The following is a 123,326-nucleotide window of genomic DNA, read 5'->3' on the forward strand; positions in this document are numbered from 1 at the left end:
GAAGCCATGTCTGACTCCGTAGCCCAGGCTCTATTAGGCTGCTGAAGAAGAAAGGGCATCTGCAGGCCTCCTGAAGAGCAGTGCCTGGTGACCGTGCTGAAGGCAGAAGATGCTACAGCATCTCTGCTCAGGCTTGGGTAGCCATAGTGTCTGGGGTCCTGTCTGCTGCAATAGTGCTGGTGATTCAGTCCAAACCAGGCATGCTGAATCCCAGGCAGGACGGGGCTAGCTGGCGTCTGTGGAAGCTCTCATTTCAGGCTAGAGGGCCAGCCCAAGACCAGGGATGGTGGAGCCCAGGCTGTTTGCTGCTCTGGGTCCCCTCTTCAGGACACTGTAGTGGACATATGGGATTTTGACTTGAGAAAAGGATTAAGTCAGTGAGGCTGAGCTGTAGGGGCCACTGGGAACAGGCTCAGAGCCCACGTGACCCAATCCTTGCTACAGGACTCTGGACACAGACTGCGATGGACTTGGGAGAGCTGCCCAGAAGCTGCTTCAGCCTGAGAGCTGGGGCAACGCCGCTGGCAGCAGCTGGCTACACAGGGGCAGGCTTCTCAGTGGGAGGGTTCCCTGAGGGCCTGTGGCCAATCCCGACCCCTACCTAGGCCCACATGGAGCCTAAGCACTGGGCAGGGTGGGGTAGACCAGATCACTGGAAGAAGAAGGGACACCATGGCCCCAGCACTCCTGGATAAGCCTCCCCTTAGCAGCTCATGAGGGTAGTGGGTGATTCTTCAGGAGAATAGATGACCCTTTATCTGGTCATTCAGCTCTTTGGCAAGAAGGACAGTGATTTCCCTCCTGTTCTCTAGCCTGCAGAATCGTCTGCTGGTGATCCCAGGAGTTTTCACCTTGGTTCCCATACACACACTGCCATCTGCTGGCAGGATGGAGGAGCGACCCAGAGGCTGCACCAAGTTCAGGCTCAAGCCAGAAGTCGTGTCCCTAGAAAAAACCATCTCCTGCTAGTTCCAGAGGATGCCCCAGCCTCCCTCTTGGCCTGCCTACCTTCTGCTTCCTCTGGCCCCCTATGCCCTCTCTCACATCCCCTAAGGATACCAATTTCTCTCTCTCTCGGCTTCCTCTTCCCCAACTCTCCACCTTAGACAGTTGCTTCCTGAGGGCACATTCAGTTTCAAGCACAGAGGTGCAGGTACAGAACAGGGGTTCACCACACAGTTCCTGAGGGCTGCAGCAGGAGGGCTTTGGGGGCATGTGGGCCCTTAGGACAGGAGATGAGACCTATGCCTTCTGTCATGCGCGGACCAGGAGAGAGAGGGCACAGGGTCCAACCCGTTGGAGGTCTGGAGGGAAGGTTACATGGAAGTGCTGCCGCCAATCTGCCCAAGGGCTGCAGGCCCAGAAACCAAGCGCATTCCAGAGCTGCCCTGAAGCCTGGAGGAATGTGTGTGTGCGCGCGCGTGCCTCTGCTGCAAACTCTGGTAGCAAGTCAGAGCCACCTAGCAGAGCATCAGAGGTGGAAGAGCCCTGTATTAGTGAGTTCTCACGCTGCTAATAAGGACATACCTGAGCCTGGATAATTTATAAAGAAAAGAGGTTTAATTGACTCACAGTTCAGCATAGCTTGGGAGGCCTCACAATCATGGTGGAAAGCAAATGAGGACCAAAGTCACATCTCACATGTCAGCAGGCAAGGAGAGATTGTGCTGGGGAAGGCCCATTTATAAAACCATCGGATCTCATGAGATTTATTCACTACCATGAGAACAGTATGGAGGAACCACCCACATGATTCAATTATCTCCACCCGGCCCTGCCCTGGACACATGGGGATTATTACAATTCAAGGTAAGATTTGGGTGGGGACACAGCCAAACCATATCAAGCCCTTTGAGACCTCCCATCAGAACCTCCACTTTATGGATGAGAAAACTGAGGCTCAGAAATAGGGTGCATCACACTGACCCTTCTGATAAGATGGACTATGAAAGGACATTCCTGAAGGACTTAGAGGACATCTAGTCTAATCCCTTCACTTACAGATTGGGAAACCAGGGCCTGGAGGATAGCAGGAGGGAGGGATACTGATCGGTGTGAAGTTAAAATGCTACTTAGTATCTGTTCTGTGCTTTTTCTGTGCACCAAACTGCCCCAGTGTGAAGAGGTCAGCTCCTAATGTAGGATCTGCTGAAGTCAGGGGGGCTTCAAGGTTAGGGTACAGAGGGTGGGCAGAGTGGCTGCTTCCAGTGAGGAGGAAGGCTGAGGCAGCAGCCACTGGCTGCCCTGCCCTGCCATGATGCTTCCACCATATCCCTTGCTGCTCAGAGCAAGGCCAAGGTAGGATGCTTATTTATTCTTGTGCTTTTATTTACTCATCTTTTATTCATTCACATCCTGTCAGTATATATTGTTTACATTGTAAATCATATGTATTCCCACACTCCCTCTTATGGAAAAGGCCCAAGAATACAGATTGTTCTGAGGCTCTGAAAATGGCAGTGGTGGCAGCACTATGTCTCCATCCTCCCTGGGGCCTCCCAACAGGCTGCAAAATTCCCATATGCCAAGCTGAAAGCTGAGGCCACCTAGGCCCCAGGGCACCCACTCAGTGCAGCATGTGCATCTGACCTTCGACAGAGGAAGTGTGAGATAGAGGAGGAATGAGAGAGGGTGGAGCTCTGCAGGGAAACCCAAGGATGGCATTTTCCTCACAGTCCCTTCCTGAGCTGGCAAGTAGGGCTGGGTTGGGGTACCAGCTGCCTGAAACCATCTGAAGGGAGTAAGCAGTATCTAAGATAGTCTATAGGAAAACCTCAAGCCAAAAAACAGAGAGACAGATTGCAAACACCAAGACCAAAGGAGAAGAAACAGATTTGTGAAGAAGAGATGGAGCCAAGAATTGGTAACCTAATGGGGCATGGCACTTGAGAAGAAGCAAGTCAGGAATAAATGCAGCAGGCCTAGGAGAGGCCTGGCAGATAGTTGCAGTTTGCATTTATAGACTGACTTAAGTAGGGTGGGAGGGCCTGGAGTTCTGGCCAGACTGAGATTTCAAAAGCTGGGCTAAGCAGATGTATCTTGCAGCTGTGAGAATGAACAAAAGGAATACACACACACACACACACACACACACACATCCTTCACAAAGCTGCTTCTTCCCCTTTGGTCTTGGCATTTGCAATCCACCTCTCTGGTTCTTGGCTTGAGGCTTTCCTATAGATTAGCTTGGATTCTGCTTACTCCCTTCAGATGGTTTCAGGCAGCTGGTGCCCCAGCCCAGCCCTACTTGCCAGCTCAGGAAGCGGGTGTGGGGGGGGAAATATATATATATATATATATATACACACACACGCACACACACACACGTACATACACACATACACAATATATATATACACACAATGTATATATGCAATATATACATATATGTATATAGTATATATGCCATATATACATATATGTATATAGTATATATGCCATATATACATATATGTATATAGTATATATGCCATATATACATATATGTATATAGTATATATGCCATATATACATATATGTATATAGTATATATGCCATATATACATATATGTATATAGTATATATGCCATATATACATATATGTATATAGTATATATGCCATATATACATATATGTATAGTATATATGGCATATATACATATATGTATAGTATATATGCCATATATACTATATGTATATAGTATATATGCCATATATACTATATGTATATAGTATATATGCCATATATACTATATGTATATAGTATATATGCCATATATACATTGTATATATACTATATACATTGTATATATACAATATGTACTATATATAGTATATATACCATATATGCATTGTATATATACCATATATACTGTATATATACTATATATATACATTGTATATATACTATATATATACAATGTATATATACTATATATATACAATGTATATATACTATATATATACAATGTATATATACTATATATATACAATGTATATATACTATATATATACAATGTATATATACTATATATATACAATGTATATATACTATATATATACAATGTATATATACTATATATATACAATGTATATATACTATATATACATTATATACATTATATACTATATATACACATATATACTATGGTATATATACAATGTATATATGGTATATATACTATATATACAATGTATATATAGTATATATACAGTATATATTGTATATAGACAGTATATATACAATATATACTATATATACACAATATATGCACAATATATACAATATATACACAATATATACACAATATGTACACAATATATACAATATATACACAATATATACAATGTATATATACTATATATACACTATATAGTATATATACTATATATACACTATATAGTATATATACTATATATACACTATATAGTATATATACTATATATACACTATATAGTATATATACTATATATACACTATATAGTATATATACTATATATACACTATATAGTATATATACTATATATACACTATATAGTATATATACTATATATACACTATATAGTATATATACTATATATACACTATATAGTATATATACTATATATACACTATATAGTATATATACTATATATACAAATATAGTATATATGCATATATACACTATATAGTGTATATATGTATAGATACACTATATATACACTATATATACACTATACAGTATATATGTATAGATACACTATATATACACTATACAGTATATATGTATAGATACACTATATATACACTATACAGTATATATGTATAGATACACTATATATACACTATACAGTATATATGTATTAGATACACTATATATACACTATACAGTATATATGTATGGATACACTATATATACACTATACAGTATATATGTATAGATACACTATATATACACTATACAGTATATATGTATAGATACACTATATATACACTATACAGTATATATGTATAGATACACTATATATACACTATACAGTATATATGTATGGATACACTATATATACACTATACAGTATATATGTATAGATACACTATATATACACTATACAGTATATATGTATAGATACACTATATATACACTATACAGTATATATGTATAGATACACTATATATACACTATACAGTATATATGTATAGATACACTATATATACATATATAGTATATATGTATAGATACACTATATATACACTGTATAGTATATATGTATAGATACACTATATATACACTGTATAGTATATATGTATAGATACACTATATATACACTGTATAGTATATATGTATAGATACACTATATATACACTGTATAGTATATATGTATAGATACACTATATATACACTGTATAGTATATATGTATAGATACACTATATATACACTGTATAGTATATATGTATAGATACACTATATATACACTGTATAGTATATATGTATAGATACACTATATATACACTGTATAGTATATATGTATAGATACACTATATATACACTGTATAGTATATATGTATAGATACACTATATATACACTGTATAGTATATATGTATAGATACACTATATATACACAATGTATAGATACACTATATATACACAATGTATATATACGCTATATATACACACAATGTATATATATGCTATATATACACACAATGTATATATACGCTATATATACACAATGTATATATATGCTATATATACACACAATGTATACATATATACACACATATATATATTTGGGGGTCTGTGTGTGTGTATATATGTATATATATGTATATATGTGTATATATGTATATATATGTGTGTATATATATGTATATATGTGTGTGTATATATATATATGGAGGGAACAACACTCCAAACTATTTCAATTGCATAGCAAAACTTTTGGATATGTCTAAAGCTCTACTCAGAGGAAGAGTCATAGTCTCAAACACATTGTTAGACAAGATAAGTAACTAATAGCTGGCACCAAAGGCAAACTCTGAAATTACAGTGGCTTAACATATTAAAGGTTATTTCTTGTTCAGTGTCCATGCCTGTTTCCAACAGTCATTAAGAATGTAGGCTGATGGAGGAGCTATGCCATCTGGAACTCATGGCCTAAAAGGCAGTGGTAAAAATGGAAGAAAGAGGAGGGAGAAAACCTACTGGCTTTTAACCCTCTCAGTTCAGACAAAACACACATCACTTCTGCTCACAACAAATGGGCCAGAGCAACTCACATGGCTAAAACCAAATTTCAAGGGACTTTGTGATATGACAGAGAGTAGCATGTGTGTATCCAGTGCTCCCTAGCTCAGCTACATTTTAAACATTAGAGAAGAAACAATTCCAATAATTAAATTGATTCATGCATTCAACTAAACAAGAAAAAAAACAAAATCATCCCAAGAAAAGCAGTAAGAAGAAACTAACAATAAAAATATAATTTAATTCATTAAGGACAATTTATTAACTGCCCAATTGATGAAAAGGCTAAAATAAAATAGATAAATTACTATATGTTAAGTATCCCTTATATGAAATGCTTGGGACCAGAGGTGTTTTGGACTTCAGACTTTTTCAGATTTTGGAATATGTGCATATACATAATGAGATCTCTTTGGGATGTGACCCAAGTCTAAACATGAAATTCATTTATGTTTCATATAGACCTTACACACATAGCCTGGAAGTAGTTTTACACAATATTTTAAATAATTTTGTGTATAAAACAAGTTTGTGTACACTGAGCCGTCAGAAAGCGAAGGTGTCACTGTCTCAGCCACCATGTGGACAATCTGTGGTTGTTTGGCATCACCATCTTTCCTGACTTTGAATTTATATGCTACCAATAAGCATTTTCTTCTATTTATTCACACAGAAGTACTTAACAGTAAAAAATATGATATACCCTTAATACAGTGAAAAAATAATGTGTTCAAGGTAACTAGGCAGCACAGTAGCATTCCCAGAATACCCAGATCAGCTGTTAAAAACAGCAACAACGAGCAACGACAGGCTTTTGGCCTCCTGACATGGCGTCTGGTCAGTGTTATAAAAGGTTTGGATTTTGAAACATTTCAGACTTCAGATTTTCAGAGATGCTTAACCTGTAGTTAATTCATCAAAAAGAAGCACAAATACACAAAACAGGGAAATAACCACAAATATGTAGAAAGTTAAAATATTATTATTTAAACATTTTCCATAACTCCATGCTAATGTATTTTTAAAGTTGTGTGAAATTATTTCTAGAAAAATGTTATCAAAATTGACTAAAGACATGTTAATAATCATGGAAGATATTGAGAAAGTTGTAAAAGAAATAGTACTTATATATACGTGCATATGCACACATATACAGATAGTTTCTCATGTAAACTCTTCCAGACCTCTGAGGAACAAGTAATTCTGAAGTTGAACTAGTCCAGTGCCTAAAAAGGAAAGAAAATCTCAGGAGTCTTTGTAACAAAACAAGTTAAACAAATGATGATGGGAACACATGGACACATCGCAGGGAACAATACACACTGGGGCTTGTCGGGGGACGGTGGGGGTGGGGGGCAGAGCATCAGGAAGAATAGCTAATGGATGCTGGACTTAATACCTAGGTGATGGGTTGATCTGTGCAGCAAACCACCATGGCACATATTTGCCTATGTAGCAAAACTGCACATCCTGTACATGTACCCTGGAACATAAAATAAAAGTTGAAGAAAAAAACACATAAATAAAAAGTATGATCTATCCATGCTTAAAAACATATGCTGTCATAAGAATATCTTTAAAACACGTTACATGAAAAAATCAAGATGTATATCATATAAATTTTAATGGATACATTTATATATGTATATATATGTATATGTAAATATATACATGCAGATACATGAACATTGATCGTAAAACTTGACAAGACACAAAAACTACTACAGATTAATTTCTTTTTTTAAATAAATTTTTTATCTATTTATTTATTTATTTATTTTGAGACCGGGTTATGAGACTGGCTAATTTTTGTATTTTTGGTAAAGATGGGATTTCACCATGTTGCCCAGGCTGGTCTCGAACACCTGGCCTTGAGCAATCCACCACCTTGGCCTCCCAAAGTGCTGGGATTACAGGCATGAACAACTGCACCTGGCCTAATTTCACTTTTGAATAGGAAAGCAAGAATCTTAAATAAAATATTAGCAAGTAGAACGTAGTAGCATATTTTTGGCAATACCAAGTAAAATTCATACCAGAAATGCAAGAGTGATTTAAAATTAGGAAATATGTTAATCTAATTACCATGTTAATACACTTAGATGTCCTCAGACTAAAGGTCAGCATTATGCTTAATGTTAAAACTTCAGAATCATTTCTATCAACATCAGGAATAAAATCAGGGTATACTGTAACACCAATATTATTTAACACTGTTGTGCAGTTATTGACCATTATAAAAAGCCAGAAGAAATAAATACAAGATGTGAAATTGGGAAGAGGAGGTAAAATTACAATTATTTGTAATTGATATGAAAAAATCCAAACAATTTAACAGAAACAACAAATGGTAAATGACAATTAGAAAACTGAAATATAAAAACAGATTTTTCTTATATGAAAAATCAGTTAAAAATAGTATAGGAAAAAAGTTCACATTTACAGTAGTGGTAAAAGCAGAAATGTCCAGAAATGCATTTGAGAAAAAGTGTTTAGAACCTATAAACCTCTACTGAGGAGTGAAAAGACTAAAATAAATGAAGATACAACTAATGTTTGGCTATAAACTTAATTTTATAAAGATGGTAATTATCAATAAATAGATGTATACATTAATTGTGATACCAATCCTACCAATGGCTTAGAAAGTGATTATAATGTTAATCTGGAAAAGATATTTGTATGTATAGGCAGTAAAATTCTAGAGAAGAGGAATGATAATGAATTAGCTCCACCTGATAAAAAAACATATTATTAAGCTATAGTAAATAAAACAGTACACTACTGACATGGTAGACTGATAATTGGCACAGAATGGAGAGTCCAGAGAGAAATCAAAACATAGATGTGAATTTACTATAAGGGTAGCATTTTGAATCAGCATTTGAAAGACTGGTTGTTCAATAAGTGGTGCTGACTCATCAACTAGTCTTTTTTGTGGGGGCAGGGGATGGAGAAGCAGCAGCATCACCATTATTACTACTATCCGGACTCTGACCCGGAGGGGAAATGGTTATGGAGAAGGGGCTTAAATGAAGGTCATAAGATTATAATACAGAGAACCTGTGACTTTAGGATCCCTGCTATGAGCCTTATAAATCTCTTGAAACTGAAGACAAATGGAAGACAGGCACACTAGGCAGGTAAAATAACAGATTTGCTGAAAGGCTGTTTGCCACTACTGGCTTCAGTTGAAGCTGTTAACTACCTTAGCTCACTCTTCTATCTCCTCTCCCCACACTTCTCTTCAACAAATACCCACTCCATTTAAAGATGAGAACCAATCCCCTGGAAATTACACAGGACCTTAGCAAAGGGTCAGGGCTGGAGAACATAAGAAAAGGAACATAAACAAAAAGCAGATGAAGAACAAATTTCAAGAGGAATTACCCACGCAAACAAAGGAAGGATTCAGACAAATAATTTCCCACATCTTTCATTAAATTATAGATGACATGATCTCTCTTTCTGAAGAAAAATTTAGAGAATAGACACAAAGGTAAGGAGAAGAGCTTACAAAAAATGAAATAATAATCTGGCAAAAGTCAAGAAAATAAGCAAAAGCAAAAGAGAGAGAGAGAGAAGATTACAGAGATCCACGTCACATCAGAAACAGCAAATAACATTTAAAAATGAGTGAAAATACAGCCAGAGTCCTTACAGTCAGAATTCAGGAAATCACATAAGACAAAATGGAATAAAAAATTTTTAAAAATAGACATTATTATGAGGAAGTTGGTAGATAAGGAAACCCAATATATATAATGGGTGTTTCTTTTTCTTTTTTCCTTTTCTTTTTTTTTTTTTTTTTTTTTTTGAGAGGGAGTCTTGCTCTGTGGCCAAGCTTGAGTGCAGTGGCACAATCTCAGCTCACTGCAATCACCACACCACCATGTCCAGCTAGTTTTTTGTATTTTAGTAGAGATGGGGTTTCACCATGTTGGACAGAATGGTCTTGATCTCCTGACCTCATGATCTGCCTGCCTCGGCCTCCCGAAGTGCTGGGATTACAGGAGTGAGCCACCGCGCCCGGCCGGGTGTTTCTTAAGAAGACAATATTCCCAATAAAATAAAAGCTACCTACCTGTCTTTCACATACTCACCTTTTTTTCCTAGCTCTATCTGCATGCATGTATGAATGTGTATATCAGAGGGGTTTCCGAAATGATGTTCATCAAGAGTTAGAGAGAGTCGTTTCCATATGGTGATGTTTGAGAGTGAATATTAGCTTTCTTCTTTGTATCTTGTATAATAAACATGTGTTAGTTTGATAAAATCATTTTCATTCAAAAAGAAAGTCAAATAATTAAAACAACCAATCATTTTGAAAAGTCAAGAATTAAAAGCAATTTATATAAAAATTAACTTTAAATGGTTAATAGACCTAAAGGTAAAATGTAAAACTATAAAACTCATAGAAGCAGGGATAGGAAAATATCTTGACCTTGGGTTAGCCAAAGGGTTCCAGATATGACACTAGAAGTACAATCCATAAAATAAAGTATTGATAAATTAAACTCCAGCAAAATTAAAAATTTTCTCGTGAAGAATATGGTTAAGAAAATGAAAACATTGGCTGGGCATGGTGGCTCATGCCTGTAATCCCAGCACTTTGGGCAGCCGAGGTGGGCAGATCACTTGAGCTCAGGAGTTGAAGACCAGCCTGAGCAACATGGCGAAACCCCATCTCTACAAAAAAACACAAAAATTAGCTGGGCATGGTGGCATGTACCTGTAGTCCCAGCTACTTGGGAGGCTGATGGAGGAGGATGGTTTGAACCCAGGAGGCAGAGGTTGCAGTAAGCTGAGGTCACACCACTGTACTACAGCCGGGGTGACAGAGCCAGACCCTGTCTCAAAACAAAAACAACAACAAAACATAACATCAGCCACAGACTAGGAGAAAATATTTGCAAATCACATATCTAACCCTCAAAACTCAACAATAAGAACACAACTCAATTTTTTTAAATGGCAAAGGGTTTAAATAGACACTTCACCAAAGGTATACTGATAACAAATAACCACATGAAAAGATGCTCAACATCATTAGTCATTAGGTAAGTAAAAAATAAAAACACAATGACACACCAGCGTATATGCTAACATGGCTAAAATTACTAAAACAAAACTGACAATATTAAGTGCTGATGAGAATGTGGAGCAACTGGAACTCTCAGATAGTCCTGGTAGAAATGCTAAATTATACAGCCACTCTGGAAAACATAAGCGCTTCCCTAAAAAGCAAAACATATGTTCACCTATGTCCCAACCATTTCATTTTTTTGTATTTAGAGAAATAAAAACTTATGTTAACACAAAAATCTGTACTCAAATGTTTATAGCAATATCTCGTGATTACCAAAAACTGGAAACAACCCAATTGTCCTTCAGTAGGTGAGTAGATAAACTGTGCTGTATACACACAATAGATACCACTCAGCAATAAAAAGCTATGCACTATTGATACACATAGCAACTTGGATGAATCTCAAATGCATCATGCTAAGTGAAAGAACCCAGTCTCAAAAGATTACATACCATATAATCACATTTATAAGATATTCTGGAAAAGGCAAAAATATAGGAACAGAAAACAGATCGGTGGTTGCCAGGGATATGTGATGGGGATGGATCTTAATAAAGGGGCAGCAGGTGGGATTCTTTGGAACATTGGAATTGCTCTGTTTTGGTTACAAGAATCTATGTAAATGTAAAAACTCATAGAAAAAAGTGAATTTGACAGCTTGTCAATTTAAAAACTTCACTGCCTCCCCACACCCTGTGTACATTTAGCTTTCCACATTCAAAACCTTCTTGATATAAATAAAGTTATATTAACCCAGAAAGTAGATCAGAGGAGCAGGTATAGAACAACACTTGGATCTACAGGTGCCATGACTTTAGGAAGACATGAGATTATATCCCATGGTGACACGAGCTCATTTACATAGCTGCATCAGTTTCATAGGAAAACAAAAAACAAAAATAAAGCAAGACCACCCAAAGTACAACAAATACAAAAGCATAACAAATTACCACTTCGAAGAAATATTGAAAACAAGGCTATTGAGGAGAGTTTCTGCTATGTATTAGTTTGGCACCCATCTTATCTTTGCCTTTTGTTTTGGTCGTGTAATATTGAGAAAAATCCTACATAGACCATTGGAATGGAATACAGAGCCCAGAAATAATGCCGCACACCTAGAATCATCTGATCTTCGACAAAGCCAACGTAAACAAGCAATGGGGAAAGAACTCTGTAGTCAATAAGTAGTGCTAGGAAAACCATCTGGATAACTATGTGGAAGATTTAAACTGGACCCCTTCCTTATACCATATACAAAAATTAACTCAAGATGGATTAAAGCCTTTAATGTAAAACCTAAAACTATAAAAACTCCAGAAAGTAACCTATGAAATACCATTTTGGACATAGGACCTGGCAATGATTTCATGACAAAGATGCCAAAAACAATAGCAACAAAAACAAAAATTGGTAAATGGGACCTAATTAAACTAAAGAGCTTCTGCTGGCAAAAGAAATTATCAACAGAGTAAACGGACAATCTATAGAATGGGAGAAAATAATTGCAAAGTATGCATCAAACAAAGGTCTAATATCCAGAATCTATTTGGAACTTAAACAATTTTACAAACAAAGACCAAACTACCCCTATTAAAAAGTGGGCAAAGAACGTGAACAGGTATTTTTCAAAAGAAGACATACATGCAGCCCACAAGCATATGAAAAAAAGCTCAGCATCACTAATCACTAGAGAAATGCAAATCAAAACAACAATGAGATACCATCTCACATCAGTCAGAATGGCTATTACTAAAAAGTCAAAAAAATAACAGATGTTGGTGAGGTTGTGGAGAAAAGGGAATACTTTTATACTGCTGGTGGAGTGTAAATTAGTTCAGCCATTGTGGAAAGCAGTGTGGCAATTCCTCAAAGAACTTAAACAGAATTAGCATTTGACTTAGCAATTCCATTACTGGGTATATACCCAAAGGAATATAAATCACTCTACCATAAAGACACATGCATGCGTATGTTCATGGCAGCACTATTTACAATAGCAAAGACATGGAATCAACCTAAATGCCCATCAGGGGTGGCCTGGATAAAGAAAATGTGGTACATATACATCGTGGAATATTGTGCAGCCATAAAAAAGAATGAGATCACATCCTTTGCAACAACATGAATGGAGCTGGAGGCCATTATCCTAAGCAAATTAACACAGGAACAGAAAAGCAAATACCACATGCTCTCATTTATAGCTGGGAGTTAAACAACGAGAACACATGAACACAAAGAGGAAAACAACAGACATTGAGGCCTACTTGTGGGTGAAGGGTGGGAGGAGGGAGAGGATCAGAAAAAAAACCTATCAGGCACTATGCTTATTACCTGGGGGACAAAATAATCTGTACACTAAACCCCTGTGACACACAGTTTGCCTATATAACAAACCTGCACACATACCGCTGAATCTAAAATAAGATAAAAAACAATAATAAAATAAAAAGAAAATCCAGACACGCAGAGAAACATAGTGAAAACAACAATGTATTTTCAGTTCACCTTGTACCCTCAAGATGATCTTCAATTAACTTGTTTCAGAAGCTTGAAAGAGAGCAGTAGGAAATCATTATTTTTTCCAACAAAAAATCACAAAATTAACTGCTTATGTCCCTTGTGAGAAATAAAGTGTCACAAGTGAAACTTAAAATAACATTTTATGGACACACTTAGAAGAAATCCAAATACATTCCTAGAAATGGCAGAATGATCTTTATTCTCAAGCTATATTTTTTTTTAAAGTGAGTTAACCTGACAGTAATAGTGCATCAGGAATTGCCAATATATTCAAATTTAATATACAATGCATTCAAACATGCATTTTACTCTCAAAAATATTTAAAAATATATTTGAAAACAAAATTAAGAACAAACATTGAAAGACGCCCTACAGCACCTAGGTTTCTACAAAACACCATTTTAAAACCAGTCACCTACTGCTTGATAAACACCATCTAAGCCAAACGAGACTGCGAATGATTGGTCACTCAATGCAAACCTGTCCCCACCTTATTTACCCAATTATGCTTTTCAGTTGCTGTATAACATATATATAAGCTTACATTCAGTTAGAGAGGTTATTCAAAGCACTTTGTATAACCTAGACACTGTTATCTTCATTCATGCCCCCTATAAATATTTGCTGAAGTCTACCATGTAATAGGCACTGCTCTGGGCACTGGGGATGCAGAAGTGGGCAAGTAGACAAAACTGCCTGCCCTAATGCAGCCTCTACTCCAGAGGGGAGGGACAGGCAAGCAAGGAAGGTAATAAGCTTTAGAAGGTGGTAAGTGCAAGGAAGAATATAAAGCAGGGCAGGAAGATCAGGAGTGTTGTATTTTAAATACGTTGGTCATGGAAAGCCTCATTGAGAAAGGCGATATTTGAGCAAAGACTTGAAGGAAGTGAGAGATTGAGCCATGTACATACTTGGTGTAAGAGCATCCCAGATGGAGGGCACAAGCGCAAAGGCTCAGGGTGGGTGCTTCCCAGGCATGTTTGAGTGAGAATGGGGAGCCCAATGTGGCTGGAGCTGGGAGCAAAGAGACTATAATAAGAGATGGGCTCAGAGAGGTGAGGATATTATAAACTTCAGCTTCTTGGGGACCGTTAACCATGTAAAAACAGGATCTAATTCCTCTTCCTGCCTCCTTCCATTCAAGGATCAATGTCTTCCAGTGTACTAGGGAGAAACAGCCTTTGTCTCAAGCGCATTTTTGACCTGGACACACTGCAGCCTGCTCCTCTGCTTGCACCTGGTGGCACCACAGCGCCCCCCCCACTCACGCTGTTTCTAGTTACTGGGAGTCGGAATTAGCATTATCATTCATTCACTGCTGCTGCCTCTGCCCTAGCCTTATAAGGGGAAGTCCCTTGCTCCAAACAGGGAAGAGTGTCCTTAAACCCTAGGACCACTGACACAGCCCATGGTGTGTCCCAGACTTTTCTAAAGGCTTGAGGAAACCATAAGAGGATTACAATGCAGGAGGAAAACCTGAATAGCATCTTACTGAAACCATGGCCCACCTGCCATCTCCCACCATAGGGAGTTCTTTCATGGCTGACTCTCCATTAGGCCCAGCTCCTCCAAAAGTCCTAGGTCTTTAAACCCTGTCCTCTCTTCTTCAGTCCCCAGGCTGTCAAATTCCCGTCTCTGGGCCACCAGAGGAAGTCCCAAATTTTACCACACAACAACTTTTCATCAAAGGAAAACACTACTTTATTCTGAAAAGCCCCTTCATCCTTGTCTCAACCCCTACTCTGTCCAGATGTACCAGTGGGCCTTGCCTTTGCATAACCGGAAGATTCATGGAAGCCTTTTCCCTCTGCCAAGATGAAGTCTTCCACAGGCCCTAGAAAGTAGAAACATCTCCCAGCAGCTTTTCTAAAAATGTCAACATTTTGCTCCTATGATACTTGATACAGTTTAAAACTATTATGTGTTATGAAAAATATAAACCAGGAGCCATATTACTTGTTTACTGCACACCCAGTTTCCTGGGGTGTAAGTTGCCAACCAAGCAGCAGGTGTGAACTTAGCGAGGTAGGGCCTATTTAACCATCAGGCACAGTGAGCACTAACATGTTTTAATTTCTCTTAAAATCAGGAGGAAAAATAGATTTTTAGGTCAAAGAACATGTCTTAATATATAATACTAACATATTTATCTTTATGCCAATGCAGTCATATAATATAAACATTAATCCCCATTAACGGGAGCCCATGAAGACAAAAATGCCTAAGGACCATGACAGTCTTAGTGAGTCCCTGAAGCCAGGCAGAGCCTGCCATGTCTTGAACCCGACTGAGTCATTCATGCTGGGTGGTTTGTCTCTCAGATCTTGGTAACAAAGTTGTGGCCAAACCAACATGACTCTTAAGCACAACAGAATAATACTTAATTGCCCATTGTTAATGATGAGTAAGAAGATATTAAAGCTATAATTATTGTATAAAGTATCTCCCAGTGGCAAAGAAGGTAGCCATCAATGTAATCAAGTTATGAAAAACACAAAAGAGAGGAATTAGGCAGAATTAAACTGACTTTTTTGTGATTCTTTTCTAGGCTCTAGGTTCTTGATCCACAGTCTCCACTGGAAGCGAGTCAGACATTAAATAATAATAATATGCACCAGTAATAGTATTTAATCTGTGACAAGCTCTATTCAAAATGCTTTGCATGTGAACTCACTTATTCTTTGTAAGAGTCATTAATACTTTCAGTTGCAAGAGACAGAAATCCAATTCAAGCAAGCTTAACACATATAGGGAGGAACGTATTGGTTCACATGGCTGGGAAGAGTTCAGGGCAGCTTCGAGAATCAAAGAATGAGAGGGAACAAAAGGAGTCTTGGGGGTGAAACCATTCAGCACCACCAAGCTCACTCTCCACCCCCCTTATTTTTGCTAGCTTCTCTCTCACCTTCTTCAAACAGACCTACTCCATGTGGTAGAGAAAATAGTTGCCTGGGAACCCCAACTTTACCTCTATCTTAGTTTGGGCTCCCCTCAAAGCAAACTCCAAGGCAAAAGTTTGGGTGTACCACTTTATTTGGAAGATGACACCAGAAGCAAAATGAGAGAGCAGGTAAGTGAGACAAAGAAGGGGCGGAAACTCCAAACGGGTGTGTCGGTGAGTGGGTTACAGCTGGAGCAAGTAGATCTCAATCCTACTGGGATGCCTCAAAAAGAATGTGTGGAGCACCACTCAGAATTGAGCCCCTGAAGAACAAGGAAGCTGAGGTGCTTGTCTGCCACCTCCCCTCCTTCATTGTTTAAGAGTTGCTCTGGGAGTGGTAACTCTCCCTAGCTTGCTCCCCAGGCCAGAGAAGCAGCTTTATACAGAGAGGCATAGGAGCTCAGTTTGTGTGCAGGGACTGTCTGAAGATGACCTCAAGGGTGAACAAATGGGATGTGAGTGGAGCACCTCATATACCATCCACTACAACTCCTTCCAGCACCATGCCCCCCCAAAGCAGCATGGAGCTACTTCTTCTCCAGCTGCAGCAAGCCCAGCGAGGGACCTGATCTATCAGGCTTAGATCACATGCCTGCTGTGGATCAATCACAGGTCCAGGGGAACAAAGGACTGCTTCCTAGGAAGAGGAGCAGCTTCATCTGTTGGAATACAAAAGGTTCCCCTAGTCCTTTTCCGGTAACCACAACCCATATTTGCTACTTAAGTAGTGAATTATAAGAAGAAGAGAGAGTGGCCTTGCTCTGCCCAGTAACCAGGGAACTGGCAGACACAAACCTGCCTGGTTCTCCAGTTTTCACCAACTTGATCCCCTGAAGAAAGAAAACCGTCATTATCAAAAAGCCAATTGTCATTCTGCCTCTTTAGACAAATTCTCATTAAAGATAAAGCAAATTTTAATTAGATTAAGTATCCAATTATTGTAATTACATTTTTAAAAAATTCACATCATGAAGATGACCCTTTTTAAAAAGGTTGCAGGAATAATTAGTGTATTCATATTAACCAAAATGTATTGGATAATATTTATACCCAGAAGACAAAGTACATTACACACATTTCACCTTTGGGGAAAGCTTGCAAATGTTTTGGCAGTGGCATGAATATTTATAGGCAAGAGTGTGCTTTAGCAAGATTATGTGAGGAAGCATTTAAATGCTCACCAATTTTTACCCAGGGGTAAAGTATACAGAAAATGTAGTGCAGAGATTGTGGATATGCAAAGTGTGACTTAAGCAGGGAATTTCTATCAGTTTGCTTAATTAATTGGCACCAAAGACTATTTCTCCTTATTCAAGGCAGAAATGCCCAAGGTAACTGACTGTGACTTCTCTCTGCTCTGCATCTTCCAGGGGCAGAGGCCAGTGAGGAGTTGGTAGGAAAGCAGTAAGGACATTCTCACCTTGACCACTCACCACCAAGAAACTTCTATCCTTGTACCCCAACCTTTGCCCACCTGTCCCCAATTGGGTAGAGCTTTAGGATAAGAAATATGGGCCTTCTAGAGGCTTCCTCCCAAAGGTTTTTCTCGAAAACTCTTCCCTTTTCTGATTCCAATTTTCTTTCTTCAGACTTGCCTTTGAGCGGCAGCAGGTGTTGCTGTTTTTGTCTCACACATGATTGCCTTCCAGCCTCCATCACATTTGCTAGCTCAGTGGGAGGGAGGCAGCACAGTCTCCATTTCACAGATGAGAAAACTGGGGCCCCAGAGCTTGGAATAACTCCCAGAACCACACCACAGAACTGGCCTCATAAGGAATCTCCAGTGCCACAGATCCCAGACCTGCACGGCCTCTGCTCTGCCTGTCAGGAAACTGCGTTGTGGCCGCTACCAGCCACAGGAACGTCCCACCTCTGCTGCCACCTCACCCACCAAAAGAGGTAGGCCAAGCAAGCATTGCTGTTTCCTCTCACAGATAACTTTCAAACCAAAGTTGGACACGGGTATGTCTGATTGGGGAAACAGTTAACTATTTGCCTAGTAGCAAGAGAGGCCAGGAAATGTAGTTTGTTGGATTCTACATTGAGAACCTGAGACTCTCAACGTGGATAATGTCAAATGAAGAAAGGGTATTCAAAGATTGTGCACATCTACTATTGGCAGGTGTTCATCATATTTCCCTTATCCCTGATCAAAATTCTACCCATCGTTCAAAGTCAAGGTCCCATATGCTGTTCTGTGCATTCTGTCCCATCTCCTGCCTTCCTTCTCTAACCTCTTCATTCTAAACTTTGGAGTTATAGGCCTTGCTCCCTTCTGCTCAGTGTTTTGGGCACCTGGGTCTCATTTTCCTGCTAACCACCTTGATTTCCTGCCTGTAGTAAGGTGTATGACTCTCCACAATGGGGACTCCACAGTGGAGACAGGGAGAGAGAGAGAGATTTACTTTAGGCAATTGGCTCATGTGATTTTAGAAGGTGGCAAATCCAGACTCTGCAAGGTGGGCCAACAAGCTGGAGACCCAGGAAGGACAGATGCTGCAGTTCAAATCCAAAGTTCGGTTGGCTACAGAATTGCTTCTTGCCGGGGTGAACTGGGTCTTTTATTCTATTCAGGCCTTCAACTGATTGGATAAGGCCCACTCACATTATGAAGAGCAATCTGCTTTGCTCAAAGTCTGCCGATCCAAATGTTCATCTCATCCAAAAACACCCTCGCAGAAACATCCAGAATTAAGTATGACCACATATCTAGGCACCATCACCCAGCCAAATTAACACACAATTAATCATTATAGTCACTTCAGGGACAAATTTGGTGGCAAATTCAGTGAATTTTTGAAATGAGACTCTCTGGTGTGTCTCTTCAAGGCAACTGATTGCTGATTCCTGGAGAGAGGTCTAGTTGCTCAGAGCAGTGGCAGAATCAATGTGCTTGAGAAACTAGCAGCCTCATACTTGAATAAATATCTGCTGTGAACAAGTTCTGTGCTCAGCCATGCCATGGGAGAAGCACCCTATCCTCCTGGGACTCCCAACTGGGTGAAAAGTCCCAATAAAGCCATGAGAAACAGTGTCCACAGGAATCTAGTGAAAGGAAGAGTCAGCATGGGGTGGAATCTGGGAGAGCCTCCTGAAAAAAGTTCGTAGTGTTTGGGCCTTATATTTTAGGGAAGATTGGCTATGAAAGGCAAGGAGGGAAGAAAATTGGGTAAAGGAGCATCTTAAGAGAGGAATACACAGAGCTCATGCTGGCCTAGAGAGGAGGGGATGATTTTGGCAAGATAAATGAATTATGCTTCAAGGATGAAGGTCCTTGAAAGAGTGGCCAATGAGCTGAGACTAAATATGGCAGCCAGGGGACTCAATGTCTGGCTCCCATGTCTGCTTCACAATCTGGGCTTTGCTCTTATATTGGTCTCCCTTGCTCCACTATTTTCCATCACATCTTTTCTGACATTTTTCCTCTAAATATATAAACACGCTTTTCTCTTCCCTTAGAAAAGTCACCCTCAAGTTATCACTGTAACTTTTGTCCTTTCTTTTCATGCCAGCTCCATATACAGTGGGCTGTACTTGCCATCTCTACCTCCTTGTCATTTGCTCCTTCTTCAGCCTATAGCCATTAGACTTTTGATTTTTGATCTGAATTCCCTACCATTTTTTTTTTTTTTTTTTGAGACAGATTCTCGCTCTGTCATCAAGGCTGGAGTGCAGTGGCGTGATCTCAACTCACTGCAACCTCTGCCTCCTGGGTTCAAGCCATTCTCCTGCCTCAGCCTCCTGGATAGCTGGGATTACTGGTGATAGCCATGCACCATGCCTGGCTAATTTTTGTATTTTTAGTAGAGACAGGGTTTCACCATGTTGGCCAGGCTGGTCTCGAACTCCTGACCTCAGGTGATCCACCCACCTAGGCCTCCCAAAGTGCTAGGATTACAGGCGTGAGCCACCACACCCAGCCCCCTACCAATACTTTATTGGAAAACCTAAACCCTTAAGATCTTCAATTTTAGTGCACTCCCGGCTCTGATGTTATACCACCAGCCACCACAGAGAGCAGCCATCCCAGGTCCCACTCCAAGCTGCCCCAGCTCCACGAGCTGCCTACCAGCTCTGTCGCCTTGAGGAGGCTCCCATGTCTTCCAGGTGCACATCCCAACTGACTGCAACAATGAATATGTTCCAAGCCAAATACTCTGTACTATAACTTTGTGTTTTCACCTTTCTCTAGGCCACTTCCAGGACTAATGAAATCATGATCTCTGCCCATTTACCTTGGCCACCATCTAAAGTCCAAGCCCCCAAGGTCATCAATTTGCACATGGCCCCTCATCTCCATCCTGCTCACTTCTTATTTTACTCTGACTCCATTTCTGACTTCCAAACCTTCCACTTACTGTGCCGTATAGAGTCAAGATCTATCATCAGAAAAACTCCTATACCCTTGACTTCTTCGAAGTTTCTCTTAACTTTCTTCTTTTTTTTTTTTTTTTTTTTTGAGATGGAGTCTCGCTCTGTCACCAGGCTGGAGTGCAGTGGCGCGATCTCAGCTCACTGCGACCTCTGCCTCCTGGGTTCAAGCGATTCTCCTGCCTCAGCCTCCCAAGTAGCTGGGATTACTGGCACACGTCATCACGCCCAGCTAATTTTTGTATTTTTAGTAGAGACGGGTTTCATCATGTTGCCAGGATGGTCTTGATTTCTTGACCTCGTGATCCGCCCCCCTTGGCCTCCCAAAGTGCCGGGATGACAGACATGAGCCTGCGCCCGGCCTGTCTTCCTCTAATGAAAACTAGGCTGTTGCCTCTGGGCTCTGTTTCCCTTGCAGATCTCCCAAAGTAAGAGCTATTTTTCTTCCCACAGCTTAAAGCCTGGGAATAGAATAGATGCCCAACTTGTTTCCCCTTGCTGCTTCCAAATTGCTTCTTCCTCTTCTTCCTTTAAAAACCATAGCTCCTGGCCGGGCGCGGTGGCTCATGCCTGTAATCCCAGCACTTTGGGAGGCTGAGGTGGGTGGATAACAAGGTCAGGAGATTGAGACCATCCTGGCTAACACAGTGAAATCCCATCTCTACTAAAAAGACAACAAAAAAATTAGCTGGGCGTGGTGGTGGGCACCTGTAGTCCCAGCTACTTGGGAGGCTGAGGCAGGAGAATGGCATGAACCCAGGAGGCGGAGCTTGCAGTGAGCCGAGATTGTACCACTGCACTCCATCCTGGGCAACAGAGCAAGACTCCGTCTCAAAAATAAATAAATAAATAAATAAAAATTAAAAGAAAAAACAAAAAAACACAGCTCCTTAGAAGAGCATGTCATCTGGCTGCTCATTACTTCTTCTGTTCCTGTCACCTTCCAACCTTGTAGTAACTCCACATTCATTAAAGATTTTAACACTTGGATCACTATTTCCCACCTCATTTCTGTCCTCATACATGGGAACTTCAACATAATGTTGTAACCTAGGTTTCCATTGTGGCTTCTTATAACTTCACATGAGCACTCTCACTAATGTCATCTTCTCCCAGACTTCATTTACTGTAGATGGGCTGATGATTTCCTATTGTTTCTAGCCCAAACATCTCTTCTGAGCTCCAGGCCCATATATCCAACTGGATATTTCTATTTGGATATTTCATGGAACTTCAAATTCAACTAGTCAAAATCTGAACTCTTCAACTTTCTCACAAACCTGATTCTTCTGTTCTTAAAATCATGTTATAGAGAATCAATGTCTACCAGTTACCCAAGCTAGAATTTGGTGGCAGGGAGGAGTGCGGTCATTCCAGACTCCTCTGTATTTCTTAGAGACCACATCCCATTAGTCACCTCCTCCCCAAGCTGCACCTATAGTCCAGGAGTCCAGAGGTTTTCTGACTAAACCTCCCCCAAGAGTAAACCTGGTAGCTAAGAGGGCAAATTCTTGAGTAAGCATGCCTGTGTTCAAATCATAGCTTCCAGTTTATACTGTGTAATTGTTGGCAAGTAAATTATGTTTTCTGGGGCTCCATTTTCTTACCTGTGAAATGGGTATATAATAATATTGCTTACCTCTTGAACTTATTGGGAGGATTAATTATGATATGTAAGATGCCTAAAACATAATTAGTACTCTTTTAGTGATGTTAATAACATCAATGATAATAATGCCTGAGTGAAGCCAGCAGTGGCACCCATCTGGCTGCATGAATCAAGGAAAGAGATTCAGAAGATATCCATTGTTTAAAAAAATCAATTTTTTTTTTTTTTTTTTTTTTTTTTTTTTTTTTTTTTTAGAGACAGGGTCTCACTGTGTCACCCTGGCTGGAGTGGGTGCCCCTACTGGCTTCATTCAGGCATTATTATCATCTTATATATCATAATTAATTGTGGTTTCACACAATCATAGCTCACCGCAGTCTCAAACTCTTGGGCTCAAGTGATCTTCCCACCTCAGCTTCCTGAGTAGTTGGGACTACAGATGCACACCACCACACCTGGTTAATTTTTTACATTTTTTTGGTAGAGATTAGGGCTCTCCCTATGTTGCCCAGGCTGGCCTTGAACTCTTGGCCTCAAGCCATCCTCCAGCCTTGGCCTCCCGAAGCCCTGGGATTATAGGTGTGAGCCACTGTGCCCAGTCTCAACTGCTTTTTAATCAGATTTCTAGCCAATCTTTCATTCAGACCCACTCTGCACCCTTGGCTTTAAAGGAATCCAGTACCTCCAATTATTAAGAGCATGGGTTCTGAGGGGCAAATTAGTTTACTCATTACAGGCTTTCCGTCCACAGGCATTTAACTTTTTATGCTCTACACCTGCGCTGTCTAATGTGGGTGCCAACGAGCCCCACTATTGTGCTGATAAAATTTGAAATATTTTTGATATCTTGGTTTAAAATATTATTAAAATAAATTTTACTTATTTTTACTTTTTTAAATGTGGCTACTGGAAAATTTTAAATTACATATGTGGCTGGTATTATGTTTCTATTGGACAGTGTCGTGTGCGTCTTACAAAATTGACATTTCTCATCTGCTGTCATGTTTTCTATCATTGTATTTAGTCTTGTAGTTTATACACTTTATTTCTTTATTTTCCTTTTTGGGCACTGTCTCGGGAAAGCAAAGATAAATGCATATGTTACATCTGCCACGTTTAACTGGAAGTTCTACCTAAGCTTTTCACAATGTAGCTCCTGCTTATATTTGTGCACTTCGTGTCCTGTCACTACTCTATGGTCCTGCCAAAATGAATTACCAACAGCTTTCTGAACACACCAGGAAGCTTCCAGATTTGCCTTTATTTTTTTGGCCCCCTTTTCCCGGAATACCTTTCTAACCCCTCCCACCTGTCTGCCTATAAGTTACTCATTTTTCAACAGCTAACTCAATTTCACCTTCTCAAAGGAGCTTTTCTTGACTTTTCCTCGTACCAGTTGAGCAGACTGCTCGGGGATCCAGAATATTTCCTGCATTTTTTTTTGTTTGGATAATTCTCTGCCCTACAAAGGGAATCCATTTTATTCATCAGACCCTGTAGTGCCAAGTTGAGGGTCTAATACATAGTAAAAATTAAAATAATATTAAATGAACGAATGAAGACAGTAACAAAGAACGGTGGGAGTGTAGAGAAAGGAGAGGCTGACTGAAAAAGTTTCGAGAGAGCAGTGTTTTTAAGCTGTTCTTCAGAGAAGTTTTTGACAACTGGAGATGGTGTCAGGAATTTTCCAGGTAGTGGGAACAGGACTAGCAAAGCTTCCCTGAAGACAAGCAATATGCTAAAGAAATAGCAAATGATCCTGTTTGGAAGGAGCATTGGTAACACCAGATCATGCAGGGCGTTGAGGTTATAGAAAGGAGTTTGACTATTGTTCTGAAGATAATGGAGAGTTAAAAGGTTTAAGCTGGAGAGAAAGAGAATTAGTTTTGTGTTTTAGCATTATCACCTGTGGCTGCAGACGGATAATGAATGCGAGGGGCATGAGTGGAAGCTGGAAGACAGCGAGTTCATGGAGATGAGAAACTCGATGTTGTGATCTACAGGTGGGTGGGGTGCAGTGGTGGTAAGTGGGGATAGAGATCCGGGCACGACCACCGGATGTGTAGGCGGTAGAATGCACAGGACTCAGTAAAAGATGAACATGGGTAGTGAGGGAGGAGTTTTTAGTTAGTATGAACGGGAAGGCGAGGGTACTATTTACAGCGACGGGTAACCACGCGGGAGGAGCAGGACAGCTCCGGACAGTGGAGGTGAAGATGCGTGCGCCTCGCGCACCTTGTCCCTCGCGCGACGCCGTCCGCGCCGCCAGTGGTTCTGTCGGGAGCGGCAGCCAGTGCTCCGGTTCCGGTTCCGGTTCCGGCTGGCGTCTGCACCTGCGACCACCGTGAGCAGTCATGGCGTACTCCACAGTGCAGAGAGTCGCTCTGGCTTCTGGGCTTGTCCTGGCTCTGTCGCTGCTGCTGCCCAAGGCCTTCCTGTCCCGCGGGAAGCGGCAGGAGCCGCCGCCGACACCTGAAGGTAAGAGCAGGACAGCTCCCTTTGATCTTCCCGGCGCGGAAGAGTACGGAGAACGCTGCTTGAGGGAGGAGTGACTCTGAGAGTTTGCAGCCTTCACCGAAATATCCACCAAACTGACTGGAGAGGGCGGACAAGACGGCGTTGAAGGGCCAATCCCCACGGTTCCGTTGTTATCAGCGGGTGGCAGCTCAGATGGTTCTGCTGCTGGAAGGGCCAGGAATGTATGCATGCATGTCTGGGCATCCTCTAGGTGGCCTTGCATACTCCCGTTTACGCGCAGTCCCTTCTCTCTTACCCCACTGGCTTGACTCATCCCGTCACCATTTGTTCACGTGCTTTGAGTCAAGGGTTCCCAGTTGGGTTTCCCTCTTTAGGTTTTCCGTGTACTTTCTGACGCGCCGCTTGGTACGAAATGAAGGCAAATGGAATTGGTACAGCAAACCTTAAGTCGTTATGTTTTTTCAACTTGGTGCTGGGCGCTCACTGCTTCAGGCTCTTCTTGTGCCTTTAAAAATATATCTTGAAGATTTTAATAACCCCAGTTTCAGTTACTGAGGTGGTTATGAACAAATTATTACGTTCCCCTTATTGAAACAGTATTTATCTGTTAATTCTAAGTTGTTGGCATGATGTATGTGGTGTTTAAAAATTCATCCTCTTAGCTGCACTGGGGCTTTTTGCAGAATGAGTGTAAAGGCACGGTGCTGAAGGCTGGGAGAAGGAACCAGAACAATTTTCTATAGGTCATGAAGTTCTACTGGTAACTTTCTCCTGTAAATTATCCTTGTAACATCTTTGAGACATGATTTTACAGTGTCTGAACACTTCCAGTAATGTTTAAACTGTTGATTGGTGGACAGCTCCTTTTGAACTGTAATCCACTTCCCTCTGCTTTATGCACATTGACTGTAGTTCTATTCTCTTGAGCATCATACACACTATAAATGCAAAGCACCAAGCTTTAGGGGTGGAGGGCAGATTGAACACATAATTCTGTTTACAGAATTTGCCTGATAATCTTTATGCTTGTAAGACTATCCACTTGGGAGAGACTTCTAAAACATCTTTGCATATTTGTTCTTTTTTTTCTGTCTTATTGCAATAATCCCAAAGATTTTTACCTACTTTGTCTAATGGTATTGTTTACCTTGAAGAAGAGTAAATTCATCATGATCCTGAACAGTGAAGTTTCTTCGAAAACATTTTTTTTTTTTTACTTTCCATTATGGTGAATTATCTTGAACAAGTACTATTGACTGTGAGTGGGAGACACTCTTCTGAACGTTGTAGAAAATGTAGAGTGGAGATTAGACATGGGTTGTTCCCTTGAGAACTCAAGTGTTGGTATTCAGTGTTCTCATGTTAGGATCTTTGTACTTTCAGTTCTCTTTATTCCTGAAGTGCTGTACTTTTCCCTCAGTGCCCTTCTCATCATTCAAATTTCTGCTCAAATGAAACCTCCTCAGAGAGACTTCCCCTGATGACACTAACTAAAATAACTCTTTTCTCCCATCATTCTCTATTTTATCATGTTTTATATTCTTCATGATAGGCAGCACTATATGATATGGAATATTCTTAAGTGTTTACTTGTTTGTTTTTTGTCTGCACCTTCTAGAATGTAAGTTTGCAAGGGTAGGGACTTTGTCTTGTTTACCACTATTTCTTCAGTACCTGGCATATAATGGGCAGTCAATAAATACTTTAAGACTATTAAGCTACCAATACTGTAAATTCTGTTTTTGACAAGGAGAAGCTACTGAAGTAGTATAACCTAGGAAAAAACTTACCTTGAATGATACATTCCAGTAACTGAAACTTACAGCAATAAATCTTAACCATTTTGGGGTTACATACCCCTTTGAGAATCTTATAAAAGCTATGTATTTTCTTTCTTTCTCCCTCCTTCCTCCCTTCCTCCCTCCGTCCCCCCCTGCCTCCTTTCCTCTCTTCCTGGCCCCCTTTCCCTTTCTCTTTCCCTTTCCCTGGGTCTCACTCTGTCACCCAGGCTGGAGTACAGAGTCATGATTACAGCTCACTGCAGCCTCTACTTCTAGGGTTCAACTGATCCTCCCATCTCAGCCTCCCAAGTAGCTGGGACTACAGGCACATGCCACCATGCCTGGCTAATTAAAAAAAAATTTTTTTTTTTTGGTAGAGATGGGAGTCTCATTGTATTGCCCAGGCTGGTGTCGAACTCATGGTCTCAAGTGATCCTTCTGCCTCAGCCTTTCAAAGTGCTGGGATTACAGGCTTGAGCCACTGCACTCAGCCTAAAACTGTATTTTCTCTCTAGAAAAATGTACATACTCTTTATAAATATACTCAAAATTTCAGTATCAATTCAGAGAATTCTCAGAACCCAGAAATCCCTGCTTTGAAGAAAGTAATAACCCTGAGTATTTGAAAATTCTTAAAAATACATGTTGTTATGTCTTCCATTTTTGCCCATTGATGTGCATGAAACAAGCACAGTTCCCTTTCCACATGAAAGCCTTTAAGATAGTCTTTTAACAAATATTTATGATGTACCATATCACATACTGTGCACACAGTGTATAGACACTATGTATTCCAAGAAAAAATGAGCGAACTCCATGCTTTGAGGCGGCCACAGTTTATAAAGGAAAGCAGACATGTCAACAGATAAATGCAAAACAGACATGTTAGCAGATAAATGCAAGAGTGTCAGTCACAGTTACGCAAGTCTGCTCAAGGAACAATGGAGACACGTATGCAATGGTCAGTGTTATTGGGACTTAAGAAGGGTTTCATAAACCAGGTGTGACAGCTCATGCCTGTAATCCCAGCACTTTGAAAGGCTGTGGTGGAAGGATTGCTTGAGCCTGGGAGTTTGAGACCAGCTTGGGCAACATAACAAGACCCCCATCTCTACAAAAAAAAAGTTTTTTTTTTTTTCAATTAGCTGGGCATGGTGATGTGATGTGCACCTGTAGCCCCAGCTACTCTGTAGGCTGAGGTGGGAGGATCGTTTGAAGTCTGGAGGTCAAGGCTACAGTGAGGTATGATTGTGTAACTGCACTGCAGCATGGGCAACAGAGTGAGACTCTGCCAAAAAAAAAAAAAAAAAAGACAGGTTTCCTAGAACATAGAGGAGGGAAGTCTTTCTTTTTTTTTTGATAACAGCTTTTTTGAGATCTAATTTATATATCATACAATTCACCCACTTAAAGTGTACAATTTATTGGGTTTCAGTATATTCAGAGTTGTGCAACCATCACTACAACCAATTTTAGAATATTTCTTCAGCCCCCAAAGAAACCCTGTACTTTTTAGCTACTACTCCACAAATCCCCCAGCCCACCTCCAGCCCTAGGCAACCACTGATCTACTTTATGTCTCTATAGATTTGCCTGTTCTGGACGTTTCGTATAAATGGAATCATATAATATCTGATCTTTTGTGACTGACGTCTTTTAACTAGCATAATGTTTTCAAGGTTCATCCATGTTGTAGCATGTAGCAGTACTTTTTTTATGGCTGAATAATATTTCATTGTGTGGATATACCACATTTCATTTATTCATTAATCAATTGATGGACATTGAATTTTTGCCTTTTAGCTATTATGAATAATGTTGCTACTGATATCTGTGTACAAATTTTTGTGTAGACTTAATGTTTTCATTTCTCTTGAGTGTATACATTTGGAAAATATGAGCATTCCAGTGTGGCTGGAACTAAGCGTGGAATTTCTAGGTCGTATGGTTATTACATGTTTAACCTTTTGAGGAACTGCCAGACCATTTTCCAAAGCAGCTGTACCATTTTACATGACCGCCAGCAGTGTAAGAGGGCTTCTGGTTTCTTGTCAATGCTTGTTTGTTATCTGTCTTCTTGATTATAGCCATCCTAGTGGGAATGAAATGGTATCTCATTGTGATTTTATTTGCATTTCCCTGATGACTAATGACATTGAGCATTTTTTGTGTGTTTATTCACTCTTTGTCTATTTGTATATCTTGTTTTGGAGAAACATCTATTCAGGTCCTTTTAACCCTCTTTAAAAGTCGGATTACTTGTCTTTTTTTTTTTTTGAGAGAGAGAGAGACAGGGTCTCACTCTGGTGCACAGGCTGGAGTACAGTGGTGCCATCATTGCTCACTGCAGCCCCAAAATCCTGGGCTCAAGTGATTCTCCCACCTTACCCTCCCAGGTAACTAGGACTGCAGGTGTGTGCCACCATACCTGGCTAATTTTTAAATTTTTTGGCAGAGATGAGGCTCTCACTATATTTCCCAGGCTGGTCTTGAACTTCTGGCCTCAAGTGATCCTCCCACCTTGGCCTCCTGAAGCACTGGGATTACAGGTGTGAGCCACCACACTTGGCTTCTTGTCTTTTTATTGTTGAGTTGTAAGAGTTCTTTGTATATTCTAGGTACAAATCTGTTATCAGATATATGATTTGCAAATATTTTCTTCCATTCAGTGGTTGCCTTCACTTTCTTGATGGTGCCCTTTGAATAAGAAAAGTTTTACATTTTCTCTGATGAAGTCCAATTTATCTACTTTTTTCTTTTATTTCTCCTGCTTTTGGTGTCATATCTGAGACAAATTGCCAAATCTAAGGTCATGAAGATTTATGCCTATGTTTTCAAGTTTTATAGTTTTTGCTCCTGCAGTTAAGTCTTTGATCCCTTTGAATTAATTTGTGTATGTGGGTAAGGTAGGAGTCCAACTTCATGTGGATATATAGTTGCCCCAGCACCATTTGTTGAAAAGACTCTTCTTTTCTCATTAAATTGTTCTGGCACCCATGTCAAATCAGTTGACTCTAAATGTAAGAGTTTGTTTCTGGACTCTCAATTATATTACGTTAATCTATACACTTATCCTTATGCCAGTACCATGCTGTCTTAATTATTGTAGTTTTCTAAGTTATGAAGTCATGAAATGTGTCCTCCAACTTTGTTCTTCTTTTTCAAGATTGTTTTGCTATTTTGGGTCCTGTGACCTAGCATTTCCATAGGAATTTTGCATCATCACTTTAGTTTCTGCCAAAAAAAAAAAAAAAAAAAAAAATGCCAGTTGGGATTTTGATAGAGTGAACTGAAGCAATTTGGAGAGTACTGCCATCTTACCAATATTAAATCTTTCAATCTATGAACAGAGGATTTCTTTTTTATTTATCTAGGTCTTTAATTTATTTTAAAGGAGATTGTAGTTTTTAGTGTGAAAGTCTTATTTTGTTAAATATATTCATAAGTATTTTATTCTTTTTGATGTTGTTATAAATTTTGTTTTCAGATTGTTCCTTAGTGTATACACAATTAGTTTTTGTATATTGATACTGTATCTTGTCACCTCGCTGAACTTGTTGTCTATACATAGAGATAGTTTTACTTTTTTTTTTTTAATCTGAATGCCTTTTATTTTTATTTTTACTTTTTTTGGCCTAACTGCCCTACCTGGAACCTTTAGTGCAATGTTGAATAGAAGTGGTAAGAACAAACATCCTTTCTTGTCCTTGATCTTAAGAAGTATGCTTTACTAGCATATATAATGTTATCTGGGGGCATTTCGTAGATGCCTTTTTTCAGATTGAGGAAGTTCCCTTGTATTCTTAGTTTGCTGAGTGTTTTTCATTATGAAGGGGTATTGAATTTTATCAAATACTTTTTTCTATGTCTGTTGAGATGATTATGTGAGTTTTGTCCTTTTTTGATGTGGCATATTACATTAATTGAAATTTAGATGTTAACCCAGCTTTGCCTTCCTTGGCTAAATTGAGGAGGCTATTCTTAAAGTGTTTTGGTGTGTGTGTGTGTGTGTGTGTGTGTGTGTGTGTGTTTAAATAATCCAGATGAAAAAGAAGGGCATTCTAGGTAGAAGAAATACAGAGCAAAGAAACAGAGGCTTAGGGCCAGGCACGGTGGCTCATGTCTATAATCCCAGCACTTGGGGAGCCCAAGGCAGGCAGATTGCTTGAGGCCAGGAGTTCAAGACCAGCCTGGCCAACATGGAGAAACCCTATCTCTACTAAAAATATAAAAATTAGCCCAGTGTGATGGTGCACTCCTGTAATTCCAGCTACTTGGGAGGCTGAAGCAGGAGAATCGCTTGAACCTGGGAGATGGAGGTTGCAGTGAGCTGAGATCCCACCACTGCATTCCAGCCTGGGCGACAGAGTGAGACTCTGTCTCAAAAAAAGAAAAAAAAAAAAAAAAAAGAAACATGGAGCATTGAAGTATCCTGAGAGTTGTGAGAGAAGACACCAGAGAAGTTGGCATGGGCCAAATTGTGAAGGTTTTTTTCTGTCATTCTTAAGGAGATTGGGTTTTATTCTAAAGGCAGATGAGGCATCATTGAGTGTGTAAGGAGAAGAGAAACATTACATTTAACCTGGTTTTAGAAAGGACACCCTGGCAGCAGTGTAGACACTGCATTGTGAGGATTTCTTCAGGGAGAAGATTGTTGTAGTCATCCAGTTGAGACATCATGAGCATCACCAAATCATTGTCATTGGGCTCGTCAGTTAGGATGCTTGTGACAAGTGACAGAAAAGTCAGCTTGACTAAGACAGGGAATTTATTGACTTGTGTAAATGAAAAGACCCTGTGTTAGAAATGTCTTGCAGTATGGTTTGAACCAGAGACTCACAGTTGTCACACTGGGGCTCTAGCTCTTATTTTCTGTGTCCTTTTCACTCTGGGTTCATTCTCAAGTTGGTTCTGTACTCTGACTGCTCTCTCAGGGTAGTAACAATGGTTGCAAAAGTTTCGGACACTCCTCACATGCTATTGCCCAGAGAAAGTGAGAGTGCCTCATTTATATATGTATGTATGTAGAGCTGGCCTGGAACTCCTGGCCTCAAGTCATTGTCCCACCTCAGCCTCCTAACATGCTGGGATTACAGCACTTTGCTGGGCACAGCTCCAGGCCTCTTTTCTTTTAAGTCCTCCATCACTCTCACCTTCCAGCCCCACTCCAAAGATTCTTTCCCAGAAGTTCCAGCAAACATATCCGCTCACGTTAGTGGCTTGAATTAAGTTAACTTGTGCTGTGGGTAGAAAGAATATATTGATGAATCCACTCTGGAGTTGAGAGGAGTTCCCAAAGGAAAATATGGATATTAGGGCAAGAGAGGTTATCAGTGGATAGATTGGAGGGAAGAGAATAATTTTAAGAGACATTTTAAAATAGAATGGGAAAGTGAGGGAGAGGGAGACATCTGGATTATTCTCAGGTTTAGGTGAAGGGATAGATGGTGATTTCCTTTGCCAAAATAGGAATGGAGGAAAAGTAGATTAAAGGTGTGTGAAAAGAAAATAAAAACTTGGGACCCCAGTTCACTATGCCAAAAGGAAAAAAATTAAGCTGAAAGCTGAGTCATGCAAGAAACTGCCTTTCCTTTTGTTCCTAAGCAGGTAGCTACAGATAAAAAATTAAGTATCTCCACAGGTAGCTACTCTATGTTCACCTTATCTTATGTAAAGTGCCGATTTACTGAGCACCAGATGAATACATAATTGACTATTCCTCTACCTGCTCCTTTTCTCTTGCAACATATAGATTACCATACCCTTCTTTCTCCTCCAGCTCACTTTTCCCCTTGAAATATTGAAGCCCTCAAAATCATCTTTGGGGAAAGGCACAGACCTCTCTCCTGGGCGTGTCCTTAACGTTGGCAAAATAAACTTCTAAATTGATTGAGGCCTGTCCCAGATACTTTTTGGTCTACAAGTGTAAGATGATTAATCCAGGAATTGGAAAAGTAGTATTATGTCCCTTTCTTCAGTCTTCTTTCCTGTGTTAACATCCCTAGCTCCCTCATCCATTCCTGGTATTACCTAGTTGCAAGTATTTGAACACAGCCCTCTCAGAAGAGGCTCTTAGAACTGCAAATAACAGCATATCTAAGACAGTTCATGAAAGAGCAATCTGTTGTTTCCCTGCACTCTTCTTCTTCTATACTTAATACTTCCTGGGGATTGCTTTAGTTTTTAGCATTTTCCTTGCTGACTTTGCTGTGTATTAGAATTCTGAGCCTTTTTTTTTTTCTTTTTAATAGGAGCTGCTCATCTAGGTTTTGTTCACTTTCTACTGTTCACTTGATGTTTCGGAATGAAATGTAGGAATTTGTAGTTTTCCTTGTTGCATTTTATTTGTTTAAATTTGGCCAAGAATTCTAGCTCTTGAAATTTTTTCAGAGCATTCAATGTTTCATTCAGTGTATTTGCTTACCATTTCTTAGCTGTGTGCCATTCTTGATTTTTAAAAAACTTTTTGTTGAAGACATTTTCAAACATAAGCAAAAGTTGAGAGAGTAATAAAATGAATCCATATCATCCTGCTTCAGCAGCCATCAATACATGGTCACTCTTGTGTCATGAGTATCCCCACCCACTTTTCCCCCCATTCACTGGATTATTTTGAAGCAAATCCTAGACATTGGATCATTTTTCATCCTTAAATGCTTCAGTATGCATCTCTAAAAACAGATTCTTATTAAAATGTAGCCACAATACCATTGTCACACCTAAAAAGTCAATACTTCCTTGATGTCATTAAATATCTAGTTGGTGTTCAAATTTTTCCCTCCATGTTATAATTTTTCTTTTTTTCTTTCTTTTTTTATAATTTTACCTTTGATTATGATCAGCATGTGTTCTCTTTTTGTTTGTTTGTTTTGTGAGACAGAGTCTTGCTCTGTTGCTCAGGCTGGAGTGTAGTGGCAGGATCTGAGTTCACTGAAACCTCTGCCTCCCAAGTTCAAGCAATTCTCCTGCCTCATCCTCCTGAGGAGCTGGGATTACAGGCATCCACCACCACGCCTGGCTAATTTTTTTTGTATTTTTAGTACAGATGGTGTTTCACCATGTTGGCCAGGCTGGTCTCAAACCCCTGACCTCAGATGATCCGCCTGCCTTGGCCTCCCAAAGTGCTGGAATTACAGACATGAGCCACCATGCCCAGCCTCAGCATGTTTTCTTGATAGGTCAAATTATTTTTTTAAATGTATTAGTCATTTAAAACTGCTTTTAGAGTCCCACCACTGTATTCATGGAAACGTTTTGTTTAGGGTCATTCAACCAGTTGGTTATTTGGTTGCTCTGTTCCATCTTACGCTGTCACCCTGGTTTGCCTGCTTCTTCCTTCCCCACTTCAGTCTATTCTCAATATAGCTGCCATATAGTATTATGTTGAAGCTTAAGTCAACTCACATCTCTCCCCTCCTCAAAACTCTACAGTGGCTTCCTGGCTTAGATGAAAAGATAGTCTATACATGACCCAAAAGGCCCTATGTAATTCTCTTCCCCACTTGCTTCTACTTTTCTATCTTTTTCACTTTGTTGGGGCCACACTGGCTGCCTCCTCACTGTTCCTTGAATATGCCAAGCATGTTCCCACTTCAGTGCCTTTGCATTTGCTGTTTCCATTGTTTGAAATGCTCCTTTTGGATATCCATGTGCCTTTCCCTTCATCTTCATGTTTTCTCTCAAACTGCATTTCCTGATGCCTTCTCTGGCCATTCCAGCTAAAATCTTAACTTCCAACACAGTCCTACCCCTTTTCCGTGCCTTATTTTTTCTCATTAGTATTTATCATTATCTTGTTTATTGTCTCTTTTCCTACTTAGAAAGGAGGCTCTGTGGCTGAGCGTGGTGGCTCACGCCTGTAATCCCAGGACTTTGGGAGGCCAAAGCGGGTGGATCACAAGGTCAGGAGTTCAAGACCAGCCTGGCCAACATGGTGAAATGCCGTCTCTACTAAAAATACAAAAATTTGCTGGGCATGGTGGCAGGTGCCTGTAATCCCAGCTATTCGGGAGGCTGAGACAGAGAATTGCTTGAACCCAGGAGGCGGAGGTTGCAGTGAGCTGAGATCGTGCCACTGCACTCCAGCCTGGGCAACAGAGTGAGACTCCATCTTAAAAAAAAAAAAAAAAAAAAAAAAGGAGGCTCTCTGAGGATAAGGATTTATATTTGTTTTGTTCATGGCTGTGTGTCCAGCTTTAGATGAGGCCTGCACGTAAGTAGACAATAAATATTTATTGAACGAGTAAAAGAATGAGTTAATTAATGAGAGCTGGCTCCTGGGGATCATGACTTCCTCTATTAGCATTTGTAAGCCATTACCTTATTATTATTACATTCATTATGGTTACATAAATGATCATGCATCCATGTGATAGACTATTATGAATTCAGTAATTTATATTCATGAAGAGTTTTAAATGACATGGGAACATTGTATGATACAAGTGAAAAGTAAAGATATATACTCACTAGAAAGATGTGAACATTTTCACAGGAAGGGGAACATCACACACTGGGGCCTGTTGCGGGGTGGGGGGAGCGGGGAGGGATAGCATTAGGAGATATACCTAATGTAAATGACAAGTTAATGGGTGCAGCACACCAACATGGCACATGTATACATATGTAACAAACCTGCACTTTGTGAAAATGTACCCTAGAACTTTAATAATAATAAAAAAAAGAAAGATGTCAACATTTTAACAGTGGATAGTTCTAGATCATGTAATTATGAGGGGTTGTTCTTTAAATTTTTCTGTACTTTCTCAGTTTTCTGTAGGTATGCATTTCTTTTATAATCAGAAGAAAAGTACTTTCTTTTCCCTTCTATATCCATTCAAAAAATATTAAGAGTCGTTTTTAGAATCTAGCCCAAGGGTTACAACATGTTCACTTCTCTGTAGTTTGTAGAGTTTGTCATCCACTTTCTACTTTCCTCAGACTGGAACAGTAGTTCTCTATCTCCATTCTTTTAAGACTTCACTTTTTACCCACATAGTTTCTTAAATATTTCTTTAGTTCAGTGACCTTATTTGGAAGTTTTCCCAGTTCTCTTGATGGAAATTATTTAGTGAATAGACTTGAATTTATCCTCCTCTGGGACTTTACTTTTGCCCTTAGAATTTTTCATTCTCCACTGCACCAGAAATTTATCCCCTTTGATATAGAAGCAAAATGGAAGTTGGCAAGTTCTGTTTTCTTACCATTACATTTTATCCTAAGGCAAGTTGCCTCTTTTCTCTAAACATCACTAAAAACACCCCTTTTGCTTTTGCTGGCCTTTTGTAAATCTGGATTTATTTTGGGCCTTGGCCTCCTCATGTCACTCTTCCAAGTCTTACCACTCTTTCATGCTGATTACTTATGTGTCTGTCTGTTCATCTTTTCTGTCCTTTTAGAAGAGCTACCTGCACATCTACTTTTTTTTTCCTCTGCTGTTCCTACCTGCCTGAGAATTTTTGAAGTGCCCATATAGAAAGGCATTTTAAGGGCTTTCCTCTCAGAGAGCGTCTCATGCCATGGCATTATGTCTGTTTTTAAAACTTCTTAACTCTGGGCCAGGCATGGTGGCTCACACCTGTAATCCTAGCACTTTGGGAGGCTGAGGCAGACAGATTGCCTGAGATCAGGAGTTCAAGACCAGCCTGGCCAACATGGTGAAACCCTGTCTCTACTAAAAATACAAAAATTAGCCAGGCAAGATGGTGCATGCCTGTGGTCCCAGCTACTTGAGCGGCTGAGGCAGGAGAATCACTTGAACCTGGGAGGCAAAGCAGTGACCTGAGATTGTGCCACTGCCCTCCAGGCTGGGTGACAGAGACTCCATCTCAAAAACAAACAAACAAAAAAAACTTCTGAACTCTGGCTTCCTAGAGTTTGTGCTACACGATTCCTACTTTGTTGTCAGAAACACTAAGATCTCGTTCTCCTGAGGTTCTCCTTTCATTTCATCAGAGTTTCTTCTTTGATCAGAGTAGCAGTTCCTCTGCTCTCCCTATGTACCTGTGGAACATAAAAATGTCAGCACACTTGGTCAAGAACTTGTCAGTTGTTCCATTGTCAGCTGAATGAGAGTTTGAATAGGTTCCAGGGTAGTTGAAATACTCCAAGATGACAGTGTGCCACTCCGTGTTAGAGGTGGCTTCAAGAGAGTCCTATCTACTACTTCTACTTGGCTGGGAACCTTTGGTGTTCCCACAGTAACACTGTGTCTGGGCATCTTTCCTGCTGACCCTGCCTGAATGCTTATAAATAGGGTTCCTTAGTAGCCCCTCTCCAGTGGCCCTGTTCCTGTGGAATAGCACAGACCCTTTGTCACGATGTTCTCCCTAAGTAAGTTGTGTCCCCCTGAGTCTTAATCTCTCTGAGATGTGAAAATATACAGATACATGTATATGTGTATATAAATATACACATACAAACATATACACATATACATGTATGACATACATATACATACATAGTTCTTTGTTATCTTAAACTAGCTTCTTATGTATTGGTATGTAAGTGCCTGAAGACAAATATATTATTTTGGTTGCTTACCATTTATTTTCCCTAATGAAGCATCAGAAATCTACTCTGAAGGAATGTTTGAAGGACAGAGATTAGGAAATCATTTTAATTTCAGAGGGTCATTTTCCTGTTCATATATTGTGGAAATGAACAGAAAACAACAGACAATTTGAGAGCCCATGAGTGCATGTAAATTAGGTATTTTTTCAAGTTTAGAAACTTACAGGTAAGTGGGTATGGAATACCTTGCTTGATCAGTCATCCTAATTGCCAGTTTCTATTCTAGAAACTATAAAATTGAAAACTGGCAGGATAATGAAGTAAAAAACTATTTTTAGCCCTACAAATGACTGGGCAGGATCTTGAGATTCTAATAAAGGCTAACACTTGCAGTATAATTCATCCAAATCAGGTCAGCCAAGATTGTAGTATGCAAGACCCAGAGCCTGCCCTGGGGACCCAAACAAATAAAACACTAGGCCTTTATTCAAGTTCTTAGTTTGTCTTCCAGTCGGAGGCCACTAGGAACACACCTGTAGTTGAACAAATTGAGTGTATTACTCATTGCAACAAGGGAGAATGCACACCATGGGGAATTGTGGGGCATCTCAATAAGGCACGGTTAGAAAAAGTCATTATAGGATTTGGGTTTGTGTTAGGTGATCTGGAGGATGGTTTAAGGATGTGGTACTTTACTCTGAATTAGATGCTTTCGGGAAGTAAGGCAAATTCTAGGACTGGTATCTTAACAGTTTATCTAAAGGGAGGGCCAACTAGAGAAAGGCTAAAGCTGTAATTGCTAAAGCAGCCCCATCGTTCACATTACCCAGCACTGGGGGTATTAGATATTTAGTGGCTTGGACAGTGTTCATGTTTTGTCTGTGTTCAGGCGGATTACAGAGTGGTCTTGTTTTTTTCTTGGTCCATCATGATCACAGGATGGCCTTGGCTAATGTTGGTGTTCTGAAATAGCTTATGTGTAGCAGGAGAACACCACAACTCATCTGTGAGTACCAAGCCAGCGCATAGCAGTATTAATGCCTAGCTGATAATACCAGGCCAACTTTTGGATGTTAGAGGCTGCTTTTCTAGTTCTCAGATATGATATACACCAAATAAAATTGGATAGAGATGGTGCTTAGTGGAAAATGTTACCTGTTTTTGTTTCCCAATTCATTTAAGTACAGGCTATAAGACACATTAATAAAACTCTTGATTAAGGCCAAGTGTGGTAAGTGCAATTAAAGAGGCTCAAGTAGTGTGTTTTACAGGCATGGGGAGTAGCATGAGAAAATGCTTTGGGGGCGTGGGGGCAGTATCTGGCCTGGGCCTTGGAGGATTGGCTGGATTTAGATATGTGGAGTTGGAGAGGAAAGCAAAGCCAATGGAGGATAAGCATAGGCTCAGAAGCAAGAAGGTGAAAGTCAGGTTCAAAGCATGGTGAGAACCCTAGTTTGACTAAGTGAGTGGTGTGTAATGGGAAAGTAGTGTGAAGAGGCACTTTTGGGTTAGATTATGGAATTCAGTTGTTTAGGAATTCAGTTTGTGGGAAGGAAAATCATAATTTGTTAAATACCTACTATATGTGCTAGGTGCTTTGTATATATGATATTATTTAATCTGTAATTCTTGTAAACTCTGGAAAGTAGATATCATGTCCATTTTACAGATGATGAAAATGAGCTCTAGAAAGATTAATTTAACCTCCACTGAAATAGTTGGAGGCACAGCCATAATCTTAACCAGTAACTGACTGAAAAGGTGGCACTCATTCCACTTCACTCTGCTACCTCCATTCTGCTGTAATACAGCCTCTTGTCGTCAGTGGAAACTATTAGAAGCTTTTGATCAGAGAACTGGCAAGACCAGTTAGAATTGTGCTTTAGGAAGATTATTCTGGTAACAAAACAGTGGTAATTGATGTGTATTGAGTGTATGGATCGGGCCCTGTGCTAAGCAACTTAGACACATAATGATCTCTTTTAGTAATATATAGGATGGATTGAGAATGGAGAGGTTGATGAAAGATGAAAAAAATCTGATTAAATTAGCAGATAATGTGAAAGCAGTAGAGAACAAAGCAGAATCAGGTAGAAGGGAAATGTAACAAGATAGGGCCCTTGGAGGAGACCGGTGAGGAAGAAACAGCTATTGTCTTGGCTTCTACTTCAAGTAATGCTGAATCAAATATGGCCTCTACAACTTCCTCAATGTTTAGGGAAAAGCTTGGCTATCTTAAGGAACTGGCCCCCTTAAGACCTTTCTTGAACTGCTGTTTCTATTTTTTATTAAAATAGAAACATGTCCAGCTCTTTACAGATTTATTTGCCCCAAGAATGAAATGCTGTAGATGAGTTAATGTTGCTTTCAGAAAACTCTTTTGTTAACAGTGCTGAAGTTTTTGTTTTTGTTTTTGTTTTTAGTAATAGGTATGGTTATTAACAAAGGAAGGTAGAGCTTCACTTTGTAAAATCCATTAATTTTCTTTTTTTGAAAGGGAGTCTCGCTGTCACCTACGCTGGAGTGCAGTGGTGCGATTTTGGCTCACTACAACCTCCGCCTCCTGGGTTCAAGCCATTCTCCTGCCTTAGCTTCCCGAGTAGCTGGGATTATAGGCATGTGCCACCATGCCCAGCTAATTTTTGTATTTTTAGTAGAGACGGGGTTTCACCGTGTTGGCCAAGCTGATCTTGAACCCCTGACCTCAGGTGATCTGCCCGCCTTGGCCTCCCAAAGTGCTGGGATTACAGACGTGAGCCACCTCACCTGGCCAGAATCCATTGACATTAAGTTTTTAGTTAAGCTTAAATGATAACTTAAGTGAATTTTTTTTTTTTTTTTTTTTAGATGGGGTCTCCTTCTGTTGCCCAGGCTGATCACGCAGTGGTGTGATCATAGCTCACCACAGCCTCAAACTCCTGGGCTTGAGCAGTCCTTTTGCCTCACCTCCTGAGTAGCTGGGACTACAGGTGCGTGCCACCACACCCGGCTGATTTATAAAAGTTTTTCGTAGAGAGGAGGTCTTGCCATCTTGCCCAGACTGGTCTTGAACTCCAGAGCTCAAGCAATTTTCCCACCTCAGCCTTGCTAAATGCTGGGATTAAATTTTGATAATTAAGGAAACCTGAATATGGGCAAAGCTTTCAATAAACAATTAGGATTTAGTCGCGTTCCCTTTTACAGAATACTTAAGTACCTATAGAGATAGGCACACAGCTGTTTTGTTTTCTAGATTAGAAAACCTACAGTTTTATGTTCTGATATCTTTATTCTGATTTCTTTAGCTGTTTTTAATAAAGCAAACTTAAAAAAGCACAAATCTTATTTGTAATGTAACTGTGAACTAGAACATTTGTAATAGAGAAAAATTGAAAATAATCTAAATATCAGCAGAAAAAGGGGTAAATAAATTATAATATGGTCATACAATGTGATGCTATATTGCATTTTAAATGAATCAACTAGAGCTTTACATGTCAACATGGATACATTTGTTGGCCAAAGTGTTGATTCCCCACCTGGAAAAAAAGGCAGAAAAGGAAAGTTGGAGAAGCATGTGTCCAATATAATCCCATAATATAAAGGACTTTTTAAAATTGTGGTAACCATTTTTAGGTAAACAGTTCAGTAGCATTAAGTACATTCACAATGTTGTGCAACCGTCACCACTGCCTATCCACAATATGAAGTTTTAAAACATTCAAGGCAGTATTATATGTTGTTTATGGATGCTTATATATTGTTTATAGATGCATAGTTAATGCAGTAAAATCTAAAAGCACGCATTCTGATAATAAGCACCAAAATCAGAATGGTGTTTATCTCAGAGAGGGTGTGGGGGAAAAGTATACCAGGGACTTCAGTTATATTTGGGCGGTGGATATACAAATGTTCATAAAGTATGTATACTTTTATATACCTGGCATATTTCATAGTTTCAAATTTTTCTTTTGTAAAAAAAATTCCCACTAGAAATTTCCAAATGTTTTATAATCATTGACTTTTTATAGATTCTGGGCTATTCAGTTTTAAGAAACATGGTGGTACCAGGATCCAAGAGGTGAGGTTGCTACCTGTTGAGGCCTGTTAACTTTATGAGAAGAGAAATCTTTGCCAAATGTAACATTGTCATTGTTGCCTACCATCTTAAGTGTCACAGGTAGCAGAGGTTGTAGGTCTCAAGCCTGAAGTTTGGAGAGAATGAATCTACAAAGAAAGGAAATACAAGAGGAGAGCAGGTTTTAGGAGGTGAAAATGAGTTCATTTTTAGGCTTGAGGTGGTAGACATACAAGAAGACATATATACTAATTGTATTAAGAGATAAGAGACAAGAGCTTGGGGGAAAAGTCAGAACTAGAAGTACACATTTTGGAAATTACAGTGTATTCCTTGAATAAATGAGCTTGCCGAAGGAAAGTATAAAGAAAGAACAGGCTGAGACAAAGTATTGGGGAAGGGGATTAAAGAAGAACCAGTGAAAGAGATTGAGAAGGAATAGGTTGAAGGACCAGTGGAAAAAGAGAAGAGTAAGTAATGTGCCATAGAGATTAAGGCAGGAAAATTTGACAAGGATTTATTCAGATTAATCCAATATTTATTGAAATTACTTTTTTGTACTGCAGAAAATTAAGAGTGAGAACTGAGAAAAAGTCATTGGATTTGACGGTTAAGGTAGAGTTACCATGTCATTGTAACTATGCTCCCTGTCTGTAAGCTCTTTTTAAAGACAGGGATTCTGTTCTATTTGTCATTCTAATCTCAGAGCCTGACATAGTGTCTGTCACATTGTTAAGTGCTCAGCAGTAAATATGTGAACAATGATACCGCATATAAAGTACTCAGATTTCTTCTAGGATATGAAACATATTTTTTGCTATCTAGTCTATATGTTCCATTGCTCTCCAAATCCCTCTTCTGTCTTTGAAAATAGTATTTTTTACTTTTTCAACACCTCTTTGATGTTATCAATAACCTTCTTAATTCTAATACAGGTTTCCTTATCAATTAACTTCTTTAATCAGTTCTAACATAGGTTTCTTCGGACCTCATCATGTTTTATTCAGCGTTGCTTTTTGAAACCCTATTTTTTGTTTTCTTTCTTTCTCCTGTTACTCACTCATCAATTCTATATAAAGACAGTCCTATCAGTCAGAGCTGTGTAGAGGTAGCATGAGCTTCCTGGGGAAAGCATTGTTTTCTATCCTGAGGTATTCAGCAGAATTAGGACCACAATTTGAAGCATATGAGAGTGTCAAACACAGGTGGTTAGACTAGCTGTCTTTAAAAAAAAAAGCTTTATTGAGACATAATTTACATATCATGCAATTCACCTATTTAAAATGTCCAGTCACTGTAGTTTTTAATATATTCATAGAGTTGTGCAACTATCAGTACAGTCAAGTTTAGAACTTTTTAAATCACACACCTCCCCACCAAAAACCTCATACACATTAGGCAGTCACTTTTTCCTTCCTCTGCACCCCTCCAAACCCCAGCTCTAGGTAATCACTAGTCTACTTTCTGTGCTATAGACTTACCTATTCTGGATATTTCTTATTAATGGAAACATATAATATGTGGTTTTCCATGACTGGCTGTATTCACTTATAATATTTTCAGAGTTCATCCATGTTGTAGTATGGATCAGTACTTTATTTCTTTTTATGGCTGGATAATACTGTGTTGTGTGGATATACTACATTTTGTTTATCTATTCATCAGTTGATGGACATTTAGATACTATGAATAATGCTGCTGTGAACATTTGTGTACAAGTTTTTGTGTGAGCATATTCCTGGCTGTATACCTAAGAGTGGAATTTCTGGGTCATATGGTCCTCTATGTTTAACCTTTTGAGAAACTGCCAGACTGTTTTCCAAAGGAGCTGCACCATTTTACATTCCCACTAGCAGCGTATGAGAGTTCCTTTTTCTTTACATCCCTCAAACACTTGCTATTATCTTTTTCATTATAGTCATCCTAGTTAGTGTGAAGTGGTATCTCCTCGTGAGTTTGATTTGCATTTCCTTGGTGGCGAATGGTGTTAAGCATCCTTTCCTGTGCTTATTGGACATTTGTTTGTCTTCCTTGGAGAAATGTCTATTCAGATCCCTTGCTCTTTTTTTTTTTTTTTTTTTTTTTGAGACCGAGTCTCACTTCTGTCACACAGGCTGGAGTGCAGTGGTGTGATCTCTGCTCATCGCAACCTTCGTCTCCTGGGTTCAAGCGATTCTCCTGCCTCAGCCTCCCAAGTAGCTGGAATTACAGGCATGCACCACCACGCCCATCTAATTTTTTTGTATTTTTAGTAGAGATGAGGTTTCACCATGTTGGCCAGGCTGGTCTTGAACTCCTGACCTCAAATGATCTGCCCACCTCAGCCTCCCAAAGTGATGGGATTACAAGCATGAGCCCCCACACCTGGCCACAATTGTTCATTTTTACTTGGGTTATTTGTCTTTTTAATGTTGCATGGTAAGAATTCTTTATATATTTTGGATACTAACCCTTTTCAGATACATGATTAGCAAATATTTTCTCCCACTCAGTGGGTTGTCTTCACTTTCTTAATGGTGTCATTTGCAGCACCAGAGTTTTAAATTTTGATGACATTAACTTTGCCTACCTTTTGTTTTGTTGTTTGTGCTTTTGGTGTCCTGTCTAAGAAACTGTCACCTAATCCATGGTCACAAAGATTTATGTCTATGTTTTCCTATAAGATTTTTAAAGTTTTAGCTCTTATAATTAGGTCTTTCATCCATTTTGAGTTAATTTTTGTATATGGTATGAGATAAGGGTCCAATTTTATTCTTTTACATGTGAATATCTACCTGTCCCCACACCACTTATTAAGACTGGATGACTTTTAAGGCCCCCTTTGACTCTGAGGCTTTGTAGTACTTTGGTTTCTGTTATTGTCTAAACAGGTGGACAGTCAGGATTTCATGTTATGGCCATCCATTTCTCAAGAATATATTGTGTCTGAAAACAAGGATTGCCATTAGTTTATCTGTTTCCAGTCTTCTCAGTTGCCTTCAATTTCATCCTCCTCTGACTTTTATGATATTGGTTTGTTTCTAGTCATCTTTGGCTAGCTCATTTTTCTTTTCTTTCTCTTTTTTCCACATAAATACAGTATTCTTCCACCCTTTTGGTATTGGGAACCATTCACTCAATTTTAATTAGCTTTGTCATTTAGATAGCTTAGAGTTTCCTCTGAAGCCTAACTGCAGTCTAATAAAAAAAAAAGTCTGTATTCCATCAACAACTGGAATATAATGTGTGAAAAATGTATATTCAGTTGTTCCCTAACAGTAAGCCTTCCAAGTTTCTTCATTATCTTCTCTATCTTAAACTGTTGATCTTGGAGTTTTCTGACTCCTCCTCCATGAGCTCTATTTTTGTTCAGTGTTAAATGGCACTGATTACATGGTAATAGACCTTGGACATGTTAACTTAAAAAATATGATTTATAAATTTAGAAGAGAAGAGGAGACTTTATTTCTTATAAAGGGTTACAACCTTCAGGGTGGCCATTCTGACAGGCTGGGAAGTGTAGCCTCCAGCCAGAAGCAGCACACACACTTGGAGGGATGGGCAAAGGGAACAGGAATTCATGCTGAGCAGGGTGGCCATATATACATATTCAATAAGCTTTAGGGGGAGTCATGAATATTTATGAAAGGAGAAGCATGTCCTTCATGGGTCTTATACACACAAAATGGCAGTAATAGCGTGGTCAGAGAGTGGAGTTTTCAGCCTTCTGACATCAAAAGGTGAAGCAGAAGACATGAAACCCCTTACTGTGCATTCTCTGTAGACTAGCCAGAACCATTCTGTGGTTGGTAGTCTCTTATCAGGCAAAAAAGGAGGGACAGTATCAGGTGGTTGGTTGATAGCAGTGGTGGATTTTTTTGAAACAGCTGGTTTCTGTTTGGTAGTTAGGGAAGAAAGGCTAATAGTGGTTTTCGAGGGAAGGGGTATAATGAGGTGGGTTTGAACCCCCATCCCATCATAGCCAAGAATTTAGTTTTCAAGGTTACTTTGGGGTCCCGTTGGCCAAGAGATGACCCATCAGTCAGTTGGTGGCCTTAGAATTTTATTTTTAGTTTATAGACCTATCCTTTCCTTTTTATAGCTCTAGCCACCACCTCAGAGATTTGCGTCTCAGTGCTAAATTACTATAATAGCCTTTTTGATGTTTTCCCAGACCCTAGTTTCTGTCTATATTAGACCCTATATTCAGCTGCTAGATTAATCCCCATCAAGTACCCTTCTCATCAAGGTCCACTGTATCAAATTTATATATCACACAAGTTAGCATTTTAACTCCTCCCAATCTTTACTTCTTATCTCTTGTTACTCCCCTAAATGGAGCCAAACTAATTTGGTAGTAAGTCCTACTTAATGGTTTCTTTGTTCTCAATCTCATGTACACACTCTTCTTTCCTCCTGGTGTGCTTTTGCTTCTCTCCTATTCTTTCATTCCCTTCAGTAATTGACTCCATTTGCCTCTCTTTTTTATATTATTTTTTATTATATTATTTATTTATTTATTTTTTTGAGACAAGAGTCTTGCTCTGTCACCCAGGCTGGAGTGCAGTGGCGCGATCTTGGCACACGGCAAGCTCCGCCTCCCGTGTTCACGCCATTCTCCTGCCTCAGCCTCCCGAGTAGCTGGGACTACAGGTGCCCGTCACCACACCCGGCTAATTTTTTTTTTTTTTTTTTTTTGTATTTTTAGTAGAGACAGGGTGTCACCGTGTTAGCCAGGATGGTCTTGATCTCCTGACCTCATGATCCACCCGCCTAAGCCTCCCAAAGTGCTGGGATTATAGGTGTGAGCCACTGTGCCCAGCTAACTCTTTTTTTTAAAGAAAGATTTTGCATCTTTTCAATACTTGAATATTTAGTTTATCTATTAAAAAGGTCCTTGACACCCTGCTGCTGCTGCTGCTGCTGTTGCTGTTATTTATGTCTTTGTTTTAGATATTCTGGTTTTGAAGGCATTGTTCCATGTGGGAACTATTGTTTCTATTACCTTTATCGCTCTCTTCTTTTCTTGCATATGGCAGAATCTTGAACATAATAGGTATCCTAAAATTTTCCTGGCTGACAGATCTATAAAAGTTTTGGGGGAGATGTATAATGTCATTCTTAAATTTTAGAGATGCAAAATAATGCTTTTTTGTAATTACCTGTTTTTAATTTTTAATTTTTTTGTTTTATGCCAGATTTGAAGATAGTATTCTCAACACAGTAAGGTGAAGTTCCACAACATAATACTACAAATATTAGATCTAGTTTATTGAACATTAGCCACCTGATAGATTCTCTCAAGAGAAAAGTTAGCTTCCTGAATGCTGGCTAGGCATGCTTTTGAAGGTGCATAATAGCCAAAGCCAGTACTCATCATTTAATATACTAAGATCCTTGAAAATTTAAAAGGGGCATAGTCACCAGCATCCAGAATAAAGGGTGGTGACATGGTGATTTCCTTCTTTTACTGTCTAAAGCTGTGCTTCTGTTGCTGACCCACTCTTAAAAAGAAGCATTTCTTTTCAAAATTTTCCATGTCATTTAAAGTCAATATTGAGAGGAAAAGGAGTATCACTGGAGTGGAGCTTGACTGAGAAAGGATACAAGGCAGAAGGCAACTTCCAAGCCTACCTGCCCACCTACCTTCTTTCTTACCTCAGGAGCAGAGTTGACTTTGAGAACTAAATTCTGATTTTTTAAGTCTTACCCAAATTCGGCTCATGCCTGTAATCCCAGCACTTTGGGAGACCAAGGGGGGGGCAGATCATGAGGTCAGGAGATCAAGACCATCCTGGCCAACATGGTGAAACCTCATTTCTACTAAAAACACAAAAATTAGTTGGGTGTGGCGGCACATGCCTGTAATCCCAGCTACTTGGGAGGCTGAGGCAGGAGAATCACTTGAACCAGGGAGTCAGAGGTTGCAATGAGCTGAGATCGTGCCACTGCACTCCAGCCTGGTGACAGAGCGAGACTCCCTCTCAAAAAAAAAAAAAAAAAAAAAAAAAAAATTACCCAAATTCCTACCTAACAGGCCTGGGGAGGCACGCCCTACAAACTGTGAAGTCTCATCAGAGGGGTTTTATATCTTTATATCACCCCATATAATCTAGCCTGCTTTCCCACCTGACTCTGGCATAACTTCACATAACAAATAAAAAAAGGAATAAAAATATTTAAAGTCCAAATATATTTCTTTGCCGTATCTTGAAATTGCCCTGCAAGGTTCTTTCTTGTGGGAAAGGTCCACATTCTATACAGAATCTCCTTTCCACCGACTTTTTTTTTTCTTTCTTTCTTTCCAGACCCAGGAGACAATCAACTAAGGCACCCTTTTAAGTCTGATAAGTGTAAACACCCAAAATTTGAGACAGATCTCAGTTAATTTAGAACGTTTATTTTGCCAAGGTTCAGGACATGCGCCCATGACATGGCCTCAAGAAGTCCTGATGACATGTGTCCAAGGTGGTCAGGGCACAGCTTAGTTTTGTACATTTTAGGGAGACATGAGACATCAATCAGTGTGTGTAAGAAGTACCTTGGTTTAGTCTGGAAAGGTGGGATAACTTAAAGCAAAGGCAGGAAGACTCAAAGTGGTGAAGGGGCTTCCAGGTCACAGATAGGTGAGAGAGGAATGATTGCATTCTTTTGAATTTCTGATTAGCCTTTCCAAAGGAGGCAATCAGATATGCATCTATCTCAGTGAGCAGGAAGATGACTTTGAATAAAAATGGGAGGCAGATTTGCCAGGATCAATTCCCCATCTTGAAGGGGCCCATGTTATTTTCCTTTCACGTAAGAAACATTTTACAACCTACTCCCTCAGAAGTCTGCTATCTGAGAGCTTTCTTTACACAGTAAAATTGAAAAACCTGGTCACCACAACCCTTTATCTTAACCTAAACATTTCCTGTCTATTGATCCCAGGTAAACTCAACCAATTGTTGAGTTTATCTAAACTATTGGTTTAGATAAACTCAACCAATTGTCAACCAGAAAATTTTAAAATCTACCTGTAGGCTAGAAGCACCCCACCCCCTGCCACCTGGCCCTGCCTTTCAAATTATCCTGCCTTTCTGGACCAAACCAGCGAATTTGATTGAAGTCTCATGTCTCTCTAAAATGTGTAAAACCAAGCTGCACCCTAACCGCCTTGGGTACATGTTCTCAGGACCTCCTGAGGGCTGTGTCATGGGCCATGGTCACTTATATTTGGCTCAGAATAAATCTCTTGAAATGCTTTAGTTTGACTCTTCATCGACAACTTAAAGGCAGTTCTCAGTTCATAGCATTTTATTAACTTTGTTAGTGCAAGTTTACTTTCTTGTTTTATTCTTTTAGTTCTTTATCCTCAACCCACATTCCAGTTCCCTTTCCTGTTCATATGCACCTACTCTGATGTGTTTATGTTTATGTCTTTATATCCACATATTTGCTTGAAAGATTATATAATATCGTTATGTGTGTGTTTTCAACCTATATAATGGTATTTGCTTTTTCTTAACCTAATGCTGTGTTTTTAAAGATGTATTCATGTTGCTGTAGGTATGTCTAAAGTGTGGTTTCCAAAGCTATGTAGAATTCCATATTTGTATTCACTCCATTTTGATTTTCCATTCTTCCAGTTAAGGAAATCAGAGTTAACTTCAAACTTCCTACTACACTATTGTCACAGCAAACATTCTCACATAGGTCTATAAAGTCTGTAATTCACATATATTTAACCTTATTTGAGATTTTCTGTGGGATTTATTCACCAGAGTGGGATCATTGGATCATAGGGTGTGTACATATGTAATATCACAAAGTACAGCCAGATCACTAGGCAGAATATCTGTATCACTTACTCACAGTGCATGAGGATTCATGCCTCTCCGCATCTTTGTCAATTTTGTTCAAGTCAAATTCAACAATTTTTTTATTTCTATTTTTAGAGTGTTATTTATTTAGAGTGTTATTTATGCTCTCTAGTATTTTCTGTTCCATAATGTTATTTCCTGGTGGTTTTTCATACAAGCCTGTTTATTTGGCCATTTGAAGATTCCTTTCTGGTAGTTGGTGTTAACTTTTGACTGCTCTTGATGGAGAAAAAAAAATGCAAGAAAATCGATTAACACCTCCCCCTGCCTCTGCCCCTCCCCCCAAGCCCTGCTCTTCCACTCACAAGATTGAGCCCCTTTTTCACCCTGTTTGTGCTATATCAATCCTGTCTGCTCAGCTATAGCTGATTGGAAGGAGATGTATACCTACCCAAGCTGAGTACTTAAAGTCCTCCTCCAAGGAATTTGAAATTAGGATGTCTCAGCTAGCCTGTTGAAGAACATGCAAATTGAGGGGTGGGGGCGACCATCTTCCCCTGTGTGCACAAAGGAGCTAGAGAAATGGTCTGCAGAGAAAGAATAAAGAAGATGTGCACAGAAAAACAAAGAAAAAACCTATGGCCCCATAGAGAAGGAGAGAGATTGAGCTAGAATGTGAAAGTACCTGTCCTGGATCCTGATGGCTTTCCAGTTTCTAGTTCTGTTTTCTCCTGAGACCACATTGTGTTTTCTTACCTGTATTAGTTGGGGGTGGCTAACTGCTGTAACAAATAGAATCCACAGTGTATAATGACCCTAACACAATAGAAGTTGGTTTCTCACTCTTACAGACAGGTCTGGATGACTCTAAGTTAGTGAGGTGGCAGCAGTGGAGGGCTCTGCACTACATAGTTATTTAGGAGTCAGGTTGATGGAGGCTTTGCTGTTTCTACCCATGGCTTCCAAGGTCCCCTTGGGTGTCAGCATCCATGCTGCAGAAGAGAAATGATCATGGAGTTGAATAACAAGGGAGGTTTTATAGACCAGGCCTTGAGCTAGCACAGTTACTCACATTCCTGGGCTGGAACTCAGTTATATGGCCACATTTAACTGTATGGGAGTCTGAAAAATGTGGTCCAGCTAAGGACCCAGAAGGAAGAGAAAATGGGTTTGGTGAACAGCTAGAGATGATCACATCATATTTAGGATATGTGTGATACCTCTATATCCTTTTAATTAAGTTCCCATTTTTTTCTTAAACTTGTTTGAGTTGGCCTCTGTTATTTATACCTTAATGATTTGGTGTTTTCATGATAGCCATCTTTAAAATAGTAGAAGAGATAAAAAGTGATTATTATTTTCTCAGGAAAATTGGGCCGATTTCCACCTATGATGCATCATCACCAGGCACCCTCAGATGGCCAGACTCCTGGGGCTCATTTCCAGAGGTCTCACCTTGCAGAGGCATTTGCAAAGGCCAAAGGATCAGGTGGAGGTGCTGGAGGAGGAGGTAGTGGAAGAGGTCTGATGGGGCAGATTATTCCAATCTACGGTTTTGGGATTTTTTTATATATACTGTACATTCTATTTAAGGTAAGTAGAATCATCCTAATCATATTACATCAATGAAAATCTAATATGGCAATAAAAATCATTGTCTACATTAAAACTTTTTATAGTTCATAAAATTATTTCAAATCCATTATCTCTTTAAATCCTGCCTCCTCTTCATGAGGTACTTAGGATAGACATTATTTCAGTTTCACATAAGAAATGTTTACTCAATGTTTAAATGTTTTGCCCCAAAATTCACAACTAACAAGGCAGAACTAGGACTTGAACCTGGATCTTTTGGTTCTTAATCCAGTAAGTGATACAATTCAAAGCACTCCCCCGCCAAAAAAAAAAAAAAATTTAACATCTTTACAGGCCGAAAAGGAATAAAGATTTTCTAAGAAGAGCTTTTATTATTGGGATTGGCACAGTGATTTCCAAATAGCCATTGTAAGGCCAAATAATGACACCACTTTATCCTCCTTTTTTCTCCACAGGAATATGAGATGCTGTTTTTAATATTATCTCCAGTAATTCTCCTGAGACAGAACTGTCCATCCTGAAATTAAGCCTGATATTTCCTAGCTCTGGGGAGACATGGGTGTGGGTTCTTTAAAGCAGACTCTCAGTTAAGTTCCACCTCCAGGCAGGCCTTTGCAGGCCCCCGGCCCCTGTACTGTGAAGTAGAGGCAGAAGCTTCACTTTGCCCTCCTGTCTAGAGTAAGCTTAAATAAGATGAGTTCTTTCTTGCCCAGGAATTCTGCAGGCAGTCTGAGTTGAGTTTGTAAGAATGCCCATAGGGTGCCACACATCCCTTTTAGATGAGCATGAGCAAGGAAGATGACCTGTAGGGAGATTTTTTTTCCTTGTGTTGGAAATGCTTGTTCCCTGGTGCCATAAAGAAACAGCACTTAGACGTAAATTTAATTTCCTCAGCAAGGCCATTTTTACTTTCTGCAGAAAGGGTACACTCGCCAGCAGTTTTGCCACGAGAGTACACCGAACAAAGGAGACAGGGTCATTTATAACCTGACGCATCCACCTTACTGCTGTGTCCGGTTTCCATTGGCTGGAACAGGACCTCACATTCCGTATTTGTGCTGATTGGCTAGCGACTTAGAACTTTTTAAAAGAGGCAAAGGCAGAGGAGAAAAAAGGAAGGAGGAAGTAACTTGTGGAATGCTGAGAAAGGTAAAAACACCTTCATATAAGAAAGAGGAACAGGCTATGACCTAATGCTTGCTTGGACAAGTATAAGCATGCCAGGGCAAATATTTAGGCTAAACTGTGGGAGCTAAGAACATAAAGTACCTTGATTTCTTTATTATGGCTAGCAGATATCTAAGCATGTTAGCACAGGTTCTTGAACAAATTTTGCTTCTAAGAGAAGTTACTATTCCTAATTAGATGGGGAGTAAGGTCTCTTTGAAGAGGAACCTCTACTTTACTTTTTACACTTGTGCTTTGATAATTTTTTACTTGGAAACCTCATCTTTTGGCTTTTTTTTTTTTGAGCTGTTTCTCTAGTGTTGCTATTTGATTTAATTTCTGACCTTCATTTTTGTTTCCCAACCTTTTTTTTTTGTTTGATATGAGGGGTTCCGTGACTGAGGTTCTGAGCTGCTGTTGATGTGCTATACCTCCTTCAATTCTCAGCTCTCAAAGGGGAAAACAACTGCAGAGGATGGGAAATGCTATACTGCCACGCCTGGAAACACCCACAGGAAAATTAGTAAGTGCCCCTTCTCAGTATATTCACAGGTATTACTGAGTCAAACAGTTTTATAGCCACAGGGACTGTCTGTGGGTATGTCTTAAAAGCATTTCTCAAAAGTTGCTCCAAATTAATCTGATGCCATTTTTGCCTTAGTTCTGGGAATTCTCAAAAGTTTTTATATTGATGTTGGGGTTTTAAGGGAGGGATAGCTACAAAAAGTACAAAACCACCAGTTCACTTTTTAATAGCAAATTAATATTTCACGTTTGGAATGACTTCTCATTTTCAGACTTCAAAATATTGGTAGCAGAGAGCAAAATGGAGGCAGAGAAATCATATCATTGCCAAAATCAGTTTTTAGATCTAGGGAAAGAGTTTAACCCTTCTGACTGTTGAAACATGGCCATCAGATACTTACTATACAACTAGAATATTCTGTGTTCTCTAGGGAAATTAAATTTATACAACATGGCTCTTTCCTCAAGAATTTATAGACTAGAATGTATGTCAGGAAAAATAACCTGTGAAAAATTTACCACCCGCAAAGAAGAGACTTGGCAAAAGCATTGCAGGAAATCATGTTTATCTGGGCTGTAACTGCTTTTTGGATTTACTTCTGGATTTTCTATGGAACTAAATATCCCAGTCATACTTTGAATCCTTTTTGGAAATCTTAAATATTCACAGAATCCTTTAATAAAACTGCTGTGTTCTTCAATGAGATAGTAATGGGAAGTTCAACAGTACAATAGCTTTTTAAAAATTTGTGGTCTCTAACAGGTTTAGGGAGTTGTCTGTGATGGTTCTTAGATTGTTGCTTATTTTTCAGCCAGTTTTGAGCTTGCTCAACTGCAAGAAAAACTGAAGGAGACAGAAGCAGCCATGGAAAAATTAATCAACAGAGTGGGACCTAATGGGGAGAGGTAGGTTTTCATGTAAAGGACTCAGACTATTTCTCATTTAGAAAATAAATTCAGGCTGGGTGCAGTGGCTGAGGCCTGTAATCCCAGCACTTTGGGAGGCCGAGGTGGGTGGATCATCTGAGGTCAGGAGTTTGAGACCATCCTGACCAACATGATGAAACCCTGTCTCTACTAAAAATACAAAATTAGCCAGGTGTGGTGGTGCACACCTGCAATCCCAGCTACTCGGGAGGCTGAGGCAGGAGAATTGCTTTAATCTGGGAGGCAGAGGTTGCAGTGAGCCATGATCGTGCCCTTGCACTCCAGCCTGGGCAACAAGAGTGAAATTCTGTCTCAAAAAAAGAAAAGGAAAGAAAATTCAAAATTATGCTTTTTTTTTGACAAATAGACCACTTATTTTCATTTTATGTACTGTCAGTTTTTGTAAATATGTCATTTACGTATTGTTTATCATTTAACATTTTTCATTCACATACTGTCAAGCAACCTCAGTTTTCAAAAGTTTAATGTGCAAATTATTGTGAAAGTGAATAAATTTATGAGTAACTCCTACAGGGTGAAATAACTATGATTGAAGAAAAAAAATTTCCTAGCTGTCTAAAATAGGTATAATTTTAAGTAAAACCAGGTTATTGAACATGATGCTTTCTACTTGAGACAAAATGAGAGAAGAGAGTAAGTGTGATCAGATTAGGCATTCATGTTTGTGTCGACTGTGCCAGCACAGAATTACACGTAAATTAGATGTTAAGAGCCAAACTGGCCATTTAGAATGTCCCAAAGGGAAGACACTCCTCTTGCTACCAGGCTGGCTGAGGATCTGAAAGGGTGGCTTCAGGAGGTTGATAGAAGTGGACAACAACCAAGAAAACGTGGATATAGAAAGGCCAGGAAGGAAAAACCAGAATGTAAGATGGAGGACAAAGAAGGGTTCAGTTTCAGCTAGGTCTTCTGGCAAGGATGGAGGAATAATGTTAGGGCGAGTGGCAGAATCCCATGCAGAAGGAAGTGTTGAAATGTCCCTGCTGCATCTTTGTGGGCACACTGTAGTTTTTACCCCAGGAAATCATTGCTCTACCTTAGCCTCTATTTACCATCCTTTATAGTACTAGTACCCTGTGCCCTTTCTCTGTTCACTGGCTTCAGCTTTGCCTGTCTTTGGTTGGATATGAGAGAGTGGGTATCCTCAGATTGCAGCTTCCTGACCTGGCATTTCCCTGCAACATCTGAAGTGCTGTTGAAATGACATTTGTGAGGATGAACCTTGCCTGTGTGGGCCCAGGAGCCTTGACCTTCTTTTTGTCTGGAAAGCAGAGTTACTATCTGGAATGTTCCCCAAAGTTGTATAGATACATTAATATATCTGTGTGAGTATATAATAATAATTGATATTTATTGAACACTTACTAAGGACCACACTCTGAACTAAATGCTTTATATACATTATCTAACATATGACTATTTGTATGAGTGTGACTAAACCAATTTGTGCAATTATACTTTTCTGGCCTTTTCTGCCCTAACCCTGTAGCTGCCACCTACAGTCTGGGTGGAGAACTACCCAGGCTATTATAAACAGTTATGTCTGAAAAAATATCTTTACACTCGCCTGGGCCATTGGCAACCCCAGGCCACACCTAAGGGTCATGAAAACCAGGAATCCAACTTACAAGGGATGTGAAGGACCTCTTCAAGGAGAACTACAAACCACTGCTCAATGAAATAAAAGAGGATACAAACAAATGGAAGAACATTCCATGCTCGTGGATAGGAAGAATCAGTATCATGAAAATGGCCATACTGCCCAAGGTAATTTATAGATTCAATGCCTCCCCATCAAGCTACCAATGACTTTCTTCACAGAATTGGAAAAAACTACTTTAAAGTTCATATGGAACCAAAAAAGAGCCCACATTGCCAAGTCAGTCCTAAGCCAAAAGAACAAAGCTGGAGGCATCATGCTACCTGACTTCAAACTATACTACAAGGCTACAGTAACCAAAACAGCATGGTACTGGTACCAAAACAGGGAACAGACCAATGGAATAGAACAGAGCCCTCAGAAGTAATATCACACATCTACAACTATCTGATCTTTGACAAACCTGACAAAAACAAGAAATGGGGAAAGGATTCCCTATTTAACAACTGGTGCTGGGAAAACTGGCTAGCCATATGTAGAAAGCTGAAACTGGATCCTTTCCTTACACCTTATACAAAAATTAATTCAAGATGGATTAAAGACTTAAATGTTAGACCTAAAACCATAAAAATCCTAGAAGAAAATCTAGGCAATACCATTCAGGACATAGGCATGGGCAAGGACTTCATGTCTAAAACACCTTAAAAGCAATGGCAACAAAACCAAAATTGACAAATGGGATCTAATTAAACTAAAGAGCTTCTGCACAGCAAAAGAAACTACCGTCAGAGTGAACAGGCAGCCTACAGAATGGGAGAAAATTTTTGCAATCTACTCATCTGACAAAGGGCTAATATCCAGAATCTACAATGAACTCCAACAAATTTACAAGAAAAAAACAACCCCATCAACAAGTGGGCGAAGGATATAAACAGACACTTCTCCAAAGAAGACATTTATGCAGCCAACAGACACATGAAAAAATACTCATCATCACTGGCCATCAGAGAAATGCAAATCAAAACCACAATGAGATACCATCTCACCCCAGTTAGAATGGTGATCATTAAAAAGTCAGGAAACAACAGGTGCTGGAGAGGATGTGGAGAAATAGGAACACTTCTACACTGTTGGTGGGAGTGTAAACTAGTTCAACCATTGTGGAAGACAGTGTGAGATTCCTCAGGGATCTAGAACTAGAACTACCATTTGACCCAGCCATCCCATTACTGGGTATATACCCAAAGGATTACAAATCATGCTGCTATAAAGACACATGCACACATATGTTTACTGCAGCACTATTCACAATAGCAAAGACTTGGAACCAACCCAAATGTCCATCAATGATAGACTGGATGAAGAAAATGTGGCACATATATACCATGGAATACTATGCAGCCATAAAAAATGATGAGTTCATGTCCTTTGTAGGGACATGGATGAAACTGGAAACCATCATTCTCAGCAAACTATCGCAAGGTCAAAAAACCAAAGACCGCATGTTCTCACTCATAGGTGGGAATTGAACAATGAGAACACTTGGACACAGGAAGGGGAACATCACACACCGGGGCCTGTTGTGGGCTGAGGGGAGTGGGGAGGGATAGCATTAGGAGATACACCTAATGTAAATGATGAGTTGATGGATGCCGCACACCAACATGGCACATGTATACATATGTAACAAACTAGCACGTTGTGCACATGTACCCTAGAACTTAAAGTATAATAAAAAAAATATATATAAAAAAAGAAAACCATAGATGAAACCTCTGTGGGCAGGGCCTCTCACTTGGGAGACCCAACTCCTGGAGCTTGGGGTAAGAGACAACATGAAGATATTTTCTCATTATTATTTACTGTTGAGTAACAGACTCCCTTAACTCAAAATTACTCCACCATTCAGTCCATGTACACGATCTATCTATAGCCCAAGCCAGGGATGCAATACTATAACCTCTAACTACTGTCTGTCTTCTTCATGCCAGGTTTATGTCTCCTTTTCTTATGTGCAAAGGCAGAGAAGCTGTCTCTGTACTACATCTGGAGTTGTACTGTCTCATTTCAGGGGCCACAGGTCCTAGCCCAGAATGTTTACTTTTTATAAGATGCTGAGGTGTGGACTTCTTGGGAACATATTGATTGAAGCCTGCAGCATGGCAAAGGTTGTGTAAAACTTTTTCCACCCTGCCTCTTAGGAACTGGGGAGCAGCTCTCTTCCCACTGAAGAAAGAGTGTGGCTCCTGGCTCTTTACCAAATCTCTAATTTTTTAGTTCTCAGATGTGATTTTTCTCTCTGACACTCCTTAATCCAACACCTTTTATCCTTACAGGTAGGCCCTATGGGACTTATGCCCTAAAAACTGTAAGGGCTAGGCAGCCCATATGTTCATATGTTTTCTGTTGGTATAACTGAATACCAAAGACTGGGTAATTTATAAAGAAGAGAGGTTTATTTAGCTCATGGTTCTGGAGGCTGTGAAGTCCAAGGTTTACAGGCAGGTATCTGCCTGTAATGATGTCATATGATGATTCTTGCTGCATCATCATATGGTGGAAAGGCGGAAGGGCAAGCAAGCACATACAAAAGAGGGAGGCACCAGAGGCCAGCCCCACTTTATAACAGCCCATCTTGGGATAACTAACCCACTGAGATAATGGCATTAATCTGTTCATGAGGGCTCTGCTCTCATGTCTTAATCACTTCATAAAGGTGCCACCTCTTAATACTGTTGCAATGTCAATTAAGTTTCAACACGAGTATAGGAGGAGACAAATATTCAAACCATAGCACCATGTTTCTACATGTTTTTGCTTTTATACTTACAGTTTGTGTCATTTAACCTCAGTTTCTGTGGCATTTGTTCTTTTACAAGTATGTGCTCCTATGATTATTAGAAAAGCCCAAAATATTCCAGTATTTGTTCTGTCAGATCAAAATTGTATCACATCTCTGGGTTTCTGGGTGTAAAGCAGAAGATACATTCATTTACAGCCTCTTAAGTCCTTTTATATAATATTCCATAACTGCAGGATGTTGGCTTAAAATTAGAAAACTCTGCAGTTTCTGAAACTTTACCTTAATGCTTAAGTAAGAACAGAAATATGGGGAAAGTTTTTGATATTATCTAATAAAACTTCAGAAAGCTTTTACTCGTGAGGGATGTAGGTCTGTACACATATTTAAATAATGAAACCTAGAATGTCAGTCTTGTGCCATGTTCTGCCTGATATTAAGCACAGTGTTTAGCTCAAGGACACAAAGACTAAGGAAAGGGTCTAGGAATCAGAAGTGAGGTGTCCTGATTTCTGTCCTTATGATTTCGGTCCTCTCTTACCCCACAACACACACTTATTTTGACTCTGAAGGCTTTTGAGGAGGAATGTCATGATTTGCTGTGCTTTAGAAAAATAACTCTTATAGTAATACATAGAGTGACTACATGCTAGAAGGTTATTGAAAAGGTTTCAGCAAATGGTAATAAATAGGCCAGTGAGAGTGGAAAAGTGGGGATAAATTAAGGGGACCTAATGGAAGAAAAAAATCACAGGCTGTATTCCTTTCTGGAATAGCATGCCAAGTTGTAACAGTTTACCTGCTAGAAGCATGGTATGGTCAAGCAGTCCATGAAAAAAGCAGGGAGGGTGCAACCTCTGGCAGCAAAGGGCCCTGGCAGGCATGTCGAATACGTATGTGGGACTACAGATTTTTGCCATGAATTCCTGGAATGTAAACTCTTTGTGGCTAGACTTAGCCTATTTTGCTCACTGTGTTTGTATAGTAGGTACTAAGGAAATACTTATAGAATTAGAATACCTATTTTTTTTTTTTTTTTTTGAGATGGAGTCTCTCTCTGTCACCCAGGCTGCAGTGCTGTGGTGCAATCTCAGGTCACTGCAACCTCCACCTCCCAGGTTCAAGTGATTCTCCTGCCTCAGCCTCCTGAGTAGCTGGGACTACAGGCATGTGCCACCACGCCTGGCTAATTTTTGTATTTTTAGTAGAGACAAGGTTTCACCATGTTGGCCAGGCTCGACTCGAACTCCTGACCTCAGGTGATCTGCCCACCTTGGCCTCCCAAAGTGCTGGGATTACAGTCGTGAGCCACCGCACCTGGCCCCTATTCACTTTTGATATAAGCATTCGTATGTTTTTGTGGTAGAAGAGGAAATCATGACCATTCCTTTACTTCAGTTCCTGACCTCTATATACAGAGCCCACTGGACATATCTCATAGATACCTACCTTTAGCCTCATCATATGATAAATATCTATTGAATGAATGAATGTCCAAGATGGAATTCATCATCTATCCCCCAACTGAACCTATTCTACCTTTAATTTCCATCTCAGCAAATGGCTCCACCATCCACTTGGTTGCCCAAAGCAGAAATTAGATGTTATCCTTGATTGACCTTTTTATTTTACTTCCCATATCTCATCAATCACCATGTCTTGTCATTTCTATTTAATTAATAAGTCTGTCTTGCTGCAAAAGACTGTAGGCTCTGTGAGGTCAGGGATTATCCTTCTTAGCTGTAGAGCTTAGCACAGGCACATAAAAGGCTCCAAAAAAGTATTAGATTAAGTAGAAGAGTGAGTGAGTGAGTGAGTGAGTGAGTGAATGAATGCCTATTTTTGATATAGGTCATGACTATCTCATGTGGTTTCTCTGATTTTGCCTCCTTTCGGTTTTCTTTCTGTTTTCCAAACAGATTATCTCTTTTGTTTTAATCCTCCAGCAGGTCCCTTTTGATTTTGAAAAAGCACAGAATCTTTAACGTAGCTTACATGGTCCTGAGTGACCTGGCCTTGTGTACCTCTCTTGCTTTATCTTCATCACTCTCTCTGTGGTCCATCCACACCGACCACTTGCTGTTCCTCTAAAATACCTGTACCTTTTTGCCTCTGGACTTGGCATATACTTTTTCGTTTGCCTGGGTCCTCTCTCCCCCCACAACACACACTTATTTTGACTCTGAAGGCTTTTGAGGAGAAATGTCATGATTTGCTGTGCTTTAGAAAAATAACTCTTACAGTAATACATAGAGTGACTACATGCTAGAAGGCTATTGAAAAGGTTTCAGCAGATGGTAATAAATAGGCCAGTGAGAGTGGAAAAGTGGGGGCAAGTTAAGGGGACCTAATGGAAGAAAAAAAATCACAGGCTTTGGGAAGAAAAAAAATCACAGGCTTTATCAGGGTTCCTTGGTTGCAGGCAGCCAACTCTGGCTAGCAAAAAATTTGGAGTACGAGGAGGCAGAATTTATTGGAAGAATATGGGATAGCTCATAATATCAAAGGAACAGCTGAACATCCATGTTTCAGGAAGGGTGGTAACCAGAGCAACTTTGGGCATTTAGGGAGCAGGAACAAAGGGACAGTCTCCTCATGGACTGTTGCCTGGATGAATTTAATGTCAAAAGTATTCAGTTCAGGCTTCAGTGTGTTCAAGGTCCAAAAGTACAGTTGGCCCAACTTGGGTCCTATATCTATCCCTGAATCAATCCCTGTAGCCAAGGGGATGGAATGTGATAATTAGCAGTGGGTCACATGGCCACCCTTGAAGGAGAGGTAGGGGATGGATGGCTCACGTTAATCTTTGCACTATGAATGGAAGAGGAGTTGGTTCCCCAAAAGAAAACTACTAGCCAGATAAGAGTAATGGAGAAGAATAAATAAATAAAGATGCATTGGAGATTTACAGCCAAACTGGAAGGAAGATTATGGCATTAACTAAGATAAAATACAAAAGAAGGGAAAGTATATAGGCTTTGGAGTTGAGATCATAAGTTCAGCACTGAGTGTGTCTGAGATGCCATCAGAACATTCATGTATAATATGAAACAGCAATAGGAAATTTGGTTCTTGAGGTCAGAGCAAAGGGCTCAGGTTTGGAAGTCATTGGCTGGGAGTGAGAGATGGAGAAAATCTCCATGGAAAAAGGTGAGATCACCAAATCTTTGAGGCATATCAGACTCTGCTGCAGTATCCTGAAATCTTTTACTGGTTCTGAGTTGTGTTCTAACCATGAATGGTGTTATTAACATCTGTTTAATTCTCTGTACTTAACTCTTGCATTTGGAACTTGATGATTCTGCTGGGCTTATAGAATTCAGAATTCTGGTGAGGCTGTTCCCAACTGTGACCTTTTATTTTTCTATCATCTTAGAATCTTCCATACTCAGTCTCTTCTGGTCTTCCTGTTCATGCAGTTGCTCACGATCCTGAGCCAGCTGGGACCTGGTTTCAAGAGGTGAATTTAAGGTTAACTTTAACATAGTTGCAAGGCCTCCAAGTGGAAATGCCCAGGAAATAACTGGAGTTGTGAGACAGGAATTTGTGTGAAAAGTCAAGATTAATAGTAGCATTAGGACATCTTTTCTGTAGAGGTGATGGTCTAATCTGTAATACTCGGTCAACTTCCTGAGAGCATGATTATAAGAATGGAGAAACGAGAGTCCTAGGATTGAGCCTTGGGAAAATTGTTTTGGGAGGTGGGTGGAAAAAAGTGAGCCAGGATCATAGATAAAAGGAATGTTTAAAGAAGTGGGAGAATACAAATGTCTCAATAGCTAAGGGAGGAGGAGGTTTCAAGCAGAGGATGGTCTATGGTATAGAGAAGTCAAGAAGAATGAAATGTGAGAAAAAGACCCTTGGACTTAGTAAAGTGAAAATCACTTAGGAGTAAAAGTTTTTGCAACTTTTCGTAAAATGATAGAATGGAATCCAGAATTCAGGGAGGTGGAAGAAAATAATGGATGGTGAGGAAATTGGGATCAATCAAACTAACACGTAATTATTGAGCTCTTAACAGTGATCATGGCATTGTGTCTATACTGTTGTCAACTTAATTATTACTGCCCTCTAGGAGTATGAAACCAAGTTGAGATGATAAGGAATCCATGAAAATATTCATTACAATAAATTCAGAAGATGTCATAAGGTAGACCATGATTAATGTGTAATGCATGATATGGACAATAAAAGTATACTTGTTTAGAGTGAAATGAGGATGCTTTGGTTTGGAGTTCTCTGGGAAAGCACTTGTCTGTTCCTGCTTCCTGTAGTCTACCCATCCTCTTTTAGGATAAGGGCTTCTGATTTTCCATGACTTAGGAAACAGAATTAAGACTGTTTCATTCATTGAAGATCCGAATGCCCTGTGTACAGTCTGGAAAAGTAACATGTGCTGCCTGAAGAGACAAGAGTTTGTGATAGGCAGGTAAGCTCTTCTAGTCTGCCCCAGAAGCCTCACACAAAGTGGGTTGTTTTAACAGTAAGAAATAGGGGTTATGTGGGACACATGAGCAGTTGTGGAGAGTCAGGACTCCTGTACTGATGGGAAGAATAGAGCTATCAGAAGCCCTGTAAGTATAGGATTTTAGCTGAATGTGGAACAGACAGGCATCTTTAGTAGTTCATGGCTTTGAAGCTACTTGGTGTGGAAGAAGTGGAGCTCGTGGTATTTTCGTTTTTCCTTTCACTGAGGTCTCTGGTAATGTTCATTTTCCTCAGTTACTATCTCCATGTTGAAAGGAGAAATACTCTTTTCATTTTCCAATATTAGTCATTAAGGCTAAAGTTAGGCTGAGCACAGAAATGAGTGCAGGCTCAGAACTGGCTGTTAGAAAAATAGACGACCATCTCCACAGGCTAGTACATAGTACATCATTTTTCCTTTGTAAGTGTTGTATTAACTTGTGTCTGGGTTTTAAGAAGAGAATAAGTAGCCTCCATTAAATCCTGCTGCTAGATAAAACTGGTCTCAAAGCAGATATCAGTCTTCTAAGTAGGACCTTGTTTGCCTTTCAGTGTGATGCAGTGCTTTCCTCTAAAAGAAAACAATCAAACTGTTATCCTTGAGTCTCATGTTATTTTTGCAGATATTTGCCAAAGCCACACAAGTAAGTTGGGATTCAAACCAGGTTTTCCAAAATGTGGAACTTGAGCACTGTGCTTCAAGATTTGTGCAGAATGCGATCAGAAGCCTGGGTGGTTTTAGTTATAGTGCTTCATTAAGTGGCAGTATGAATATATAAACAATATTTCTCCTCTGTGGACCCCAGTTTCCCCAATTTCTCTAGTCTAGATGATTGAATTTTAAAAATTACCCACCTCTGAAATTTTAGAATATATCCTTATACCTGCACAAGTAAATTAAGCCTGGTGATTCTAGTAGCATAAATTTTCCCCGGTTGATGCTAATGGCCCAGAACGTTTTCCTTTGATGACCTTGCTTCAGAGAAAAGTGGCTTGTAGTAAATGGAGTAATGTGAGTAACAGTGAAATTGTTAGGCGATTAGAGAATCAGAGCATTGACATACACTGAAAAAAACTGAACTAAAAGCTGAGACATCTGGGGTCTGGTCCTAGTATTGACATTAACTAATTTCGGGACCTTGGGCAATCACTTGATCTATTCTGGGCTTTAGTTTTCCCATTTATAAAATCAAAGCATTGAACTAACATCTCTAGTTCCCAGCTATGCAGTTGGAGGATCAATTCCTAGAATAATTATCTGCTGCAATTGCACTTTCTATTCCAGTATCCAGACAGACCATAGTGATGTTTACATCCATTGCCTAGGAGTATTTACCACTAAACGGTTGGATTGTCTGATATTTCTAAGCAGAGCACAGACTGTGACTTCTGACCAAGAGAAACGATTGCTACATCAGCTCCGAGAAATCACCAGGGTCATGAAAGAAGGAAAATTCATTGACAGATTTTCTCCAGAGAAAGAAGCTGAGGAGGCCCCTTACATGGAGGACTGGGAAGGTAAACAGCGTCTTCTCATTTTTTTATTAGCTTTCAGCCCAGAAAAGAGATCTTACAGATTTTTTAAAAATCAGCTTCATTATTGAGGTATAATATATAAACAGTAATATTAACCAGTTTTAAATGTACGGTTGGATGAGTTTTGACAAATATATATAGTTTGTGTAATCACACCATAATTTTGATAAAGAACATTTCCATTACCCCAGAAAGCTCCCCCTTCTTTGTAGCTAATGCCCTTCTCCTGCCCCTGGCAACAACTGAAGTGCTTTCTGTGCCTTTAGTTTTGCCTTTTCTGTGTAAGTGATCATACTGCGTATACTCATTGGCTTCTTTGATTTAGTGTAATACTTTTGACATTCATGTTTGTTATTGAGTGTATCCGAAATTTTTTTCTTGCTGAGTAGTAGTCAGTTATATACTTATACCATAATTTGTTTGTCCATTCACCAGTTGAGGAGCGTTTGGGTTGTTCCTAGCTTTGCACTCTTATGACTCAAGCAGCTATGAACTTTTGCATACGAGTCTTTGTTTGAACATATATTTGTATTTCTTTTGAGTCTATACCTAGGAGTGAGATTTTTGGGTTTAAGGTAATTGTATATTTAACTTTTTTTGTTTTTGTTTTTCAAGACAGTCTCACTTTGTCGCCCAGGCTGGAGTGCAATGGAGCGATCTCAGCTCGCTGCAACCTCTGCCTCCTGGGTTCAAGTGATTCTCCTGCCTCAGCCTCCCAAGTAGCTGAGATTACAGGTGCCTGGCACCACACCTGAATAATTTTTGTATTTTTAGTAGAGACAGGGTTTCACCATGTTGGCTAGGCTGGCCTCAAACTCCTGACCTCAAGTGATCTGCCTGCCTCAGCCCCTCAAAGTGCTGGGATTATAGGCGTGGGCCACCACGCCAGGCCACATGTTTAACTTTATTAGAAACTGTCAACCTGCTTTCCTAAGTAGCTCTACTTTTTCCCTTCCCACCAGCGGTGTATGGCAATTAAAGTTACTCCACATCCTTGGTAACACTTTGTCTTGTCAGTCTTTTTAATTTTATCCATTCTAGTGAGTGTCACCTTAATTGTGACTTTAATTTACCTTTCTCCAATGACTAATGTTGATGAACATTTTTTCATGTGCTTATTTGCCATCTGTGTATCTTTGAAGTGTCTGTTCAAGTCGTTTGCCAATTTTTAAATTGGGTTGATTAGGTTGTTGTTGGGTTGCAAGAGTTCTATATATATTCTGAGTACAAATTCTTTGTCATTTCTGTATTTTGCAAATATTTTCTGTAGCTTGCCTTTATATTTTCTTAACAGCATCTTTCAAAGAGTAGAAGTTTTAAATTTTGTTGAAGTCCAACTTACCATTTTTTTCTTTACGATTTACTTTTTTTTTTTTGAGACGGAGTCTTGCTCTGTCACCCAGGCTAGAGTGCAGTGGCGCCATCTCGGCTCACTGTAAGCTCCACCTCCCAGGTTCATGCCATCCTTCTGCCTCAGCCTCCCTAGTAGCTGGGACTACAGGCGCCTGCCACCACGCCTGGCTAATTTTTTTGTATTTTTAGTAGAGACGGGGTTTCACCATGTTAGCCAGGATGGTCTCGATCTCCTGACCTCGTGATCCACCCACTTCGGCATCCCAAAGTGCTGGGATTACAGGTGTGAGCCACCGTGCCCAGCCCATTTTTTTATGTTCTGTTTAAGAAATATTTGGCTAACCCAAGGTTTGCCCAACTCCCATGTTTTCTAGAAATTTTACGGTTTTAGCTTTTACATTTAGGCCTGTGATCTATTTTGAGTTAACCTTTATAGATGGTCTGAGGTTGTCAGGACTGAGGTTTATTTTTTTCCATATCAAATACCCAATTGTTCAGCTTCTTTTGTTACATTTAATTAGCTTGACATTTGCTTGAAAAACCAGTTGACCATGCGTGTGCTTGTCTCTTCTGGGCTGTATTCTGTTCCATTGATCTGTATGTCTCTACTTGTACCAATAGCACACGGTCCTTATTACTATGTCTTTATAGTAAGTCTTTATTTTGGGTAGTTGTTCAGATTTTTTTTCCCAAAATTATTTTGGCTATTTCCTTCACAATTTCAGATAAATTTACAATCAGTTTGTCAGTTTTTATGAAAAAGCCTGATGGGATTTTGATTGGTACTGCTTTGAATCTTTAGATCAATTTGGAAGAATCAATACTGTAACGATATTGAATCTTCTAGTTCATGAACGTGTTATATCTCACCATTTATTTAGATCTTTTAAAAGTTCTCTGAGCAATGTGTTGTAGTTTCCAGTGTATATAGGTCTTGCATATGTGAGGGATATTGGTCTGTGATTTTCTTTTCCTGTAATGTCTTTGGTTTTGGTTTCAGGGTAAATCCTGGCCTCATAAAATGCACTGGGATGTGTTCCTTTTTCTATTTTCTGGAAAAGTTTTGTAGAGTTACTGTTATTTATTCCATAAAAGTTATGTGGAATTCTCCAATGATGTTATCTTGGTCTGGAGTTGCTTGCCTGCTTGCTTGCTTGCTTTCTCTTTTTCTTTTTCTTTCTTTCTTTTTCTCTCTTTTTTTTTTTTTTCAGGGTCTTGCCCTGTTGCCCAGGCTGGAGTACAGTGGCACATGATCATGGCTCACTGTTTGATCTCCTGGGCTCAAGCAACCCTCCCACCTCAGCCTCCTCAGTAGCTGAGCCTACAGGCATGCACTACCATGCCTGGCTAATTTTTTAATTTTTCAGTTTTTTAAATTTAAAAAATTAGCCAGGCGTGGTGGTGCATGCCTGTAGGCCCAGCTACTCATGCCTGGTCTTGAACTCCTGGTCTTAAGCAATCTTCTGGTCTTGGCCTCCAAAATGCTGGGATTATAGACATGAGCCACTGTGCCCAGTTGGCCTGGAGTTTTATTTGTGGGACAATGTCTGTGAATTTAATGTATTTTATGGATATAGTGCTATTTGGTCATTCACTTCTTGAGTGAACTTTTGATAGTTTGTATCTTTCAAGGAATTTACATAGTTCATCCATATTGTCAACTTTATTGTTAGTATAAAGTTGTTCATAATATAGTCTAATTATCCATTTAATGTACGTAAGATCTGTAGGGGTGCACCCTCTTCTATTCTTGATCCTGGTAATTTGTTTCTTTTCCTGATCAAGCTACCCAGAGGTTTATCAACCTTGTTGATCTTTTCAAAGAACTGTATTTTGGTTTCTTTTTGTTTGTTTGTTTCTTATTTCATTGACTTGTGTTTCTTTCTTTCTGGTACTTTTGGTTTAATTTGCCTTTCTCTAGTTTCTCAAGGTGGAAGCTTAGACCCATGATCTATATTTTTGGCCATTATTTTATTAATGATCTGTGTCTTTGTGTCTCTTATTTCCTTCTGGCTCTCCAGTTGCATATATGTTTGATATTGCCCCACAGGTCATGTGAGTTCTGTTCACTTTTTTTTTTTTCTTACCGTGCTTAGTTTTGAATAGTTTTTCTTCCTATGTCTTCAGGTTTATTGATGTCTTCTTCTACTGTATCTAACCCACTGTTAATCTTATTCAGTGTTTTTTTAATTTCAGACATTATCATCTCTAGAAGTTTCATTTGGGTCTTTTTTATATCTCATTTATTCATATTTTACTCTCAAACGTATGAGGCATATCTGTAATAGCTTTCTTGACTGTTTTAATTGCTAATTTCATCATCCATGCCATTTCTGGGAATGTTTCTGTTAACTAATTTTTCTCCTGGTAATGGGTCCTAATTTCCTTTTTTTTTTTTTTTTTTTTTTTTTGCATACCTGGTAGGTTTTGATTGGATGGTGGATATTACAAATTTTACATTGTTAGGTGCCGGATTTTGTTTTAGTACTTTAAATAGTGTTGGATTTATTAGGTTAGCAGTTAGGTTAGTAGAAAACAGTTGAATCCTTTAAGGCTTTAACATTTTTTAGTTTGGGTCCAGAACAGCCTTTATTCTAGGGCTAATTTTTTAGTTATATACTTACACCATAATTTGTCCATTCACCAGTTGAGGAACGTTTGGGTTGTTCCTAGCTTTGCACTCTTACGACTCAAGCAGCTATGAACTTTTGCATATGAGTCTTTGTGAATATTTATAGCAGCTTAATTTTAATAGCCAAGAACTGGAAACAACCCGAATGTCTTTTAGGAGGTGAATAAACTGTGATATATATACATATATATATATATATACACACACACACACACCACAGTATATATATATATATATATATATATATATATATATATACACTGTGGTATACACTCAGCAATAAAAAGGAATGGACTATATATACAACAACCTAGATGAATTTCCAGAGAATTATGCTGAGTAGGGGGAAAAAACTAATTCCCAAAGGTTACATACTATATGATTCCATTTATAATTAGCGTGGCAATATTATAGAAATAGAGGACTGATTAGTTGTTGCTAGGAGTTAAGAGGGGAATAGGAGTAGGGAAGAGTAAGTGTGCCATGAAAGGGCAACATCAGGGATCCTTGTGGTGATGGAAAATGTTCTGTATACTGACTATATCAATATTAATATCCTGGTTGTTATATTGTAGTACAGTTTTGCTAGATGTTGCCTTTGGGAGAAACTGGATAAAGGGTACATGGGATTTCTGTATTACTATTAGTATTATTTTTTAAAGGGATAGGGTCTTAACCATGTTGCCCATGCTGGGGCTCAGGCGATCCTCCCACCTCAGCCTCCTGAGTAGCTGGGACTCCAGGTGCATGCCACTGTGCCTGGCTTGTATTATTTCTTATATGCTGCCTGTGAATCTATAATTATCTCAAAATAAAAAAGGTTAATTTTTTTAAAAGCAACACAAGAAATTGTAAGGGAAAAGATTGTGTAGTTTAAATACATAAAACTTTTACCTTCTGCAGATCAGAGAATATCACACAGTTTAAAAGACAAGAATAAACTGGAAAAATATTTGTAACAAATATGATTGAAAAAAGTTTTTATTTTTATTTTTTTTTGAGACAGAGGCTTGCTTGCTTTGTTGCCCAAGTTGGAGTACTGTAGCTTGATATCTGCTCACTGCAACCTCTGCCTCCTGGGTTCAAGTGATTCTCGTGCTTCAGCCTCCCAAATAGCTGGGACTACAGTCATGTGCCACCATGCCCAGCTAATTTTTTTAGTTTTAGTAGAGATACTGTTTCGCCATGTTGACCAGGCTGGTCTTGAACTCCTAGCCTCAAGCGATCTGCCCACCACAACCTCCCAAAGTGCTGGGATTACAGACGTGAGCCATTGCGCCTGGCGGATATATTTAATATATTAAAAAGTTCTAGAACTAATTTAGAAAACACTGATATCCTTACAGATAAGCAGTTCACAAAGAGAAAAAATGCAACCAGCTATGAAACATATAAAAAAGTATTTTAATCTCACAAGTAATTAATGAAATGAAATTAAGTTTTTCCTCCAAATTGCAATTTTCATTGTTCCCCCTCTACCTACCTTTTAGGTTTTGTTGAAATTATATGGAATTTTAACTACAGATGATATTAATTTTTAAAGATATTAACCTTTTCTGTTTTAAGTGTCATTTCTTCACATCAGCATTAAATTCCTAGGCCACATTATCAATACTTACTGTATGTTGATAATTCTTACAGATTTCATTGTTAACCACTGTCTCATATATAGCATCATCTTTCTTGAATTTAAATTTTGACTAATTTTTGTATTTGTCAAGAATACCTTCGTATTTTTTCCCATATAGTATTGTGTACTGAATACTTGGATATCTGTACATATTTTTCACCTGTACACAAATTGTTTGGCTGGGTATAAAATCGTTGATTATGCCATTTTCCCTGAAAAGTTTGAAAATATTGCTTCATTCTCTACTTTAAATTGATATAGAAAATGAGAAATCTTATCCTGGTCTGCTTCTTTTTCTCAATAGGTTACCTGTTTTTAGTTAGCTAGCTTGTTTGTTTTCTGTCTGGAAATTTGTTTTATTTTCTTTCTTTTTTTTTAAAATTATATTTGGGGTGTTGGTGTCTCTTTTATTATTATACTTTTCGTTCTAGGGTACATGTGTACAACGTGCAGGTTTGTTAGATAGGTATACATGTGCCATGTTGGTTTGCTCCACCCATCAACTCATCATTTACATTAGGTATTTCTCCTAATGCTGTCCCTCTCCTAGCCCTCCATCCTCCGACAGGTCCCGGTGTGTGATGTTCCTTGCCCTGTGTCCAAGTGATCTCATTGTTCAGTTCCCACCTATGAGTGTTTGGTTTTTTGTCCTTGTGATAATTTACTGAGAATGATGGTTTCCAGCTTCATCCATGTCCCTGCAAGGGACATGAACTCATCCTTTTTTATGGCTGCATAGTATTCCATGGTGTATATATGCCACATTTTCTTAATCCATTCTATCATTGATGGACATTTGGGTTGGTTCCAAGTCTTTGCTATTGTGAATAGTGCCGCAATAAATGTACATGTGCATATGTCTTTATAGTAGCATGATTTATAATCCTTTGGGTATATACCCAGTAATGGGATTGCCGGGTCAAATGGTAATTCCAGTTCTAGATCCTTGAAGAATTGCCACACTGTCTTCCACAATGGTTGAACTAATTTGCACTCCCACCAACAGTGTAAAAGCGTTCCTATTTCTCCACATCCTCTCTAGCATCCGTTATTTCCTTACTTTTTAATGATTGCCATTCTAACTGGCGTGAGATGGTATCTCATTGTGGTTTTGATTTGCATTTCTCTGATGGCCAGTGATGATGAGCATTTTTTCATATGTCTGTTGGCTGCATACATGTCTTCTTTTGAGAAGTGTCTGTTCATAATCCTTTGCCCACTTTTTGATGGGGTTGTTTGTTTTTTTCTTATAAATTTGAGTTTTTTGTAGATTCTAGATATTAGCCCTTTGTCAGATGGGTAGATTGCAAAAATTTTCTCCCATTCTGTAGGTTGCCTGTTCACTCTGATGGTAGTTTCTTTTGCTGTGCAGAAGCTCTTTAGTTTAATTAGATCCCATTTGTCTATTTTGGCTTTTGTTGCCATTGCTTTTGGTGTTTTAGTCATGAAGTCCTTGCCTATGCCTATGTCCTGAATGGTATTGCCTAGGTTTTCTTCTAGGGTTTTTATGGTTTTAGGTCTAACATTTAAGTCTTTAATCCATCTTGAATTAATTTTTGTATAAGGTGTAAGGAAGGGATCCAGTTTCAGCTTTCTACATATGGCTAGCCAGTTTTCCCAGCACTGTTTATTAAATAGGGAATCCTTTCCCCATTTCTTGTTTTTGTCAGGTTTGTCAAAGATCAGATAGTTGTAGATGTGTGGTGTTATTTCTGAGGCCTCTGTTCTGTTCCATTGGTCTATATCTCTGTTTTGGTACCAGTACCATGCTGTTTTGGTTACTGTAGCCTTGTAGTATAGTTTAAAGTCAGGTAGTGTGATGCCTCCAGCTTTTAAAAATCTGAATTTGGTTGGATAATCTGCACATGTCTGAGCATGTACGAATGTGTGGATTTTTCATAGTATTTTTGCCAAGCATTTAGCAAGTTCTTCCCATCTGAAGACTCAAGGCTTTCTTCAGCTAAAGGGTATTTTCTTTTATAATCTCTTTGATTATTGCTCCCATTTACCTTATTTTGTTCTCTCATTCTAGAATTCCAGTAATTCTGAGATTGGATATTGTTGATAGTTTGCCATGTAGCTTATCTTTTTTCCTCATAATTTCCATTTCTTTATCATTTTATCTTTGTGCTGGGAGAATTCCTCAACTTGGACTTATAATATACTAATTTGGTTTTCAGCCATGTCCATTTCAATCTGCTATTTTTTCTTTTCTTTTTTTTTTTTTTTTTTTTTTTTGAGACGGAGTCTTGCTCTGTCTCCCAGGCTAGAGTGCAGTGGTGTGATCTCAGCTCACTGCAACCTTCGCTGCCTGGGTTCAAGTGATTCTCATGCTTCTGCTTCCTAAGTAGCTGGGACTACAGGTGCTTGCCACCACTCCCGGCTAATTTTTTTGTATTTTTAGTAGAGACAGGGTTTTGCCGTGTTGGTCAGGCTGGTCTCGAACTCTTGACCTCGGGTGATCCGACTGCCTCAGCCTCCCAAAGTGTTAGGATTACAGGCGTGAGCCACTGCGTCCAGCCCAATCTGCTGTTTTCTTGCCTGAGCATTAATTTTTTTTTTTTACAATTATGGCTTTCTATTCAATAGCTCCTTTTTATTTCTTGTTTGCTCCCTTTTTAAATTGAAGCCTGGCTAGGTTTTATCAATGCAGTATCTTCTTGAATATTATTAGGAATATCAATCATAAATTGGTTGATGTTAACGCCTTTATCTCCTGCACAAACTATTTTATTAGAGACTATTGGCATTGTTTGTTTTGGTTAGTTTTGTTCCCTCATTTTGAACTGCTGGTTTCCTCATAGGAGCAGTGAATTTTTGTTGCTTGCTTATATTTTTAATGATGGTCCTTTTTTTTTTTTTTTTTTTTGAGATGGAATCTTGCTCTGTCACACCCAGGCTTGAGTGCAGTGGCGGGATCTCGGCTCACTGCAAGCTCCGCCTCCCGGATTTACGCCATTCTCTTGCCTCAGGCTCCCAAGTAGCTGGGACTACAGGCGCCTGCCACCACGCCTGGCTAATTTTTTGTATTTTTAGTAGAGATGGGGTTTCACCGTGTTAGCCAGGATGGTCTTGATCTCCTGACCTCATGATCTGCCCGCCTCGGCCTCCCAAAGTGCGGGGATTACAGGCGTGAGCCACCGTGCCCAGCCTTAATGATGTTTTTGAGTAACCAGTAATGGTGGCTTACATAGGCTACCTCAGCAGTTTTATGAGTTATTATTTGATTTTCCTCATTGGGCCTCTTTCTCTTTTAAAAAGAAAATTATTTATTTTAATTAATACATAAAATTATATATATTGATGTTTTAATATATGTATACACTGTGAAATGGCTAAATCAAGCTATTTAACATACACATTACCTCACATACTTAAGGATTTTTGTGGTGAGAACACTTAAAAGGTACTCTGTTAGCAATTTTCAAATATACAACATACTGTTATTAACTGTAGTCTATATAATGTATAATAGATCTCTTGAACTTATTTATTCCTCCTATCCAACTGAAATTTTATGTCCTTTGACTAGCATTTCCCTGATCCCCTTAGCTTCTGATAACCACCATTTTATTTTCTTTATGAGCTTGACTTTTTTACACTCCATTTGTAAGTGAAATCACGCTGTATCTGTCTTTCTGTGCCTGGCTTATTTCAGTTAACATAATGTCCTCCAAGTTCATCTAGGTTGTCATAAATAACAGTGTTTCCTTTTTGAAAGCTGAGTAGGCCAGGTGCGGTGGCTCACACCTGTAATCCCAACACTTTGGGAGGCCGAGGCAGGTGGATTGCTTGAGCCTAGGAGTTCAAGACCAGCCTGGGCAACACGGTGAAACCCTGTCTCCACAAAATACAAAAATTTGCTAGGCATGATGGCATGTGTCTAGTCCCAGCTACTTGGGAGGCTGAGATGAGTCCAAGAGGTGGAGACTGCAGTGAGCTGAGATTGTGCCACTGCACTCCAGCCTGGGTGACAGTGTGAGACCTTGTCTCCAAAAAAAAAAAAAATGCTAAGTAGTGTTCTGTTGTGTATATGTGCCACATTTTCTTTATTCATCCATTCATGGATGTTCAGATTGATGCTATAGCATGGCTATTGTGAATAATGCTGCAGTGAACATGGGAGTGCAGATATCTTTTTGACATACTGATTTCTTATCTTGTGGATATATATCCAGTAGTGGGATTACTGGATCATATGGTAGTTCTATTTTTAAGTTGTTGAGGAGCCACTATACTGTTTTCCATAGTGACTGTACTAGTTTACATTCCCAGCAATAGTATATAAGGGTTCCCTTTTCTCTACATCCTTGCTGACACTTATTATTGCCTTTTGTCTTTTTGATAATAGCCATTCTAACAGATGTGGTGATATTGTGTTTTAAATTTGCGTTTCTTGAATGTTTAGTGATGTTGAGCACTTTCTCATATGCCTGTTGACTATTTTTGTGTCTTCTTTTGAGAAGTGTCTATTTATATCCTTCGCCCATTTTTAAATTAGGTTTTCTTTTGCTGTGGAGTTGAGTTCCTTATATCTTTTGCATATTAACCCATTATCAAATATATGGTTTGCAAATATTTTCTCCCATTACATAGATTGTCTCTTTACTCTGTTGTTTCCTTTGCTGTACAGAAGCTTTTTGCAGTAATCCCATTTGTCTATTTTCACTTTTGTTGCATGGGCTTTTGGTGTCATATCCAAAAATATCATTGTCCAGACCAATGTCATGGAGCTTTTTCCCTAGGTTTTCTTCTAGTAGTTTTACAGTTTCAGGTCTTATCTTTAAGTCTGCAGTGCATTTTGAGTTGATTTTTGTAAATGTGAGGTGTGAGATGAGGGTCTAATTTCACTGTTTTGCATGTGGATATCTAGTTTCCCCACACCATTTATTGAAGACATTGTCCTTTGACCTTTTTGTGTTTGTCCTTTGACCTGTGTGTGTGTGTGTTTTATTTTTTGGAATCTTTGTCTAAAAAAATTGACCATAAATATGTGGATTTACTTCTGGGCTTTCTATTCTGTTCCATCAGTCTGTGTGTCTATTTTTATGCCAGTAATATACTGTTTTGATTACTATAGCTTTGTAGTAGATTTGGGAATCAGGTACTGTGATGCCTCTGGCTTTGTTCTTTTTGTTCACAATTGCTTTGGCCATTTGGGGTCTTTTGTGGTTCCATATGAATTTTAGAATTGTTTCTTCTATTTCTATGAAAATTGTCATTGAAATTTTGATAGGGATTGTATTAAATCTGTAGATTGCTTTGTATAGTATGGACATTTTAGCAATATCAATTCTTCCAATCCATAAACAGGACATCTTTTCGTTTTATTTGTGTCTTCTTCAATTTCTTTCATCGGTGTTGTATAGTTTTCATTTCAGCCTCCGAAGTAGCTGGGATTACAGGCATGCACCACCATGCCGAGCTAATTTTGTATTTTTAGTAGAGGTGGGGTTTCACCATGTTGGTCAGGCTGGTCTCGAACTCCTGAGCTCAGGTGGTCCACCCATCACAGCCTCCCAAAGTGCTGGGATTACAGGCGTGAGCCACTGCACCCAGCCTATACTTTCATATATATATATTTGTGTTACTAAATAGTGTCCCTTGCTCTCTACTTGAAGAACACCCTTGAGCATTTCTTATAAGATAGATCTTGTGGGGATAAGCTCCTTCAGCTTTTGTCTGGCAGAGTCTTTGCTTTTTCCTCATTTCTGAAGGAGAGCTTTGCCAACTACAATATTCTTGGTTGACCTTTTTTTTTTGTTTGTTTTTGTTTTCCATAAGCATTTTGAATATATTATCCCACTCTTTTCTGGCCTTTAAGGTTGCTGCTGATAAATCTGTTAGAACTCCCTTATATGTGATCTACTTTTTTTCTTTTGCTGCTTCCAGCATCCTCTCTGTCTTTGATTTTTGATAGTTTGATTATAATTCTTCTTGATATAGTCTTACTTGAGTTCAGTCTGATTGGAGACTTTTGACCTTCCTGTACCCAGATATTTATAACTTTCCCCAGATTTGTATAGTTTTCTGCTATTATTTCTTTAAGCTTTCTATCCTTTTGTGTCTCTCTCCTCCTTCTTGAACTCCAGTTCCCATAAATCCCATAAGCTGCCCCATAAATCCCATAAGCTTGCTTTCTTTTCATTTTTTTTCTCATCCAACTGTATATTGTCAAATAATCTGTCTTTAGATTCAAAGGTTTATTCTTTTGCTCAATCAGTTCTGCTGTTGATACTCTCTATTGCATTTTTCATTTCATTTCTCATATTTTTCAGCTGTAGAATTTGTTTGATTTTTTAAATATAATTTCAATCTCTCGTAAATTTTTTGTTTTAGTTATTTATTGTTTTCCTGGTTTCCTTTAATTGTTTCTCTGTATTTTCTTGAAGTTCACTGAGTTTCCTTAAAACAGTTATCTTGAATTCTTTGTCAGGCAGTTCATGTGTCTTCTTTTTCTTTCTTTCTTTCTTTTTTTTTTTTTTTTGAGATGGAGTTTTGTTCTTGTTGCCCAGGCTGGAGTGCAATGGCATGATCTCGGCTCACTGGAACCTCTGCCTCCTGGGTTCAAGCGATTCTCCTGCCTCAGCCTCCTGAGTAGCTGGAATTACAGGCACCTGCCACCACGCCCGGCTAATTTTTTGTATTTTTAGTAGAGAGAGGATTTTACCATGTTGGCCAGGTTGGTTTTGAACTCCTGACCTCAGGTGATCCATTTGTCTTGACCTCCTAAAGTGCTGAGATTACAAGCGTGAGCCACCACATCCAGCCGTATCTTCATTTCTTTAGAGTCTGTTCCTGGTGCTTTATTTTGTTCATTAGTGGCAACATGTTTCCTTGATTGTTCTTGATCCTCATGGCTATGCATTGGTATCTGTGCATTTGAAGAAGCAGGGACTTATGCTGGTGAATGGTTTTTGCATTCTGGCTTTGTCTGAAAAAGCCATTCACCAGTCAGCCTGCCCAGAGATTCTGGGTAGGCCATTTGGTGTGATCTGCAGGTGATCTTGCTGGTAGAGTCCTTAGGCAGGGTGGCCTGGTGCTGAGTCCATGGGGTTGGGGTTGAAGCCTGGATCCACTGGGGTGTACCTGTTGATTGGATCCTCAGGCATGGACCTGGAGCTTGTATCTTGTGCAGAGAGGCTATCCCAAAGCCTAGGTCCACAAGGGCTGAGCTGAGGCTGGACTGGGCCTTGAGCCTGGGTCTTCAGAGATTGGCCAGGTGCTAGGATGAACCTGGTGCCCGGGTGCACTGAAATGGGCCTGGAGGCTGAGTCTGATGGATGTGTCTGAAGGCTAGGTCCATTAGGGCTGGCTTGGGTCCTGGGGCCACAGGCCCCAGCCTAGAACCTAGGTCCATAGGGGCAGTCCTGGGGTTCTGAGGGCCGGCCCAATGCTGGGGTCTACTGGGTTGGCCTAGACCCAGGGTCTGCTGGATTGTGGGAATGCAGGGGCCAACCTGAAGGTGGGGGTGGTCATAGAGACTAGCCTGGTACTGGGCAGGCCTGGAGCCTGTGTCTGCAGGCTCCAATTTGGGTTCCAATTGGGGTGCCAATTTGCCACTGGGCTACTTGGGCAGACCTGGCTCTGGTTTTGTCTGGAACCTAGGGTGGGACTGGATTCTGGGGCCATAGATGCTGGTCTGATGCTGGGTGGGCCCGGAGTCTGTATCTGCAGGGGCTAGCATGGAGACTGGGTCTGTGGGTGCAGGCATTATGACTAGGGATGCAGAGCTGGAGTGAGGCCTGGTGTTGGGGTAGGCTGAGAGCCTGAGTCTGGGTGACCTTCCCTCTTAAAGCAGATGGTCATGAAAATTCAAAGGTAGGCTTTGTTCTAGGTGTGGGAAGTCAGGGACATGCCAGCAAATGGACTTCTTTTAAGCATTCAGTGGCTGGGAGCTGACTAGCAAGCAGCTTCTCCAGCTCCTATCCTTGACCATGGAGGCTGAGGGTCTTGGGTTAGCTAAGCTCCACTTTACCTAGCATTCCATCCACAGTAAGTTAAGCCTTGGAATAAAGACTGCATTGGCAAAATTCTTAACATGCTACTGTGAGTGCTGGTGAGGGTGTCATAAGATGGACAGTCTTTATATCACTGGTAGGATTGAAAATTTATACCACTCTTCTGGAAAGTAATTTGGCAGAGTACAAAAAAGGCTTTTAAAATGTCCATTCCGTTTGGTCTAGTTTTCATATTTATAGAAGTCTATCTTAAAGAACTAGGGAAGTGGACATAGATTTATATTAAGAAATCTTAACTTGTATACTACTTATAATAGGGGAAAACTGGAAAGAATCTAAATGTCCTAGAAAAGAGGACTAGTAAATCATGTCAGTTATGGAGCTATATGATGAGATATTTTGCAGCCAACTTTCAAATGCCTAATGACATGGAGAGATGCTCATGATATAATGTTGAATTGAAAAACATCAGGATATAACCTTTTATACACAAATATGATCCTTCTTTTTAAAAAGGGGGAATAAGAAAATACATGTTGGCCGGGCGCGGTGGCTCACACCTGTAATCCCAGCACTTTGGGAGACTGAGGTGGGTGGATCACCTGAGGTCAGGAGTTTGAGACCAGCCTGGCCAACATGGTGAAACCCCGTCTCTACTAAAAATACAAAAAATTAGCTAGGTGTGGTGGCATGCACCTGTAATCCCAGCTACTCAGGAGGCTGAGGCAGGAGAATCACTTGAATCGGGGAGGCGGAGGTTGCAGTGAACTGAGATTGCACCACTGCACTCCAGCCTGGGCAGATGACAGAGCGAGACTCTGTCTCAAAAAAAAAAAAAAAAAAAAAAGAAAAGAAAAGAAAATACATGTGTATATATGGTTTAAAAAAAGACCAGAAAAAAAGCAAATTATTATGAGTGAAGATATTATGGGTGATTTGTGTTTTCTTTTTTAAATTAGCCTGTATTTTTTTCAAATTTTCTACAAATGAGTCTGTATGATATTTATAGTCAGAAAAAGCAGTAAACGTAGAAATGTCTCCACACACACCCTACATTGCACCAAAAAAGACTTATTTGTCACAGTTGTAGGCAAAAAATGGTTTACGTTAGGGTTGAATTTGCCAATTATCATAATGGGCAAATGGGTTCTGAATCCTCCAGCTTTCTGTACTGTATCGTGATCACAGCCGCTGGTGCCAGTACTGGTGTGTGAGCTCCAGCACGGCCCATCTGCTGCTCAGGCTTGCTTGGCTGACACAGATTTATTTCATTTAGTTTGATAATTTGGCAACAGTTTCTCTTTTCTCATTATCCTAGCTGGGATTCAGTACCAGTGTTACTCATTTTGTTTGCCAGTTTGTTGTTTTCTTTTGTTCCATTTTGTGAAGATGAAGAAGCCAACAACAGGAATTCTGTCTTCCGAAAATGCAGTGCTTGTCCTTCGGGATCTTGGGAATGTCTTGCTAAAGTGCTCTCTATTTTTGACACTTGCAAGCCATTTCAATTGTTTGGATAAATAGAAAGCTTCATGGTGTATTTTTCAAAGAGCTTAGCATTCCTTTCCTCTCCCCACTCCACCAAGGAAGATTTGGAAATTGTTCCAAATAGAAATTATAAACATTAGCCTGGAGCTGTGCTGTCTCTGTCTGGTTTTGATGCTTTTTTTGTTTTAACTAAAGGCTCATGTTGTTTGTTTAATCTTCATCAGTACTGCAAAAACATGTGGTATAAGACTTAACTGTGCCCCAAGCACCCTACACATAAGAAGGGATTTTCATCTGAATTAGTTTGTATTTCAAAGAGCACTGGGATAGCCAGATTGCTAAGAATTTGCTCAAGTAAAACTTTAGAACTATTGGAATCTTAGAGATGTCTTGAATGGATTTGTTAGGATAGGATGGCTGCTGCCTGAGAATCCTCTTTGAACCTGACACGATTTTTTTTTTTTTTTGAGGAGACATTCTTTGTAATACATTGTGCTACTTTTCTCTCTAGGTTACCCTGAAGAGACTTACCCAATTTATGACCTTTCAGACTGTATCAAGCATAGGCAAGAAACAATCTTGGTGGATTACCCTGACCCAAAAGAACTTTCTGCTGAAGAAATAGCTGAAAGAGTGGGAATGATAGAAGAGGAAGAATCAGATCATTTGGGTTGGGAAAGTCTGCCCACTGACCCCAGAGCCCAGGAAGATAATTCTGTTACCTCGTGTGATCCAAAGCCAGAAACATGTTCCTGCTGTTTTCATGAAGACGAGGATCCTGCTGTCTTGGCAGAGAATGCTGGATTCAGTGCAGATAGCTACCCTGAGCAAGAGGAAACCACCAAAGAAGAGTGGTCCCAAGACTTTAAAGATGAAGGGTTGGGCATCAGCACCGATAAAGCATATACAGGCAGCATGCTGAGGAAGCGTAACCTCCAGGGTTTAGAGTGAAAAAAGCCAGTCTGAAGTATCCATTACTCAAGTCCCAAGGTGACCTCTCTCTCCTCAGATTTCCTTCTTGGCCCTGTGCCCTGCATTTTCTTCACTGTGTTCAAGTGTCATAGCTATCAGGTCACTATCATGGATATCATGTATCCTTCCTGGTGCTCACACACCTGTCACCTTGTAAAACACAGACATTAGTGTGAACACAGGACAGCTTCGCTCTTTCTCTTCCTGCCTTTCCTCTATCAGAGAAGTTGATCCATTAAGTAATTATGTTTGATCTATTGTAATTACAGATGGGACCACTCAGGGGCAAAGGTCTGACTCTTCCTGGTAGGTGTAACAGATAGTTCACCTGTGAACGAACATCAGCTTACAGATGATGAGGACTTAAGGTTGCAAGAATGAAGATTTCAGACTCCAAGATGCCTTATTCTTTGGGCCTTGAGCAGGTTAGTAGTCCCCTGGTGAGAAGAGAACATTTTATTTGTGGGGCTGATGGGCCCAGAGCAGGGTAAGACTCTGCTGTCTAAGCTGAAGCCTCTTCCTTGCAGCGAGGGTCTTCCCAGGAACATTGATGCTGCCTCAGACATGCTCTTTTCTCCAGAGTAGGGAAGACTCCCACTGATCTGAGAATGAGCCCAGAGGCTTGTTTGGGGACTGTTGTACTCTGATACTACCTGGATATCTAGCTTCCTTTACCCCCATTCTGCTCAACAGAACTGCCAAGCCCAGAAGTACCTTTGCACTCCTGGTTTTCAGTGGACAGAGGAAGCTTTAGATAGAGACTTTAGACTCTGCCCTGCAGAGTCAAGACTTGAGGCCATTGAAGCTGCAGGAAGCCCTGCCCAGGGATGGTCCTGCCATGAGGAGGCTGCAACCCTATAAGAGGGCTCAAGATTGTGAATTCTGCTCCTGCCGTGAGGAGCTCAGAAAGCCAGGAAGCCAGCAATAGGGGAGAGAATCTGTGTGCTTATGGACAGTCGTTACCTAAAGCTGTTTCTGAATGTTGCACCCTTTGAGAAATTTTTTCTCAGAACCATAAATTGAAACAGAAATGAGGACTGATCTTGTATACAAAGTGCCAACTCAACAGGGAAGTTGGAGTATGTCTGTTGCAGAGAACCAATATAGCAGTGCCCAGGGGTAGAGACCATGTGTTCCATACTCAGATATTTGGGTCTTTTGAGAGAGCTGGGGAAAGTAGCAGCAACTAGATTAAGACTGGGAGGATTTTGACCAAACTAAAGGCCTTTTCTCCTTACTGCATCTGATGTGTGTCTTCTTGAGACAAGATAGCACCCATGAATTACATCATGAGGTATGTGTGAATTCAGTTTACATGTAAGACCTGAGAGTTTGAAGAGGGCACATTCCCAAAGACATTCCCAGTCATGAAATGTAGAAGACTGGAAAATTAAGACATTATGTAAAGGTAGATATGGCTTTTAGAGTTACATTATGCTTGGCATGAATAAGGTGTCAGGAAAATAGTTTAAAATCATACATCAGCATACAGACTGCTGTTAGAAGGTATGGGATCATATTAAGATAATCTGTCAGCTACTACTAGGCATTTATTGTTAATTGAGTTACAGAGAAAAGTCATTCAAGACTGAGTTTATAGAAAGTATATTGCATCTGTCTCTGTGTAGAACATTTGATTCACATTGTAAAGAATGCAGTTTAAAATGTACTGAATGCAATCTAGATGTATTGTACACTAAAGGTGAAAAATAACAGGTGCTCTTTACTGTTTCGATAAATTGTTTTCTGTGTTATTCCCCTTCGTTCACTGTGAAGGGTTGATTCATGAGGAGAGCCCTGGGTTCCTGGCTCAGATTTACTTTTGGCCTTAGGATATGATTCCCTTATTAGAGATAAATACTTCTGTTTTCTTCTAGCTCATTCATTCATTTAGCAGTCAGTTGCTCAGTGCTAGGTACTGGGAACAGAGGCTCAATTTCTACCCTCAAAAAACTCAATGTAACGAGAGAGAGCCTGACAGATAAAATGAACTATGACCCTATAAGAGGGCTCAGGATTGTGAATTCTGCAGGCAGAGAAACATGAGCCATGATCTGTCCCTGCATTTTCTAGCTGTGGAATCTTGGGTCAGCTCCTTAACTGGTCTGAGCTTTGGCTTCAGGGTAGTAAAGGGAGGGGTATTAAAGGTCCTGGTTAAATGAAATCATCAGTGTGTGTAAAACAGCATTGGTTCTAGCTCATACATGATAACCACTCATGAAGTGGTAATTATGTTTTTATTATAAGGGCTATGCTGCAATTCAGACATGGGCCCAAAACTACAGGAAAGATAAATTGTTTTTGCTAAAGTATTTCCAAGAAACTTCACAGTTTCTTGGGAGGTGGGCCTTGAGGCATGCAAAGAACTTCTTCAGGTAGGCAAAGAAGAGAGGACATTCTTGGCAGAAAGAGTTGTTGAAAAAAGCAGTAGGGTGTGAAAATACATGGATGTTCAAGTATTTTGGTGAGGCTGTTATGTAAAGTGTTGCTGGTCTTTGGGGAAAATTGGCTTATGGAAATTCCTGCCAGAAGTACTAAGCCCTTATGGTGGTTCTTCCTGCCCTAGCTCTTGGTTGGCTTATATATAAGGAATATATTTGTGTATTTATATATCAGACATTTGGATGTACCTTTCAGTTATTTAGGATTTAGACAATTCCTTTTGGATTTTCCAGAATTATTTTATCCTTCAGGGATGACAGTTATATGTGTATATACAACCCAGGATGACAAAATCATGGGACCAGTTTTTGTTGCCAGGGCTGCTGTCTCTTTTCTTGCGGTCTTCATTTCTCACAATGAGGGTGCTGGGAACTTGATCAGTCCCCTGGCCTTTTGGCACTGTGGCAGAGTACACAAGTCATACATCTATGGACAGTTAGCTCACAAAACAACTGCATAATCTGGGATCATTCTTGGTAAATCAGGTGGGTGGTGCAGCCAGGAGATCCCCTTTCCTGGTCACAACAGGAGCACAAAGAAACCATTTCATTATCTCCACGACTAGCTCCAGAAGCTGGGCCCAGGGAGTTGTGCTGAGGAGTGGAGGTGTCTTTGGCCTGTAGAAGCAATGGCCTTTGAGAACCATACTCTGCACCTTATATGGCTTGGGTGATCAAATAACTTATGGTCCAAATTCAAACACTTTGGAAAAAGGGAGCTTTAATATAATTATGCCAAGGTGACAGGCATAAACTAAGACTGTCCTGGACATAGGGTCACCCCTGTCTATAGCCATTTAAGATTTTTGAACCTGATGACTACACAAACAAAACCCTCTTTCCTTTTTAGAATATCCTGTATGTGCTATTTCCCGCCAGAGGCAGAGACCACAGGAGATAGGCCATGGTTCAGGTAGGAAATGCTCTTGGTCACATCAGAACTCTAGATCTGGGGGAATAAACAAACTCTAATTATTACCACACTCTCAAAGTTCCCTTCAATCCGGACTATTTGTATTCCAAAGAAAAATTTAGTGCTTTAGCTATTCAGCAATATTGAGAAAAAACATGAACACATTTATGACTTTGCCTTGACCATTGACTTTTCTAAAATGTGCTTCCTTTTCCTTCATTTCCCTTTTTTTATACAAAGAAAATAGGCCAAATTTCTCCTCTTAGGTCATTCCTTAACCTCTCAGAGAACTAGTTTCCCCATGAATTGGGAATAATGCTCTATTTACAGGGCTGTTTGGATTAAATAAGATGCTGTTTATAAAGTGTCTGTGCCAGAGCAAAGCATGTGGTAGGTGCTTGGTGACAGCATGATCACCGTCACCACTCTGTCAAGTCCAGTGTTGCTGAGATGTCACACCTGACACCCTCTAAGGCTACCCTGACTGCCACGAGTGGCCCAGGGCCCTTCTGCAGTCTCTGGGTGCCTTTAGTTATAACCTCCTGTCTGGGTCAGACCATTAGCTTTCATGTCTGCTTCTAGCTACCACTGTAGCCTCCCTTCCTTTTGCCTTCAAATCTGCCACAGCTGCCCTGCAACAAAAAAGATTCCTAAGCATTTCGAAGTCCTGTTCAAAGGGGTTAGGGTCCAAGCAAGCCCAGACAAATCAAGTGGTTGGGTCTTTTATACCTTTTTCATCTCTACAGCCCTGTTCTCTTCCTAAGGCCAGGCCCACAGGGGATACTGAAAAACCACCAGCCCCTTCAGGTGGCACAGCAGACCCTGAAGAGAACTGCTTAACTTAAGTACCTTCTGACTTCACCATTTTTCCAGCCTCTGGGTGTGGTTCTGATGAACCTTAAACTTGAAAGGTCCAGCCAGAGGGAGGACAGTGTTGACCCACATGTCATTGGTGAGTTTATGACCTTTTTGCTATTACCACCTACTTACCCACCTGAGGCTCCTAGGAAACAATGAATGAAAGGTATAGAAAAAAATTAGGAAGTAAACAGGGCTTTTTCCCCCCTTTTATGAAAAAAGCACACAGAAGTGTTGAAACGATTCAAGTTTTAATTTGTTGATATATGTGTGTACTTAGACAAACACTAAATTCTACAACATACATAATGTCAACATGGGAAAATACCAAGTTTGTCATTGCACATACTAATAAATAAATACATTTGCTCCAGAATACCAAAGAAGTTTATTCAAAAAAGTCACTTAATAAAAGCACAGTTTTGCAAATTTGTCTAAAACTCCAGATAATCTTGAACAAAAATAAAATGTCTGACCACTCCAAAATAGGAAAAGACAATCTTGTGCAAATAGACATACACATTCTAGGCATTGTGAAAACTGGCTGTGTTCCCAGCAAGAGATACTGCACCCTCCTGACCAAGCAGTCAGGCTTCCCTTTCTAGCCATCCTAAGTTGCCTTCTAGGAAACTCTGGATCTCAGCCTCATCTCCAGCTTTGCCTGGACCTTGCTAGGGGGAGGGAGGGACAGGAGCACAGAGGAGGAGAGGGATGTGATGTCTGTCTTAGGAAAAGAAAAAAAGGCACAGTGATGAGCTATAAAGGTAGTGATGAGATGAAAGCAAGGAATAACTTTCATTCACCCCGAATCCTACGGCAAGCTTTGACAATGTAACATCTTCATCTTGTGGTTAGGAAAATGGACCTAGAGAGATTATGTGGTTTGCTCAAAATCACATAGCTACTAAGTGCAGTAGTGCTTTCTATAAGACTAACTTGCCTTTCCACTTGGTTGGAAAATTTAAAAACCAAACCTGTCATAATATATCTGTTCTGCCCCTCCCGCCTGTATCATGAGATGACAGAAAATTCCAGGTGGCCATAAACTCAAACAAGAGCCTAGCCCTTGGCTTATTACTGGTGGCTACTACAAACCTACAGACCAGGGCCCAGGGTAGTATAGAGTCCCAACTCTGGGCCCTGACTGCAGGTCATTCAGGTCCCAGTCATAGTGAAAGCAGACTCATTCAGCTATCTGGAGAAGCGTAATCAGAGGGCCACTTGGCATCCTGAGTTGACAAAGGGATGCCGCAGCTGGGGTAAGGAATTAGAGAAGGGAAGGCCAGTGTTACTGCAGTAAGAGAAAACCAGGAAGTCCATCTAGATGGAATTTGTGCTTGCATAACAGAGCCTTGGAAATGGCTATCCCACCATCTCCCCTCACTGCAGACTCCATTGTAAGCAAAGCATGGACCTTTTTCTTTGAAGCCAACCCTGTCACTTGTTAAATTTAGAATTACCTCTAAATGCTAAGTTTATAAGAGGTAAATGTCCTGCTATTTTCAGAATGGAAAAAAAAAAACACTACTGCTTCTAGAATTTTGTGCCCTACTTGTCACTGAAGGAGGCAGGCTCCAAAAGTTCTCTTATAGCTTCTGATTATCACAGTCCTGGCTTCCAACACCTGTCTTCGCCATAGATCTGGACCTTATGTGCTTCCTCTGAACTCGTGTCGTGATTTTTAAGGCACATTCACTAGAGTATGTTCAATTTCAACCAAAAGCATACGTGCAACATACAGTTTTTTCAGGCAATGCAGAGTGGGAACTGAAAAGCTAACAACATTCTTGGATGGTGTCCTCTCACTCAGAACCCTGAGAGAAAAAGCTGGTATTTTCCCAGGTATACCTTCTGTTCAGAGAGCATGAAGTGAATGGACAAAATCCACAGGCGATCATAACAACTTCCTTATTCCTTTCCTACTCATTCATTCTCAGGAATGTAATCACAATTAAGAAACCTCAGTTGATTGCTGATTGCCCTTTTCCCCAAATAAACACACAGACACGCAGACACACACATACACAGACGGACACAGAGCACCTTGGAGCCAGAAGGAAAGAAAAGCTAGACTTGGAGAAGAGTTGGGGAAGTGAACTTCACCACTCTGCAGAATTGTTCTGGGGCAGAGGGTGTAGAGTTTTGGGGAGTGGTCCCAGAAGCGGTTACAGAGAAGCTGCCTAAACTCCCAACTGCCCAGTACCATTAGGGACTGCTTATTCTGTCATTAATTCCCTGCCCAAAGACCATCCATCCAGGTAGAGGGTATGAAGGGCAAGAACTCTTAGTGTGGGAGAGGCTGAACCCAGGTGGTTTCCAAGGCCCTAGCAGCTTTACGAGTCCATACACCCATGGCCCCAGGGCCAGTGGTCAAGGAAAATGAGCATCACCAGGAGTGCACTCAGCTGCTGCTGCTTGTCACTCAATGCCTGACAGAGTTTTGTGGCTAAGGCTATCCTTCTCCACACTTAGGCTAGAAAGCTCAGCCGGTCTTTCCTGACTCCACCAAAAGATCCAGCCAACTCCCTTTTTTGTGTGCTACAGGAGAAAGCAGAGGCCAAGAGTTTTCCTTTGTGCTTCTGATTTTTCCACTGCCACCAGGGTCTCCGTCTCACCAGAACTCAGAACCAGCCTGTTCTATCTTAAAATCATAGATCCAGAGAAATAGCTTGACCTGACATTAGAGATGATCTAGTTTCCATCATCTCAAATGTCACCATGAAGATCTCTTCTCCTTAAAGGCAGGGAAGGGCTAAACTGGAACTATAGAAAGGAGGATGGCACCATGGTATCTCGCCAGCGCTGGCACAAAGTTCTAGTGCCCTCTAGAAACTGGACCATGTTGCAAAAGGTAATCATTGGAGGGGCCTCTCACAGAGATGTACGGCCGAGGTGTGGGCAGATCCTGCTAGAACAGGTATGCCTTGCTTTAAGCATTCAACATAGGAAAATCTAGATTACAAAGAAATGAGAGCATATTACTTCTACTTAAGTCAAAACAAGTCCTTCACCTATAAAGCCTAACATGTTTAAAATACAACTTTTATTTTAAAAAATTTCTACTTAGCTTTTCCAAACATCTACTCTAAAGCAAGGTACAACCCCTGCTTGCTTCCCACCAAATTCAGATCTCTATCTGGGCAAGAAGCCTCCACCAGGGTAAATGACAAATGAGCAAAAGCTTGAGCTTAGAGTTCCCAAGCCTGCAGGGTGGATGGTGCCATCCAAGGAGAAATAGCGGCAGTGGAGGGAGTTATCAGGCCCAGCCCCAGAACGTTTATGCACTCTGTCCCACCTAGATGGAGAAGTGTGCGGCAGCCTTACTAAGGCCTGCTTACTGCTGAGTAGCCCTCGCAGAGGGGCCAGACACAGGCCAATCCTGGATCATACTCAACGTGCAAAAAGCCAGACAACTTTCAACAGGGAACTGCCTGATTTCCTACTGGAATGGTTTCAATCTTATTTATCAACTCTGATGTTTCTAAGTCTCTGAATTGGGGAAAGTGGGGAGGGCATGCAGAATGGGCCCCAGGAGGCCAGAGATACTAGTTTCTTGGGGGACAGTGGGAACAAAGAAATCAAGAGAACTTGAAGTTCTGAATGCTGCCATTAACCAGCTAGGTGACCCAGGGCAAGCCCCATTTTCTGAGTGTGATTCACCTAAAGCAACAAGGTTGTACTAGATTCCTAAGGGTCCTGCCACTGCTGATTTCTTGTGTTTCTAAAATATTCCCTGCTTTATTCACCGTGTCCCATTCCCTCCCAAGAACCATACATGGTTACCAACCATGACTTGGCTGACAGCAGTGAGATAGTTGGGTCTTTCCAGAGAGACAGAGGGAGGAGAGATTCTTCAAGGAGCATGCCATGGCTTGGGAATGGTTCTCTGGCAGCAGGATTCCCAGGCATGCCTAGCTGTGTGCAGTCAGGCTGGTGACCTGGACCCCATTTGTGTTTCCTGGGGGTTGTGCTGGGCTGCTCAGCAGAGAGCTCCTGGGGCAGCTGACAGGACTCCCAGAACAACCCTGATCCAGGGACCCTGTTCATGCACTTCTGCATGCTGAGCCTGTGTTCTGCAGGGCCCATCCACCAAGACAGCCCTGAGAGCTGGGTTCCTACTGTGTCTGTGAGACACAGCAAACCCGGAGAAATCAAATGCGCTAGAACCCTAACCACCAGCTGATTCCCATAGCCACAGCAAGCCAGGCACCTGCAATCCTGACAGGGTCCTGCCACTTACCTGTCCCCACCACCCTCCCAACTTCTCTCAGGCTTGAGTGAGGCCTTCTGAAGTTGAAGGGCTTTCTGCAGTTGTTTAAGGGCCAGGCTTGGCCACCAAGCCCTTTGCTACATAAAGTTGATGTGGCCTTCATACATACACACATTCACTGTGCCCCTACCTGCTGGAGTACCTGTTGCCATCTGACTCCTTGGCTGAGCGGATGACTGGGCCACAGCAGCCCTGCATTGTGCTTCCTCTCCCTCTACGCCTCTTCCGGCCTTCCCAGCTGAAGAGGTTGCTCAGCTTGGTAAGCACGACTACAACACACTACTACCCCAAGGGTGGGAGTGTGTGTTGATCTCATGGCATGGAAAGAATTATTCTCATCCCTTCACACCCACCCACCCGCTCTCCACTACTCCCCTGCCTCAGCGGCAGAGACAAAGGAGCCAGTTCCTGGCTGGCTGGGCCAGGGAGCCCACTGAGGGCCAAAGCTTCATCTGGCGGAAGGCCTATATACAGAGGATAGGCAGGGCTGTCTCCACAGGCAGGCAGGCAAGCTCCGCTCCAGGCTGGGCAACCCCAAAGGGCATGAAGAGGCCTCTACTCGCACGCCAGCTTGCTGTCGAAGCTGGACAGGGCAATGGCAAAGGCCTGCAGCGCACACAGCGGGTAGTTGTAATCCATGGTGAACACATCCTCTGCTACCCGGCCAAACTGCATCACGATGTAGTCCGCTGGGGCCGAGCACAGGCACAGACAGAGAAAAGGACAGGGCAGGAATGGTCGAGCCAGGGAAGGATAGACAGACACCCAAACCACATGAGGGAAGAAAAAGTGAGAAGCGGAGATGCCAGGGGAATCACAAAGGAAGTAAAACAAAGCCCAATTGGGAGAAGTGGCAGGAAAGAGGCGGCAGATGGCAAAGGACAAAGTAAGATGCAATGTGAACACCAGGGGACAGAGAAGAGGAAAAGTCCTTTTAAAGGGTGTTCCCGTGCCTGAGACTCTGCTGAATACACAGAATCTAGGACCAGGGCTGCAAAGAAGGTTCTTCCAGGACCTCCCAGTCATTAGGGTTAGAAAGTTCCATACATCTAACCTAAGCTGTATAGCTCACATTCTTAAACTCTAGCCAGTGTAGGCAGGGCTAGGTGGGCTGAACCCTATGCTAAGGGCCTTGGGTATCCTATGGACCATAATGAGTAGGGACAGAAACACTCACGGTCATTGCCATGGATGATCTGGAAGTTCTTCACGGAGGCCTGTGTGACGCGCCCGTGGAAGTTGAGTACATAGGACTGTGTGTCATCATTCCAGACAGGTGTCTTGTTTTGCAGCTCGATGATACTCTCCGTGTTCTTATTCTGCCAGCGTGCTAGCAGTGTCTCATGCTCCTGGGAGGGCAGCCTCACCTGAGCCAGGCCCAGGCCTTTGGCACCATGACCACCCCAAAAAGGGATCTATCCCAGGAATGGGGGTCCTTAGATTTCCCTAGACCTCCAGGGCTTTCTCACATGGTATCCCCTCCACATATACACATCAGCTGGAGTTCTGCCCTTAGAAGCTTATGCAGAGACTAGGATGATGGGGAAAGACGGGAGGGAGGGGTAGAAACTCACGTTGCGGGGGCGGATAGAGACTCTCTCATGAACCATGTTCATGCCTGGGACAATCACGCTCATCTTCCGAGGCCCCTTGAAGCCTAAGACGTTTGTCTCCTGAGAAAGAGAACGCAACACTGGCCACCTGAGGCGTCTATTTACCTACTGGAGAAGGTGGGGGGGACGGGAATAAAGATGAAGAGCTAGTTCCCACCATCTCCACGCCGAAGTCTAACACACATCCCTCTAAACCTAACAAGGCCAGAACTGAGCTCCTGGGTCTCTACCCTGCCAGAACTAGCTCCTCTTATGCGTCATCCTTGCTTCCGCTCACGGCAATGCAGTTCTTCCACTCGCTCTGGCAAACTACTTGGTCACACTTGAGTCCTCTCTTCCACATCCTACGTCTAATCCATCAGCAGTTTCTATCAGCTCTACCTTCCAATTATACCCAGACTTCCCCCACTTTTCACCACTAGTTTCTCTCACCAAGATCATTCTAACAGCCTTTGCCTGGACTCCTGGTTTCTGTTCTTGGCCCTCCTATTCCTCCTTCCTACCATCTGTTCTCAACACAGCAGCCAGTGCTCAGGCACATTAAGTCAGATGATCTTTCTCCTCTGCTCAGAACTCTCCAGTGGCTCCCAAGCTCACTCCGAGTAAAAGCTGGAGATGTGACTTTACCTGCACGTGGCCCCATGACTTTACTCTCCTCACCATTTACTCCCTGGTGTCTACTCCATTCCTTCTTCATGCCAGGCATTCAGGACTTTTGCCCTCACTGTGTCCCCTAGACACGTACACTGCTGTTTTTCACTTCCTTCTGGTCTTTACTCAAGAGCTACCTCAGTGACGCCCTCCCTGCCATTCTGAAATTCTCACACATACCTTGACATTTCCTATCTCTCCTCCCCTACTTTTTCTTCTTAGTGTTTGTAAAGAGCATACTTACTTCACTGATAGATCTGTTTCATAGCTTGTCTGCCCTGCTAGGGCTTTAAGTCCCATAAAGGTATACATTTATGTCTGTTCATTACTATATCCTTAGTGCCTCAAACACTATGCTTAGTTGGAGCTCAGTAAGAACTTGAAGACTCAGGCTGCCTCCCCAAAACTGGTCAGCAGGTGGCACCACAGGATCATACGCAGTAGCTGTGGATTACTTACTGATGGCCTCCAAGAAGTGCCCATGCCCAGGTTGATGAGATACCCACCCGATTTTAAAAATGAAGAAAAAGGTTCAAAGAGGTAAAGTAATCCCCTATATTTATATTCCAGTTTGGTCATTTTTGAGCTGTGTGACGTCTGCAGCTGAGCTTCAGTTTCCTCATCTATAAAGAAAATAGGATCTACCTCTTAGGTTGAACGTTCAGTGAGATGACAAAGTGCCCTGTAATCCATGTAGAACCTGGCATGCCAGAGGGATGATCTGGGAAATGCACAGACAAGAATCCAGGCCTACTGTCTCCTTCTGTCTAAGAGACTCCTGGCCTGGACTGCAGAGAGCCAGGCCTGGTTTTCTGAGCTCCCCAAGCAGATGGCCGGCTGTGATGTGAGCTCTGAAGTCAGGAGGAGAGAGCCAGAGCCTCTGTCCTAGGCCAGGAACACTCCACAGAGGACAGCCCCTCTCCACACAGCCTTGTCTACCCACTAAGATGGATGGGATAGCCCCTAGATCAGGCATCAAGTCCTGGATTTCATATCTACCTTGGAAATCAGAGACCCCCGAACCTAGGACTCACGTAGCACACAGCTGCCAGCTCCTGACGTAAGGTTCCACTTTCCAAAGTGGAGGATGAGGCCTTCTGAGGGTTGACTCCATTGTCATAAACAGTGAACTTGGTGCCCATCAAGTTGGACCTGAAATAAAGGCACAATCAGTATAGAGTCATGCACCCTCTGCCCCAGAGCAGGGAACAGCTCATGGTCTGTCCTATGAAGAGCCTGCAAAACATTCTGGGCTGGGCCAGGAGCAGGCCCAGGGAGGCATACTGCTCACTGAATCCACATCTTTGAAGACACTTCGTGGGCAGAAGGCCTGGACTTGCTCTGAGTTGACTCAAAGTGCATTTCAGTTCAGTGAGAGCAATTCAGGGAGGTCAATCAGGATTCTTCAGAAGATTTATCTGGGGGAACATGGGAGTTCTCCTCATGGGAGGTGAGCAAACAGAATGGCTTCTGAAAAGACAGTGGAAGAGGCTTAGCACCCGTGGAGAGAGGATGAGAACTCCTCTGTCACAGCCAACCTAAGTCTCAGTCCAGCCCCATCTCCAGCTTTAGCTCCTGACCTCTCATCTTTATTTATGTTCCCCAAATCTGGTACTCTGTTCCTCAGCAAACCCTACCTCCCCACCGCCCCCACCTGGAGGCCTAGGCTCAGAGCCTTCCTGCCCCTTCTCCACTGTCCCCCACCCCCAAGATTGCTGTGTGTCTCTTCCCTCAAGAGCTCACTCTCAGCCCTGTCCCTTGGCATTGACCATGGAGCCAAGGCAGCTCTTCCATGGTGGCCTGCATTATCAGTGACACCCTGGGGTTGGATCCATCACTCTTGGTGGGCCTGCACCCACCTCCTGGGAACAGCTTGGGGTCGGGTGTGTGAGGCCCACCTCCAAGTCTGGCTCTAGGCTGGCATAGACATAGGCCTCCAGTTGGATGTGATTATCAGAGAGGATCCTGGGAGAGTATCCATCCCTGGCCTAGATCTCCTTCAGGAAGATTCAGGCCCTCTACAGACAGCCTGCCCCTCCCTCCCACTCCCGCCTGCTTCCTGGGGGAATGCTAGTACCGCAATTTCCCGATATAGCTGTCCCCTCCTCGAGACAAGTCTGTTGGGTCCACAGAGATGAGGTAATTGGAAGTTTTACTCTTCTTTCTCTTCCTTCCCGCCAGGAGGAACACCTTGGGGAATGGAATGAGGTCATATTCCAGACTCAGCCTCTGGTCTGCACACAGTCATGAGAGCCACTCACACAGACTCTCTCCCTTGCGTCAGCTCCCAAACGCACATATGTGCACACACACAAATGCACCAGAAAACACAAAGATATGCACTGACCAGACACGAAGGCAGTTTCTTTGAGGAACTGAGAGGTCAGTGGTAGATACGAGACTTCCAGTCACATTTCAGCCCCTAGGACTTCAAAGGGCTGTAAAGCCTAGATGATAACATGCCCAGACCAACCTTACCTTCTTCCCGTCCTCACGGTCCAGGTGCAGAAAGTAGGTGGGGTACATGCCCCGGTCCATCCCTTTCTTGTCCCGAGTGATGCGGCATTTGATGGTGATACCCTGGGGGGCCGGCCTCAGTGCAAACTCCTCAAGATCCTGGACCTCAACGTCCACTGGTTGCTCTGGAGCTGTTGGGCTAGGGGCTGAGGCTGCCTCCTATGGGGATGCAGAATAGGTGCCTGAGCCCCAAGGACCCTAAGCAGCCCAAATTGGTGGTTTGGGATCCAAATCTGCCTCCTAATGTGGTGGTGGGAGAGAGGGAAGGATCCTGGGATTGGGGCCTGGCCAGCCTGGGCCTGGGGTCAGGAGCTATCTTCCCAGCCCTGCCCTCTTCTCAGCAGTTCCTAGAGGTGGAGATGGGAGATACGGGAGGTCCTCAGAGGTCATCCTGTCCAACTGCAGCTCCCCCCATAATCACCCTGCTGGCCTAGCTGAAGAGGTTAGGAGGCAAGGTAGAGGGACATAAGAGGCTAGCAGAGAAGCTCCTAAAGGCATACGAGTCCAGCCCCAACCCCAAGAAAGCCAGCTCCCCATCATCTCTTCACATGCGCTCCACCTCTAACGGATGAGCGGTCCTCCAAAAACTGCTGTGGATGCAGACTCACTCACTCACCCTGACGGACTTCCTGCTAGTAGCAGAGCTGGGGCGGGTGTTACTATTTAGCTGGGAGGAGCTGGAGCTATTCTCCTCCTCATCCTCCTCATCCTCTTCAAAGCTCATGCTGCTGGAGATGCCTGGGCCAAGGAGAGAATAAGAAGGGATGAATGAGGAGAAGTCTACCCTGCCCCTGAAATACACATGGTCACATACTCACGTTCAGACACTGATTCACCTGTACCCCCACAAACGTATGCACACACTCTTAGCCACACATTCACACATATATTCCCACACATGTCCAGATATACAAGGATATTCTCTCAGGTGCACACATGAGCCGGGGCTGGCCACAATCCTCAGGATATATCCCCACCACCCAGTTTCAGCTCAGTCCCTACATTACCCCACTACCTAGCAGCCACCCTGCCACTGTCTCTTGTGTATCAAGGCCTGCACTGAGCTCACCTTGAACTGGGAACCTCCATTTCTGACCTCAGGCCTATTAGAGGCCTTGGCTGGCATAGGCCACGGAATCCGCCAAGGCACAGGCCGCAGCTCCTTCCTCAGCCCAATGTGGAGGGGACCCACTGACTCCTCATCTTTGCCCTGAGCTTCTATCTCAGCTGTCCTCCCGCCTGCCATTCCCTGGGAATGCCATCCCCATCCTCAAGTTGTCTCAAAGTCCTTTGTACAGGAAGCCATCCTTGATTAGATTCCTCACAATGTGTGGCACTGCCAGGCTTCTTCCCTCTGCCACCCTGCACCAGGGGCTCTCTAGGGCAGGGCTTGTGGTGGGAAAACTGAACAGCAGGTTTCCAGGGGGGATCTACCCTGTCTCTTGGTATCCTGGCCCTGCTCCCACTAGCTCAGCAAACATATGGGAAACTTCTTGCAAAAGGAGCTTTTTCTAAGGAGCAAAAGGAAAAGGAAATCTGCCCCCAAATCTGGGCCTCCCCGGGGCTTTAGCAGGGGCCCTGCCTAAGAGTTTCTCACTTGTCTCCAAAGTGTGCCCCACCCTCACCCGCCATGGCCAGGGAGGGGCTTGGACACAGGAAGGCCATGCTCCTGGAGAAAGGTGCATCTGAGAACCTGGGACTGAGTTTTGGGGGTATCACTGGGCCCCCATGGGGCTCACCCTTCCTCTGCATCGTGGCACGGAGATCCTGCCCGCTGGGCCGTTCGCCCCCACCAGCTGCCGTCTCCCCTGCGTCCTGGGCGTGGTCTGACTGGCCCACAGTCAGGATCTGCACTGGGCCTTGGGCCTCAGACTTGTCTTCTGCCAGTGCTGCTGGCCCGCTGGTGCCTGCAGGCCACGGACACTCCTGAGTTACATCCAGGAGGAGGAGAGGAGGGCCTGGATTCTCAGACGTCCATGAAGGGGATAAGGGAAGAGTGGGGAGACCCTCTGCAAAACTTTATTTGCAAAACTGATTTTTATAAAACTAATGATTGCATCAGCCTGTTAACAACTGGTAAGCTACTAAGGGATGTGGGCTTCATTTCTTCTGCTCTTCCCCCAAATTAATTGCCGAGGGTTGGTTTACAATACCTCACATCCTTAAAGCAGATGGCAGCCATCTACAAAACCAACTGCACAGTGGAAAAAACAAGATGGAGAACAAGGATTGATCCAGACCAAGGCCAGCAATCATTCATGGACACGGCCAGCTACAAGTGATCAATGCTGGTGTTTTCTTTCACAGATATACACACATACACACATGCAGTAACTCACATACTTCATTAAAAACATGGGCCCCTTGAAAAAGATTGCAGTTGGCATACACTTGCCTTCCCAAATGGAGCATCTCTCATCCCACGTCAGCTTTCCTGCCCGTTACCACAGAGCTTCAGCAACAGAAGGAAGGCCTGACCCACACAGGTGGCAGCCACCCTGCCCGCCTACTGAGCTACGCCCAGAGTGCTCGGCCAGCTCCAGAAGCCAATGGCCTGTGACACATCACTGTCCAACCATGACGCAGTGGCCTGGAAACCACTGTCCATGAACAAAAGTTGAAACGGTGTGTAGCCAAGAGACAGGACCTAGGGCAGGTACCACCAATCACTGTCCTTAATCTTTAGGGGTCTTTTCTGGAGAAAGAGGAGCAGAGGGAACAGGCTGGTCTGTGGTCCAGAGGGTGGAACCTGGACTAGAATATGGAGTCAAGGGAAGTCCACATTATACGAAGAGCTGACAGCGAGGGCTGCACGAGGATGGGGCAAGCTGCCTGGGAAGCAGTCAGCCCCCAGTGCAATGAGTGTCCTAGTCCAGGCTGGGTGAGATCCTCCTTGAGGGGTCATGATAAAGGGTGCTCAGGCCAAGGTAGCTGAGGTGGGGGACGGTGGTTCTGGGCCACAGCTGAGCAGGACTTCACTTCCTGGCAGTGTGGTGGGCATGCCCACACCCAGAGGCAGCCCAGGCACCTCCCAAGCTAGATGAGGCCTGTGAGCCACCTGAGGGGGGGCCCAGAGTGGCAGTCTGTGTCTTCCCTGAGGCTGTTCATCCTATCCCTCCCCTCCAAGTCAGGAGGACAAACCTTCCCCAGCCCTACAGTGGAGGCCAGGCCTGCTGGGGAGGGCTGTAGAGAATGTGAGCTGACCTTTGTGCTTTCCCTTCTTCTCCTTCCTAGCGGTGCCACCCTGGCCCCCTGCTGTGGCTGCCGCCTTGGTTCTCTTGGCTGAAGCTGGTGCTGTTGGGCGCGTGGCTCCCAGCTGCACACTGGCAAGTGAGTCGGCCTCTTGAACTGCTCAGGAAACATCCCCAGACGGAGAGAGAGAAACAGACACTGGGTGAGACCAGAGCTCCCACCTGAACACAGTCCCCAGCACAGCATTTTCGACTGCACCCCGAGTCCCACCAGGGCCCCTGTACCACTTCTACAGCCCACAGGATCAGGCCCACTCATCTCTACTAGGCAAAGGTTCCAGGGCAGGCCCAATTGGAAGGAGGCGGCACCCCCAGCCCAGTGTAATCAAGTCAACAGCCAGACCAAAACCTGTGATCAGCCAACAAAGTGCGCACTCAAAGTTCTGGGCCACCAAACCATATTGAGCCTGAACAGGGGCAGGGAGAATGTCTGAGAGGATATGGCCATTGAAGATGGTGAAGAAAGAACAAAGGCTGCATCTTCTGGAAGAGACCACAACCAGGGCAAGCACTCCAGGCAGCCTACGAGGGGGCTCTGCGGGGATGAGCCCATGGGAGGCTGGGGTGTAGGAGTGCTCAGAACAACAACTCTGGGACACAAGAAGCTACAAGCACCAACAGTGAGGTCTCAGAAGGGTCCCAGCTGGTGGCCTCTAAATTCTCCATACTGCAGAACCCCAATCTGCTCAAAATCCTTGAATGGTTTCTGATTGCTCTTAAGATGAAGACCAACGTTCTCTCCCTTCCCCTAGGTCTAAACACATACTCCCCACCTCTGGGGCACCAAGAGTTGCAGCCACACCAGGCTGGTCTGTTGCCTCACATGCACGGCACTCCCTCTTGCCACAGGGCCCTTGCTCCTGCTGCCTGCACTGCCCTCCCCCTCGCCCCCCTCAGTGATCAGCGCCCACTCATCCTGCAGATTTCAGCTTGGATGTCACTTCCCGAGGGAAGCTGTGCCTGCCTCCCTCGTCAGAGCAGGTGTTGTCATCTACTCACAGAATTTGGCTTCCTTCCACAAAGCACCCCCGTGACTGTCTGTTTAACACTGTCTCTCCACCTAGACTGTAAGGTCCATGAAAGCAGGGACCACACCCATTTGTGCTCACTTGGGACCTACAGCCTCTAATCCAGAGCCTGACACAATCCTCAATAAATATTTAAGAAATGAATGAATGTGTAACATGAATGAGTATAGCCAGCAGGTCAAAAACCAGGATAAACTGTGAGGTCTGATGTATATCAAACTCCCTCCTTTTCCTCTTGGAATGATCCCCTGAATTTAACGCCTGTAGCCAGTAGAGGGCAGAGAGGGAGGCAACTAATGCTGTAGGCGGGGTGGGAGTGGCCTGGAAACACCACTTCCTGGGTAGGCCACGCGTGCGTGCAGCAGCCTCCCCAGAGCTTTGTCCACCATTTGGACCTGGACAAAGACTGGGCCCCTAGAGAAGCAGTAGGCACCTCCCAGAAATCAAATGTCACATGTTCAAATGTCCTCTGTGAAAAAGGTTGTGGAGGCCCAGCCCAGTCTGGAATGTCAGCAGGGAATAGCAATTCCCTGATTTTGGACCTTGGAACACACCATGGCTCCTTCAAGTTCCAAAGCCCTAAGACAGAGAACTTTCCCCATTTTATAACGGAGGAAACAGATCCAGAGAGGGTAAATGGCTTGCCCCAGTCACAAGCGAGCAGGTAACTAACTGGTAGTGGCACGACCAGAAACTATCTTTTTCTCTTTTTTTTCTTGCTGGATTGCAGTGGCACGATCATAACTCACTGCAGTCTTGAACTCCTGGGCTCAAGTGATCCTCCTATGTAGCTGGGACTACAGGCGCGTGCCACCACACCCTGCTAATTTTTTTTAAAGATGGGGTCTCACTATGTTACCCAGGCTAGTCCTGAACTTCTGCCCTCAAGCAATCCTCCTGCCTTGGCCTCCCAAAGTGTTGGGATTACAGGTGTGAGCCACCTAGCACAGAAACTGTCTTTTGACTTCAGTCCTGCACTTATGCCAGAGGCGCTACTTGTACCACAGTCTTTCTGATGTCCTGACATCATCTGGAACACAGCTGCCAAGAAATACCTTCCAAAATGACTGCACGTCAATGACCTCTCACGATGTTGGCCTCTGGCACAAATTGGCAGGGCCCACAATCCTGGGTGCAGGCCCCTATTCCGTATGCAGCCTCACTCGCCCAGGTGCCAGGCTTGGCAGAGCTGGGGCTGTGATGCCACACAGCCACAGGCCACGCGCCATATGACCCAGAACAGTGGCCGCCTTCCTGGCAGGGTACCACTACTACCCTTGGAATGGCACTCACAAAGGAAGTGGAGGAGGTGGCTGCCAGCAAAGGGTGGGGCTGGGGCCAGCTCTGTGAGGAGCAGCTGGGGCTGCCTCTGTGAGACAGCTGGGCTGAGGTCCCTGGTCCCCTTTTCTGAAGGCCTCTCAAGTAGAGACATACCAGGTATGGCCAGGGTGCTGAACTGACACACACACACGGGAATTAGCATGAAGGAGCTTTTCATCAGGGAGGCAACACAATATGGAGGAGAGACCATTTGGCGTCTGTTAGGTCTGGGTTCAAATTCTAGCCCTGCTGCTCACTAGCAGAGTACGATGAGCAGGTCACTGACCCCCTCAGAGCCCACATCCTTACTGATTACGTGGGGATAATGAGTTCCTGTGAGGATGAAACAAGATAATGCAGGTAAAGCCTCTAGCACTGTACTTAGCCACTGGCAGATGTACAGCCAGCCTTTATTAGAAGAAACGGAGTGGGCTTCCTCGGAGGGTACACATGCACACAGAGGGGACTGAGCCTGTATGGTGTGCCCAGCCACAAACTGGGCACCAGGCAAATGAGACTCACCTGCTGCCCTCCAACGTGCAGACAAAGGGCTCAGGGAGCTACGGGGTCAGTGGAACCCAGAGAAGAACCTAAAACACTGCGAGGCAGGGTATGGGCCAGCAGTTAGATGAAAAAGCTTAGTCCTGAGGTGAGGCAACTACCAGTAGTTTGATGTATCTGGAGGCTCCAGGTCATCAAGAAGCCACAGAACGAGGGGAGCACCAGGACTGCTAAGGTTCTTCCTAACCGCAAAAGCCAGATGCCTGCAACCTTTTTAGAATTACTATTTGATGAAGTAGCAGCCTGGATTACTAGCACCAGCAGGGGGCAGTGGAGACTGAGTCTGAGTCCTTTCAAGCTCAGAGACCCCAACCCCTCAGTCTGGCCTGGCCTACTCTTAACCTAATCCAAGCAGGAAGGAGGGTCCTGAGAACAGAGATGTGCTGAAGCCATTCTCTCTCCAGGATGAGCTGCAGAGAATTTCTCCCAACTGGGCTCTGCCGAGACCTGGAACATTTAAGGATGGGAGCTGGAGGCTCCAGGTCACTACAGCTCTTAAGGGGTTATGAGCCAGAGAGAGGGATCTGCAAGTCAGAAGCCAGGCAGACATGGTGCAGAGAGGGAAGGAAACAGGTGTTTGTACTGAGACACTGGTTGATATGGGGCAGGACAGTGAGATGGATTCCTCTCAGAATGTAGAATACTGGTGGGGAGCAGGTCATCTACTCTTAGAAGCTACCTCCTGCACTCAGTGAAATGCTCCAGATCAAAACTTGGGACTTCTGAACTCCTGGCTTCATAAAAGGTTTAGCTTTCTGGCCTCAGTGCCTGATTCAGGAGGTGTCAGCTGGAGCATACACAGGCGCCCAAGGCTACAGGTCCACCTTCCCTCTGCCCTCCCTACTCAGCTGTCTGCCTGGGCTGGAAGCCACACACAGCCTGGGCATCCCCCGTCAGGACCAGTCCGCACCTGCCTAGGTGGGCAGGAAGTGATGGGCTCCCCGAAGCAGTGACGGGATGTGGGGCAGCAGGCAAGGTATACCTTGGTAGCTGGTGCTGCCACTGCTGCTGAGGTAGGACTCCACCAGGGGGGCTTGTTCCTCCGACTGCCGGGCCCGCCGGCTCCGGGGCCGCCCATCTGCATTGGCCTGCACCATCAGGGGCTCCTGGCGCTTCTTCTTCTGCTTCTGCTCCAGCAGGGCCCGCTATGGAGGCACAGAGGTTGGCTGACCCACTGCCTCCACCAGGAAGGGCGGGCTCCCAGTTATCAGGGGGTCCACAGCCCACCTTGGGCCAAGGCCCCATGTCCTTGGCACCCCAACACTTGGGGTCCAGGAAAGGGAGGCAAAACAGGGCCCAGGTGACTGCCTTGGCAGGATCACAGCACAGCCAGCCCTCCAACTGCAGTCACCCAGCTGCCTTAGGGCAGAAGCCCATGTGCCGCGGCAGGGTTAGTGCTGAGCTGGGAGAGAGTGCACCTCTCTTCTTCCACATGGGAATCCCATCCCCCAATCAGACGGGATAATCCAGGGAAGATGGACAGCCCTGCCCCTCTGCCCTCGGAGATCCCAGCCCAGACTCTTCCCTTCCACCCGGCCCCAGGCCTACTCACCTGCCGATCAAGCTTCTGCTGCCTCAGGTTTCTGCCCTCATCATCTAAGACACTGCAGAGCGAAAGAGGGGTTTTCAGGGCTTGCCCGTGAGGTGCCAGGATATAGCCCAGAGCCCACCCCCAGCATATCTGGGCCCTTTAAACCCATCCCATCATGGCTGCTGGGACTCAGTGAGCCCACATGCTAGAAGGAGGAAGGGAGGAGCCTGCCATCTTGAAACCAGCTTGAACCAAAAGGGCTTGAGCTGCCACTTTGGAAGCCTGCTAGGACCCCTGTTTCCCCAAGGACTCCCCAGTAAGTACCGGATGAGACCCTCCCCTCAGATCCCTGAGCAGGGCCGGGCCTGACTGAGATCCAAGAGAACTATCCAGAGGCATCCCAGCAAGAAGCCAGGCCCGAGGGCAGGCTTCAAACAAACCCGGGGGCTGCTCCCTCCAGCTCCCTACTGGGATCTCACCAGCCCCAGCCTTTTCCTTCCTTTCCACCATTCTAGAGGAGGCTGCGTCCTCTGGGGCAGACCCTCTCCCCATCCGTTGAAAGCAAACTCCTAGCTTTCCAGGTGGGCAGAGTAGAGTGCTGACTTTGTCTACTCCCCTTCCCCACTTAAAGAGGGCAGAGGGTCCTCCTTCTCATTTGAGAGAATGAAGCTAAGAGACCAACCAGTCCCTCAGCGTACAGGGTTTGGGCCACACAGAGGTGTCTGCAGGGTGGACACAACACATCAATGTACAGCCCAGCAACCAGCCACCAGGTCCTTCCCGGGCTGCAGACATGGCACAGGCAGCCCTGGGGACATCAAATTCTTGAGCCCCGCAAGTCTTGGGACAGGGAGCCTCATCTCACCCACACTGGCCATGCCTCTGAGGAAGGCAGGGCACAAGTAGGGAACCGGTAACTCAAATCACTTAGCTTTTTGCTAGCCAGAGACACATGCATGAGACCAGGCCCAAATGCTATAAAGGCCAAGGTGTGGACAGCTGCATGAGGTGAGGTTGGACCCTGAGGATCTGAGCTCTGGGAAGCCCTAGGTGGCCCTGGCCCAGTTATTCTGAAGCTGCCCCTGAAACAGACTGTGTCCAGGTACCTGCACAGGCGTGCCCGAGTGCATTAGGTTTGTGTGTGAGGCCATAAGGAAGTGTGTGAATATCTCGTGTGTGTGCACACCTGCATGCAGACACCTGTGAAGAAGTGGGTGTGCTTGTGTGAAGGTGAGCGCAGTGTGCGTGCAAAGGGGAAACGAGGTCACATCACTCTGAGGACAAAGTGAAGCCACTTCCACCTCCTCCTGATGGCTAGCCCTGCCTAGCTGGAACAATCATTGACCACCTACATGAGCCCTAAACTACTTGCATCTCCAAGGGAGCCAGTCAGAGGGGAGAAGGAAGCCCCCATATCACAGACTGCCCACCACCTTGGCCACGATCTATGAGGACTATGCATGTTTTCAACTAGCAGGTGTCCTGCCTACTTGACATCTGGGAAGGTCTTTCCTTGTACCCATGGGCTGCTCTGCATGTCAGAGGAGCCCCAACTGTGATCTGGGGCTGTGTGCAGAACAGCCTCATTCACCAAACCCTGAGCTGCCAGAGCACAGGAGAAAACACCGCTCAAGAACCATACTTCTAGGCCTCGGTCTTCCTGAAACAGCCCATCTGCCTAAGAGGGCACAGCTGCATTTGGGGCTCCCTGAGGGCATTGCCAGGACCACAGGATGCAACCAGGTCCCTAAATATTCCAGCTGGCTGAGAGGGTGGGCATCCCATTGTGGAAGGCATGCACCCAGGCTGGAGGACTGCAGTGAAGACTTCTGAAGAAAGGGTTCAGGACCAGAGCGCAAAATGCCTGATGGCCCTGCCAGGCCTGAGAGGCTACAACCCTCTCGTCTCTACAGCTCAAGCCAACAGCCTGACTGAATAAGCAAAGTCGAAGCATTTGCCCACAGACGGACGTGAAAGGGTCAGACCCGAACACCAGTGTCCCCCGTGGTCAGCCACACGCACAGTGCATACGCATCACAACTTTCAAGACACACGTGAAAAATGCAGTCTAAGCTCTGTACAGTGGCCCCTGGCTGACAGGAGCAACAGGGTCTGGAATCCAACTGTGCTCCCTCCGCTTGTCAAGCTCTGTGCCTGGGCACAGGTTAGCTATAAACCACACTGTCATAAGCCAGTGGCCTGGCCCCTGTGCAACCTCCACAAGACAGTGCTGGCTTCCCTTTGTGCCAGCAGGAGGGGCCATTCCACAGTTTTCTAGGTTGTCGCAAGCCACTCACACTTTCAGAGGGCAGGGACAGGGCAGTCACCTGGGCCATCCCCAGCCCTGGGCTTGGCTGAGCAAGACAAAGAAGATGCCTTCCATGGTGCTGATGCTCACATCTAGAGTCATTTAGAAAAGGGGACATCTAGCTGAGAGGTAGGACTCACATCAGCAATGCCACCTCCGGAAATGCTGGGTCACAGCAGCTGCTCAACTGACAAAAGGTATTTCCAGCCATAGTGGCCTCACTGCCCAGTGCCTTTTAATGCTCTCATCCATGCAGGGGGCACATTTCCCTACCATAGGCCACCGTCCCACTGCCATGGACTATGCACAGTTATGCCGGAGGCAGGAGGCTGCTTTCCATTAAAACATTCCTTTCTCCTCCTCTGCCTCCACCTCCATTTCCTGATGGAGGAGAATGATAAAGAGCCACAGGCTTCGGTGACCCTGATTACCAGGTAAGATAACAGGTAGAAAGGACTTAACCACTGGCCTTCAGAGAAATATGGATGAACACAAGGGCTAGGCTTCTGAAAAGAAGTTCCAGAAACCTCAGACATCCCCAAAGTACCTAGAGAGCCACCTACCACCTCACCCACCAGCAGGCATGTGGAAGCACACAGAAGGAAAGGAACATGCACAGCTGGGGGGCGGCCACCGGGGAGAAGCCACCTGTGCCTGGCTGAGCAAGACCCAGCTAGGAGGGTCTACACTAAATCTACTAAAATGGGGAGGCTCTGAGAGTGGGCATGATTCCTGGTAAAGCAGTGTTCTAGAAGAGCTGCAAGGGGACAAGATGGACCACGATTACCTAGCAGTGACAAGCTTGTACCAGGTGGGTGTTCCTAGCTAACGACAAGTGCGCAACAACTCTCCCTGGTGAATAACAAAGAATCCCCAGCCAACAGCAGCTGTTGTGGAGACCAAGGGCAACTGCGATGGCTGTCTCCAGGGAGAGCAGAACCAAAAGCTCCCCTGGCTTCCTCAGTAGGCCCAGTTCCCTTCTCCGCCCCCACCCAGATGGCCCTTCCTCCTCATCTCCACCCCAGCACCATTCCTAAGGCATCTTCCTTTCTCACCGACACTTCCCCAGCCGGCCTGTTTCTGATGGGCACTGTTCTAGGCTGCACTTAAACGATAACCACACAAGGAGACAGTAATGGTTTTTTAATGACTTCAGCTCCAATTATGGAATAACTGCCAAGCCCAGGCTGCCAGCTGCAGCCCCGCCAGGAGACTCAGACGAGAGACAGGGCGCTGATGGATAGGTCTTTCAGTTGACCCTGGAGGCTCCTACATCACAGGCGCCTCCTGCTGGGGGCCTGAACAGGGAGGCTCAGGAAAGCCACTGGCTCATGAGGGTCAGCGAAACCCAGGCTTCAGTGTCCACCAATCCATCCGCTCAGTCCAGCACCAACGAGGTGGCAGCTTCACCTCCCAGGGAGCCCGCCCCTCTACATCCACTCACTTCCCCCAAGGCACCCCACAGATATCAGAGCAGTCAACCACGATTGACAACAGGGGGCAAGGACACAAGGACAATTCTGTGTGTCCTGGAAAAGCACACACAGCCAACATCCTCTAGCCTGTTTCCGAACTCCCTCTCTTTGTAGACTCTACCTTACATGCTCCAGCTACTCCATCAGTGCTAACCAGAGGCCCAGGGGTCAGGGAATCTAGGGACAGACCCAACCCTCTGGACACACTTTGCATGTTGACTTCACCCTCCCCTCTTCCTGCCCTCATTCTTTCCCCTCAGTCACAGTGGCAGCTACCCCTGCTGGACCCAGGAAATCACAGATGTGGGCTGACAGGAGAGGAAAGACCACCAGGGCATCTGGCTGCAACCCTGTGCCCCTGGCTGCAACCCTGGACCCCCGGCAAGTCCAGATCTGTGGCTTCTGTTGCCTGGCAGCTTACTGGGACACAGTGGGAACCAGTGCAGCTCCAGAAGGCAGAGGACCACACTGCTCACAGGAGTTCCAGCTTCCCAGGATGTGCCGTCTCCATTCCAGCCAGCAGTTCCCAAATTTATCAGGTGCATTCAAACTGCTGGAGGGACTAAGCCCTGACTTGATCATTCAGAACTGCTGGGGAACATCCCCCAGAATCAACCCACTCCTCTCTCTCTTTGTAAAAGCAAGTGCCATGGGTGATTCTGATGCTCAGCCATGCAAATGTGACCACGAGCCACAGCTGGTGATCTCTAAAGAACAACAAGAAAATCAGGGAGTTGTTATAAGGCTGCCAGAAGTAAAGTGGTGGGTCCAAGTGCCCAGGGCACCTTGGAGGCCGAACCTAGTAGCATAACGGAAGGAGTCAGGAGTCCCATTACTCCCTAGAAAACAAAGTTAGGAAGTGGTGGGAGGATCCTAACAAGGGCCAGGAGGAGGGGGAACCCGGAGACTTGCTTAGGTTCAACCTAAGGAAGAACTTAAAAGAAATCACAGCCATCTGATGGGAGGCCGTGTGGCAGGGATGCTACAGGGAGCATCCACACTGAGAACTAGATGACCTGTAAGGGCTCTTCCAATCTGAGATTCTCTCTCTGTGACCTACAGAGTGCTTTTCAAGCAGTGCTCCAGGAGGTCCCATGGTGATGTGAGAGTACTGTATCCCTCAGGTGTGCTTAGAACCCAGGTGTGGGGCTGGGAAAGCCAAGGAAGCCCTAGAGGCTATCCGGGGATGCCACTTGGATTCAAAGAAGTGGATGTCTTGTCTGTGCTGGGGACATGACCAGGAACCAGATAAGTTCCCTGATCTCAATTAGTTCATGACCAAGTGAGAGAAACACCAGGCAATGGCCTCAGGACCATGAAGACAAGGGCACTGAGGACGGGGCCACCCCAATCCCACCCAGCATAGTCCTCCAATATGCCGTGGGCCACAGTCCTTCCTGACTCTCACTGCTCCACTTACAACTTATAAAAGGCTGTAAATGTACTAAGGGCATTTAATATTCCTCAAGAACACAGGTAAAGAGAAACTGGCAGAATTAGAAATTATTAGTACTAATAGGAACAAAAGACAAAAATATTCCAATTGTTAAACTTTATAAACTCAATGGCTCTCTTTGATCTCAGAATGTGAGATTAATCCATGATCATTATACACTGAGCCAAAATTACCCATAAGAAGATTATCACCAACTATCATTTCTCTAAAGAAAATAAGCTGGGCCCAGGGAATTCAAGGTGTAACCATTAGAGAGGGAGTAAAACCCTCACCAGCAGAACTAGCAAGAAGCCAGCCAACCCCTCTCTCCCAAACCAAATGCCACATTCCAGCTCTGACATGCTGTGACATTAGGGAAACCTCACACCAGTCAAAGCACGTGCATGCCACCCCCTGCCCCCACTCCCATCTGCAAGTAAAATGCTTTGTCTGTCTTCTGCCCCAGTTTTCTCTGTGATCAGACAGCATGTGGCTCTGACTGCAATCAGCAGCCCAGTTAATGCAAGAGGCAATTTGAATCTCCTCCTCTCAGCCCAAGTCTCCCGTTTCGGAAGTCTACACCCCAATTCCAGTGCTTTCCCACACTCAGTGCGTGCCCAGAAAGACCCCAGCAGGGCAGGGGGGATCCTGGCAACTGTTGACACAGGCTACCTCCAGCTACACACCCCCCTCTCTACAACAGAACGAGGAGGTGGAGTGACAGGCATGGAGAAACCAAGCAGCGCAGGGCTATAAGGGTGTTGAGATGCTCCTCAGAGCCAGGCTTCCAGAGAGGCAGGATTCTATGCTTCAGGGCTGAGTCTGGGGCCCAGGAAAGGAATTGGAGGTGTAGGGGTGGAGGGGAGATAGTAGTTGGACCTGGGCTGAGGCAAGTGCCAAATCACTCCTTGCAGGATGCCAGGGCCCTAGGCACTTGCTAGAACAGGGTCATTTGCTAGAGACAATTCTACCTTCCTGGGCCACCTTTCCCAGGAACAGGCTTAAGCCATTCTGTTTGAGGCATATTTTCTCTAAGATCCCTGCACACTCTCTACAAGTTGCTTTAGTCCCTGGCTCCCTGGGAGAAGCTTTCTAGAACCATGTCTTGGCCTGGCCCAACCTCCAGTTTGCCAGATCCTAAACACGTCATCATCTCCACAGCCATAAGTGCTGCCCCTCCCACCCTCCTCAGTCCATGGCCACCACCCTGCCATCTGGACCCCCACACACAGGTACTTCCACAGCACCGGGGTCCACTCAGCCCACAAGCACTGCCCAGGCACCTCTGCCGCGTGGCTAGAAAAGGTTGATGACACTCTGTGGGGCTGCACTGTCTTCTAGAATGTCCTCAGCCCACATGTGCCAAGAAAGGCCAGGGTCCTCCAGAAACTACCTGTGCCCCAGCCTGGACGTCTGTCTGGTGCAGCAGCTCTTCTGAGTCAGCACAGCCCCAGTCCCTGGTTCCATGATGGAAACAGCTCCCTAATCCATGTGAGACTGAAGTGTGACTACATGTCTGCAGGAGAGCCTGTGGGTGACTTGTATGTGCGCACGTGTGAGTGTGTTGCTGGTGGCTGTGGGGAGAGACACAAAATAACCTGGAAACCCCTGAATCCTCCACAGAAGCTGAGATTAGAGGTAACAATTCTCAAGAGAAACCCTGAGTTCCCAGGCCACGTGCCTGTTTTCAGAAGGATCTGCTTTTAACAAGCCTTGGGCGGTTTCAGCTGGTTTCCATTTGGGACGCTGTCTGGACAGACTCAGAGAAGAGCCCTGTCAGAACTATTTTCTGTCAGTAACTGGTATGAGGCTCTAACAGAGAGCAAGCTGTGTTACAAGGCGGTTCCTGAGGAACTCATCCGGCCGCCCGCTAGCACGTGCACCTGGGTCGGCAATAACACAGTGGGCCTTAGCAGTCCAGCACCCTTTTTACACAGAGACAGCCCCGTAGCCCATGGCAACCAAGGAGCCAATGGGTGGCCAAGAATCTGGCGCTGCCATGGCGATGAGCTCCTTTCCCTGGTAATAGAATGGAGTAGAGTGGATAGGGAAAGACCTGCACCTGTGAGGGGCCCCCAGAGACCACCTCCCCGCCCCCTCTCACGCAAATGGGAAAGCCCAGCCATCCTTGAGATAGACCACAGTGCCTGGCAGCAGAGGGTGGTGGGCTTCCCTGAGTGTGCCTGGATTCTTGAGTGCCTTTGTGCATGTGAGGGCAGTTCTATGTACTGCGAGCTGGTGTGTGTCCAGGTATAGACCTGCTAGCAAGTAATTATTCAGTGTCTGAAAGAGACTGAGTAGCACTTGTGAGTGAGAAGCAGGTGTCAGTTATTCTCCAGATACAGGAGGTGGACGTGCACAGATATGCAGGCATGTGTCTTTGTAAGCCCAAGAATTCTTGTGTGTAGAATATATGGGTGCATGTCCATATGACCACTGGTGTGCTCTCGGTTCAGAATAACTGTCTTCACGGATCCATGCTTTGAGAGTGTGAACCGACCAGCAGGAGCGTCTTTGGCCCAAGGCACGGACGTCCTGTGGGTGCATGCGTGCAGATGTATGAGCGTGTGCGCGCACCCTGCACAGGCGTGTGACTGGGGTTCTGGGCCTAGGAGGGGGCTCAGAGCAGTGTGGACTCCTTCCCCAGGCGGCCACATGGTGCTGCCTGACCCAACAAGGCCCACACAGGCCCCTTCCAGCAACCCTGGCAGATAAGCGGGTGGAGCGGGGCAGGCGGGAGCAGTCCGCAGGGGCCCTCAAAGTTGAGGGAGGAAAGACCAGCGACTCCAACCCGCGCCCCAGTGCTGGGATAGGTGGGGAGGGCAGCGGTGCCCTGCGCCCCGGCCGCGTATCCCCGGCCAGCTTACGTCCCGAGTCGGGGGTGGTGGGCGCCCCGGCCCGGCGCCCGCGTACCTGTAGGGAATCCAGTCGGAATGCGGCTTGGAAGTCATGTCTCTCGGGGGCGGGGCGGTGGCTGCGGCTCTGGAGGCCGGGGCCCGGTGGGGCCGGCGCGGGGGCCCTGCTCAGCTCCCGGGCCGCCCCGGGCCGCATCCTCCCGGGCCGGGGCGCTGGGCCCCGCCGAGGCCCGCGCTGCACGCCAGGGCCCCGGCTGCTGGCTCTGCGAGCGGCTGCCTGCGCGGCGCGGCGAGATAGGCGAAGCTCCGGGAGTGCGCGGGGCGTGCGCGCGCGTGGAGGCGGGGAGGCCGACCGCACCGTCCCGCGCCCCTCTGGCGCCAAGGCGGGAGTACTGCGTGGCAGCGGCCGCCTGCCCCTTCTCCCTCGCCCCGCCCCGCCCCGCCCCGCCCCGCAGAGACCCCACCCCCCGGCCGGCTCAGGGCCTGCGGAGCGCCCTTGCCCCCTCCCCCGAAATCGTCGCGATCCACGCTCCATGCGCGTAACCGCGCCGGCTCCCACCTTCGGCTAACGGCGGTGCTGCAGCTGGGCCAGTCCCCAGGTCTCCCAGCCTCAGTTTCGTCTTCTGTGAAACGGGGATCATTCGAACACCTCCCTATGTACCTGCCCTACCCATCTGCGCTATGGGATGGGAAACCGATGCGCGGATTTGGCGGGGCAGGGACCGGGCCGGAGGCGCGGATGGAGGAGGAATCCAGTCGTGCAGGAAGAGGCGGGGGAACCTCCGGGCCGAAGCGTGGAGGTTGGCCTTCCCTCACCCCCACCTCCGAGTTCCCACACCCCCGCCTGGGGAACCCTCTGTCTTTGGGTTAAGGAGGTGTTTCCTCAGCAGTGGCTCCCTCCCATCTAAGCTATAGCGTCAAGGGAAGGGGAACATTTACTGTCTATTGCATTCCCAGCCCTTGCAAATTTGTAATATGTAATCTCCACGGTAGCCTTGAGAAACAAACATCATATCCCTAAAACCCAGAGAATAGGAATGCTGAGATGCCCAAGGCCGTAAAGCTAGGAAGTGGTGGAGCTGAAACTGTTCTGTGATCTGTGTCCTCCAAAGCCCTTCCTAAGGGGCGCAGTTAACCGGAGGCAAAAACCTCTACAAAGATCATCTGAAAGTCTCTGCGCGCTGAGGAGGTCCTGGTTGTGACTAGGACCAGCTTGAATGCAAGGCATGGCACACTGAGAAGGTAGAGGACCCACAGCAGGGCGGGCGGAAGCAAGGAGCAGCAGGCTGAGGGGTCACCAGGGCCTGCGTGTGGAGCAGGTGATCAGGGAGAGGTCTGCGGAGGGGCACGGTCCCCACACGCCCCGTGGGCGTCCTCATGTGCATCCTGGATTCTGCCGCACCAACCGCGCCAGAAGAGTGTTGTGCGGCGATCTTCTGATGATAAATAGGCGGTCAGGACTGCCCCGCAGAGAGTGTGAGAACAGCCAAGTGGGCTGAGGGAGGGGGCTCATCCTGCTGCCCTGGGGCCACAGCCAGACCCCCACCCCAGGACTCTCCGAGCCCTTCAGCCTTGCCTTCTCTTGCCCATTAATTATAAAAGACAATAACCACGATATTTGGATTATTTGCTGGGCGTCAGGAGCTGTGTTAGGTGCTACGTACATATTATAATTCGTTTAATCCTCATAGCCACCCTAGAAGGTAGGCACCATTAGCATACCCATTTTACATCAGAGGAACTGAGTCACAGAGAAGGCAAGGATCTTGCCCAAAGTCACATAGCTGGTCAGTGATGAAGCTAGCATTCACACACAAAAGGTCTGGGTCTACAGCACTTACTTACCCTCAGCCTCCTTTCAGCCTATCACAGTTCATGTAGTACACACACACACACACCCCTACACACATGCACACACACACACGCACACCTACACACATGCACGCACACCTACACACATGCATGCACACACACACAGCCTCTCTCTCCAGGCTTCTGGAGCTCAGGACAGGTCAGATCCATCTCTGTCGGGCACAACACTGATGCTCTCTGAACACTGTGACCTCTGATTATTTATCAACCTCCAAGAGCTATCACTGTCACTGGGGACAGAGAGCAGACAAAACACCTGGGAGTGGGGTGCAGAAGGCAGAAAGCAGGGCTGTTTTGTTGCCTGCTGGGATGCTTGGCCTGGACTCTGTTGGCCTTCCAGGAAGGGCAGCAGAGATTGGTCCCTACCCTGGAGACCGCAGCACAGCAGCAAAGCATTGCCCCAGAGGCCTCTGTCCTTCAGGGCAGAACCTTGCCTAGAGATCAGAAGCTTTGACCCCTGGAGGCCCCGCCCTCCAGGCCACCCTTTCCTGAGTTGCCATTAGTAGCTACCATGTCAGAGACAACTAGAGTCTAAAAGACTTTCCCTTCAAGAGTTTGAAGCTGTTTTCCTCCCTTTATTCCCAAATTACCTGACACCTTAAAGCAATCAGAATTTAGTTGGAAGGTCTCAGGAGCCTGGAGTAATTGAATCTATTAAATAGACAGTTTAGGCTCTGTCCTAAGGGAGCAAAATCTGGAGGCAGAGTGAGGTGCAGAAATAAGATGGCTTTCCAAGTCTCTTTCTGCAGAAGTTACATATGTATATGGGATGTGGGAGAACCGTGGGACTGAGCGCCAGTGTATGCATGAGTGTGAGTGTGTGTACATGTGAGGGAGCCAGTGGGACTGAGTGCCAGTGCACACAGTATGTGTGTGTATGTGTGTGCATTTGCATGTGTGTGCATGGGATATGGGGGAGCCAGTGGGACTGAGTGCCAGTGTACGCATGAATATGAGTGTGTGTGTGTGTGCATGTGTGTATGTCCATGGGTTGTGTGAGAGCCAGTGGGACTGTGTGCCAGTGTATGCCTTGAGTGTATGTGTGCATGGGAAGTTGGGGGCAGCAGGACTGTTTCAGTGTACGCAGAAATGTGTGTATGTGTGTGAGAGATGGCCCTGCAGTCTGAACTGGACTGCACAAGAACATTTGTTGGATGGTACGCGTGCAAGAGAATGATGTGTGTGCTTCTTTGAGTTCTATGGCGTGCATGAGTGTTAACATTCAACTCAGAATGCATGATGGGTTTTTCCACTCAAATGGCTTCCGTGGTTGACATTTTAAGTTTATGCCCTTGGCTTCCATCAAAAAGCTACTCCAGAAAGTGATATGATGTATATTATACTAGGCCATGATTAAAGTTATATTTTTACAACTGCACTATAACAGTGACCCTTGAAGAAGGGCATAAGCTTTTCAAATTTAGCCCCAGGAACAAGGTTATCTCGACTGAAACACCACCACACAGCAATCCCAACATGCCTGCCTCACCACCTGCCCAAATCCTGCAAGAGTAAGATATTTGCTATGAATTTAAATCATTCTGTTTGCATTTTAGGCATTTTCAAACGTGGTGATGAAATGTTTGTGAGGGGGAGTGAAGGAATGCATGGGGAGTGAAGCAGCCCAACAGAGACCCTCGCATCTGCCACCTGAGCTTGAGGACCCCAGGGCCACCTCCCGCCCAAGCAGAATGAGTTCACCCAGGGAAGAAGGTTAGCATTTTGGGACTTAGCCACCTATATGGAGTCTTATATGTGCTATACTTAATGTGACATTTTTATTGAGTGTGGGCCATCTCTAGTCAATTTTGGAAGCAAAGGGATATGAATGATAAATGATATCCATTCAGATTGGGCCCTGCCTGGTGGCTTGGCATTGCGACCTTGCAGTCTGAAGAAGGCAATTCAAATCAATCAAACATCAACTAGCCCCTCGAAGGCTGATGCAGGGCTGCAGTGGCCTTAGTGGGGGTCAGATGCATGGCTGCTCTCAGGGAGCTTTTGGTCTGGCAAGGGAGATAGGAAGAAATAATGACCGTATCCTACATTAAGGTGTTGGTGTTACAACACAGGTTTACAATGTGCTGGGGGCAAGGGGACACAGAAAAGAGGCAGTCAATGGAAGTCCCTAGAAGGGGGGAGATAAGGTTAGGACAAGCCTTCCCAAGAGTAGAAAAGGATGATGGTTGTATTGGGCCCTGAAAGATGAATAGGATTTTGATAAGCTGATAACAAAGGAAGAGGGAAACTTAACAGTTACTGAGATTCTACAATTGACCAGGCACTGTGCTAGGGTCTTTTACCAAAGGGCCTTACAGAGAGAGAGGATGACATGAGCAAAGTTATGCAGACATGAGAGTACATGCCCAATGCACTTGAAAACCAAGGTGCAAACCAGCATGGCAGCATTCAACCAATAGGTGAATGGTTCGGTGTGGCAGAAAATGGGCCTAGAAAGTTAAGGCAGGGCCAGATCATATGTCATCCTGAACATCAAGCTAGGACGTTTGCAATTATCCTATAATTTGGAAATATCCTATAGACTGTGTTCTAAGGATGTGGTTCCCAATGGGGGACCACTAGAGGGTTTTAAGCCAAGAATAATCTGCCCAGATGTAACCTTTAGAAAGAAATAACTGGGAGCAGAATGGAGGATTGCGGGAGAAAGGCTAGTGGTATGGAAAACTGCTAGACAGCTATGGGTAAAGTCCAGGACAAAGATGAGCCAGCCCTAAAACAGAGTCAAGTGCCATTTTGAAGCTGTGGGTAGACATCATGGCAAGATGGTAGCATAAGTATGGGTGGCCAGATAAAGCCCTCTGTAATTCCCATTTAAATAACTGCAGAATATACAAAGACCATTGCACCACTGTTGATGATTGAGATAAATAGGCTTACAATGTCTGAAAAAAAATGTAGGTCAACCACTAGTAAAATTAAAAGCAATGTCTATTTTCCAAATCACTGCTGAAAATAATAGCAAATCATTTCCACACACACAAACACACAAAAGCATAATCTACAGGAAACATAAAATGCATAGGGCATAAAACAAAGTAATAGGAATAAAACCAGATAGAATGGTTATGAGGCGAATGTAACTAGAGAACCTGTGAGCCTGGATCATACACAGCTATCATTTGTTGAGTGCATGCTCTATGCCAGGTGCTCCTCTGTGTGTTTCATAAAGACAAATATGGCAATGGGAGGATGAGATAGGATGCTCCCAGTCTAGGCTCCACTTGGGGCTCCAAATGGACAGATACCACATTCCAAAGTGAAGTGGGATACACCTCTTGGAAAAGAGGTGGCGAAAACCTGGGTCCGTGCCATTAGCTGACACCCATCTCTAATACATACAAAATGGGAGAGAAGTTGAAAAAAGGTTGTTGTAGATTTAGAATGAATTTCAGAGACAGGCTTTGGGGTCCAATGATCCCAAATAAATGGGAGGGGTACAGGGTGCTATCACCTTCACCTCAAAGCCAGACAGTGGGGCCTTGAGGAGACCCCTAAGTCAGTTGATATGTGGCCACGATGGTCTTGGTGCCACACTGGACAAATCCAAAGAGCAGCAAGAGTGCTACTGCTTCAGGATCAGCCTGTGCTCCCTGGTTTGCAGGGCAAAGCACACATGAGTGTCTCTTGTGGACAGAGGTGGGACCCAGCAAGAGAGCCAGATGTACTGTCTTAGATCCAGGACAAGAGGGCTCCTCCAAGGGAGGAGGTGACACTGAGGGAGACCAGGTTTCCCAGAGCCTGAGAAAGAAACCATAGGATCGGTTATAAGGAGAAAGTATCACCCTCATCAAGGAAGGTGCAGGATGAGACTCCAGCGATGGGGTGGTCTCCACCAACCCACAAAAACAGCCCAGTGAGAGAAAGGGCCCAGAGAACAACGGGACACCAACTCATCAGAGTACAGTCGTTAAAGACCTTTCCCACCTATCTCCTCTCCTCCCTCCCTGCCCCTCCACCTTGAACCCTGGAAAGGGTCAGGACTGTCATGTGCAAGGTCCCCACAGGCAGCTGGCCTACAGCAGACTGTGCTGGGAAAGAGATGGTGTAACTGACGTTTCAAGATTTTTTTTTTTAATTACAGCAGACAGGATGCATTAATTACTGACAAGACAACCTCTGGTTACCTGGAAATGGCCAGAAAAGTCATGGGACTTACCCTAAATTTAATATAATTTTAGAAGGGAAAACAGCCCTATAGAATAAATTTAAAGAGACTGTGGGAGATAAAAATAAAGTTTGCTTTATGATTACATCTCATGAGTCATGCCTATGCCTATTCAAGTTAACAATTACACATGACTTCTCCCATTTAATCCTCAGAGCAACACTACAAGGTAGGTACTATTATAATCCTCATTTTACAGATGAAGCAACAAAAAGGTTATATATAATCTGCTGAAAGTCACACTGATAAGAAGTGATAGAGTTCAAATTCAGATTCAGGCAGATGAGCATTGTAGAGCCTAGAGAACTACCTTCCTCCAGAGAAAACCAGATGATGGGCGCCTTAGCCCTTTGACTCATTAATTCCTGTTCTAGAAAACTAGTCAAAGGAAATTGAAAATGAAGTCAAAAGTTTATATACAAGGTACTGATGGAAACTTTATCGCTAATAGGGGAAATTGGCTGGGGGAAGATAAAATGTCTACTAATTAGGACTCCATTAAATAAATAATTCAATGTTCACAGGATGGATCACTAAGCATCCTTTATGGGGAATTTTTGTTTTTATGAGAAAGGGTTGGCCTGGCACAGTGGCTCCCGCCTGTAATCCCAGCACTTTGGGAGGCTGAGGCGGGTGGATCACATGAGGCCAGGAGTTCAAGAGCAGCCTGGGCAACATGGCAAACCCCGTCTCTACTAAAATTACAAAAATTAGCTGGGCGTGGTGGTGGGCACCTGTAATCCCAGCTACTTGGGAGGCTGAGGCAGGAGAATCACTTGAACCTGGGAGGCGGAGGTTGTAGTTAGCCAAGATTGTGCCACTGCACTCCAGTCTGGGTGACAGAGCGAGACTCCGTCTCAAAAAAAAAAAAAAAAAAAAAAAAGAGATGAGGTCTCACTCTATCACCCAGGCTGGAGTATAAGTGGTGCTATTGTAGCTCACTGCAGCCTTGAACTCCTGGGCTCAAGTGATCCTCCTGCCTCAGTCTCTGGAGTAGCTGGGACTACAGGTGTGAACCACCACACCTGGCTAATTTTAAAAAATCTTTTGTAGAGATTGACTATTGCTATGCCTCCCAGGCTGGTCTTGGACTCCTCGGTCAAACAACCCTCCTGCCTCAGCCTCCCACAGCACTAGGATTACAGGTGTGAGCCATCGCACCCAGCCTTATAGAGAATTTTTAATGACAAAGTAATGGATTTATGAGATGGAATACGGTATTTTAGGCAAGTATAATGCTCTGTAAAAAGCCCCACCAGCTGACACATATGTGGTTTCATACAAAGATGCCTAGAGTGACAGACACAGTCCAGTGTCTCAGCTTTGCCACCCTAGGGGCCACTTCCTCCATTCCAGGTGGCCCCTTCTTCCAGGTGTTTGAACCTCCTCTTAGCTCCAGCTTTGGCCCCTAAGACCTCCTAGTGACCCCTGAACAGCACAGACAACATCCCCACCCCCAATGTTAGAGAAGACAGACAATAAACACACACTATTGGTACAAAATAGATTTGGTTAAAAAAAAATTTTTATATATATATATAATAACACCTTACAAGTTGACATATCCTCAGTCGCCTAGTGTAATATGGTGTGTCACTAAGACAATAGCCAAGTGGCTGCAAGAAACACCTGCAATTCTTAGCCTGGTTATTTATCTTGGAAGGGAGCAGAGGAAGTGCAGGAAGGATGCGGAACCGTAATACCTGCTCTTTACCCATTCTGAGGCATTTGCTGAGTGCTTCCTAGGCAGGGAGACCCAGGGCTGGAGGACAGGGTCCCTGACCCGGGGAAGCTTCTGTTCCCAGCAAGTCCTCTTGCCCACTTGCCTAGGGGGCATCTAAGCCCAGCTCTCTGGGGAGCACAGGCTGAGATTATAAATAGCAAGAGTGGTTCTGAGGCTGAGCGCTCAGGCCCCTGTGCTCAGCCTCCAGGAGGGGTTTGTTTCACCAGCATTATTGGATTTGCAGATAGGCAACAAGGAATTAAGCTGATCAGGAAGAGAGGGAGAGAGCTTTCATTTATTCATAAATGCAGAATTTATCTAGCAGAGCCCTCTCCTTTGTCAAACAAGAGCCATTTCCTTTATATCCTCCAGCAAAGAACATTTTATTTTGTAACCTTTCAGAAAAGCCTATGAGTTTGTGTTTTTGACCTGTTTTTCTCCCTGCTCTAAGAAAACCATGATTATTTAAAATGTGAAATGCATATTAACCAATCTTATTCTGAATTCACAAACCAATCTCTCCACCAAGAGGAATCATTCCCTGAAGTGCAATTTCAACTATTTGAAAAGTTTATTACTCCCAACACACCACCTTTTTGCTCCATGGCCCTTCCCTTTTGCTGCTGCTGATTCTAAATATCAGACTCTAGAGCCACCACTGAGGAAGCAGAGTCCCAAAAAAGGTAGTGCTGTGGGATTGGAGTCAAGCTGTGGGCTCAGTTTTCCAGACTCTGAAGTGGGAATAAAAGTTCCAAGACCTATGGAGGCAGCAGCTATAGAGGAAAGAACACCAGTGCCAGGTTCCAATCCTGGCTAAGCTGCTAATGTGCTGTGTGACCTTAAATGAGGATGTCCCCTCTCTGTGTTTCATGAAAGAAAGTGGGACTATCTCTAAGGCTCCTTTTAGCACTAAATGTTCTCTGATATTTTGACTCTTTAAAGCAGGGCTGTTAGGAGACAAAAGAAGATGATTATAGTTTACTCAACTCTGAAATAAGGTGTGAATTCTCGCTTTATTGTTTTTTGTGTTAGCATTCTTGTATTTTATATAAGAAACACAGCTGTGAAAACACATAAGACTTAGGGGAGCTGAATTCTTATCCTCTCTGCTGCTAACTCACTGGGTGACCAGAGACCACTCTCCCCAGGCTCGCCTCAGTTTTCTCATCTGTTAATTGGAGACAACGTATGCCTTGCCTACTGCATATAGTGTGTGAGGATGAACTGAGAAGGGACGTGTGTCTGTGAATGCTGTGCTGGAAGTCCAAAGCACCACGGAGATGGGACAACATTTAGTACTTAGAGCTCCCACTCACTGAGCCCTCACACAGGGCCAGCACTGTGCTAAGTGCTCACTTGTATTGTCTCATTGATTGCTGGCAGCTCCCCGAGGAGCTATTATACAGAAGAGGAGCTATTATACAGAAGGAAGCAGAAGCACTGTGGGTGGTCACAGCAGCAAGGATTTACTCAGCCTCGCCAAGCCTGTGCCATGGGGCCTCTGCCGCCCACCGCAGATGAGGGTGAGAACAGGTGGTCCCACCACTGCTGCCCTGCCTAGGCTCTAGGAGGGAGGAAGGGAAGGAAGGGAGACGGTCCCTTCCCCCTCCGCATCTCCAAGCTGAGCTCTGGCCTGGAGGAGGCGATGCGTGAAGACTCCTTTTAGGCTTCCTCAGGTGAGATCATGCCCAGGGGTGGTGGGGCTGTGGGGCAGTACCCACCTCTGCCTCCTTTCCCCTCTGCATCCTTTGCATCGCTGTGTCTCTCTCCCGACTCCTGGTCCGATCACAGCCCACCTGCTCTCCATGTCTGTGTGTCTGCTGAGCTGTCACCACCCTCTCCGCTGCTTCAGAGTGGCCCCTTCCTGTACCTCCACCCTGAGGCAGGCACAGGTGGGAGCTCTGAGGATGGGGGCTCAGCTTAGCAGGACGAGGCCCTGGGATTCTGAGCTGGACATCTCATGCCAGGTGGCCCTGTCCCAGCCCTTACACTTCTGAGGATTTCTGGGGTCTCCCTGGAGACAGGCAAGTTGGGTTGGCCCTCAGATGGACTTCAGAGGTCTCCCTTCCCCAGTGGGAGGGGCCTCGGGCCACTGTGTGTTCGTCTAGCTCAGGTCATCCTCTGCTTGGCCCCAGCCTCCCGGCCCTGAACCGAACACACCCCAGCTCTCTCTGTCATGCTGTGGCTCCCCATATCTGCACCTCAGCCTGCCTATTCTGAACTGTGTTCCACCCCATCCTCCTGGCTCTGACAGACAACTGAAGCAGTTTGGTGAAGGACATGAATCTCATATAAAACTTCCCTTGCTCCTTACAGGTGACGAGACATTTGCTGATGTTGTAGGCCCATGTTCTCACTTGATCTAAAAACACCATTAGTGTCTTGGATGTCAGGAATCCCGAGTCTAGGCCTAAGTCCCCAGCCTCCTATATGACCATAAAGAAGTGCCTTCCCAATTTTCTTGGCCTTAGTGTGGCAGTGTATAAGATGAGGGGGTTGGATTAGATAAGGTCTAAGGCACCCAACATCACTAGAGCTCCATTATCACGGGCCCCATCTGAAAATTTATGTTAAAAGGATACACATTTCTCACCTCCCACTCCCACTTCCCTGGGAGAGCAGTGTAGAGAACACTCAGGCTAGACTTACCCCTGTGAAAAAGGCATGGTGAGCACAGACCCACCCCTCACCCAGTCACACACCCAGAAGACAGATGGCAGCACAGGATGCACTCCGTAAGTGGTGCATTTTTCACCTCTCCGTGAAAAAGAGTCGAGGTGATGAGTGCTTAGGAACAATTCGAACATGCTCTGCCATGAACCACCTGTATGCCTTGGGCTGTCCTGGGGACTTAATAGTTAATACATGTAAACCACTTAAAACAGGCAGTAAGAGTTAGCTGTGGTTACATAATGATCAGCACCCCCTTTCCCTCCAGCCCTCCTGCAGTCTGTTCTCACATGGCAGTGAGAGTGATTTTTTCATAATGCAAATCTATCCTTGCACCTGCTGCTTCAAATCCTTCACTCACTTCCCTTGCTCACAGACCAAAATTTTAAAAAGTTCCTACGAAGCAATGAACTTTTTAAAGTAGCTACACTGGTCTGTAGCTATACTGGTATGCTTTTAGAGAAGCCAGGCTTTCTCCACCTTTGCAGACTTTTGGGTCTGGAATCCACTTCCCATCCCTGCCCCGCAGGCCAAAGCCCTATGGCTGAGACTGAAGTTATGGTTCAGTGGGGACCGAGGAGGGCTCAACTACTTGTATTTCTTTAAAGTTCCTGAGGGGGGCATTGATGAACAGTCATTAGTCTACTATGTTAGAAAGGACTCATGGTTTATATTATTACAAATGATTACTGTACTGGACCTGAGAAAATGTAAGGGAATCAACAAGACAACCCCCAGAATCAGAAAGTTCAGTAAAGTTGCCAGATAAAAAGATGGAAAAATAGCCAAGAACATTTCTATAAAAAAATTATCATTTGCAAAATGAAAATGAAAAAGATCTCATTTACAGTGGTACAAGACTACATATGAAAAGTTTTAAAATAATACCAATGAGACTGATTTGTGATTCATATAAAGAAAATTATAAAATGCAATTGAGATTTATAAAAAGAACTTGAAGAAATGGAGATTCCTAAAGTATTTCTGTATGGTAGGAAGACTATTTCAAAGACAGTCATTCTTCCTAAATGAGACTTCATTTAGTTCAAAGCAAAATTCCAAGGGGATTCTGAAACTTGATAATATACAGAGATTTTTTATGCTTCCCTGTAGTGATGATTTAAGGAAAGGAGGGCGAGCCCCAAGATGGTTTGTGAACGTGGGTTCTGTGATAAGAAAGCCAGTGTGGCCATGTCGCCTTGCTGGCTAGTGTCGATCAGCAACACCACCTCCATCGTCCCGTTAGAGCATGCCCACATGGTGCGGGCATCCTGCCCCACATCCCAGGATGGCAGATTAGTGGGCAGCAGTGAGAGTTTGGGGTAGTCAGGGTGTTGGTGCCCCCACTATTCTCTTTTTTGCCTATTTCTCTCAATCAATGGCTGTTTTTACCATTTTCAGAGCCATGAATTAAGAGTGCCCAATTCAGCTGACCTGTGTGGATGCCCATGATTAAGGCAGACTGGGATAAGCTACTCGTCTGCCCCTAATTCCTCTAGATAACCCAGGTATAGACTATCTGGAAGGAAAAAACAAAAACAAACAAAACAGGTAAGAAAAGCAAAGACATTTCTGATAACGGCTAATGAGAGGAGCACCAATCCCATTAGATATGAAAATACACAGCTGCAACAACTGAAGCAGTGTGACGATGGACAGGAATGTCATGTGAAACGTCAATGGAAGAAAACAAGCAACCCAGAAATATACTCTAAGAACTTAATTTCTCTACAAGAATTTAGGGTTAATTACCCCCCCCACAAAGAATACAAAGAATACTAAATTTAAAAATTAGAGTGTAAAATCATTATGACAAAAGTGTAAAATAAAGTGTCCTGTGGTTATCTCGAAGGGGACAAAGAGAGGTTCCAGAGCTATGAGACTGGGCTGATTTTCAGCATAAGCAATTGTTGTTATTGTAGTAGGTGGTTTGTGTAGAGAAAAAGCAAAGAAAAGATGGAATGGTTCAGCAAAGCAGAAAGTACACTGGGCTAGAAGCCAGGGGTCTGAATTCTAACCACAACTCTTCCCTGCGGAGTGATCGTGGGCTAGCTCTTTCTCATTTCTGGGCCTCACTCCAACATTTCAAAGATAAAGAATTAACACAGATGACCTGCAGCGGCCCTTCCTGCTCAGCCTTCTGGGATTCAACGATCATTCCCCATATGTGGTTTCTACAGCAGGACTCGATGGGAGTGCAGAAAGAAACTCAGATCTTTCCTGCCCCAAATCGCGGAGTGACCTCGTAGGCCGGCCCTGTTCATTTCAGTACTGAGGCTCGCACTGCACCCAGCCCCGTCAGTCACGGGGACCCAGAGATGACTAACACAGGGCACTGGCCTGTGAAGATCATGGGTTACTGGAGGACACAGATGGACACAGATAACAAACAATAATCCCAGGCGGTATGAAGTCAACCCAGCCAGAAGTGAAGACCCGTGGGGGCACAGCAGAGAGAGCCAGAGGAGTCTGGCAGGGGACCAGGCAGGGCTTTGCAGCAGAGACGGCCTTTGAGGCTGGATATTAAAGGATACAGAGCTCACAGAGCTCAGTAAAGGTAGACGGGGTGAGGAAGCCACGGGAGTTAGGAAAGCATTGGGGTGGATGGCCTGCCTGGCTGTAACACGCGGGGAGTGAGTAGGGGGAAGAAGGGTCTTGGAGAGGTTATATGGGACTGGGGAAGTTGGTCTGGAACAGGGCCAGGCTGCCTGTAAACAATGGGAAATCGCAGAGGTGCAGGGGTGTGGTGGCACTGAGGAAGTGATCCTGCCTGTGAGGGAGGGGATCATAAGCAGCCCTGGCAGCAGAGTCTGTGGCGAAGCCAGAGGGAATTAGAGATAACAGTGAGCAGGCTCTTCAATAGTCCAGGGCAGAGCTGGATGCGGCCCAGGAGGGGCCTGAGGTGAGTGGTACAGCTGAGGCAAGCCCATGGGACCCGAGGCAGGACAGCACAGCGGCAGGAAAAGCACAACTGAGACCAGACAGCCTGGGCTCTTCGTCTGGGCTCTGCCTAACTGTGTAACCTGAGGCTGTTTAACGATTTCTGCCTCAGTTTTCTTATCTGCAAACAAGTGGAATGGTTTTTAGGGATGTCAGGGGATTCCATGATTTAATAAATAAAAGCTTTTAGCATGGTGCCTGCACTAAGTGCTCTATTCGTGGTGGCGATGACGATAGAAGAGCTGCATGTTGGAGGAAGAGGGGTCTGGACAGTGGCTCCTCAGGGAACCCAGTGGGAATAGCAGGTTTGAGAAGGGGTTGGGCATTGTGAGTTACTGTTCAGATGTGCCAGGTTTGAGTGTCTGCAGGTCACCCCATTGCAAGTGACTGGAAAAGTGCATCTGGAGCTTAGAGAGAGGATGTGTGAGGAGAGGGAAATTCAGGGAACCCTGAGCCCGGGAGGAGGCTGAGGCAGAGGCTCAGGGGAAGGTGCAGACTAAGGGAGAGGAGGGCTGACAGCAAAGACTTGAGTGTGTGGCTGTGGAATCCAGCATAGAAGCTCTGTGAGGACAGGGGTTTTCACTGTTTTGCTCCCTGCTGTATCCCCAGTGCCTAGTACAGTGCCTGGAAGAAAACAGGAGTTCAATAAATATTTGTTGAGTGAATACATGAGGAGAATTTTTCCTGTCATTCACTCTAAGTATTTTGTTAGGCACAAAATAGTAACAGTAGCTAACGTTTATTAAATGCTTACCCTGTGCCAGGCACCATGCTAAAAGCATATAGGGTCCCATTTAATCTTTATGACAGCCTGGAGAGAGGGTACTATTATTATTATTTCCAATTTATAGATTAGGAAGCAGGTCTCAAAAGGTAAAACAACCGGCTGAG

General features: G+C 43.3%; 2 protein-coding genes and 1 long non-coding RNA gene across 25 annotated transcripts; 2 read left to right on the forward strand and 1 right to left on the reverse strand.

Annotated features, from left to right (window-relative positions):
• Window positions 1-25,003: 25,003 nt before the first annotated feature.
• On the forward strand, window positions 25,004-98,024 carry RIC3 (RIC3 acetylcholine receptor chaperone). 22 transcript variants are annotated; one of them, XM_063711267.1, is made up of 11 exons: window positions 25,035-25,214; window positions 50,712-50,938; window positions 52,556-52,631; window positions 53,446-53,539; window positions 63,734-63,966; window positions 79,557-80,035; window positions 80,287-80,442; window positions 83,309-83,371; window positions 84,245-84,323; window positions 91,104-91,303; window positions 96,515-98,024. In XM_063711267.1, exons 1-6 carry the CDS (start codon window positions 25,091-25,093, stop codon window positions 79,994-79,996), a joined length of 1,194 nt encoding a protein of 397 aa, XP_063567337.1. In that variant the 5' UTR covers window positions 25,035-25,090; the 3' UTR covers window positions 79,997-80,035; window positions 80,287-80,442; window positions 83,309-83,371; window positions 84,245-84,323; window positions 91,104-91,303; window positions 96,515-98,024. The 22 variants fall into 22 exon arrangements, with proteins under 22 accessions (XP_063567335.1, XP_054380716.1, XP_063567337.1 ...); XM_063711272.1 differs by having other exon boundaries at window positions 25,038-25,214; window positions 63,821-63,966; window positions 84,136-84,323; XM_063711269.1 differs by lacking the exon at window positions 91,104-91,303 and having other exon boundaries at window positions 84,118-84,323.
• On the reverse strand, window positions 82,780-109,439 carry TUB (TUB bipartite transcription factor). Of its 2 annotated transcripts, XM_024255560.3 has the most exons (12): window positions 109,103-109,439; window positions 100,993-101,044; window positions 100,423-100,585; window positions 96,485-96,628; window positions 95,020-95,187; window positions 93,897-94,018; window positions 93,242-93,439; window positions 92,841-92,953; window positions 91,798-91,915; window positions 90,074-90,172; window positions 89,677-89,848; window positions 82,780-89,188 (listed from the first exon to the last, which is right to left on the reverse strand). In XM_024255560.3, exons 1-12 carry the CDS (start codon window positions 109,138-109,140, stop codon window positions 89,055-89,057), a joined length of 1,521 nt encoding a protein of 506 aa, XP_024111328.1. In that variant the 5' UTR covers window positions 109,141-109,439; the 3' UTR covers window positions 82,780-89,054. The 2 variants fall into 2 exon arrangements, with proteins under 2 accessions (XP_024111328.1, XP_063567330.1); XM_063711260.1 differs by lacking the exon at window positions 96,485-96,628 and having other exon boundaries at window positions 109,103-109,254.
• A 93-nt stretch (window positions 109,440-109,532) lies between these two features.
• LOC134759415 (uncharacterized) lies at window positions 109,533-112,765 on the forward strand. Its single transcript, XR_010135484.1, has 2 exons — window positions 109,533-109,844; window positions 112,473-112,765. It is a non-coding gene; the product is annotated as an uncharacterized LOC134759415 (long non-coding RNA).
• The last annotated feature ends 10,561 nt before the right edge of the window (window positions 112,766-123,326 follow it).

This window comes from Pongo abelii, chromosome 9 (assembly GCF_028885655.2).
Source record: "Pongo abelii isolate AG06213 chromosome 9, NHGRI_mPonAbe1-v2.0_pri, whole genome shotgun sequence".
Lineage (NCBI taxonomy): Eukaryota > Metazoa > Chordata > Mammalia > Primates > Hominidae > Pongo > Pongo abelii.

Excerpts from the sequence above, each read along its gene's own strand:
- TUB (XM_024255560.3), bottom strand. The coding sequence starts at position 109,140 with ATGACTTCCAAGCCGCATTCCGACTGGATTCCCTACAG. Across the intron at positions 95,188-96,484 it reads GAAGAAGGGAAAGCACAAAG|GCACCAGCGGGCCAGCAGCA; the intron begins GTCAGCTCACAT and ends CGTGGCCTGCAG. Across the intron at positions 89,189-89,676 it reads GATCATCCATGGCAATGACC|CGGACTACATCGTGATGCAG; the intron begins GTGAGTGTTTCT and ends GCTCGGCCCCAG.
- RIC3 (XM_063711265.1), top strand. The coding sequence starts at position 25,091 with ATGGCGTACTCCACAGTGCAGAGAGTCGCTCTGGCTTCTGGGCTTGTC. Across the intron at positions 52,632-53,445 it reads AAACACCCACAGGAAAATTA|CCAGTTTTGAGCTTGCTCAA; the intron begins GTAAGTGCCCCT and ends CTTATTTTTCAG. Across the intron at positions 63,967-79,556 it reads TTACATGGAGGACTGGGAAG|GTTACCCTGAAGAGACTTAC; the intron begins GTAAACAGCGTC and ends TTTTCTCTCTAG.